General features: G+C 44.9%; 6 protein-coding genes across 21 annotated transcripts; 3 read left to right on the plus strand and 3 right to left on the minus strand.

Annotated features, from left to right (window-relative positions):
* Positions 1-1466: 1466 nt before the first annotated feature.
* On the plus strand, positions 1467-13061 carry LOC111839726 (mitochondrial import receptor subunit TOM40 homolog). Of its 5 annotated transcripts, none has more exons than XM_023803936.2 (11): positions 1467-1564; positions 2447-2643; positions 3126-3193; positions 4471-4563; positions 4805-4906; positions 5840-5945; positions 6028-6150; positions 6347-6423; positions 7430-7532; positions 8355-8534; positions 12048-13061. In XM_023803936.2, the coding sequence occupies exons 2-10, from the start codon at positions 2448-2450 to the stop codon at positions 8492-8494; spliced, it is 1008 nt and encodes a 335-aa protein (XP_023659704.1). In that variant the 5' UTR covers positions 1467-1564; position 2447; the 3' UTR covers positions 8495-8534; positions 12048-13061. The 5 variants fall into 5 exon arrangements, with proteins under 5 accessions (XP_023659704.1, XP_023659705.1, XP_023659703.1 ...); XM_023803937.2 differs by having other exon boundaries at positions 8355-8530; XM_023803935.2 differs by lacking the exon at positions 12048-13061 and having other exon boundaries at positions 8355-8854.
* Positions 11329-23922, minus strand: epn1b (epsin 1b). 2 transcript variants are annotated; one of them, XM_072705490.1, is made up of 9 exons: positions 23840-23922; positions 23589-23701; positions 22016-22110; positions 21713-21871; positions 20661-20789; positions 16661-16781; positions 16114-16232; positions 14502-15450; positions 11329-14123 (listed from the first exon to the last, which is right to left on the minus strand). In XM_072705490.1, exons 3-9 carry the CDS (start codon positions 22082-22084, stop codon positions 13870-13872), a joined length of 1800 nt encoding a protein of 599 aa, XP_072561591.1. In that variant the 5' UTR covers positions 22085-22110; positions 23589-23701; positions 23840-23922; the 3' UTR covers positions 11329-13869. The 2 variants fall into 2 exon arrangements, with proteins under 2 accessions (XP_072561591.1, XP_072561592.1); XM_072705491.1 differs by having other exon boundaries at positions 13987-14361.
* Positions 23923-26907: 2985 nt separating this feature from the next.
* LOC111839644 (solute carrier family 2, facilitated glucose transporter member 3-like) lies at positions 26908-38694 on the plus strand. 4 transcript variants are annotated; one of them, XM_072705635.1, is made up of 11 exons: positions 26908-27369; positions 27930-28055; positions 31159-31260; positions 31456-31616; positions 31717-31957; positions 32218-32380; positions 34225-34412; positions 34690-34794; positions 34966-35064; positions 35227-35430; positions 35617-38694. In XM_072705635.1, the coding sequence occupies exons 2-11, from the start codon at positions 28041-28043 to the stop codon at positions 35893-35895; spliced, it is 1557 nt and encodes a 518-aa protein (XP_072561736.1). In that variant the 5' UTR covers positions 26908-27369; positions 27930-28040; the 3' UTR covers positions 35896-38694. The 4 variants fall into 4 exon arrangements, with proteins under 4 accessions (XP_072561736.1, XP_023659495.1, XP_023659494.1 ...); XM_023803727.2 differs by having other exon boundaries at positions 27948-28055; XM_023803726.2 differs by having other exon boundaries at positions 27963-28055.
* Positions 38695-40386: 1692 nt separating this feature from the next.
* LOC111839666 (chloride channel protein 1-like) lies at positions 40387-64371 on the plus strand. Its single transcript, XM_023803767.2, has 23 exons — positions 40387-40543; positions 44502-44682; positions 44950-45081; positions 45463-45591; positions 46179-46312; positions 46500-46577; positions 47332-47410; positions 47547-47672; positions 48941-49025; positions 49368-49469; positions 49572-49656; positions 50715-50870; positions 52674-52743; positions 52921-53031; positions 53136-53349; positions 53530-53663; positions 54069-54247; positions 56506-56584; positions 56705-56790; positions 57580-57624; positions 57730-57834; positions 58054-58140; positions 60067-64371. The coding sequence occupies exons 1-23, from the start codon at positions 40487-40489 to the stop codon at positions 60367-60369; spliced, it is 2757 nt and encodes a 918-aa protein (XP_023659535.2). The 5' UTR covers positions 40387-40486; the 3' UTR covers positions 60370-64371.
* A 138-nt stretch (positions 64372-64509) lies between these two features.
* Positions 64510-77902, minus strand: LOC111839765 (uncharacterized). 7 transcript variants are annotated; one of them, XM_072705522.1, is made up of 9 exons: positions 77608-77902; positions 71269-71306; positions 70481-70546; positions 70151-70253; positions 68893-69111; positions 68414-68554; positions 66111-66394; positions 65573-65821; positions 64510-65301 (listed from the first exon to the last, which is right to left on the minus strand). In XM_072705522.1, the coding sequence occupies exons 1-9, from the start codon at positions 77633-77635 to the stop codon at positions 65107-65109; spliced, it is 1323 nt and encodes a 440-aa protein (XP_072561623.1). In that variant the 5' UTR covers positions 77636-77902; the 3' UTR covers positions 64510-65106. The 7 variants fall into 7 exon arrangements, with proteins under 7 accessions (XP_072561623.1, XP_072561626.1, XP_072561625.1 ...); XM_072705525.1 differs by lacking the exon at positions 70481-70546 and having other exon boundaries at positions 64510-65303; positions 65572-65821; positions 77686-77902; XM_072705524.1 differs by lacking the exon at positions 70481-70546 and having other exon boundaries at positions 64510-65303; positions 65572-65821.
* Positions 77903-85452: 7550 nt separating this feature from the next.
* Positions 85453-99573, minus strand: LOC140581874 (hemicentin-2-like). Of its 2 annotated transcripts, XM_072705521.1 has the most exons (14): positions 98788-99572; positions 98523-98640; positions 98197-98345; positions 95987-96096; positions 94735-94975; positions 93949-94242; positions 93682-93799; positions 93356-93504; positions 91146-91255; positions 89894-90134; positions 89108-89401; positions 88841-88958; positions 88515-88663; positions 85453-85816 (listed from the first exon to the last, which is right to left on the minus strand). In XM_072705521.1, the coding sequence occupies exons 1-14, from the start codon at positions 99329-99331 to the stop codon at positions 85692-85694; spliced, it is 2760 nt and encodes a 919-aa protein (XP_072561622.1). In that variant the 5' UTR covers positions 99332-99572; the 3' UTR covers positions 85453-85691. The 2 variants fall into 2 exon arrangements, with proteins under 2 accessions (XP_072561622.1, XP_072561621.1); XM_072705520.1 differs by lacking the exon at positions 85453-85816 and having other exon boundaries at positions 88309-88663; positions 98788-99573.
* Between the last annotated feature and the right edge of the window lie 5213 nt (positions 99574-104786).

A 104786-nucleotide genomic window follows, 5' to 3' on the forward strand; every position in this document is an offset into this window, starting at 1 on the left:
TTCTCTCAAACTGGCAGCCGTAAGTGAAAAATCTTGAATGTCAGCCTCGGATTTTTCCACTTTTTATTGTTTGCACTGTTGAGAGTTTAAAATGTTGAGACACTGACAGAATAAAGTTTAATTTTCTAGTTTTAGTATATCTCTGTTGCCGTTCGTCTTTTCGCTAAAAATATAAAATCCCCTACTCACCAATATTTTAGAAGTTTGAGTCATGTAAAACAATTTATTAATTTTAAGTGGCCTAATGTAACATGGCACACACAATGCAACATTTACATTCAGTTTTTTTCGGAAAAAAAAACTACTCCGCACTGCCCCCTACAGCAAACAATAAATGCACATGCTATGGCACATATTTGTGCGCGTGTGTGTGTGTTCATCCTATATCTGTGGGCGGCATGGTGGCGTAAGAGGTCACAATGTAGCCACAAGCCCACAGAACTGCGGTGGGTTCATACAATCCATGCTGTTATTTCTAGTCCAGTATGTACAGGGACATTGTCAGAATGGAGGCTGGCGGGAATTCCGGAAACCCTTGTTAGAACCTGACAGGCACCATATCATATAACGATGTAATGTAATATAACATCTGAAAACGGCCGCATTAACCCATTTAATTGGCTGATCAGTTTCTACATATAAGCCGACCTTAAAGTGGAATCATTGCTTATTTGCACCTACAAATAAGCTTCCACTTGCTAACGTTGGTGTTTATTACATTATTAGCTAGTAATTGCCTTAATAGCCAGTTTACCATATTCTGGTAAAGTCTTTTACATGGTAGTCTTCAAATTGTTTCATAGCTGATTATGAGCAGTTCACAATATAGAATTCGATGTTTTCAACAGTGCAGTCAGAATTCAATAAAATATCATTTTTATAGTTGTACTATTCCGTAGGTGTTGTATGTATAAACGTAACAATGAACTACATCTGGCGATGGCTTTTGTGCTTTGAACGAAAAAAAAAACACACAGCCTTCAAATTCTTAAATAGTTTAATTTCATGACTTGTGGAGCTTTTTCTGTGTTTATTCTTACAGGAATCTTTTAAATGACGACGTTTGTACGTTCGCAGATGCATTTTCTAGCGCTTAGCTTGTACGTACGGCCCGTCTGGAATACGACTGCCAAACAGCTAACACAATCAGTGACCTTCATCCAACATTTACCGTCACAACCAAACCTCTCCGATGCCACACGTCCTGTCCAATGGGAAGCCACCGGTTGAAGTTCCATCCATCCATCCATCCATCCATCCATGTAAACAATTCGCATAAAGTAGGGCAACACCAGCTGCCCAATGTCATTGAAGAACGCCATTTTTTGTTCTGAGCGGAGTTATTTTGCACTGAAGCGTGGGCTAAACCGCTAAACCTACCTCCAAACGTCTCTTGTTCTCGCAGGAATTGAGGTGGATATTGAAGATTGACTGAAGATTGACAGGTATTAAGCCAATCGCCAATGAGTTTTTGGGCAGAGTGGGCGGGCCTTACTATCAGCACGCAGTACGCAGTTTCCTTTCCGTGCGCCCGGCGTTGCGGCTCCGTCCTCTAAGCAGAAGCGTGAGTATTTACGGCCCGACGGTTTGAATGAAAGCTAAACTCTAAATAGGCAACACTGTCCCTAAAACGTACAGTTAATCTGTTAGGATTATAAATGTTGCCGGTGTACGACGGGAGTCTCAATAGCGAATGTATTCTTTGAAAATCAATGACGTATTCAAGCTACTGTTCTCCGCAGTTACACTGTTGCCGCAACCTTAATGTGACTGGGGGTGCGGCTACTGTTCAGAGCCAAGTTATTATAAGAGGTCAAGCCATGTCAGGTGAATGTATGGTGTAACTAGAGTATTTTCCATCCATTGTAAAAATCGTTACTGTGGTGAATTGCGTGTCATTCGAATAGATAAGCCCAGGTTAGGAGCATAGTCATACGCATTTTACAGTCGTAAAGGATGGAAATATTGACGTTATCGTATCATAAATCACGACATGTCTTTGCCTGTAACGTTAGGTTAGTTAGCCAAAGCCTACTTTTTCATGAAATGTTAGTTACCAATCGGGGAAAGATATTTAAAAGCTTCGTAAGCCGCTGTATGATACTAGCTGTTATTTTATTTTTCTCCTGAATTGAGTGGTTAATATTTTAATGTCTAACCAAAAAATTGATATGCATAACCTTATGCTCAGGTAGACGTTCCCAGCTCAGATTATGTGGCGTTAATGTTATGTTTTTATTTTCTCTGTTTTGTCATTTCTGCATTTGAGATTTTTTTCTAGACCTATCAGCTTTGTTAGTACAGATAGGTATTTTTTTATGTTGTTATACTCAAGAATAAATCCTTGGCTGTAAGTTTATGATATTGTTAAATCAGCATTGCCGCAGGATCTGTGCCCACCTGCCCCCACCCCCCCTCAGAGGGACTTCTGTCTGCTCTCACCCAGCATGGGCAGCGTGCTCGCTGCCAGCTCGTCACCCCCAGCTCCAAGGGGGCCGGGGCAGGTCTCCGTGCCTCCAGGCTTCACCATGCCCCCTGTCTCATCCCTGCCGACCCCCCCAAATGTGGGTGGGCAGGTGGGCGAAGTGGAGAGTCCCCTGCCCAACCCTGGCGCTTTTGAGGAGTGTCACCGCAAATGCAAAGGTGGGACAGCGCCGTTTTCCGAGTCACGTTTCGCCCGACGCATTGATCTGGTGTCAAATGAGGGGACGGAGAGGAAGGGTTGAAACTTTTACTACTGTTTATAATCCGCAATAGTCAGGCACAGAGGAGAAACTGCTGTAAATATACATTTGCTGTGCTAACTATCAAACGTTTGAAGTTGTGCTCCAGTAAATTAAAGGCTGCCTACCCAGATTTTGCAGTTTGGTCCAAACGTAATTTTAGAAAGACATGTAGCAGCAACTTCAAATTATTAATGTCACACCGTTACTAGTCTTTCATTGCTCATAGTCACAGATTTTGGTTATTTACACTGAAAGACTGCAGAAATAATACACACTAATTTTGCTCTCCGTTGTTTACTTTGGCAGTTGTAATATATAGCCACATCACTAGGGGCATTTTAGCCAGTGCTAACACTTAATGATTTACTCATAACCTTTCATCCTAATACCTTGTTTTAGAGATCTTCCCTATGGAAATAGAAGGAGTAAGATTGGTGGTCAACAAGGGCCTGAGCAATCATTTCCAGGTCAGTAGCCATGTTATGCTTATGCTTATTAATGTAGCCAGAGACTTTTATCCAAAGAACCCTCCTTTTTGAGGAAGCAGGGGCAGACAATCCCCAGAGTTATTGGGGGTTCGGGGCCTCGCCCAGGGGCCCGACAGAGAGATCACTCTGCTGACCGTGGGATTTGAAGCAGCAACCTCCTGATCACACTCACAGAATAACTAACACACTGAGCTACACACTGTCCCATGTGAGAAATCAATGAAAATCAATTGGATGTTTAATATAAATTCTCCATGAAAGAGAAAGCAGTATCAGTATCTCCGCTAGTTCCACTACTGGAGCAATCTGGAAACAGGCCGGCTTTTTATAGCGAGGCAGGCCTTCTGTATAGCGAGGCAGGCCTTCTGTAAAGCTTGTATGCATGCTGTGCTGGAATCAGCTGTGAATTTTTTTTATCTATTATTTCACATTCAATACGGTGACTTAGACATTGGATACAACAGCTGGCTAAATGCAGCAGCATTGTCAGTAAAAGTCTTGGGAGATACCATTCTGTCTCTTGGGAGATACCATTCTGCAGGCCACATTAAAAGTAAATTAACATTGTCTTGGTGTGTGGGCTGGAGCGGTGGATGGATAGAACCACCCCTTTGCAGGAGAATAAAACTTATTTTCATGTACTTGCATCACTTTTCTAATGTGTTACATTCCTTTTGCCAGCTGCTTTATGCTCAGCCATCTTCAGTTCAATTCAGGTTTATTTGTAAAGCGCATTTCACAATACATTATCCCTGCCCAAAGCCCACAGAGAGCAAGCCAGAGTGTTTCAGTGGCAAGGAAAAACCCTCTAGAAGGAAGAAGCCTTGGGAGGAACCAGACTCAGAGGGGGAGCCCAACCTCCAGGGGGCAGCACAGGAAGTCAAATTAACTAAATGACAAAATCCTAATTTCTACAGGCCAAATTGTAAGATTTGAGTCTCAAAGCGGAGGGCAGGCAGGTGCTGGTGCTGTTTCTGAGGGCAGGATGAGCAGTGGTACAGCAGCAGGGAAGGGAGGAGAGACGTCACCGGCAGGAGGCAGGAGTGCAGCCGTATCCGCTCTGCTGTTTGTTCTTAAGTCTGCATGTCATTCTGCCTTCTTAATTATCCCAAGGATTGTCATATTAACACTGGGCATCATTTTTCTTTGTGTAAAAAGGCCATAATTCAGTTGAGGTTTTCTGTGTACAAGTGGTCCCAGCTGCTGTATTTCCAGTGCATTTCATGTTAGCTGCCCTTCCCCTCCCTGCCCGGCAGGTCAATCACACGCTGTCTCTCAGCACCCTGGGGGACTCCAGCTACAGGTTCGGGGCCACCTACGTCGGCTGCAAGCAGACAGGACCAGCAGAGGTGCCCGGTGCCGTTTGCTGATGATTTGCACGTCAGACAGCTTCCCACAAGACCACTAAATTGGCTGTTCGCAGATTTCGTTAGTCTGACATTAGCCCCCTTGTACTATTACACTTTGCAGTTATAAGACGTTTGTCCTGTCAGTGCATGTCGAATACACAATATCCACGGGTTGAAAGTTGCTTTCAAGACATGTTGGTTTCTGTGAGCAGTATTTATGATGTAATGCACGCCTCTGCAGTCCTTTCCAGTGATGGTGGGGGATATGGACAACAGCGGCAATCTCAATGCCCAGGTCATCCACCAGCTCACGGAGAGGGTGCGCTCCAAAATGGCTTTCCAGGTACGAGGGTGGGGCACAAGCTTTGCAGCCAGCTAATTACTAGCTGTACTAACTGCACATCACTAAAGCAGTGATTCACATTTAAAATTAAGAACTATATACAGTGCCGTTCAAAAGTTTGGACACGCCAAGCCACCTACAAAGGAGAGTGATAGTGTGACATCACTTGACCTGGTCACCTGACCTAAACGCGGTAGTTTTGGGGGAGTTTGACCGGAGAGTAAAGGAAGAGCAGCCAGTGAGGGCTCAGCTTACACGTGGGACCTCCTTCAGGACAGCTGGAAAAGCATCTCAGGAGGCCACCTCATGGAACTGGCGTAGAGGAGACAGTACCTGGAGCAACTGGGGTTTGGGGCCTTTGCTCAAGGGCCCAATGATAGGGTCACTCTGCCAACCCGGGGATTTGAACCGGCAACCTTCTGAGTCCCAACCCACAGAGCCTTACAACAAATTCTTTTTTTTTTTTTTTTTTTTTTTTTTAGGTCAGTGCATAATTCCATATATGTTATTTCATAGAGCTGATGTCTTTATCCTAAAATGTAGAGAATAGTACAAATAATTTTTTCTATGGGTGGATGTGTCCAAACATTTAACTGGTGCTTTATATGAATATGAGGCGAAAGTGGAATTTTGTTTAAAGTGTCACCAAATCTGTCTACTTCGATATTAGCTGCACAGATGAGCGAAATTCCGCAGATAAGGAATTTGGGAATGTTTCTGTTCTCTATTGAATCGTATTGATTTATTAAAAGTGCCGATTGGGAACTTTTACCTAATCTGTTATATATGTGAAATATTCATGTGAATTAGTTTTTCCTCTTTGATTTATGGATATTCTGAGTGACGTTCAAAGAGTGTCGTCTCACTGTTTGCTTGTGGGTGGATGGATGGATTGTCTCTGGCAGCAGTTCTCAGGCTTTGTCGCCTTGTTAGACGCAGCAGCAGAAGTTCGTGAACTGGCAGTGCGACGCTGAGTACCGCGGCTCCGACTTCACCACCGCCGTCACCCTCGGCAACCCAGACCTGCTTCTCGGCTCTGGTAGGCCCCCGATTCCGGCTTCGGGGAGCCTGCGGGTGGCGTGTATCTGCCCGTGCTGAATGCCCTGCTCTCTCTCTCTTAGGTATTATGGTGGCGCACTACCTGCAGTCTGTTACCGCCTCGCTAGCCCTGGGGGGGGAGCTTGTGTACCACTGCAGACCCGGAGAGCAGGGTGCCGTGTTGTCCCTGACTGGCAGGTACACAGGTGAGCCTTTGCGGTTGTCTGGGGGAGAGAATGATTGGTTTTAACGCCACATAAGCAGTTTGCTCTTATGTTATTGCACAATAAGCTATCAGTAACCGCACTTTTTAAACATCATCTTTTGGTGTTTGTGCAGACTAGTGCTTTGTGTTTTTGTATCTTTTAAGCTGCAACATTGAGGCTGTGCTCTCTGTTTCAGGCACTAATTACATCGCCACTGTAACCGTTGGGGGTGCGGGGGCCCATGCGTCATATTACCACAGAGCCAATGAGCAGGTAGTGTGCTGCAAAACGCGCGACATGCAGCTTGACACCTCAGCGCTAGGCAGCACTAGCCGATCAGCGAGTGCCATCGCTCTGAAGTGGCTCCGCACGGAACGCGAGCTCATAAGTCCCTTGTGGGGAAACTTGACAGCAAGACGGCACATCTGTGTGGCTTTATGTTTGTCGCTCTGCTTAAAATGCCAATCTGTCAGTGTCACATGCTGATGTCATAGACACAATTAACACAATTACAGTTGCCAATGAAAGGGACTGGACAAGCGTTTCATTTTTGGCCAAGCTTTTTAGCATTTTATGTATAATGTCCTGTGCATTTCTCACTGTAATAGATGGATAAGATTAGAAAAGTATTCTCCAAATTGGGAAAATGAAATGTGCTTAATTTACGGTCCTGAAACTGCAAAATAACTCCTTTTTTAAAACGTATATAAACACGGCATTTATTTCTAAATGAAGTAACCAGCTTATTAAGATTTACAAGCACATTTAACAACATATGTGCTAAAATAAATGGGATAGAATCGTCATTTTTATAATCACAATGTAATTTTGAGTTCCCCTTGGCAGCAATGGCGCTGCGGTACTTTTAAAGTCGCCCTTCTTTTCAGAACACGCCAGGCACAAGCCCCGCCTTGCTCGCTCTCAATGAGAACATAGTGTGTCATTCATCCCGCTGTCTCCTATCGGTTCATTTAAAATTAGTGGCTTTATATGGTCATTTTAAGCAGTATTCAAAATCTGTTTACTACTATTATTATTCTTACTATAGTTTTCTATAAGCAGTCTGATATTTAGGTTGTACACAGTCTCAGTGTATGTATGTGCATGACTATGCTTGTGTGTATGTATATACATGTGTATGAATATATATAATACCCCCCCCCTAGCTGACAGTACCTGCTAACTCTTCAGTAGTTCACTCTCTCATTCACACTCAAGATGCAGATTCCTTAAATTGGCTTGTACTTCAGCTGAACTTGCCCCTGTCTTGGTGTCGCAGTTGCAGCTGGGGGTGGAGTTCGAGGCCAGCTCCCGAATGCAGGACACCAGCGTTTCCTTTGGCTACCAGCTGGACGTGCCCAAAACCAACCTGCTCTTCAAAGGTACGGCAGACCAGAAATGTTTAGGGTGCCATAATGAGTGCGTGTGTTTGTCTGTCTGTGTCGATCTGTGCCTGTGTGCGTCTGTCTGTGTCGATCTGTGCCTGTGTGCGTCTGTCTGTGTCGATCTGTGCCTGTGTGCGTCTGTCTGTGTCGATCTGTGCCTGTGTGCGTCTGTCTGTGTCGATCTGTGCCTGTGTGCGTCTGTCTGTGTCGATCTGTGCCTGTGTGCGTCTGTCTGTGTCGATCTGTGCCTGTGTGCGTCTGTCTGTGTCGATCTGTGCCTGTGTGCGTCTGTCTGTGTCGATCTGTGCCTGTGTGCGTCTGTCTGTGTCGATCTGTGCCTGTGTGCGTCTGTCTGTGTCGGTCTGTGCCTGTGTGCGTCTGTCTGTGTCGGTCTGTGCCTGTGTGCGTCTGTCTGTGTCGGTCTGTGCCTGTGTGCGTCTGTCTGTGTCTGTCTGTGCCTGTGTGCGTCTGTCTGTGTCGGTCTGTGCCTGTGTGCGTCTGTCTGTGTCTGTCTGTGCCTGTGTGCGTCTGTCTGTGTCTGTCTGTGCCTGTGTGCGTCTGTCTGTGTCGGTCTGTGCCTGTGTGCGTCTGTCTGTGTCTGTCTGTGCCTGTGTGCGTCTGTCTGTGTCTGTCTGTGCCTGTGTGCGTCTGTCTGTGTCTGTCTGTGCCTGTGTGCGTCTGTCTGTGTCTGTCTGTAACTGTGTGCCTCGGTCTGTGTCTGTCTGTATTTCGCTGCTCTGACTTTGGCCTCCCCTCGGCTCGCAGTCTGCAGATACGCTTAACGGGCTGGGTGACCATCTGAGGTTCTTTTGTCCTCAGGCTCGATCGACAGTAACTGGGTGGTGGGAGCTACGCTGGAGAAGAAGCTGCTTCCCCTGCCGCTCTCGCTGGCGCTGGGGGCGTTCCTCAACCACCGCAAGAACAAGTTCCATTGCGGCTTTGGCATCACCATCGGGTGAAGGGCGGGCAGCGGCGCCCGCGGCTTCGTCATGCAGGCAGGCAGGCGAACGGCGGGCTTCGAACACCGGGGGGCACAGCGCCCCCCGTAACAGCACAGCCGTAACAGCTGCTTCTCTACTGTACTGTACGAGAAAGAAAGGAGAAGCCGGTATTGGCTGAAGCTGGTAATTGGGTAGAACGAGAGTTATTTTGACTTTGAAATTCCTTTAGCCGTTCGTATGTATAAAGTGTGAATCGGTATGTCACGTGTATGAATGTTAAGGAAATTTTCTAATAAAAAGGGCTGCGTGATCAATAAAGTGATCTTAAGGATGAACAGATGATAATGAAAGGCAATAAAAATAAGAATGTAAACACAATACCAAGAATCTACAGGTCAATTGTGTATATGAATATAACAGGGAAGACAGTGTACTTATCTGTTACGAGCAGTGCAAAGTGAAAGCAGTGTTTTGGATCGTTACCGGCAGTGAAAGTGTGCCTTTTGCGGCTGTGACTTGGCTGGCCACTGGCCCTGATTCCTCACTGGCTTTTCCTGGACCAAAAAGCCCATCCAGTTTGGGTTACTTTTCAACCATTTTATGTCAAAGGCCTCGTGCTTATCCACTCCTTGCCGAAAAGCATCCGACTGATCTGGATTCTCCTCCAGAAGATGCCATAGGACTTATTTGATGGTCTACCACTGAGAGAGGCCTGCACAGGTTGTCCCTTAACTAGACTATGACCGCATTTGCTTGTCACTCTGTGTATCAATCAGGTGAGACCTTGAAAGGATTTAAAAAGGCCCTCGAGCAGCTCCAGCTGCTTAGCCATCCCACAACAGATGGGCTCTTATTTTCAGGATTCTGCAAGCAAGCAGGCAGTTCTGGGATAGGACCTGCCAATTACTGCATTCTCACGCCATTTACGAATTACTGCATTCTCTTGCCAATTACAATTACTGCATTCTCCTAAGCTTTGTAGGAGCAGAAGTGTTTTGCTTAGTTGTTGTGTCTTGCATTGTTTTTCCATGAGGATAGCACCCCCTCTGTCACTCCCAATCCAAAGGCAGTCACTGCAGGTCAGAACCTTCTTTCTGCTGCCTCCATTCTCCTTGTCCAGTCTCTAATGTATGTGGCCCAGGATAAGCTGAGAAACTCCAGAGCTCACTGTGGCAAGATGTGCTGGTTTCAGTGAAGCATGCATCTCATCAAGGTAATATTCCTTTGGAAACTGGTGTCCAAATTTTAGCTAAATGCTGGTTCTGTGGGGACTACTGCCCTCCCCTGTGTACTCTGGTTACCTCTGGCTTCCCACACAAGCTGTTCCTCTGGCTCGTGCCTCGTGCCCTATAATAGACTGGCATCCCATGCGGGCTGTTCCTTTGGCTCATGCCCCATGATAGACTGGCGTCCCATGCGGGCTGTTCCTCTGGCCTGTGCCCCGTGATGAACTTGCATCCCATGCGGGCTGTTCCTCTGGCCTGTGCCCCGTGCCCCATGATGGACTGGCGTCCCATGCGGGCTGTTCCTCTGGCCTGTGCCCCGTGCCCCGTGATGGACTGGCTTCCCATGCGGGCTGTTCCTCTGGCCTATGCCCTGTGCCCCGTGATGGACTGGCGTCCCATGCGGGCTGTTCCTCTGGCCTGTGCCCCGTGCCCCGTGATGGACTGGCGTCCCATGCGGGCTGTTCCTCTGGCCTGTGCCCCGTGCCCCGTGATGGACTGGCGTCCCCTGCGGGCTGTTCCTCTGGCCTGTGCCCCGTGCCCCGTGATGGACTGGCGTCCCCTGCGGGCTGTTCCTCTGGCCTGTGCCCCGTGCCCCGTGATGGACTGGCGTCCCATGCGGGCTGTTCCTCTGGCCTGTGCCCCGTGCCCCGTGATGGACTGGCGTCCCCTGCGGGCTGTTCCTCTGGCCTGTGCCCCGTGCCCCGTGATGGACTGGCGTCCCATGCGGGCTGTTCCTCTGGCCTGTGCCCCGTGATGGACTGGCGTCCCATGCGGGTTGTTCCTCTGGCCTGTGCCCCATGCCCCGTGATGGACTGGCGTCCCATGCGGGTTGTTCCTCTGGCCTGTGCCCCGTGCCCCGTGATGGACTGGCGTCCCATGCGGGCTGTTCCTCTGGCATATGCCCCGTGATGGACTGGCGTCCCATGCGGGTTGTTCCTCTGGCCTGTGCCCAGTGCCCCGTGATGGACTGGCGTCCCATGCGGGTTGTTCCTCTGGCCTGTGCCCCGTGCCCCGTGCCCCGTGATGGACTGGCGTCCCATGCGGGCTGTTCCTCTGGCCTGTGCCCCGTTCCCCGTGCCCCGTGATGGACTGGCGTCCCATGCGGGTTGTTCCTCTGGCCTGTGCCCCGTGCCCTGTGATGGACTGGCGTCCCATGCGGGCTGTTCCTCTGGCCTGTGCCCCGTGATGGACTGGCATCCCATGCGGGCTGTTCCTCTGGCCTGTGCCCCGTTCCCCGTGATGGACTGGCGTCCCATGCGGGTTGTTCCTCTGGCCTGTGCCCCGTGCCCTGTGATGGACTGGCGTCCCATGCAGGCTGTTCCTCTGGCCTGTGCCCTGTGATGGACTGGCGTCCCATGCGGGTTGTTCCTCTGGCCTGTGCCCCGTGCCCTATGATAGACTGTCGTCCCATGCGGGCTGTTCCTCTGGCCTGTGCCCCGTGCCCCGTGATGGACTGGCGTCCCATGCGGGCTGTTCCTCTGGCCTGTGCCCCGTTCCCCGTGCCCCGTGATGGACTGGCGTACCATGCAGGCCGTTCCTTTGCCTTGTGCCCTGTCTTCCAGGGAGAGGTTATCTGGTTACCCCGTGTGAGCAGCATGGAAGATGAATAATGGACAGACTGCTGGATGATAGGATGGATGTATTTATTGTATATTCAGTACAATAAGGAAACCAGACCATTGCTTTGCTCGTAAGGTATAATAACAGAGTGACTGTCTCAGAGTGTTGTTTTGCACTGTACTATCATATGCATTTTATTCTTAAGGAAAAAAAAATGCCCATTTAGTTAAACAAGATTTTTCAGTGAAGCATTTCGCTGCTTATAGGATACTGACCACTGCTAGCAACACCCACCCCAAACCATTATCTGCCAGCAAGCATTCTCCAGTTACAGTCGTATTTTACAATTACTAACTCCAAACGTGCTTCATAAATTCCAGTCTGGATTTAGTACTAATTTTGACACCGAAAGACAATGTTCATGTATGTATAATGTTCCTTCAGATTCAGCTGCTGCAATTGACTGTAACACATTAATCCTGAGCTGCTGGAATGAAAAAGGTCAGAAGGGCAATTTTTAGATGCGTTTTTATAGAAATCTTACTCAAATATGGTTATCGACCCCTAACAGCATTAAGTGCAAAATCACTCTGAAACTTGGATTTGTGACTTTCATAACTAATCACAATAACGAATCTCAGAAGCACATAACAATACACCAGGAGAACTTGGAACATATTGCTTACCATCACTCATACCAATAAAGTTAAAAGTAACACAACATCTCTGTTATTTCCAACTGAGTGTACGTAACAGATTTCTTTCTGTTGTTCTTTACATTGCAGGTCAAAAAGAGAAAATCACGTCAGCATAAGTCTCAGAGACGAGCATTTTAAGAGAGACTAACCCGTCCCGCAGTACCGGCTGGAGTTCTGGCTGCTTCATTTGCATTCCAGTGTATGAACAGAATGGAAAAAAATATGACAACTCTGGACATACAGTTTTCATTATCAGGAAATAACACTTGGGCCCAATATTCATTTACATACAAATGAAGTTTTCATTCATAGCTTAAAATAATTTAAATATATACACCCAACTCTTTAATATTAAAAAATAATTCAACATTTAATTACATCAATAAATATTTAAATATATAGTTCAAGTAAACCTACATTTATTTACCTGCGTAAGATTAATTAAAAGGAATGTCTGCAGTTTTATTTGACTGGGTGACGGTGGAGGTAGAGAAGCATCCAGGCAAATTTAAAGCAGGGTCTGTGTTTGCAGGACTATTGCAGTGACTATAACTTCAAAAGGGCAATTTTTATAGCACAAGTGATTATTTCAATCATTTGGTTATAATTTATTCAAAATGTTACATACTGATTCTCAAATAGTGTCTCTAAATGCTGTTTAAATCAACAAATGCATTTAGACCGAGCCTTTAGTGACCCTGTCCAGCAAAATGACAGAATATGGTTTACGTGTTTGTGTCTACACTCTTTGAACTTTCCGCTCTCTTTGCCCAAAGGTCAGCTCAAACGGAAATGCAGTTCATTTCCCGACAACAACTTGTCCTGTCTAAGCATGTATCAGCCAAAGCAACTAACTCAACTAACCTTACACATCATGCAGAAATAAACTCCCCAAACCACCTGCCTAGATCCTGACCCACCAGGGATTCACATCAGTAGCTGGGTGGCTTTTTCCCGAATGACAGAACATAACTGAGATGACAGAAAGTGGCAGCTGTTAACCAAAAGTATCATTTGTTACTTAGTGATGGAAATGGTGTATTTCTGTATAGTAATAAAGCCAGCAGATCTAGTGAGATCCTGCCTCACTGTTCTTTCTCAGGCCATAGCGTGTTGTGCATTTTGTGACTCCTTAATATTTTACTAAATAGTACAATGTCACTCTTTTTTTATTATACTGAGTGTACCTTAACTAGTTACTTTCTGTTTCCTTTTTCCATTACAGAACTACTCAAAAGAAAAACCAAAAATATGGCTACCTGTTCAAATACTTTCACATAAATGACATAAACTGCTTGCAGGCTGGGCCATAAAAAGGCTGTTTCTCCTGTGGCTGTTGGCTCACTCGCCAGTCCTGTCCCCCTTCCGCCCGCCAGTCCTGTCCCCCCTTCCGCCCGCCAGTCCTGTCCCCCTTCCCTTCGAAATAGCTTCCTTGGGATTTGCAGTCTAAAGAATGGCAAGCACCATTTGGCCATTAGCAAAACACCATTACTGTGCTGTTAGGGTTGATAGTGTTTGCATTACTGGTCCGGATGAGGCCTTTATCAGGGAAATTCCCCCATTGTAACGGTTTCCCAGGTGACACATGGCTGATGGGTGACTGAGTGAGGCCAAGCAAGGCCTCTGGCAAGACGGCAGCCAGGTGAAGCAAAAAAGGAGGCTGCTTTGGTCAAACTCTGTCTGCTTATGATCAGAGTTAAGCCTGAGAGCAAAGAAAAAATGTAAGAATATGGTTGTGAATGATGGGGAAGGATGAGAGAGAAGGAAAGAGAAAAACAAATGAAGCTAAATCGAGACTACTGAAGATTAGATATAAATGGCCACTAGGTGAATTATGGCTCACATCAAAACACAGTCACAATCATTGTCTTAGTAACAAGTATGATTGATTTTACTTGATCTTTCTGTTTTATCCTTCCTTACTCTTTGATTCTACGGTAGGGTTTTGTACAGAGGACAAGGACACAGGAGTAGAGATGGGCTGTGCCGGCTTGCTAGACACCTGGGAGTCCAGATCCATTGCATCTGGACCGAGGAATGATTCAGGTGTTTTACTGACTGGGAGAGGCGGTGATACGGCAATGGGCGCAGCTGTATGACCACTTTCTGTGCTGGTTCCACCACACCCTCCATCTGTAGTGATTTTGCTGTGATCTGGGTCTCCTACAAGACAACAGGAAAGATTGGTGAAAACCTTACATAAAGTACGAACAAATACTGATTAGAAAAGCAAGGTGCCATACTCACTGACCTCCACAAGAACAGAGGTACTCATGTCCTCACTGAGAGCCAACAAATGGCCATAATTTGCCATCTTACCTTCATGGGTCTGAGTACCTTAACCCAGCAACCTTAGATGGACCCCATAAGGGATCTGAGCTGGAAGAGCTGGGGACAGGTCCTTCAAAACATGAAACCCCACCCGGTGGCTACTGAAATGAGGTTTCTATATCATAGGGGACCGTTACAATTTATCTGCATAGGTGTTAACTCTGCAGATGATAAGGATGCATTGAACATGGTTCTTTGTGCTTAACTCACCACTGGAGCCCCAAGGATCAGAAGAGGCTTCTCCTGTGGTACTGTCACCTCTCCATGGATCTGAGTCGGCAGGATGGGCAGTGGATGTACCATTTCCTCCCCAAGGATCATTGCTTGCAGGAGGAGCACTGGAGGTCTCTTCACCTCCCCAAGGATCATTGCTTGCAGGAGGAGCACTGGAGGTCTCTTTATCTCCCCAAGGATCATTGCTTGCAGGAGGAGCACTGGAGGTCTCTTTATCTCCCCAAGGATCATTGCTTGCAGGAGGAGCACTGGAGGCCTCGTTATCTCCCCAAGGATCATTGCTTGCAGGAGGTGCATTGGCGGTCTCTTTATCTCCCCAAGGATCATTGCTTGCAGGAGCAGCAGTGGAGGTCTCTTTATCTCCCCAAGGATCACTGCTTGCAGGAGGAGCACTGGAGGTCTCTTTATCTCCCCAAGGATCACTGCTTGCAGGAGGAGCACTGGAGGTCTCTTCACCTCCCCAAGGATCATTGCTTGCAGGAGGAGCACTGGAGGTCTCTTTATCTCCCCAAGGATCACTGCTTGCAGGAGGAGCACTGGAGGCCTCTTTATCTCCCCAAGGATCATTGCTTGCAGGAGGAGCATTGGAGGTCTCTTTATCTCCCCAAGGATCATTGCTTGCAGGAGGAGCACTGGGGGTCTCTTTATCTCCCCAAGGATCATTGCTTGCAGGAGGAGCACTGGAGGTCTCTTTACCTCCCCAAGGATCATTGCTTGCAGGAGGAGCATTGGAGGTCTCTTCACCTCCCCAAGGATCATTGCTTACAGGAGCGGTAGAGGTCTCTTTACCTCCCCAAGGATCGTTGCTTGCAGGAGCAGCAGTGGAGGTCTCTTCACCTCCCCAAGGATCATTGCTTGCAGGAGGGGATTTGGAGGGCCCATCACCTTCTTGGGTATCCACAGTCCCCTTCTCTATTGCAGAAGACTAAGGGAATATGAGAGAGCATTCCCAACAGTTAAACTTCGAAGACGTTCTGTGCAACTAGAAGCAGCTGTATGATCTTGATAATCCCAACTGGCATAAGACTGCTGTAGGGTGCCAGGGTAGTTACTCAATACAAAGTCTCAGTCCCTATTTTATAGTTCTCATCTGTCATTATTATATCATGCATACAACTTCCTCTTGTTTTTGAACAAACAGAACAGAAGCCATGTATGGTAAAAGAATGAGAGCGTTTAAGCTTTAGTTCCACAAAGGCTGAGAGACAGCTGCTCGTTCATCATTATGAGGCTAAATGGAAGACAGTGTCATCCTCACCACCAGAGTCCCTGTCCCTCACCAGGGGGCTCTAACGGTCAGGCCCAGGGGATGCACATTTGGCTCAGGTTGGCCTGGATGACTTGGTATTTCGCTATGATGACACCTAAAGTGGCACTTTTCCCCATTCCAAATGGATATGCATTGATTATGACTTTTAGAATAAAATGAAGCAATCCAAAGTGGGGAAAGTCAGAGAATGGCCACACAGTGGACACTATACGACAGCAGCAGTTTCACAAGCTCATTCCTGATCTCCAGAATACATGCCTTTTCTAAATGGTCAATAATGGATTAAAATGACATGAAATGCATCTCCTGATGGTTTACCTGCGCTGCCATTTCCTTCTTTCTGGCCATTTCAAGCTGCAGAGCAGCCACACCACCCAGAACCCGGTCCATGTCGATAGGGCCAGCTACAGGGGCCGGCGCTGGGGTGGCAGAAGATGCTGGGGCAGGATGATATGAAGAGAACCAACTGTCCATGAGCACCGAGCATGCCCAGGAGGACTCAGACCCCATGCTCTCCCCCAGGTGGTACAGGGCTATCATCCTGCAGTCTGACAACATGCCATTAGATGAACTGGCATCTACTGTATATTGGCCACTGTCTCAGAATGGCATCTTGTCTTCTATCCATCCCTCTATCCCTCCCCATATCCACCCCTCTGTCCATCTATTTTCCATAATCACTTATCTGCCCAAGCCTGGATATCCTGGATGCCAGTCTATCACAGGGCACGCCTTCCCTTGCACGGAATTACATAACTACAAGCAGTCTAGAGGCGTCAATCCAGCTACTAGAAGATAACTCGTGTGAACACAAGTAGAACACATTCCCCACACAAACAGAGAGCTGGCGTCATGGAGTTCTTACTGTTGACAGACTTGGCCATCTTCTCTTTGGTCTTCAGTGCATGGCTCCTCTCCTCCTGCAGTTTGCCCGCGTCTGTCAGTAGCAGCATTAGCTGCTTTGCTTTCTCCCTCACATTCACGCCCTGCAGAAGACGGCCTCACACATGAATTCCACTGGACTCATTTCACTGATGCTTATCCAGTCAGGATGGAGTGGATGCACAGCCTGTATGACATCACAGACCCTGGGTGCAATGCGAGTCCGTCACAGTCACACATGCTCATACCTGCAGCCAGTAATTGATCTTAAGTTGAAGTCACCTGTTTTATCAGAAACAGCATGTCTTTGGTTGAGAACAGAATTCAAACTGCTCGCACACTGGCTGCAGTTGGATTCAAACACAAGTAATCCAGATATTTTTAATGCATTGCATATTATTTACTGAGCACACCCTTATTGCAACGTATACCTAAAAGATATTGTACACAGAAGCACATTCATACACACTAAACTGTACTGCTGCAGATTCTTAAATCTTGACTGATCTGATCAAAGATGTACACACTCCCTGCTGCGGTCACACTGCATATGAGCTGCCATTTATCACTTGTGAGTTAGTCAGGGAGATGATTCACAGTTAACTTTCACATCCTTGCTAAACCAGCCACAACACATGCGCAATAAATGTACCTTTTTGGGCTGCAACATTTACAGTTAAATTAATGAGCTGCTTTTTAGGCATATTTTTGGCTGTACATTTTTAATCCGTTTGTTCATCATTCTGACTTCAATTCCAGGAGGAAAAGCAAAGTTCCCGATATACATTTTAAATCTGAAGGGCAAATGCAGAGTCACCAAAATTCATTTTGGAATGTAGCTTAAACAGTGGTTGGCAGGGTTCTGCTAATCTGCTAAACCCTAAAATTAGCAAAACTAACTTTTTTGTTAGCGGATTAGCATTTTTTGCTAACTTTGAAAACCATTAGTGGACCAATTAGCTTCCACTTAATTTAGTTCCGCTAACCGTAAATCCACTAACATTTTTTTGCTGGTAAAGTGAATAAAGTTTAACAGTTAACAACTGTTAAGTAAAAAGTTATCCGGAAAACCAAGAAATCGAACTTCCTGATACAGGCCCCCTATTGTATTTTCTGGATTCTGATTGAGCTATAGACCAATAATGAGCTGAGACCCTCCTTCCTAGTTCCGCCCAAACACCACCATGTTTGTAGTCCCCAAGCAGCTTCACTGAGGGTAAAATGTCAGTATGAGCCAGTTATGAAGTAGTGTAGGGCTGGGCGATATCATATCAATATTGCATTGCGCATGTACAATAATCACCAGAGCTTCAGATGACAGGCGCAACATTTGGCCGGGCGCCTGTTTTTCAGCGCTGTACGGACATTTATTTACGCCCACAATTTGTTAAGCAGTTTAGGAATATGGCTAAAATATTGATGAGGCTTTGTATGACGCCCAAAAGTCATTATTAGTATAAATACTACATATTATGTTTAATAAATGTGTCTGACTTTGAGCTGCAAAAAGTACAATCACACCGCCAATGTCTTATTATCTTGTTTATCCACAAGATCTCCTCTTTTAAAAGATGTCGTGGCTGCTCTTCTTCACCGGAACTTTAGTGCATATTGCACTGAGGTATACCAAACCGTAGTATATCAAACCGTAGTATACCAAACCGTAGTATACCAAAACAGTATTATGTGGTGTGCTCCGCTAATCGAATTTAAGAAACATAAAGTTTATACAGATTACTAACTTTTGGGTACCATAAAACACATCTCATTAATATTTAAGCCATACTACTAATCTTCTTACCGAATTGTGGGCGTAAATAAATGTCCGTATAGCACCGAAAAGCTGGCATCCAGCCAAATGCTTCGTCTGTGAGCTGAAGCCCTGGTGATTATTGCACATGCACGATATAATATCGATATGATATCGCCCAGCCCTAAAATAGGGCTTCTCTGACAAAAACACTTGTAGATCACAAATGGAATAATAAAGAAAAGAAATTTTAATGCATATTTATTCCTGAGACTCTACAAAATCCAACCAAACCCAACAGAGTAAGTCCTAAATATCCCCTGCTAATCACTCTAGTCCAACTGAAGGGACTTAGGTGTTAAACAGGTTAAAATGTTAGCTCTCTGTGTGTTTTTAAGGGTTTCAGAGGCAAAAACCAAACTGAAGATAAATTCATATAATAAAAGTTAGTGTTTGGCAGTTATCTTTAGCTTCTGCTAAGTTTTTTACTGGTTTATTGATTTCGTGTTCTCGAATTAAACTTTGGCGTTAGCGGATTAGCGGTTAATGAGGCTAACTTTTCGGGTAGTTGTGCCCACCACTGAGCCTAAATACGTAAGGCACACAGCACACGAAAAGGTAAAAAAGCTCATTGCAAAGGCCCTGGAATAACCATGTGTCATGGTCTGCTCTATCCTACCCTGCCCTTCAGCCCCAGTGTGCCCAAGTCCCCAGTGTGTTTTCCCTGTTACGTGGACAGTAGGCTGAGCATGTGGGCCTGGGACTAGCATCCCGCTGGCCAAAGGCCAACCTCATTTGTAAGGTAAATATTATCAGTTTTTCCAGTGTTTGGTATTGTATCTTTTGTTTTGCTTTTTGTCCCCACTTTTGATGTACCTTGTGCCTGAAAGTATTCTGTTCTGCATAGCCATATGTTCCTAGTCTCCCCTGGTGGTGTTAAACCATAGTGTTTGTGAGGTTCCCTGCTTCCCGGTCGTGTTAATTGTAAGTTATTTCACCTGTGTCTTTTTGTTCCGTGGCCTTGTTGATTAGTTGTTCACACCTGCCCTTTGTTAGTCCGCGTTATCAGTGTATTTAAGTGCCTGCCTTTGTTCATTTCCCTAGCTAGTTGTTGTGGGAGGCTGCTGCATTATGTTTGCTGTATTGTCTTGTCGCTGCCTGTGTTGTGTTACCTTGCAAGTAATTTCTTAGCTTGTCATCTAGCCTGGTTCCCATTATCTCTGAGTTCCTTTTTGTGATGAGTTAATGGTCTTGTGTTTAGTCACTTTCCCAGTTATTTTGACTCCTTGTGTTCCTCTTGGTTTGGTGCTTTTTTCCCCCCATTTGTTCCTTTTATTCAAAAACTCCCCTGTTGTCTTGTAGCCGCTAAGTAGACAGTCACCCTCTTTTCCCGCCTGCCCCATGACACCATCTGATCTTCATATATTTACCTGCCAAACGTTTTTAACCTGAAGCACTAATAATTATCGATCCCTATGGGGAAATTCTCTTTACACCTCCTCAAACTTGCAGTGTAGGTAAGAGCGAGCTGGGGGTTAGGGGCCTCGCTACGGGAGCCGCAGACGTGCCGAGCCCAGGCTCGAACCATGACCCCCTGACCTCAGGCTCGAACCATGACCCCCTGACCACAGGCTCGAACCATGACCCCCTGATCTCAGGCTCGAACCATGACCCCCTGATCTCAGGCTCGAACCATGACCCCCTGACCTCAGGCTCAAACCATGACCCCCTGACCACAGGCTCGAACCATGACCTCCTGACCTCAGGCTCGAGCCATGACCTCCTGACCTCAGGCTCGAGCCATGACCTCCTGACCTCAGGCTCGAGCCATGACCTCCTGACCTCAGGCTTGGCCTGCTGAGCCTCCAGCACACGTGGTCATTTAAGGGCCCTTCCACTGATGGAAAAGGGTAACGTGTTTTTTGCAAAAGTTAAAATGGTTTAAATTTTCCCTGTTTTGGACTTTGAAGTCTCATTCAGTCCAACAGCAGATGCTGTCTGGTCATGTATAGACTGAGATACTTTTGTCTCCATTGAAGTGAAGCATTTGCTGCTTTGTTGTTGCTGAGGGGACCCAGTATTCTTGGAAGTTCTCAGGACCTCAGCAGACAGGTGAAATACAGGATTGCTGTGTTTGAAGTTTCATGTGGTTTGTTACTAAAGTTCAGTTGTGTCCAGTGTCCAGTGCTGCCCATGATCCAGTTTGGTGGGACAGTGGTGTGCGGCGAGCTACCTGATCCTTGCTGTCCTTGTCAATGTACTGGAACTCTGTGAGGTACTGGATGACAGAAATGTTCTCCTGGCATTGCTGGGCCACTCGGTCCGAGCCGGTCTTGACCATACACTCCAAAAGAGTCAGGGCCTGAAGCAGAGGCAGGACCGCACCAATGAGGGGCGTGTCACCAATGAGAAGCGTGTCAACATAAATCGTGCCTTTTTTAACTCATTTTCATATGATCACATCTGCACTACTTTTGCTGCACTAAGTAAATATTTCAGGTACTTTTCTGTGATCTTGTGAGTTTTTAATGCTTACTGTTACATTATACATTTTCGTCTTTGTTAGCTGAATAACAAACACTGATACACATGCGATATGTATCATGTGCTTTATGTAGAATAAGTATTTTGCTTTTCAAGAAATTTCTAAGAATCTATGTATGAACCCAAACAGAATTTGTACAGAGATTCAATATTCAATTCTTTGTCACTGTACCCCACGGGGACAACTGGTCCTCGAGGGCAGCAAAACACAAGACAGGACAAGACATGTGACATTTAACAATATGTACGGAATACAAAGTTGTCTCTCCCAAAGCAATAACATGAAGCTCGCACATTCAGTAGGTGATCAGGAGCAGCAGGACAGTCTCACTGCCAGCGGCCGTCACTCACCTTATAAACATGCCTCCAGTTTCAGGAGCAGCAGGACAGTCTCACTGCCAGTGGCCGGCACTCACCTTATAAACATGCCTCCAGTTTCAGGAGCAGCAGGACAGTCTCACTGCCAGTGGCCGGCACTCACCTTATAAACATGCCTCCAGTTTCAGGAGCAGCAGGACAGTCTCACTGCCAGTGGCCGGCACTCACCTTATAAACATGCCTCCAGTTTCAGGAGCAGCAGGACAGTCTCACTGCCAGTGGCCGGCACTCACCTTATAAACATGCCTCCAGTTTCAGGAGCAGCAGGACAGTCTCACTGCCAGTGGCCGGCACTCACCTTATAAACATGCCTCCAGTTTCAGGAGCAGCAGGACAGTCTCACTGCCAGCGGCCGGCACTCACCTTATAAACATGCCTCCAGTTCTTTCCGTGGTCGCTGAGTCTCTTCCAGAGCATGTTCATGATCTCAGACAGGGCCACCACGTTGTAGGTGAGGTCGGAGATTTCGCACATCAGAGAGCTGGACGGACCCCATGGGTCATTGGATGTTGCTTCTCTAACCTAAACCCGGCAGGGAGCGTGGGGGGGGGGGGGTTCACAGCAGAACAGTGACCTGTGTTTATCTGCTGCTTCCTTTAACACAGCTGCATATTGGATAAGTGAGAATGGAGGGCGATCACTCTGAAAGGAAGAGTCTCCTCTCACCTTGATTTCTGCCTCAGAGAAGTTCTGAACGATGTTCTTCAGCTGACGCCGTAGCATTGAAGTCGACATGGTGACAGTTAGGCTTTCTCTGTATCCTGAAAAATGTTCCAGAGCAACATCAAAGGACATGTTTCATTTGTGTTTTGTACAATAATGGAAAAAATACATGCAATCTCTAATGACCTTTTCACAATAGCACAGTAAAATAACACATCTGAACGGTTGACGGTTGAATCATAAAGAAGGCTGTATTACTCAAGAGGTACCAAGTATAATCAAAAACTGTTTGACCTGAAAGAAATGGATTTTGGGAGTAGTGTTCTGTCTATCTCTTACAGAGTACTCAAACCAATCCTATCTGTCTCTTACAGAGTATTTGAAACCAGTCCTGTCTGTCTTTCACAGAGACCCCAAACTAGTCCTATTTGTCTCTCAGAGTATCCAAACCAGTCATGTCTGTCTCTCAGAGTACGCAAACCAGTCATGTCTGTCTATCAGAGTACGCAAACCAGTCATGTCTGTCTCTCAGAGTGCCCAAACCAGTCCTTTCTGTCGCATGCCAGAATGTCCTTAGGATTCATGACCAGATATTTAAATGGAGGAAATTGCGATGACAAAAATAGTAACAAGTTACAGTATATCAAAACGGTAAGAAATTCGGTACGGTAACAAAATGCAAAGCAGCACGGGAATCACTACGTCAAAGGGTGTCTCGGGGTCAGTTGCCAAGGCACGATGAAAAGGCATAAATCCCAATGCATCTGTAATTACGGCAGAGAGATGAACCGAGTCTAACCCTAACCCCAATTCAAAGATAAAATATTTGTGGTCAAACTAATTTTACTTTTCTTTCTATTTGGAAACAAACTGAAATAAATAAACATTTTAATGCAATTCCACAGACAAACTCGGACATTTGCCCGTGCCGCTACACAGTTCAAAATAGAATAAAGCACAGTCCGCTGTCTTCTGTCTGCAGTATAATGGACACGCGTGTGTCAGATATTCATCTGCTGTTCCTTCGCTGTATTTGTCTGACGGGGATGGCAAAAGTGTGGTCAAGCAAATTATGTTCATAAATGTGACAGTGCCAGGACATTTTACTTACATAAAACTGATAGCGTATACAGTTTCTAAAATTATTTTTAAAACCGCATGCATAATATGCAGAATCATCGGCTCTATTCACATGGAGCACCTAGAGAATAAAATCATCATCGATGCTGGACCACATTCAACGTATCACAGAGTTATGCGTATACACTGCGTAACATAATTACACAACATGACATAATACGACAATACGGAGATAAGCATGCAATCTGCATTGAATCCGTATTTACAATCACAGTCACCGCTCTCTGTCACTGTATGCAGCGCCTAAATGGGTTCAAATTACGACATTTAAAAACTGCGTGGCCGCGTATAAAAGCGACGTGAAACAGCATTCATGGGCATATCCTATCGATCGTCCAAATCCACGACCCCTACCCCTTATTATGACCATTGCAGCTGAAACGGTAAAACCCAGCAAAAATGGTAATATATAAACACGGAGACTCTGCTACCCCACCTCAAGCTTATCAGGTAGTCAGATCCACGACCAAAACGGCCCCAGCAGTGAGATGCCGGCGGGGGCTTTATCCGTCTCACTAGGTGTTTCAGCACCGGCGTGCTGTCCTCTTTCTGCAAGGCAAAGCACAGGGAGACACCCAGCGTTAGCAAATAGCGCAAAATGGCAAAAAAATACCCCACTATCTCACTTTTCGTTTGGCGATCATATAAGATATAATAATACACATTTAGCTACACTCTCTTGCCTACCCATGTACGGGTGAGTGAGATGCTGTCGGTACTAAGCCTTCCCCTTCCGCTCACGCCGGAAAGACTACAAGCAAACCACCGCTTTGTATCTTACAGAATAAGCGCGACGTGCGAGGGCAGGCATGGTGAGATCAGGAGAATAAGGTGAAGAACAAGAGGGTTCACACCATCTCAGAGGAGCGCTCGGGCACAGCTGGCTATCATACAGATGATCTCTGGCAAGCACACAAATCAGTGCACTTATGTCATTTCGTGATCCTTCCTAATTAGTGAATAAAAATCGAGTTTTGGGTGTTTGCTCCAGAGCCACTGGCTGCTTCCTGACTTGCCTGTACCAGTGTGTCACCGATGATTTGTCAGCCGATGTAGTAGCATGGCTGGTTGCCTTCTGTTTTGCGTCTGGTGATTTTTCGGTTTCAGTGTGGTATATCAGTGACATTTGGACTGTGTGTGAACTACAAACTACAGTCTTACAATCCTGCATCTGTCATTTTCTTTCTGTCACTGTTCAGTATATTGCCTGTGCTCAGGAATTCAATTTTGGGTTTCTGTCTGAAAACAAACCTGGTGCTTTTGTTTTTTCGTCCTTCCTTGTCTAATAATTATAACAGCACAGCATTTATAAAACAGTACTAAAAACTGCTGTTGTGTTATTTTGGTGATGTGAATATGATGAATTGTTATAGAGGTGTTATCACTCATAATGAAGTTCTCTCAGCACTTCTGCTCCTGACATTCCGTAAGAGCACCTTTCACACATTCACTCCCCCTGCATTTTGCCCACTGAGACCGGCCCACAGAGGGCGCCATATCCAATGCACTTCATGCCAACCTAGTTTTCTTGGATGGTTAAGTTTGCTAGATATCATACCTGCATCAATCCTTCTGGCCTGATCATCGGTTTCTGAAATCGTTCAATTCTTGGGAGTCACCATCAACAACAAACTCAAATGGTCATATGAACAGTCTTTAGGAAGGCCCGTTTGGGAAAGTTCCGAATGCTATCATGAAACATTATAAAAATCCATCCTCAAAAGCTGCATCACGTCTTGAGCTGCTTGAGCAAGTACAAAACAGAGGGAGTACTGTAGGGGGCGCCAAAGAAACCTCGGGTCATTATGAGACCGCCACCCCCTCGCCGATCCACCACTAACGGCCTTAGAAAGGCGGGCAGCGTCATAAAAGACGTCAGCCTCAAGCTCCTCCGAGGAAAGCAATCAGATCACAAGATTCATGCACCGGCTTGTTATGCTCCAAAGGCCGGTACGATCGGACATTTGAGACTGTATTCCCAGATTCTATATATACCTCTGTCATTTGTACAAGTAAACATGAAATGTTTCTTCTAGCTATGATGCAACATATTGTAATTTCTTTATTACTTAGGCGCATAACAAATTTACCGTACCATACATACATGACAATAAACCTTTACAACATTTTTATAATCACATTCAATCCTGATTTTTATAATCATTGCAAGATCAATCTAACGCTATGGCTGGGATGCCAGTCCATCAGAGGAACACAAACATGCAGAATTGGACATATAAAGGGCACTTTGGAGATCCCAGATCACCATTTGCCTAAAATGCATGTGTGGAGCCAAGCAGGGCACAGCAGCGCCCCATAGATCGTCAGATGAGATATAAGCATCAGCGAAGAAGATAAAGGTCTCCGATCCCAATTAGGTGTCCCTCGTGCTCTGCCGAGGCTGTGAGGGTAGAGCTCGCAGATCAGATCGACTTGTTAGACGACACTCTCCCGGTGGGTAAGAACAAATGCCTGGTATTTTACTTCAACTCCTGTTGGTGATGGATGATTGTTTTAAACAAACAAATAATTAAATACGTGTTCAATAAAACAGTTCTAAAACAGATCTGCCTCAGTGTAGCGTCGTGGTGTCATTAAAGTCTTTGAGTCTTATCTGGGAGTATCATTTACCGCCAAGCTGCTTGGCATAGAACGGTCACTGTATATAGTTTTCGGTCTAGTAAAGTCTGAAGCTCAGCAGATGCAATCGTGCAATAAAAGGAAACAAATCACAAAAATATACACATTTATTTATTTACTTTTTTTGTGAAAAGACAACTCTGTCCCGCAGTTCAGCGTTATAACCTTGTAGTGGTGTCTAACATTTTATGTGATATTTAGCTGCAGATGACACTGCAGATGAAACGGAAGCAGGATAATTTTCCCTAAGAAACGGAATTTTATTTACAGTAAAAACAGACCGACTTTATATAGTGTAAAGGTAAAAAGCACACTAAACAAGGTAGCAAAATGAAGAAAAGGGCATGATTGACGTGTCTATTAAACTTCCTTGCGCCCAGAGATACAGGCTTAGCTGAATAAGACGCGATGCAGCTCTGCACTCCTGCGGGGAGCTGTCCACGAGCCGCGGTCCTGATCCGCTCTCATTCCTGTTCACCATCCATCCATTTTCTGTAGCCGCTTATACTGTTCAGGGTAGTGGGGGGTCCGGAACCTATCCCAGAGGCTACGGGCACAAGGCAGGGAACAACCCAGGATGGTTCGCCAACCCATCGCACTGCACACTCACTCACACACACACACACACACACACACACCAGTCACTCACACACACACACACACACACACACACACGGATAATTATAACTATAGCATAATTCATACTTTTATGTATAAGATGATATAAAGATATCCCGAAATGTATATTTATACAGATATTTCGTTCTAGGGTACCCACCTGGGTGCGTGCGTGCGTCTGTCTGTCTGTCTGTCTGTGTTTGCGGCTTGTACTGAATCAGGGACGTGTAAATGTGCACTAATTAGTATAAATAAAGTGCCATTTCCATTAGACGCCCCTAGTAAAGGCTCGGTCACCCTTTTCATAAAACTCGAGTGACATTGCTGATTAATATCATTATGAAATGGTTTATAAGACCCAGCCCGCTAAAATATTAAATATTCTTATGCATTATGTTAAAAGTAGACTAATATTTGAATGTAAGTCGTAATCGTTGGGGAAATTGCAAAGCAGCGGGTCTGAGTCAGGCTATATTTGGTCACATGTTGCAAATCAGCTGAAATGGCAGGACTACGTATGAATAGTATCAGTCAGTGAGAAGCCTGGCTTACTATTCGCTAGGTGTCTGTGACGGAAATCAGCCGAAAATCAGAAATCCATCACTGCTGTCCTCAAGGTCGCGCGCGTAGGGCATCGAGGGGGACGCACTAGGGTTAGATTCCCAGATGAAGATTTGATGAGGGGGGTGACTGCGCAGTAATACGTAACACTATATATGTCACGGGATGCTCTGCAAAACTGGGCAAGGGCATTCAGAGAAAAAATAGGATGCGTACGTGTCGCTTTGGGGGCTCCTTTGCTCAACTGGGAAACGATCGAGGTTCTTCATGGGGTACGTGCAGCTGGACGGTCGGCGACTGGATTAATTGAGAGGCGATCGCTGCTTGGTAACAGTACTGAGCCAGACTGGATTATAAAAGACAAGAATTCAGCATTCGGAGACATTTCACGAAATACAGTGAGTGCAGAATATTAAACAGAATATTACCATGGCTAGAATTTTTACCAAAACAATACATATACGTTATATTAAAAAGAATAATAAAACCGAGTAGCCTATTTTACCGAGGTATGCCATCATAAAAACAAGATTGAATTGCGGCGCATGTGAAAAATGTAGACTATGTATTTCGGTTGTCATAGCTACGCTTGAAATGTAAAATATGACATAAATATTCTACGGATAGAAATAATTGAGAAATGTCAGTAATATGTGATATTAGACATCGTGTCATATCTGAGATCATAACAAATCATCACGAATGTATATTGCTCATATTAATTCATGAATTATAATTTAATAATCATTTTTGTTTATATTGGACCACAGATATCAGCCTCATTCTAACACCAACATTTATCAATCATATTTAACTGGTGTTCAGTGATATCGGTATCTTTACAGAATATTTTTATTTTATTATTGATCTTACTGAGCTATGAATATAAAGAGTAGATGCAAATTTGGAATGAATTGGACAGGATCTCTAACCCTGCACTGGAATATTTCTTGGTAAGTTCTGTATTTATGCACAGCTGGATTTTGTACAGGCCAGAGAGATTCTGACAACACACTGAGGGAACATTCCGGATTCTGCTATTAGGGCTGCCGAAGACTTAACCGTAAAAATGGACGGCCAGAAGGTAGGCCTTTCATTATTCTGTTCTTCTTCACCATTTTCTCAGGACCTAGATTATTGCATTAAATAATTTGCTCCATTCTTTGATAAGCCACTGCAATGCAATGGTCTTGTTATGTGTATTTTGTTAGGATGAATGTAGTTCAGAAAAAGATACAGGGTGAGTTGGGCAAGTTAGACTAACTTGTACAGTTTGCTGGGTGTGTCCCCCTCATTTGCCGCCGCTCCATGTGATATTGTCGTACACGCTGCTCACATCTGTTTTCAGATCAGCCCTCCAGATACTACACAGCAAACTGATAGGATTTGGGAAGCATATTTAACAAATGACTGCATGTGCAGGATCCAGATAATCTTAATGACCAGACCCTGACCATTTTTTCTCATTTTAATGATTAGTATTAAGTATTTTTTGATAACAAATAAGTCACTCTCTTAGAGATTTGCATTAGTGGAGGTGAATAAGTCAACTGTAGTAGAATTATTTAATAAATACATAAAACATATTTAAAAATATGACTGCGGTGTTTTTCGGTGTTATACAGTCTACTATCAAGAACTGTGACAGCAGGTTAAGTTCAGAGAAACTGAAAAGATATTTCTGCTGTACAAAGTGAGAATCGTATGCAATGTATGTGGGTATGTAATGATGCTATTGATCTGGCTCTTGGATTGGCTCAGCATGACACTTATACTGTGTGCATTACGTGATGAATCGTGTGTCTGGGTGCTCGTGATGTTCTGTAAACTTGGCAACAGTTGGTCCTGAACTGGAATTAGAAGAACAAAAACTATGTCTGACATGGTTCCGGCACTTTATCGAGGACTGAACTGATTGCTGGAATGGATACTAAAGTGATGCATGTTCATTTATAACTGCAGCTGAGTGGATAGATGCCTAATTCTACTTGCTAAGTAGGGAGTCGATCTTAATAGACTTTGGAAACATCCATTAAGTAGCAATACATTTATAATGTGATGTTCGGACAAGGTAACTGGGTAAATAGCATAACTAGGTAACTAGAATAACCTGCTGCTTGTTATTAGACATTGGTGATCTTATTTCTGATAGTGAGAATTTTGTCTGAAATAATGACAGTTCTGATTTGTACCTGCATAACTGGCATAGCATAATTAAATTGAAGTAGATTAATTAGACCCATTAGCACAGGTTCCAGGTTGCTAAATTGCCACCAGTTTGTAAGCAGTCACCAGTGTGGAGTCTTTCGTGTTCATCGTCTGCCACTGCTGAAGACCAGGTCCAATACTAAGAACATGAGTACAGAGGACGATAAAAATCCCTGGATGTTGCTCTTGCTCCACCCCAAATATCAAAGATACGTCAGTTGCATCCTCACTGAATGAGACCAATCCCATGATTCACTGAGCCCCAAGTTCATTCTTGGAAGGCAAGTTAGCAAGACCGGTCTTGCCAAGACCACGAGAACAATCTTTGCATTCTTGGTTTTAAGAAACACCCATTGATTCTGATCGTAATTCAAAAATCACTTCATTTGTTATTTAACATATTTGCTATGAATTTTCAAAGAAAACGGAACATTCTGGAGTGGGCTTTATAAATGTAAACAAAAGAATCTTTGATATTAATGAAAATAAATCTCTGAATTTTAAATCTTCATTGGAACTGATTGGTCACAACTAAAACAAAGACCCTTAGTATTAAATACTTAGTTAAGCATCTTATAACATGAGCACGGGAAATCCTACTGCTACGTATCCTTACACGTTTAAAATGACATACATACCAGTTTGTGAGATAAAGTTTTTCAGAAGTTTTTGCATAAATAATTTGGCTGGTTAATATTTTTAACAGATGCATGTTTGCAAAATCCTTTCCAAGGCTGGCCGGCTGTATTGATATAATTTTCAGTGAGTCATGCTGAGCTGGCAGACAGAGCAAGGACAGGAGGGCGGGGCCTAAGCGGGGAAGGTGAATGAATAAGCTAATGAGAGAGCGCTGATGTGTTCGGTGTGTTGGCAACTCTCTACTCCGCCATTAACATATTATATATGCTATGCTTTCCAAATGTTGCTTATTCATTGTAATATGGTGTTATAATAATTTTTGTGAAATCAATATGTGTGTTATATAGTACCAGTCAAATGTCTGCACACACTTGTTTTGAATTTGTCTCTATCTCTGCCATGTTACTCACCTTATAGTAGAAGGCCTCGCGGCAATGAAGTAAAACATCTACACTGAGCAGCAGGCTGCTTCCAGGATCAAAGTTACTCAGACTGCAGCACACAAGAAAACGGTGAAGCAGGAGATACTCGTAGTTAGAGCGACTTTCTAATGCCAGAGATGACAGTCACCTCAGCCGGCAGCGGCTCATAAATCAGAGGATGACCTCAAGTGACCTTCAGAAAGAATGGGAAATATTAAGTGGCGTGAAGTGCACTGCTAGGACAGTTCATAACAGGCTTCTAGAAGCAGGACTGAAGACCCATGAAGCAAGAAGCCCTTCATCAACGAGAAACAGAGAAGAATCAGACTAGAGTTTGCAAAAAGGTTTTACACAGGTGCATACCCATGAACTGAGAAATAAATTAAACTGAACATTTTACTGTGATCTCTTAATTTTTTCCAGAGCTGTATGTACACACAGTGCCAGTCACATGACACGCCAAACTGCCTCCAAAGGAGAGTGATAGTGTTGCATCACATGACCTGGTCACCTGACCTAAACATCGTAGGAATGGTTTTGGAGGAGTTTGGCCAGAGAGTGAAGGAAAAGCAGCCAGCGAGTGCTCAGGACGTATGTGGGACCTCCTTCAGGACAGCTGGAAGAGCATCCCAGGAGGCCGCCTCATGGAACTGGCGTAGAGGAGAATGTAGGGGCAGCCAGTCCCTGGAGCATTTGGGGTTAAGGGCCTTTGCTCAAGGGCTCAATGGTGGAATCACTCTGCCAACCCAGGGATTTGAACCAGCAACCTTTGGAGTCAACACACAGAGCTAACCCCCAACAATTTTTTATTTTTTTTTCTGCGTAATACTTTTTTGGTCAGCTGTAGTGAGCTGTAATATAACACTTCTGTATTCTGTCTGAATGCCTCCCTGCCCCCTGGTCCCCATGAATTCCCAGAAACAGCAGGTGACGTGCTACCTCGTCTTCTCTGTCTCCATCGTGGTCATCGGCTCTCTGCAGTTTGGCTACAACACTGGGGTCATTAATGCCCCTGAGCAGGTGAGGTTCACCTTCTGTCCAATAATAATAATAATAATAATAATAATAATTGTTTTCCTGTTTTTGCTATGCATTATGTCTTAGCTTTATTCTGGGAGACTTTCAGAGATGGTGTTTATGCTCTGTCCATTAAGCTGGTTTATTCTGCTGAATGGTCCGGTCGGCGCTGAGTGTCAGTCTGTATGTGCACCTCAGAAACTGCGAGCCTTCTTCAACAGCACCTGGGTGGGGCGCTATGGGCAGCCCATCAGCCCCGGGGTGTGCACGCTGATCTGGAGCCTGTCAGTGGCCATCTTCAGCGTGGGCGGCATGGCTGGATCCTTCAGTGTGGGCGTCATGGCAAACACCTTCGGCCGGTAAGTGGCGCCCTCATGTGGCAGCGTAAACCTGCAGATAATATCCGACACAGACCACGTCTGAGATCCTGCCTCTGCGTCCGTCCCCTTGTATCCCCAGGCGGAATTCCATGCTGATTATCAATGTCCTGGCCCTGATTGGTGCAGTCCTGATGGGGCTGTCCACTCTCTGCGCCTCCTTCGAGATGGTGATAGCAGGGAGGTTGGTGATTGGCCTGTTCTGTGGCCTGTGCACGGGCCTGACTCCCATGTATGTGGGTGAGGTGGCCCCCACCGCCCTCCGCGGAGCCTTCGGGACTCTGCACCAGCTGGGAGTCGTGGTGGGGATCCTGATTGCGCAGGTGCGGCGTTCATGCGGTGCAGCTTCACAGAGTGACTGGTGATTCTTTGTTTAGATGTCTGATGTTTTCTCCTGGTCTGCAATGACTGGTGTAAATTCAGCTTTTCATTCCACCTGATAAGGGCACATGTTGAAGTCTGTTGTGTATAGCGGAGACTGACCCAGAGGTGCGGTCTGTTGGCATGGAGACCCCCAAACCTCAGGGTGCTCCCGGTGCCCTCCGTCTTTGGCCCCCATCAGACGTCCCCGTTCTGCCCGCAGATCTTCGGCTTGGAGGCCCTGCTCGGTTCGGAGATGCTCTGGCCGGTGCTTCTATCCCTGACTGCTATTCCAGCCCTGATCCAGACTCTACTGCTTCCCTTCTGTCCCGAGAGTCCAAGATTCCTGCTCATCAACAGGAACCAGGAGGAACTCGCTCGCAAAGGTGTGCCTGCACTTCCTGCCCGGTGCTGCCTTTGAGATTCTCAATCGATTTTTTGACTGGCCAACTGTGTTTATTCAGAATTCTTATCGACATCTCAGAACTCACTGTCATCCAGAGTACAAACGTGCTTTTAAGTAATTTCTGTGTATATATGTGATCCTTCTGTCGTCACCACAGATATTTGGAGAAGCTCGTAGGACAGTAAGTCAATGATGATGGCTGGTAGCTGCTTTTCACTTGGTGCTATAATATTTTGAAAATGTCAGTTTTTGTTGCTCTAAGGAAACACATTTGAAAACACATATTCTGAGCCTCTGCCAAATGCAGAGATTCAAACATGCTTAAAACTCATTGATAAATATCCCTCATGAAGCAGCAGTCTGTTTTTGTGCCCATGATGCTCTGACATCAGACAAGCCTTGTTGGTATTTAATTGGAAATTTTCCATATTCTAACTGTGTGATAATAGTGTGGAGGGTAGTTGCCTTGTTTCATGTGAAATATACCTTTACTCTAGCTATGGTTTTCTCAATATTCACATGACCAAAAACAAATCAAATCCAAACTTTATTTTTGCTTTTGACTGCCATGATCAATGGCCTCCAGCCCCATATATCTGTCCGGATATGGTTCTGCTGACCCGGGCCCCCATCTCAGGCACAGGGGATAAGGCAGCCGTTCCGGTCCCCAGCAGTGCACCAGTACTTTTTGCCAGTGGAAAAGGCAAAGAACTTTTGCTGATTCTCTCGATTCCAAGAGCCTGGGGCAGTTTTCCTTAGCTTAACTACACTCTGGACAATAAAGATCTATATAACCGCTGTAATCCCCCTGAGTCTATAGGAACTCTATGACACTGCAGTAGTTTAAGAAAACGACCTTTCACCTGATGTTGTCATGGGGACCATGTATGCTGTTTTATGTTTAACTGCTGAGCTTTGTGTATAATCACTTCCTGTTTCTGTTGTGTGCCCTTCCCCCAACTCCTGTTATTTCCTGTTAAGGGCGGAGTTACATCTAGGAAGTACACGGTTCATGACAAAGAAAGATCAAAGAAGCATTGTATTGTTACTATTATGGTAACGGTTGGCAATATTCCTGAAGTGAATCTGCTGGCTGAGGTTGTCTGAATGCACAGCCTGAATGAATGCCCTTGGTACTCTATGTCACCCAACCTGAATGCCATGTCTGAATGCACGGTCACATGTCTTCTCTCTGAATACCCTACCTGTCAATGAACATGCCTTGTCTTGTTGAAATTTCCAACCTGAAACTGGTGCCTAGAGCCCAGTTGAACCACCTTGCCTGTGTGAATGCCCTGCCTGGAATGCCGAATCCAAATTATTCCGTTGGGATGCCATGCCTGAATGCTGGTTTACTTCCTCTTTTGGAATGAAGTTAAGTGAAAAGTATTGCTCTCCTTAGATCAGTGTCGGGTTTGTTTATCCCCTAAGGAAAGTTTCAGCGGTATCTGTGTCCTTTTGGTTTCTTGTAGACAAATGTGACATCACAAGGAACACAAAAAGCAGACTTGTAAAGGTAGCGCAGACATCTTAAAACGGGACTCTGATATAATTTTTTTTTTAATAAACTTTTTGCTCATATTCTACTTTAAAACCTTTTTATGTTGTTAAATTTTCTTTTTGGGGGGTGTAAAACTCATTCATGACTGTAATAGCAGAATCTGGGCACTCATTCCCAGTTATCAGAGTCAGGGCTGTCTGCTCTTATTGATAACAGCTGATTTTCTGTGTAATCCTGCTTCATTTTGAAATAGTTGGCTCCTGGGTCTGAGTCCCTGCTCTGAGTGTGTGGTAACTGCCTCCTGTCTTCTCGCTGTGGCTCAGCCCTCGTGAGGTTGCGCGGTTGTGAGGATGTCAGCGAGGACATGCAGGAGATGAAGGAGGAAAGCATGAAGATGGCCATGGAGAAGAAGGTGACCATACCCGAGCTCTTCCGCTCCCCGCTATACCGGCAGCCCATCGTCATCGCCATCATGCTGCAGCTCTCCCAGCAGCTGTCCGGGATCAATGCCGTAAGTGCGTCCGTCACCCAAGACTAATGCCACTTTCTTTAAGGATGTACCTGTTTTCTGGAGGGAGATAGACCAGTTAAACCAAAGGACAGAGTACATTTCAGACGTCTAACCCTACAGCTATACACCTGAGATGAATTTAGTTTGAAAGCAAATGCAAAGGCTTTTGACTGGGAAAGAAGTCGACAGCAGGTTGGATAAAACAGGTCGCATGTTTCCTTTTCCTCATTCCTCTGCTTCTTTCTTTCCTCCCCTCCATTCATCCTCCGCCTCTCAGGTCTTTTATTACTCAACCGGTATTTTTGAGTCTGCTGGAGTGACCAAACCCATCTACGCCACCATCGGAGCCGGGGTGGTCAACACCGTCTTCACCGTGGTATCGGTACGGATGCAGACTGCCGTCCTGTCGTCTTTGACCACCCTGTTCTATGCACTGCCGAATCCCTCAGAGTCATTCCCAATGCGGCAAAACGTGCAGTGTGATGGCAAGACTAAAGGTAAAGAATAAATCTTGTCTCTGGATGTTTTTCTTTGCTCCTTCTTCGCTTGCCAGCTGTTTCTTGTGGAGAGGGCGGGTCGCAGAACACTCCATCTTCTCGGCCTGGCTGGCATGGCAGTCAGCGCCCTGCTTCTTACTATTGCATTACTATTGGTGGGTTAATTGTCATCTTTTTCTATACTGCAATGTATTTTTACTTAGTTTCTGTTATTTTCAATGCATCACATTGTTCTCCCTGCATTAACTTTAAAAGCGAGTCTGCTGTAGCCCCACGTCTGCGGAAGTAACAGCATCGCTGTGCCTTTCTTTGAGCAGAAGGACATAGCGTCTCTGAGTTACCTCAGCATCGTGGCAGTCTTCGCCTTCGTGGCCATGTTCGAGATGGGGCCAGGGCCCATTCCCTGGTTCATCGTGGCTGAGTTGTTCTCCCAGGGGCCTCGACCGGCCGCCATGGCTGTAGCTGGCTGCTCCAACTGGACGTCCAACTTCCTTGTAGGAATCAGCTTTCCCAAGCTGGTGGTGAGCTTTCGTTCGCACGTTCTCAGTCATTTTCACTCACTGATACATTCTGCTTATTGACTAGTGTTTTCATTCATGTGTCTGGTGTCCTGGTTCTTCTGAAAGCTAGTTTGCTTAAGCAGACGTTTTGTGTCTGTAACCCTTTTCGTTTTTGTCTGTTCCTTTCTCTTCGTGGCTTATTTGCAGGAATGGTGCGGCCCTTACGTCTTCATCATCTTCATGATCTTTCTCATCATCTTCTTTGTCTTCACCTTCTTCCGAGTTCCTGAGACTAAAGGACGGACCTTCGAAGACATCGCCCGTGGATTCAGTGGGTCCGCCAACCCCGCCAGCCTGGGCCAGCCCCTCCCACAGCAGGATGAATCCACCCTGTCCGCTTCTCCTACCAAGGAGAAGGTTCCCTTAGAGAATGTACCAGCCGAGGACATGACAGAAACACCTCAGAAGCCCAGTAGCAACACATAGGAAAGCCAGTCTACTGTCAGGCCCGTAAGGTGACAGTCAGTGTAACGAGGATTGGAGATATGTGCGTTTTTTGTTGCTTGTTTTTTTGCGTTTTTTTTTTTTTTGCGTAAATGTGCGTGGAATTTGAATGTTAAACATGCATAAGTGGAAGAGAAAAGAGTTCAGCTTTCAATATGTGCAGATTGGATAGTCTAGTGTTTTAATGAGAAATATTTGTGACTATATTTTGTGTTTAATGTGTACATATAGTTTGAGTTTTGTTAATTTACAAGTGTAAATTAATTTATAATTAAGTTACATTTATCACAACATTTTATGCATCAGCAACACCAACATATCCATTAGCTCACTGCGATCGATTGTCAGGGTCAGCCCCCCACTGTGGTCCTTCCGTGTCCCTTCCCTGTTTGACCAGCAGGTGCTGCTGGTCATCCTGTTCTTTGTTAGTCTTTGTTCTCTCCTGTTACCTGTCTGGTCTTGTGGCTCAATGTGTAGAGCATGTGGTTGTCCTGTGTACCCTTCTGTCTTGAGTACCCTTCCGTCCTATGTTTGAATCCTGCCTCCTGTTTTTGTATTTTGCTCCCTAGTGTTTCAGTTGAGTTTGTCTAGTTATTGTATTTGGTGATTTTGTATATGGTTCTTGGTTTTGTTCCTTATGCCCTCTGCTTGTGTCTTTACCTGTTTAGATTCCCCAGTGTTAGTATCTGTTTCCTTGGTTAGTTATTAGTTTCCCTGTTTTCAGTTCCTTTTGAGTTCATTAGTTTCACCTGTGCCCTGTTTCCTTGGTTTTGTTAATTAGCCTCACCTGTCCTGTGTTAGTCTCGTTACCCATTAGTATTTTAGTTCCTGCCTGTGTTCAGTTCCCCAGTGGTTCATTGTCTTTGTCTAGGTTGTTCGTGATGGCGTGTTAGTTAATTTGTATTGTTTGTGTTTCATGGTTTGTTTCTGCGATTCCCCGTATTAGTTGTGTAGTTAGGTTTTGTTATTTAGTTTTGTTACTTAATCCCTTTTTAGTTTTCGACCCCTCGTGGTCCTTTTGTTTTGTTAGCCCTTCCTTGTGTTTTCCGTTTTCCTTAATAAACCCCTTTTTGTTCTGGAGCCGCCAGTGGGTTGTCCACCCTTCTTCTGTGCCTGCGATGCCTCGTTCCCGTTCCCGTGTCGTCCAGAACCGTGACAATCGATGCTGTTTGTTATTTTCTTTTCTTTTCTTTACTTAAAATTACAGACGCTCCTTTACTTACGAACTTTCAGACATACAAATGAAGAGGACTGTAAGTCCAAATTGTGTTCATTAGGCTCCCGTTTCCTGTCCGCAACATCAATTTTTTTTCTGCGCACCAATTCCGTCTAGTACGACTTCTGGCCGCTACTCCCACCGCGCAGCAGCGTAGCGTGCGGACTCCCAGCATCCTAGTTCTTTGTACTTGCGTCTACCCTTAAAATTATGTTGAATAATGACTTACGAACATTTTAAGTTACGAAAGGCTTTTAAGTAATAGTAGTCTGAATTACTGCCTCGTATGTATTTCCCAAGCACCTTTGCAAACACGCACGCTGTCCTGGGAGATTCATTCTTACAGTGTATGTGTCAGTGACTTTCATATGTGTTGTGTTTTTCCACATTTAATCAGATATTTTAACCACCCAAAGCCAGTAATGCACGAGTGCGGGTTTGTCACCACATCAGCAGTAAATTTGTCCATTCAGATTTAGCTGCGTTTTTCCACAGTGGTGTTCATTCACTTACCATATAGATTTAATTTTCAGAGGGTTACTCTAAAGAACTTAGAAATGCTCCTTTATGGCCAAATGGCACAAAATGTTATTACCAGTGAGTGTAGATTTTAGAATAAAATACATATACAGAAACCTTTCCCTTGTACTTTAGTACCAGAATGTATGTAAAATCTCCACACAGCTTAAGTATAACATAGCAGTGGGGCTGCCTACAGATACAGGGCTCCAGCATTCAGAGTAAGCAGCAGCTTCTATCATTCAGCTGAACCTATTCAAACCAAAATAGATGTTTTTATTAAATGACCAGCAGTGCTTTAATGCATAGAACCTTTAGAAGCCAAAAGTTATTTTATGAAAAAATATATATTTGATGTTTTTTTTGTTTGACAGAATAATATGTTGGCCTCGAAGAACTAATATTTTTGTTAAAAGTTAGTCTCTATAATAAATTTTATTTATTTAATCTGATAAAATGTAGATAACACATAGTAAACATGACATTAAAATACAATATAGGTAAATAAAGGAGGTGCCGATAGGAGGAGAGAGAGAGATAAGAGATAAATATTTATTGTTATTGTCACTTGAACAACGAAATTGTAATGCAATCGACTCAATGTGAGTGGGGTGGCTTTGCGATGCTGTTGAGTTGTTCTACATGCCCTCTGTCACAATGTCTGCCGTGAGCACCTGTAAACTTTTGTATTTGTGGAAATATGTAACTGCTGTGATTTCCGTATTTTCGTGTAGATTTTAGTAGATGGTCATATGCTGTTGAGTACTTCTTGACTTGAAAAGTGATTAAGAGTACTTTGTCTGCAAATGTTTGGGTGTTACACTGGAGTATTGGTGTGGCAAAGTCAAAGTATGGCGTCTCCTTCTTTTAAGGACCTGCCTCGTTTGAGAGCGTCCCTTAACAGAATATAAACGGATACAGTGCCACTATATGACTGTGTTCTGTACCAGTGGACACTGTCTCATATTGTGCTATATCTTGATGACTTCAGCACATGTGTATGTGCTGCTTATTTACACGAAGAGAATAAACCTTTTAAAACCTCACCATGTACTCTGCACCTTCTTGTATTTGTGCCAGTACTCACTTAAAAATATACAAAATCCAGTCTCTAACAAAAAGACTGTGACACATTCTTCTCCTCTTTATTAAGTTAATGCATGTCCATCCATCCATCCATCCATCCATCCTGCAGTGGGTCATGAAGCTATGGGGCAGGGGAGCCCATCTGTGGCAGAGGAGAGGTTAGCTGAACTGAATCTGTTTAGCCTCGAGCAAAGGAGACTAAGGGGGGATATGATTCAGGTCTATAAGATTCTAACAGGTCTGGATGCTGTTCAGCCAAATGACTATTTCAATATTAGTTTAAATACTAGAACTCGTGGCCATAGGTAGAAATTAGCGGGAGAACATTTTAAACTGAATGGCTTCTCATTAGTAACTCTCTTACTGTATGTTCTTATGTTCTCATTTACTTATGTTCTTATCACTGTCATTATTGCAAGTCATAAATCAGTTAATAGAAGAATAAATGCGAAATCCAGGTCAGTTGAATTAGCTCTCTGGTTGATTGAAGCAAACTTGTCGGATGTTTCATTTATCTAACTAAAGGACCCCTCACAATATGAGGTCAAGCCCATGAAATTCTGTCCGATTTGGAGGGAATGGAATTTCCATTTAGCCCTGGGTAGTAAATAAGCGAACGTGTTTCATCTGGTCGTCGTCCGTCTTCCCGCCCTGGGCAGCGTGGCAGGAAGCCTGAGCCCGGTGCCAGGCTTCACAGGGCAAAGTCAGGTAGCCGAGCTGGGGGTCTTTGGCCGGAAGGAGGCAAACCAGGGCCTCCAGAGGAACTCACACGCCATGGGGGGAGCATGCGGGGTCCACAGCCCCAGCTGAGGAGGTCTCAGGCCACAGTGCTGCTGTAATACTCGCATTCGTACTAGTAATACATGCGGTTCCGTAATAGATGAGCAGCCCCACTGGCTGGAAGCCACACGAGTGTGACCAGCTGCTCCTTATATACCAAGAGTTTCAAAATAAGAATGTCTAAAAGCAATATTGCATAGTGGACAATCTTGCTGTAACCGGAGCCGCACATCATGTTTATCCAGCATGATTCTGTGCCACAGTGCAGTTGAGAAAGACTGGTACTGCTGTGGTCACATCCATGCCGCTCAAATGCCTACAGATACAGCCGGTGCAGTAGCAACACAGCCAACACGCAAAGCGTGTCATTAAGCTACAGTAAATGTTCAGCCCGCGCTGCACAGACACCATAAACATACAGTCACACCGAAAGTCACACAAACGCCGGCGTGCAGGTTATACGGCTCTCGGTTGCTCACGTCTCTCAGCAATTGCGATATTGTATGACTGTTATCTGTGGTAAAGGTGAGAACTACGGAGGACGGCAGGGCGTGGTGGACGAGGCTGGCGGGATTCCCGAACCGGCAGTCGGCTGGAGCTCAGAGGGGCGACATGCCGTGTGCTGATCCCAGAACAGACTCGTCACGAGGCTTTGGCAGCTCCCAGAGTGAATCCCGCCTAGGACCCCCCATGCCCAAACAACACCATCAAAAAATAAATGACAGCTGATCACCCTCTAATCTGTTGCCACGGGTTACATCGTGAGTGTTGGTGTCCTGCATGACACCTGATGCTGTCCCGTCAACCTGATGCTTCCTAATTAAAGAAGCTGTTGAGTTTGCACATCGTCATTGTTTCCCGAAGATCATATCAGTTTGGAGGACGGTGCTGAGGCAGGTCGGGTAGCTGTTCCCGCTCTCCAACTGAAAATGTTGAGGGAGACCGCATGTTTATTTTTGGGTCAGTGACAGTATGTCAATGGCCGGCAATGCTTCGCAGCGGAAGGCTCTGAGATACCAGCAAACCCTGGTCAGTATCGCTCCCTCTCTGCTTCACTCTGCTTCACTCTGCTTCACTGCCATATTGCTTCTCTCCTGCTGTCCACCTCCTGCCACATGCGGTATCCTCCTAGAAGCCTCTCTTAGGGAACACCCTGCAAAGCAGACTGTTGTGTGGAGCCGTGGTTTATTTCCCATTGACTGTTGGTCCCTCTAGGATGATGTCTGGCATGATGAGTCTCAGCTCTACATGCATTGGCTAGCTGACCACCTGGTCCTTCCAACTTCTTCAGTAAAACACTGCATCCCTGCTCTGAGTGATTCTGTGTTTTTAATGTTATTTTTAATGGAAGCCTTTCTTTCACAGTAAATGATATTTTTTTTTACTTCTGCGTGAAATATGCTTATATGATATATGTGCATTGTAAATTCATAGTACATTCAATATTCTGTAGTTAAGGATTTTTGAATATTTATTGTGTGTTTGCTGGAATGTGGCATCCAGTTTTGTGCCATTGCATGCAGATTTGATTTGCGCAGTATGGTGATCTTTTACATCTGTTCGTTAATTTTCTTTTTAAAATTTTTGTTGCTATTGAAAATGTAATTGAATAAATAAGAGTAACATTGGATTAGTTCCGAGTGAAAGAATGAGCTGTGGCTTATTCTTGCTGATATTTCAGTGTTTCAGTGTTTTTAAAATTTGATGATACAATTATTATCAGTATTGCCTCACACCTCTGGGACCAGGGTTCGAGTCTCCACCATGGGTCCGTGTGTGGAGTTTGCATGTTCTCCCTGTGTTGTCGTGGGGTTTCCTCTGGGTACTCCGGTTTCCCCCCACAGTCCAAAAACATGCTGAGATTAACTGGAGTTACCAAATTGCCCATAGGTGTGTGAGTGTGCCCTGCGATGGGTTGGCGTCCCATCCTGGGTTGTTCCCTGCCTTGTGCCCGTAGCCTTCAGGATAGGCTCTGGATCCCCCGACCCTGCATAGGTCAAGTGGGTAGAGAGAATGTATGGATGGATTTGTTGTGTGACCTCAGACCATGATGAGAGTTTAGAAGATGAGTGAATGGATTTATTGTTTGACTCATTTAGACTTTTTTTTATTTCAACCCATATGACAAACTGTTTTGTAAACAACATCGTCACTGACTAGCTCACTCAGAATTTCAGCTGACCAGTCAAAGATTTTGGTTTTAAATGCTAAAATGTTTTACACGCTCGTGAAATTATATATAACTGCTTTCTGAAATTATATATCGAAATTAGTTGATGACAACTTTCTTATTGGTGTCTGTCTAGGTATATTGTACTGAATCACAGAAATCATTAACAAATTTGCCAACCAGTAATTAAGATAAAAGTTGGTGAGTCACAGAATGTATAAAGAGGAGACAAACATACTGGATATTTAATATATTCAGGTACAGGTATATTAGCCACACACAATGACGGCATGGCCACGCAGCAAGCTCACTGGCTCTGGGACACTGATCTCCATGGATGTTTTGTTATAAATAGACATAAATCCACAGCAATAAGAAAAGATAAAAATATCTTAAAAGCAAATAAAATGTAACACATTGAAGTTCACAAACACAGGAACCCAAGAAAAGAAAGATTTTTAATGCTTGCATTACAGTAAATGAATTATCGTGCAGCTTTTGTGATGTACGCTACGCTGACTAGCTACCTTTGCGCTAACATCAAAACATGTCTGTTATTATAGAAAGCCAGAATCCCTCGCGAAAGGCCAGGAGCGATACCATCCACCTATCCGCCCCAAACTGGTATATATAAACGTTAAAACTAATTTAGAATAATTAATAAAAATGGCAAAATTACATTTCATAAATGCATACAATAAACACTAAATGGATACTATATCAATCAGAAAACAATTAAGTCTAATCTGATTAACTGGAGCTCAGCATGGGGCACAAGCAGGATCCTGGAATTTTAGGGTCCAGTGTGAGGGAACTGGATGCTTGATATCAATCAGGAATTAGGCTGAGGAGAGACATACAAGTGACCACGTGGGTCCAGTGAAAGCTAAATATAACAGGAAGAGTAGGGTTACACCAAGGAGGGGGGGGGGGGCTGGAGGTGAGAGAGAAAACACTGAAACATGTGGCAAAGTGTGAAGATTTAGCTACTGCAACCCTGTAACGGTAAAATGTGAGAAAGGTGACAGTGACAGAGGAGCCGTGGACATTGTGAGGCACGTCGGGGCCCCGGCTCAGTGACGCCCTCCGGTGGCTCAGCAGGGAGTCGCTCTCGGGCAGCGCTGGCTGAGGGCAGGACCGCGGGTTTTTGAAGAGCACAGCACATTCTCATGCCAAGCACAGGCAATATCAGGCCAAAATAGCTATAATTATAGAGTGACAGCAGAAGCAAAACCTATTTAAATTCTGTACATATTTACTTCAAAGTCATAAATCTTTCTCACAGACAATTAACTCTTTTTGCACTTGTAGACCTTACAGTTATATTCAATCAGCATCATCAAAGAAATGTAATTATCTAACATTAACAAACTTTGCTGTACTGTAATTCGGATACTGTTACACATAAACATGATATTTTTGATAGAGCATTTACCTCCTCAGCATTTCTCTGTGCGTGTCTGCACCACCAGAACATAAAATATTACTCTGATTATTTGTTGCTGACTAATGAGGAAAAATCTTCAAAATAGATGCCACAGCTGACTTTTAGTAAAAGGACAAAAAGGAATCACAAAAATAGCTATTTTTAAAGTTTCCCTTTAGTAATGAAGTAATCTGATTAAAATATAATACCTGAGAATGAACGAGATATTATATATATTATATATTTGATATTTTATATATAAAACAAAGCAGGGTTCAAGGAAAATGAAAGTACAATAAAAATAAATAAAAAAAGGTCTTGATACTACTTCATACAAAGGTCAATACTAACCCCTAGTTAATTTTAATAATGAAAAATCTATGTATCAAAGATATATAGAGAATGCCTGGTTATGTAATACATTTAAACATTAAACTTCTTATGCTTCATTTAAGATGTCAAAGGCTGTGCTAGGGTGATGAAGACTTGCAGGATTAATGCTACTGTCAGCCATGGAAGTGATTGGTATGGAAAATCAGTAACACTGGAAGGGGCTCTGAGGCTGAAATGAACTCAGTAACTACTAGAGTACAAATCATGAACAAATAATCTTGAGATAAAAGATGCACCATGATTCATTAATGACAAACAGACATGAGCTCAGCATTTCCCTTGTGCTATTCATCACTTGTTCCTTCAGTAGCTCACAAAGGTTTACAGAATTAACAGATATAGTAACAATTATAATAACTGCTTGGGATAAAAGATCAGTCACCATTAATAAATGATGAAAGAACTTGAGATCTTAGATCAAGAGACTTAGTTTGTGGTTTATTACTGCATAAGTAATAACATAATGCTACGGTTTTTTGTGCTCCGTAAAGTAAAGCATCTATATTTCCATTTGATTTTCCCATTTATGTGGAAATGGTGCTTTCCTGATTTTTCTAGAATACTGCGTGACCCTATCAAGTACTTAGTCCAAATATGGATGTATTCAGGTGAACCAAAAGTGAGTAAATGACTTACAATGTTCATCCATCCATCCACCCATCCATCCATTCATTTTCTGTAACCACTTATCCCATTCTGGATCCAGAGCCTATCCCAAAGGCTGCGGGCGCAAGGCAGGAAATAACCCAGGATGGGGCACCAACCCATTGCAGGGGACACTCAGACACCAGTCACTCACACACCAGTCACTCACACACGCACACTTATGGGTAATTTAGTAACTCCAATTAACCTCAATATGTTTTTGGGTTGTAGGGACAAACCGGAGTCTGTAATGTTCACTCTGATGCATTTACCTAATGTGATGGAGGGCATTATGGGTAATGTAGTGCTTCTCTCTTTGGGCATAATGGGTAATGTAGTATTGCTCTCTTTAGTTGTATGGACAGTACAGGGAGCAGCTGGGAATCACAGCTCAGAAGAAATCTAGGCAGCTGTTTTACACAAATCAGGCTCATCCTGCTGCTCAGGGGGCTGGAAAACCTCCCTCAGAAACTGCTGAACAAAATGGCCAATTCTTCAAGAGGAAGAAGCTGCATCGTTACTCTGAGTGCAGAGGTAAGACGCTGGAGAGCAACGTCGTAGTGAAGGCCAGCAGCGCAGAACTCTGCTCCTGTATGTGTCCATAACAGCAAAGAGCTTAAGGAGCTGCATTGTGACAACCATCTTATCATAGTAAGAAATTTGCTTACGTATCCCCTTGCCTCCTAAGTTTCTTCAAAGGTACAGTGTTATACTTTAGCATAGGAAAGATTGCAGGTCACAGCGCCCTGTCACTGTGTGCTGATTCTCCTGTGAGCTGGAGCACACTCTCTCGTTGCACAGACTGTGTGGCGCGAATGCACATGTACGTTGTGGAGAAGCTGGGTGAGGACTGGATCTTCCTGGTGCTCCTGGGCATTACCATGGCCCTGTTGAGCTGGACCATGGATTACGCTAGCAGCAAGAGCCTGCAAGGTACAGCCCTCCTGCCTGTTTGTAAGCGGCGCCACAGCTGAGTATAGTATGGCCTGAGTATGGCCTGAGGATTGCCTAAGTAAGGCCTGAGTATTTGGCAGAGTATTGCCAGAGTATGGCCTGAGTATAGCCAGAGTATGACTTGAGTGTGTGCTGTGCATCAGATTATGCTGGCTTGTTTCACTCTCATTGCAGGGCACACAATACATAAAAGAGCTTTTGAATGTGCATTCAAGGATTGCACATTCAATATTCTTTTGAGCATGATCCCAGTGCAGCAGGCTGAGTGTGTGTAGATATTCTGTATATTCTGTATATGATGAGATAGTTATACCGCACATCTGTCCAACAGCCGCCCCTGTCTCTCGTCTACTCCCCCAGTGTACAAGTGGATGTACAGTGAGCTGAGGGGGAACGTGGCCCTGCAGTACCTGGTCTGGATTGCATATCCCATGATGCTCATCATCTTCGCCTCCCTCTTCTGCCAGATGGTGGCACCGCAGTCAGTCGGTGTGTACTGTGTGTGTGGTCGCCGTGTGCTTGTACACCGCAGTCAGTCGGTGTGTACTGTGTGTGTGGTCGCCGTGTCACGTCCGCAGAGCTGCTGTGTCTCTGTGGAGTCCATGTGTCAAGTCCACAGAGCTGCTGTGAATTTGTGGAGTCGCCGTGTTCTTCCTCTCACCCTACAGCCCAAAGGCGTGCAGTTAGGCTAGTGTGGTCTCTGTCACTGCTCCTCTGTCCTGGGTGCTCCCCTGCCTCGACCCCCATGGTGCTGGGATGGGTGGAACACACCAGGCCAGGGACACTGTGCACTGGGTCAGGAGATGGGAAATTAAAGGAATGATTTTGCTACAAAATTTCAATATTACAAAAAATATTAACTGCAAATCATTGTGGAGTGTATTAGTGGTCATTTGAGTACAGTTACAAAACCAAAAAACCAGATACGTGTAACTTCAGGACTTATGAGGAAACATAAAATAACAATTTCTAATGTTGTCCTGAATGTTTTTGCGCTGGTTTCTGAAAGGGTGCCGTCAAAGGAAGGCACCTTACAGGGATCATTGCAACCTTTTGCCCTGTCTTCTCTGCCCCAGGTTCGGGCATTCCGGAGATGAAAACCATCCTCAGAGGGGTCATGCTGAAGGAGTATCTCACTGTCAAAGCCTTCGTGGCCAAAGTCATCGGGCTGACAGCTGCCCTGGGCAGCGGGATGCCTCTGGGCAAAGAGGTTCCACTTCCACCCTACCGCCCTACCCAATGCCAAATTAAACATGCTGTACAAACGCTTCCTGGGAATTGTAACTCATTGTAACTCCAGCTCCTTATATCTGCAGCTGGGGATGCATGAGTTGTTCAAACCAAAATGCCTTTTGACAATATGGGAAGGTGATTGCTTTCATGGTCTATGTCTGCAGGGCCCATTCGTGCACATAGCCAGCATCTGCGCAGTAATGGTAAGCAAGCTGATGTCCACCATCTCCGGTGTGTACCAGGTACGCAGCCCTGCAGCCCAGAGGCTCCATCATGCTACGCAGCTGCTTCTACAAGTCAGCCTTAAGCATGCTGTTGTGAAACATGTGGGGGTTAAACCGCATTGGATAACAGGCAGAAAAATGCCAAGGGGCAAGTTTGCAATTACACAAAACATATTCACTAAAGGACCCATTGACATGAAATATGAATTTATTCAGAACAACTGTCTGTTGTTACATTTTTTATAGAGCGTTTCTTTCAGCAATTAGCACTTTACTACTTATGAGCTGCCTTTAACAGTAACTGCTGGACCCTCACTGGATTTTGGTGATGTGCTTCCATGCTGGCAGGTATTTTCCCACCAGCACCCCTTATGGCATTAATAGCAGCCTCAGCAGTTTCCATTTGTTTACCGTTTCTTTGTGTTTCTGCTTTTTCTGCACATAAGCATGTATACACTGTGCATTCAGTGCTTTTGCTCTTCTTCTGGGCACCGACACTCCTTGCTCCTCCCCTTCCTCTCTCATGCTCTCCATTCCCTCCATCTCTTCTTCATCACTCCCTCCCCATCCTCTCTCATGCTGTCCATTCCCTCCATCTCTCTTTCATCACTCCTTCCCCTTCCTCTCTCATGCTCTCCATTCCCTCCATCTCTCCTTTAATCCTTTGCATCCTGTCCCCCAACTCTCTGTACCTCACCTTCTTCCCCTCCTCCTTACCTTATCACTTTCCTCCTTTTTGCTCACTCTTCCATTCATTCTATGCCCCCCCCAGAACCCCTATTGTTACACAGATATCCTGACAGTGGGCTGTGCCGTGGGAGTCGGCTGTTGCTTCGGCAGTCCTTTGGGAGGTAAAGCACCCAGATAATCACCCTTTTCTCCTCCTCAGTGTTCTGTCTGTTATTTATTGTTCCTCTCTCCTCCTTCTTCCAAAGATCCTTCAGCTACACTTTTCCCTCAAGTGCTCTCTCCTTATCTGTTCACCAGGGGTGCTGTTCAGTATTGAGGTTACATCTGCCTACTTTGCTGTGAGGAACTACTGGAGAGGCTACTTTGCTGCTACTTTCAGTGCATTCATATTCAGATGTCTGTCTGTATTTAACAAAGATGCAGGTGAGTGAGATTAGAAGGCCACCCCATCTACTGACCTTTCTCAAATAGTGAAATGTGGTTGTTGGTCATTGTGTTGGTGATCAGTAACCCTTCCTCTGTGTCAGGATCAGTTCTTGCCCTGTCCTGTTTGTCGTTTACCTACTTGGCCAGCAGGTGCCATTGGTCATCCCATTTCTAGTGCTTGAATCCTTCGTGATTAAGGACCCACACCTGTTCCTTATTATTCCCAGCCCTATTGTTTGCTTTATTGTCAATGGCCCGCACCTGTTTCTTTGTTTAGTCCTGGTTACCTGTGTATATATGTCCCTTCCTTTGCTCTGTTCTTTAGTTGGTCATTGTATGCGTTACCCACCTGTAATTCTGTGGCTGTTGTAAGTATTTTGCATGTGTTCCCTCTGCTTTTCCTCATGTTTAGCTCCAGTCTTGTTCATCTTCGCCTAACCTAGCTGCTTTTGTTTTGACCTCCCGTGGTCCCTGTTGTTTTCTTGTGCTTTTGATTTCAGTATAATACCTGTTTGTTACGAGCTGCATTCTGGGTTGTCATTCTTTCCCTGCGTCCTGTCATGATACTCTGTGCCCTTACTACACTGTACACCACAAACACTAACTCTGCAGTGTCATCTGCCACTGCTTTGTCAGTTGCATAAATCCTGAAATGAATTAAACATTCAGATGTTTAACTGTATATAAGAAATTTATACATTTATCTTTGTCTACCTCAACGGCCCATCAAGCTCGTTTGGGGAGAACTTAACTAATAGCTCAGAGTTGTTAAAATCTTATCTAGCTCTGACTTAAAGGAACCCATGGTTTTAGCTTCCGCTACACTAGCAGGAAGACTATTCCATACTCTAACTACACGCTGTGTAAAGAAGTGCTTCCTCAAATTTGTTTTAAAATGTTCTCCCGCTAATTTCCACTTATGGCCACGAGTTCTAGTATTTAGACTAATATTGAAATAGTCATTTGGCTGAACAGCATCCAGACCTGTTAGAATCTTATAGACCTGAATCATATCCCCCCTTAGTCTCCTTTGCTCAAGGCTAAACAGATTCAGTTCCGCTAACCTCTCCTCATAAGACATTCCTCTAAGACCAGGAATCATTCTCGTAGCTCTTCGTTGCACCTTTTCTAAGGCAGCAATGTCCAAATCTTTAGAATCGATTAAATAATTTACTATTGTATGTTCTAGCTAATGAATGCTGCTGCTGTTACTCATTCTCTCCTTATTCTGATGAACACCTCGTCTCCTAATCTCTCCCTGCAAGTCACCATAACGGCTCTCTTCCGCACAAACTTCCGCATGGACTTCCCCTTCGACCTCCAGGAGCTCCCCGCTTTTGCTATCATAGGGTAAGAAAATGGTCTTTTAGATACATTTAGAGCCATGCAAACCTTAACACGGAGAAAATTCTTGGAATTAACCAGTAAATAGAAATCTGTGGTTGTTATCCGCTAGTGTCATGCTAAAGGCTAAACCTTGGAAAGATTTTGCCTCCTGGGACACTAGAAAGCCAGTTGGAGTAGATGGTGCCTCTTCAGGGCTGTAGCTTTCTGTCAGTGCTTATGGATTTGGGGACTTGAGCAGATCGAATGGACGAGGAGTTTATGTGCAGAGTAGTCGCAAAATTCGCATTTGTGAAATAAAACAAATAACAAACTATAATTGCCAAACGAGTCATTTTGTGCCTGCAGCATTTCTTGTGGATTTTTGGGTGCCTTCTTTGTCTACCTCAACCGCCAAGTGGTGCTGCTGATGCGAAGACAGAACACGCTGACCAGCTTCCTCACTAGGCAGTGAGCAGGCAATGCACTCTTATTCATTCATTCTTTTTATTATGGCATATTTGCACAACTACATTTAACTTTTCTTTTAATGTCACTATTTTTATTTTCCAGCCGATTTGTTTATCCAGGTGTGGTGACCTTTTTGGTTGCAAGTTTAACCTTTCCTCCTGGATTTGGACAGTTTTTTGCTGGAGAGGTTAGCACTGTTTTGTTCATTCTCTCGAACTCTGTCCCGTTCACTTTATAGTGCATCTTATAGGGCATATTTATTCAGAACTAAATGGTGCACTGTAACTGCCAATGAGCAGTTTAAAGTTTGTCCACATGGGGGCAGTCAAGCTAGTATTTTGCTTCTAAAAAAGCTTTAATTATCATACAATCCAGGGTGCTCCTCCACCTTGTGCTCCTTGGATCCCTCCATATTTTGCATGATCCCCACATTTAACCAAACCTTTAGCTCGTGCGGGCCGGGTTGAGCCCCTGGAGGAAGCCGGCTCGACAAGATAAGGGGCTGGAAGATGCAGGAATGAATGGCTGGAGGTGCCAGCTCTGTGAAGTCAATCGTGTCAATTAAGAGTCATTTTAAACGTATATACATACGTATATATATATAAAGTCAGCAAAATTATAATAAAATTACAATGATAATTAGGTTACTGTATTTGCTGTAAAATGAGCCATTGTGTATTTTATGATTTAGGCTTCAGTCGTCCTGTGCATTTGTACAATGAATGTGTGTCAGATGTCGTTGTGTATCATAGGAACTTTGTGACATCAGAGCGTACAGTACGTGACATTCCTTTAGTGTGGGAAACATTACAAAATTACATGTTATTTAACATGTCACCAAACATCTAGTCACTTTTATGTAAACGAAATATTTACCCCTCTGCTGGCAATGTAAGAAAGATGTGCATGTAGTACATGAGCCTAACCAGTGTGAGCACAGGAAATTTATACAGTGGGGGGGGGGGGGTCAGACTCATCATTCCAGGGGAAAGGAATACTGTATCAGCATTTCTTGGTCCCTCCAGCCAATCCTGATATGTCACTTGCAGGGTTAAAAAAAACACTACAGAAAATGTTTGTATAGACCTTTCTGTTGATTTGATTAAAGGTTGTGATCAAGCACCATTCAATCCCTACATTCCCTCGTAATAGTCTCAGTGTTTGCTTGGCTTCAGTGCATAGGACAGTTCCAGGGCAGTTATCTGTTCCGGCCTTAATGTCCCTCCCCCCCCCCCCCCCCACCAGCTGATGCCCAGGGAAAGTGTCAATTCCCTTTTTGACAATTTCACCTGGTCCAAAATCTGGAACTCCCCGGTGCCCCCTGGCCTGGGCAAGTCGGCTGCATGGCTGCACCCTGATGTCAATGTCTTTGTCATCCTGCTCCTTTTCTTCATCATGAAGGTAAACACACCTCCTACACATGTGCACCCCTTGCAGTGTGAATGAGTGGGCTGCCTGCGCATTTGAGGATGCTGTGTGATCAGATGGTCGCCAGTTTGAATCCCAGGGCCTGCTTTCTGATAGATATGCGCTTCTTTGGTTGAAAGTCTGTGCTCCATAAGTGAATGGATGTGCTTAATTTTGAATGGTCGTCTGCATGCGCTGCGCATTTGGGGTGTGTCAGTATTCCTTAAACACCTTATCTGCGTGTGCTGCGCATTTGGGGTGTGTCAGTATTCCTTAAACACCTTATCTGCGTGTGCTGCGCAGTTGGAGTGTGTCAGTATTCCTTAAACACCTTATCTGCGTGTGCTGCGCAGTTGGAGTGTGTCAGTATTCCTTAAACACCTTATCTGCGTGTGCTGCGCAGTTGGAGTGTGTCAGTATTCCTTAAACACCTTATCTGCGTGTGCTGCGCAGTTGGAGTGTGTCAGTATTCCTTAAACACCTTATCTGCGTGTGCTGCGCAGTTGGAGTGTGTCAGTATTCCTTAAACACCTTATCTGCGTGTGCTGCGCAGTTGGAGTGTGTCAGTATTCCTTAAACACCTTATCTGCGTGTGCTGCGCAGTTGGAGTGTGTCAGTATTCCTTAAACACCTTATCTGCGTGTGCTGCGCAGTTGGAGTGTGTCAGTATTCCTTAAACACCTTATCTGCGTGTGCTGCGCAGTTGGAGTGTGTCAGTATTCCTTAATTAGCTTCTCTGCATATAAGCTCCCCCTATAACTTCAATAAAGACTAAATACTGCACAGCTGATCTGGCTTAGCAGCCCAGACCACGAGGAAGGTGCTGTGAAGTGTCAAACAAACATGAATGCTATGGATGTATTCAATAATATATGCAGGAATATATTCACTCATTACTCACTGTCACGATCCGACACGGGAAGCAGGAGACGGAAACCGTGCATACGAACAAAAGGGGCTTTATTGCTGAAGTAACAGACTTCAAAACACACGTAACGTCAATGACTGGACTTGGGAAACGAACGGAAACGCGGACTAAATACACTGGACTAATGACAACAATCAGAAACAGCTGTTAAACACTGGGAATCCACATGAGGTTAGCAAGGGGGGCGTGGCACAGGAGGATCGGCATGATCGGGGTGACACTCACAACCAACTCCTCAGACACCATCGCATGGTATCTCGACCCCAGTGCCTGTGATTTCATGCATGCACACATGATTGTAATGCATATGTAACTTTTATGCTTTTATCGATTTCTTTATGTAAATTTTACAAAATCTTGCTAAATCAATGGCTTTCAAATTTAATACAATGTATTTTGAATTAAAATTTAAAAAATGCATTTGTGGTTGTTCTGCACAGAGAAAGACAAAATTAAAATCAGGATTTTTGGGAGCAGGAATGACTATTGACGAGAACTGAAAATTTATTCAGGTGCATTCAGTTCTTCTGGCAATGCGATTAAATTAGTAAACAACCAAAACATCACTATACTTAATGTATTAAAGAAAAACTTCATAAATAAGTAGTAATAAAACTATGCTTTTCAATTTCCCTACAAGTTAAAAACTATTTACATGCAATGTTATCCGTATAAAATTTTGGCTTTTCTGCAGATGCAACAGTCATTGAGAAAAAGATACATAAAACTGGAAAGATACAGTCCAGAATCCTAATGTAAAATGTTTGGTACAGCCTTCCACTGCATCATTTTCCCCTAAAGGAGCCAGTTTTTTAATATTAATGTGTTAATATGCATGTAAGCACTAATATATCGACGTAATCTTTCAGTTTTGGATGTCAGCTGTTTCCACTACGATGCCCATTCCCTCCGGTGCCTTCATACCCGTCTTCATACTCGGTAAAGCTAAATCGTGCAGCTGACTGATTACTTCTTAACCTAGAGTGGAGATGCTAATGCTATTGGCGGATCCTGGGGCCCTGTGGCTCTCTTTGTATGGCTGGGATTGCAATGGAAACTGCAGCAAGTGTAGCATTAAGCCGCTTGCATGACTGTGCCCCACGTCTGTCCTTTCAGGTGCCACCTTTGGCCGACTGGTCGGAGAAATAATGGCCACTCTGTTCCCCAGTGGGATCCTGTTTGATGGGATTGTGTACCAGATCCTTCCGGGAGGCTACGCGGTCATTGGTCAGCCTCCGATCTCCCTTCACTGCCTGGGCCACCCCCATTCTTCCATCTCTTTTTTCTTCTCTACCTTCTTCTCACCGACTTTGTCTTCGTCCACCGCCCAGGAGCAGCAGCTCTGACGGGGGCCGTGACCCACACCGTTTCCACCGCCGTCATCTGCTTTGAGCTGACGGGCCAGATCTCGCACATCCTACCCATGATGGTGGCTGTGATCCTGGCTAATATGGTGGCTCAGGGGCTGCAGCCGTCGCTCTACGACTCTATCATCCAAGTCAAGAAGCTGCCCTACCTGCCGGAGTTGGGTTTTGGACACTTCAGGTTTGTGCTGGCTGGAATTCTGCCTCTACAGAGGGGCTCATGTTAGAATGCAGGTTTAAACATGAAGGTGAGCAGTACAAACACATTGCAGAATAAGCCATTTCTGCTCGTTCCGTCTTTCTTTCTGCTGGCAGGTTGTGTTAAAGGCTGTTTTAACTCTGCTTTCCCCTTGTCTCACAGTCACTACAACATATTTGTGGAGGATATAATGGTCAGGCGAGTGAAATTTCTCTCATCACAGTCAACATATAGGGAGCTGAATAATCTTCTGGAGTCTACGTCATTCACAACCATCCCCCTCGTTGAATCAAAGGGTAAAAGCACAACGTTGCCTACTGAGGAAACCCAGCTAATCCTTCATAAGAACAGGCTGCACCTCTGAGATTGCGTTTTTGTCCATGACCAGGCAGATTTTTGGCAAGTGCTGTTTCTTTGTAGAAGTGAGATGAGATGCAGCCACGATCACAATGAGCCCAAGTTCTCAGCAAGAATCACAATGAGATCATATTCTGTAACACTGAAACCTTACTGTGGTGTATTGAAGTTTTCTATGAATAACACAAACAGAACCATTTTCCCTTAAGGTGAGACTACAATAGAAAGTGACTAAAAGAAAAGACTAGCTTGGAACCATATATGCTGAGAGTGGACTTCATATTTATAGTTGTGGACAAAAGTTTAATATAATGCAATGCTGTGTCTCAATGTGACGCCCGCAGAGTCCATGACCCTGCTGGGCTCCGTAGAGCGATCTGAACTGCAGGATCTCCATGATTGGTGGCTCTCTGCCGAGAGACGTCTTCTCAGCCAAAGCCAGGGCCTTCAAGGTCAAAGTGTGGGTCTCCGGGCCACATTGGCTTCTGTAGACGAAGACGCTGGAGATGAAAGTGGAATCAAGGTTTGTGAGTCCAGGGCGGGCAATATTCTCCTGAGTCGTACCTCTTTACTATGCTGAGTAACATCTCCTTTCTGCAGTAACGGTAGACAGAATCCTTACCTCGGACATATAATTACAGTGTATCTACCCAGCCATCTTCCACCTGCTGTTAAATAAAATATACAGTGATCCCCCGACTATCGCGGAAGATGCGTTCCAGACCCATCAGCGATAGGTGATAGAAAGACCATATAAATAAACATTTTTTAATAGTTTAAGCTTTAAAATACCCCTCCCACACGCTTTAAACACATGTAAACTTCAACAACATATATCATATATATGTGGATGTCAGGCTAAGGATATGAGTATATATATATATATATATATATATATATATATATATATATATATATATATATATATATATATATATATATATATATATATATATATACACATACATACATACATACATACATACATACATACATACATACATACATACATACATACATACATACATACATACATACATACATACTCACCTAAAGGATTATTAGGAACACCATACTAATACAGTGTTTGACCCCCTTTCGCCTTCAGAACTGCCTTAATTCTACGTGACATTGATTCAACAAGGTGCTGAAAGCATTCTTTAGAAATGTTGGCCCATATTGATAGGATAGCATCTTGCAGTTGATGGAGATTTGTGGGATGCACATCCAGGGCACGAAGCTCCCGTTCCACCACATCCCAAAGATGCTCTATTGGGTTGAGATCTGGTGACTGTGGGGGGCATTTTAGTACAGTGAACTCATTGTCATGTTCAAGAAACCAATTTTAAATGATTCGAGCTTTGTGACATGGTGCATTATCCTGCTGGAAGTAGCCATCAGAGGATGGGTACATGGTGGTCATAAAAGGATGGACATGGTCAGAAACAATGCTCAGGTAGGCCGTGGCATTTAAACGATGCCCAATTGGCACTAAGGGGCCTAAAGTGTGCCAAGAAAACATCCCCCACACCATTACACCACCACCACCAGCCTGCACAGTGGTAACAAGGCATGATGGATCCATGTTCTCATTCTGTTTACGCCAAATTCTGACTCTACCATTTGAATGTCTCAACAGAAATCGAGACTCATCAGACCAGGCAACATTTTTCTAGTCTTCAACTGTCCAATTTTGGTGAGCTCGTGCAAATTGTAGCCTCTTTTTCCTATTTGTAGTGGAGATAAGTGGTACCTGGTGGGGTCTTCTGCTGTTGTAGCCCATCCGCCTCAAGGTTGTGCGTGCTGTGGCTTCACAAATGCTTTGCTGCATACCTCGGTTGTAACGAGTGGTTATTTCAGTCAAAGTTGCTCTTCTATCAGCTTGAATCAGTCGGCCCATTCTCCTCTGACCTCTAGCATCAACAAGGCATTTTTGCCCACAGGACTGCCGCATACTGGATGTTTTTCCCTTTGCACACCATTCTTTGTAAACCCTAGAAATGGTTGTGCATGAAAATCCCAGTAACTGAGCAGATAGTGAAATACTCACCGGCCCGTCTGGCACCAACAACCATGCCACGCTCAAAATTGCTTAAATCACCTTTCTTTCCCATTCTGACATTCAGTTTGGAGTTCAGGAGATTGTCTTGACCAGGACCACACCCCTAAATGCATTGAAGCAACTGCCATGTGATTGGTTGATTAGATAATTGCATTAATGAGAAATTGAACAGGTGTTCCTAATAATCCTTTAGGTGAGTGTGTGTGTGTGTGTGTGTGTGTGTATATGTATATATGTATGTATATATATATATATATATATATATATATATATATAATTTCATTATTTTTTTTCTTTCTTTCTTTCTTTCTTTCTTTCTTTTCATTTCTCTTGATGTATCGTACCATCGATTCTTTCAAGCCATAAAAGCGAGCGACGTCCGTGTAACGCTTTCCTTCCCGAAGCATATACAGGAGTTTTACCTTCTCCTGAATGGCGCTGGCGCTTAGGCTCACTACTACCAGAAGGCTTATAAGATGAAGGACGCTTGGGAGCCATCGTAGGGCTTAAAACAAAACGAAGAAAATCGGATCACAAGCAACGTAAGCGATACGCAGAAAACTGTGACGCGTCGGGAAAAATCTGCGATACCGGGGGCGCGATAGCTGAACCGCGATATAGCGGGGGATCACTATATACTGTGGTAATTGCAGTATTTGTTCAATTTAAAATGTAACGCTTTTATTACTTTTTGCTTAATTGCACTTCTGATTCCCTAGAAAACCCCCCTACCAGAAGGGAGAAGTCCCCTCCCAGCCATGTATGCCAGGGCCGCTTCTGTGAATCACATAGTTGCAGGTGTGATATAACTAAGGGCAAATGTTACTTATGAGGGATCATGATGCAATGTGAATAGATAGCAATGATAATAATCTAAATTCTCTTTACCACCTGTCTGTCTATAATTTTCTTTGTCAGACAAACGCCCCCTACAGGCAATGAGGAGAACACTGCAGAGTTTATTTTCTTCCTCCACAGACAGGCAGACATATGAACACACAGAGGTATGTCAACAGAACATATCGTTAGCACAACCACCAGATGGCGCCAAAATGCATTTGTAGCTGTTTACAGTTTCATTGTCCTTTGTATTGTTTTACAAAACAAATATTTATGCTAAATAAGCACTTTATATAATACATCATATACTACTTTCAAACTATTTTTTTGATAAATTATCATGCAGTTTTTAAAATCTTTACCATTGCACAAACAGTTATGTATACATACACCGAATACTAAGGAATCAATCAGTCAACCAATCAAAATTTTGACACCCAGATCAGTTTTAAATGCTTAATTATAATTTATATTTTGTGTTTATTTGAGCAGTAATTTCATAATACTAAGTTTTATTATGGTTTTATATATTTGTTATAATAGTTTATATTAAATTTAACTCCGAAACAGGTAATGCCTTTATTTTACCATCACAGAACATATATAATGCAGTTGATTTCATCACTTTACGTATATATGAGTAATTTTATGCACAGTTGAAAACTATAAACATAAAATTAGTCGGTGATTAGTTCGGTGATTATTCGGTGTTCGGTGATTATTTTATTCAATGAAATCATGACACACAATCTCCTGCTGGCACATGGGACACTGCAATGACACACAATCTCCTGCTGCTACACGGGCCACTGCACTGCAATGACACACAATCTCCTGGTGGTACATGGGCCATTGCATAATCTCCTTGCAACTTCAGAAAAATGGCTCTGCATAGCACTTTGTCTGTAATTTTGTGGGATACTCACCCCAGCTCTCTGTTTTTCTCTATATAGGTGCCTGCTTCTCCTGAACTTGTGGATACAATGTCTCCAGAGGAGGTGATATTATGTCTGAATACCTAGTTGAATGTGATGTTTAAAAATCATTGGGATTTTCTGTATCATTGACTCCATAACCCTATTTACTCTAAATGGCTGAGGAAGATCAAGGCATGGGAGGAGACAGAACTGGATAAGCCTATAAACATAGAGCAGGTGCACGTTGATCCCTCACCCTTCCAGCTGGTGGAGAGGACCTCACTGCACAAGGTTCGTTCAGACACTAATTTATGGCTAGGTGCATTGTGCTTGAGGGACTTTTGATTGCAGTGTGTGTAAAATTTCACGTGCATATACTTGTAAATGGTCTTGAATGGTCTGTTTTATACGAAGTCACTGCATGTTTAAAATACTTGGCCAGTAAAAATCTTTCTGCTTTTCTAATTCTGATCATTGATGGGAGTAACGGTGTGTCTGTGTCTGTGTCAGACTCACACGCTCTTCTCCTTGCTGGGCCTCAGCCACGCTTACGTTACTGGTGCCGGGAAGCTTGTCGGAGTCGTGGCGCTGAAGGAGGTGAGAGCGCCATGACTTCCTTCTCGTTTGCTTCCTCTCTATCCTCCTCTCCCACCCTGTCTGCCTGTATTTTGACACTTCTCTTAGCATTTTATTTAATAGTTTGTGTTGTCCCATAAGGTAAAAGGCAAATCTCAGAAAACAGAGATGGCTTCCCACATAGTAACTGATTCTGGGCCAATCCACCTGCCTGTTCTTAAATCTGGGTGCCAGGGATAGAGTCAGCACCAGAATCTGTCCAGAGTTCTGAATGATTACAGTTGGTCTGTATACACTCTGCAGATCTGGCCCGCATTCGCCTGACCATAAACATGTGATCAGTCACTTACCACATGCACAGCTGATGCCCTAAGAATCTGAGGGACGATCACCTCACGTAGCAAGATGAGTCTGAACTGTATCCAGGCCAAATGTTGTCAGAAATCGCCACAGATCCGTAAACCAGATCAGGACTGGTGTCTTTTTGCACAATGGACCGATACTGGTCCGAATCCGCTTTCTGGATTTATAACAGATGAAGGCCATATATGGGCCAGATTCACACTGAATGTTACCAAAGCTGGCCTGTATCTGTACCAGAGTCAACAGTTAAATTCAAAGCTGTTTCAAATGGGGCCAGTAAGTGGCTCAGCGGGCTACGTCTCAGTGGCTGTGATTGGAAGGTTGCTGGTTGAAGCCCTGCCTCTCTGATGGGGGCTTTGCACATCAGTTGGCCCTGCACTCTTGCCCCCCCCCTCCCCCCAAGCCGTGGCAAGTAAGACCCTGAAGAGAAGTGTTCCAAAGACCTTGTGTAAGAAAAGTGTTTTTATTTGTTAAATGTGGCTCAGACTTATTTTTTCCAGACTGACTGCTGGCCAGCTCTGTTCCAGGATTCTGTCCCAGCATATGTGGCTGGTGAGTGGCTCTGTGGGCTTACAGTAGGCTCTGTGCTTGTGAGCTGGAGGTCACTGGTTCAAACCCCAGCCCTGGTGGAATGGTTACATGTCAGTGGGCCCTTGAGCAAGGCCTTTAACCCCCAGCACTGGGGGTGATGCATGTTGACTGGCTTCTAAGATGTGGTAGGTGAAGAGATGTGTAGCTGTGCTTGTGTAAATTAAAGTATTTGTTCCAGATTTGCAGAGAAACACTCAAACACTTCTTTTCCCCCACAGTTTGTAAGCTAGACAACTTACATCATCTCCAGAGCTGGGGGTTAAAGACCTTGCTCAAGGGCCCACAGACTTGTAAGCTCTCTGCCAGGGCTGGGGCTCAAACCAGCGACCTCCAACTCACAAGCACAAAGACTCAGCCCACTGAGCCACTCACCAGCCACATATGCTGGGGTAGGATCCTGGAACACAACTGACTAGCAGTCAGTCTTGAAAAAATTAGTCTGAGCCACATTTAACAAATAAAAAGACATTCATTGTGCAAAAAGACACTGGGCCATTTGGCCTGGATCTGCTTCAGACTCCCCTTGCTATGCGGGTTCCCAAAAGTGGAATTTAGATTTTAATGTAGCACGCAGAATTCCATAGTGACATGCTCCCTTTCATACACAGACAGGCGTTGTGGTTGGACACTACACTTGTACAAAAATCCCATATCTCTTGTGCCAATTAGTTAATGCTTTTCCTGTTCAATGTCTCAACCTTCTGGTTTATTCAAATGTGCTTTGCCAACCAAACTGCACTCCTGTGAATAAGCAAAACCACACACTCAGCTTTCCAGCTGTGGGCCGCCTTCCCGAGACACAAGCTCATCATTTCAGACGCTCCTCCATGGTGAAGTGCTTCCTGTCCCTGTGCCCCAAACTCCACGCAGTGTGAAGGCTGTATTTTACAGACATGACACACAAGAATGATCTTTATCATAAAAACACGGCTTTCTCCATCTCCGTGCTCTCCATCAGTCCTCACAGCTCTGGTCACTCTCTCTTCCTTCCAGCTACAGAAAGCCATCGAGGGCTCAACTCGCAGCGGGGTACGCCTGCGCCCTCCTCTGGCCAGTTTCAGAGATTCCAGTCGCAAATCTTCCAAATCCCACCAGTCACCATCCTCCCCGGTCCTGTCCGCACGGCAAGAGAGGGAGCCGAAGGTGTGGATAGAACAGGGGGAAGAAAGAGTTGAAAAGGAGGGAGATGAGAAGAAAGATGAGGGCAGCAGTATCAGACAGGCCTCCATAGATTTGTCGTTCCTCCACCCTGAGCTACCACTAGAGGGCACTTTTGACGATGAAGACTTCGTGTAGACTAGGATCAGCCGGTTTTTTGGGAATAGTGCGTTATGATTTATACGGATCGGGATTCTTTCTTTGTTCTTCTTGATTTCAGGCTAGTCCTTCAAAAATGTTTGGGTAGAGCTTTAGATTCAAACCACCTGTTCAATAATCATAAAAAAAAAAATCCAATTTTGATAGCTATGATTGAGGCTTTGATTACGTAGCTCACAACGATATCTCACAATCTCAGAGTTTCTGCATATAATGTTATTGATTTTACAGCATGTAATTATGTGATTAACTTTTTAAAGAAAATGTGTTACTACTCAATACCTAACTAAATCATCAATCGAAAAACAAATCATTTAATAAAGTCACCCATTCTCTACTTTATTCTTACTTGTGCTGTTCCCCCCACGTGAAGCTTACTTTCCGCATGTGTGTAATAATGTATCAAGCTACTCTGATCATACACTATAGGGACAAAAGCATTGGCACACCTGACCATTATACCTCCTGGAAGTTTTTTGACATCCGATTCGAAATGCATAGGTATAAAGTTGGTCTCCCCTTTGCAGCTACATCAGCTGCCACTCATCTAAATTGATTTTGGAAAGTGTTTGTGGGAACTTTTGCCCGTTTATCCAGAAGAACATTTGTGAGGTCAGGCACTGATGTTGGACGTGAAGGTCTGGCTCGCAATCTCCATTCTAGTTCATCCCAAAGGTGTTAGATGGGGTTGAGGTCAGGGCTCTGTGTGGGCCAGTTAAGTTCTTCCACACTAAACTCACCCAACCATGTCTTTATGGACCTTGCTTTTTGCACTGGGGCACAGTCATGCTGGAACAGAAAAGGGCCTCTTCCCCAAACTGATCCAACAAAGCTGGAATTGTCCAAAATGTCTAGGTATGCTGAAGCATTAAGAGTTCCCTTCCCTGGAACTAAGGGCCCTTGCCCAGCTCCTGAAAAACAACCCCATACCATTATCCCTCCTCCACCAAGCTTAATAATTGGCACAATGCAGTCAAGCATGTAATATTCTCCTGGCATCAACCAAACCCAGACTCATCCATCAGACTGCCAGACATAGAAGTGTGATTCGTCACTCCACAGCACACGTTTCCACTGCTCCAGTGGCAAGGTGCTTTACACCATTGCATCCGACGCTTGGCATTGGGCTTGGTGATGTGAGGCTTGCATACAGCTGCTCAGCAATGGAAGCCCATTCCATGAAACTACCGACACACCGATTTTCTGCTGGGGTTAATGCCAGAGGAAGTTTGGAACTCAGTTGTTGAGTCAGCGGAGTGTAGTGGAGCTGTAGGTCTCGAGACCAATTTTTTGTGGTCTTGTCTTGGTCTCGACTCTATTTGGTCTCGGTCTTGTCTTGGTCTCGACCCTATTTGGTCTCGGTCTTGTCTTGGTCTCGGACATAGCGGTCTCGATGGGATGGGGAAAAAAACAGAAAACAGCACATCCTCACAGAACAGTATCATTATTTATTACGCGCCTCAATTCAAATGCAACCAGTCAGATGCATCTACTTTAAAAACGTTACATTGTATACATTTTCTCTGCAAGTGCTTCACAGTCCACACACTTCATACACATTGCATGATAGCGAAGTTGGCAAAGAAATGTTCCAAAACGTCACCACGCGTCACCATGTCACATGGTACAAAATCCTCACAAGAGCAAGACGACTTGAGACAGACCGTGCAGCACAAACTGGAACCGCTTCCGTGACAACACAACTTTGCCCTTATTGGCTGAAGATTTTAGTCACACGCATGACGTTTGTATCCCAGGAAGTTCCAATGCGTTTTCTGCTATTTCTCCCGAAAAACACATAAAGCAGTGAGAACTGGTTTCAGTTCATTTACCTGGTAAAATAAAGTTTAAATAAATTACATAAATGCTCTAACAGTACACGTAAGTTAGTGGTTTATTTATTGTTAGTTACTGTAATGTTGTACTGCTTTATTTATTTAATCGTCCAATCTGTGAAGAAGGCATGCAATTGATATTTCTATAGATTTATCTACATCAGGGTTATTCAACTCACGGTCCTCGAGGTCCGAGCACTGCTGGTTTTCCAGCCTTCCTTTACATGTCAGTCAGGTGTGAAGCCTCTGACCAATCAGAATCAGTAATTATTAAACAACTACCTGGGAGAACTGAAAACACGGCCTGGATTTGGAATCGAGGTCCAGAGTTGAAGAACCCTGATCTATACCCTTCTGGCAGTGCTGCCATTTCAGTCAGGTCTCACAGACTACGAGGAGTAGAAGTTGTCCAACTTGGCTGCAGTCAGTTTATACTCTACCCCTGCAGCCGCCGGGAGATCGCGCTCCACGTTGCGTCAGCTGCAGACAGACCTAAGCCCAAGTCGAACGCACCCATTGCTTCTTTAAGGGAGGATGGGCAAAATTACAACGTCGTCGGTGATTGGCTGTTGTGCTGGCGTTCAGTAAACCTCTGCTCGATAGGCCATCGAGTTGTCTGTCTCAGCGCATTCTCTAAAACGGAGCAAATTTGGTTGATCGAGTTTTATAGTCTGTGTGTATCGTGATCGTCCTTATTTTTTATCGATAAAAAATCAAGATCGTTTTATCGCCCAGCACTAATAGCATAGTTATAATTCAATTAAATTAGGTATTTTACATTCATTAGAAAGCACGGTCTTGGAGGTGCAAGTCAATCTGGAGGCTTATTCTCTTCAATTCAAAGCAAAGGATCATTACATAGCTGTATTCATAGCTTACCCGAGGCCTCTCTCCCTGGTATAAGAGACTTAATATGAACATCTTTCTGGTACATCCCATTTCTTTCCCTTGACGAGGTCTGATAAAATGGTTATAGGAGAGGATTGCTGCAAATAATATTTTCCATCAGGCCTCATAACTATGACAAATCTGGGAGATTTTAAATGAGAGACATATGGACATATGGACAATATAATTGAAAAGATAACATGAATTTGATTTAACGAGTAATGACACTTTACAGCAATGCCTTTTTTCTCTACAGTTGATCTGAGTAATGTGATGTCGATTCTAGCCCAAGTCGGTTTTTGGTCTTGGTCTTGGTCTCACCTTAGTGTGTCTTGGTCTTGGTCTTGGTCTTGGTACCCTCAAGTCTCGGCAGTGTCTTGGTCTTGATACCCTCCGGTCTCGGCAATGTCTTGGTCTCGGTTTAGGCGGTCTTGACTACAACACTAGCGGAGTGTCAGTGACTTATACACACTAAGTGCTCAGCACTCGGCGACCCGCTCTGTTGTTTTACGTGACTTTTACACACTATGTGCTCAGCACTCGGCGACCCGCTCAGTTACTGTTCCTGAATGCGTCCACTTTGCAATAAGACCATGTGGAATATCTATCATGCAATATCTTGTGGGGAAGAAATTTCACAAATTGTCATCGCAAAGGTGCCATTCTATGATATTGCCACACTCGAATTCACTGAGCTCTTCAGAACAACCCATTCTTTCACAAATGTTTGTAGGTGTTTCATTTTTTAATGAGTCTGAACGAAACACCTGAATTCAATGATTGAGAGGTGTGTCCCAATACTTTTGCCCATATAAAAAGTGTATGTGTGTAATCCAAAGATAAATCATTAGCACAAATAAATCAATATATGAAATGACAACTTGCCAGTGGAAGATTTTAGTCTCTTAATACTGTTTTTACATTTAGAGTATGCCTGTTTTTCAAAAACATGCCTTGCATTAGTTATTTTCTCAATGGCATGCTAAGATATTCTTCTTTTGTGTTACACAGCGTTTCTGAAGTGAAACAGGAATTTCAGAGTCAGTTGCACATATTAGAAATATCATAACTCAACTGTATTGGGAAAATGTAGCTTTGTGTTTCTATTGACTGGGAAAACTGCACCAGACAGCTGGTTAATGTTGCCAGGCTTTGAGTGTGGATGTTAAGCCCAGACGGCAGGTGTAAATACATGATAACAGCCAGCATTAGAAAGCTGCTCTGATTATTTAATATTAAAAATCTATTAAAAATCCCATTTTACACTGTTTTATTTTGTGTCTCACTTTTCAGCAAGTTTTAACTGAAAAGCTGCATTTTATGATCATTCTGGTAGCATATAATACAACCTTTTGAGATGGGGGGGCCAACAGAAAGGACGACGGCTACTCAGATATTATTGCTCAATGGAAATATTTTATTTTTCCAAATAATTGCTAAATATGTATGATTGCATGTACAAATATTTGAATTCTGGCACAAATATATCTTGCATGCAGACCTTTATGCACAGTCTATGAGTGAAATGATTTTATGGTTTTTTTTTTGTGATAACCCTGAAACAAATAATTGCTTAAAGGGTTAAGCTCCAAAAATAAACAATAAAACACAAAACATTAAGACATATTTCAGGATGTACTTTTACTGATTATACGAAAAATAGTGCATTGTTTTGATTTATATGTATATTGTCGGCAGAGCTGAAAATGGAGCACTGAGGATCTTCACAAGCATGCAACTTCTGTCCCTTTTTACGTTTTGTTTTTGTTCCTTTGTTTTTTTCCAGCTGAAATACATCTGCTGTATTCTGTGTTTGTGTCCTTTTCACAATGTCAAGGTCATTTCTGATATCATCTTCGGTCATTTATTAAGCGCGTAAACTGTTCTTTGTTTGAATGCATAAAACGCTCAGCTTTTCAGCCTCAGGAAAGTGGTTGGTATCACATTGGTGGAGATTCTGATGAATGATCTGTCCATCTCTGTCAGCAGACAGTCAGCAGTTGGTAGTCACAGCGACAGACCCATTTTCTGCAACTTTCTCGTCCACGGACTGTATGATACAGGAAGTGATGTCGAAACCCTTGCGTTCACTCGATGACTCCCCAGGCGCCTCTTCCGGGCTGCGCTTTGCACTTGTGTTTTCATGTCTCGTCTCTGACTCCAGCTCTGTGCACAGTGTTTCCTCCTCCTGTAGGTGCAGGAATTCAGAGACAACCAGTGCTGGTGATGAACAGCAGTATGAGGGAACTGATGCATAATAATATTCATCTCAAAGAGAAAAGACAGTATTGATTTGACATGCAAATAAGGCATATAATACATGCATTTGTTGATATGCAAGCATGCGTTTCCCTCATGACATAGTGTGTATCTGTTTCTCTGATTCTGCCCTATAACTTCTCTCACAAACAACTCCATTTTGTTTTTTCCAGCATGTTGTGATTAAAAACATGCCCGACCTTGGTGTCGTCTTCTTCCTGTTGTTCCAGTAGGTATTCGCTTTCTGAGCCCGGTTCCTCTCCGCCTATAGCAGCAACAGCGCCATCCACTGTAGACATGCTCACATTTTCGCACTGATTGGCCCTCGTATCTGCCACTCCCCACAAATTAACCAGTGGGGGCAGAGTAGGCGGAGGCAAGCTGTGGATTGTGCTGTTGGGCGTGGCTTGCAGGGAATGGCAGGGACTGTGAATTCTGTGCTCCATGGACTAAACAAAACAAATGCAAATACAACATTCATTATATAATTTCAAATTAAATGAGAGTTGAAGCTGAACTTGTTTTAAGCAAAGCAAATGATGCATTATATACAGTGGTGCATCGATATTTTATCTGTAATCAGAAATACATAAAGGCACAGAAGGAACTACTTTGGCGTAGTGTTTAACCAGAGTTTCCTCTTTAAACGGGCACTTGTATAAGCTGGCAAAGCCATACGGTTATGCAGGCCAAACAAGTAAATAAAGCGGAAGGAAATAAAGCGGATTTGTTCTCCACCTGCTGATGGTACTGCAGGAGCTGCTGGTACTGCTGGATCTGCTGCAGCTGCTGTAACTGATTTTGTTGTGCCTTGAGCTGCTGTTGTAAGGGGGTCGAGCTTCCGTCGTAACCCTCGTACGAGGCCCCGTCAGCCACGACGTGAGAGCCGGCAGCCGGCGAGCCCACGCCAGAAGGGTTGCTGCTCACCGGCTCCCAGCCGTCCAAGGAGGAGAGGCAGTAGAGGCCTTGGGAGACATAGGTATGGGGCCACACCTCGGCTGAGGAGCCATGTAGCATCTGGTCTGGGGGAAGCGGGGAAGAGCACACATTACCACACGCTAACACAGGCTAGCACACACTAGCACACGCTAACACATGCTAGCACACATTACCACACGCTAACACATGCTAGCACACATTAGTACACGCTAACACATGCTAGCACACATTAGCACACTCTAGCACATGCTAGCAACAACTTTATTTTACATTAAATTCAAGAGTAAAGAGTGGGGCCGCTCCGAACTCACCCGTCCTAGTACCGTGAAGGAAAAAAAAAAAAGGGGGGGGGTGGGGGATACAGAAACAACAATCGTAACAATAACAGACATTAATCACCATGGTGAGAGGGGGAGACAAAAAAAGAAGAAAAGAAAACAAAGGTATACAGAAATAATAACACTAATAATGTAGTTGGGATGGAGAAAATAGGGGAATACAGAATACAAACAACCATAAGAAACATAACACTCATTACAAGGACATCAAACAACAAAAATTATAACAACAATATCAATAATGATAATTAATAATGTTACAAATAGGTATTATATATGTATTATATATATGAAGATAGAAAAAGACTTAACAAGCTTTTTAAGAAAGCTGGCTCTGTCCTGGGCTGCACACTGGACACCATTGAGGAGGTGGCGGACAGAAGGATGATAGTAAAACTGTCTCATCAACTGTCTATATTGTTCTTATATTGTTATTTTTGCTGATCCTATGGATCCTGTTATACTGTCTTTTTAATTATTGCTGCTGTTTCTAAGGAATTTCCCCATTGTGGGATTAATAAAGTCAATCTAATGTAGCATACACACACATGATCCTACCCATATACATGTATATTCCCCAACCGGGACCACCGCCCCCCCCCCCCTCCAGCGGATGGCCCCCCACACACCGGAGGGGCCCCAGCCCATCCCCCGGCAGGACGGACCACCGCCCACCGCAGTGACCCGGCACGCCCCCCCCCCCCCCCCGACACTGCAGGATGATCTAAGGGGGGCCCATATACACAAAGAGCCCCCCCCCCCCCCCACACCCGGGAGCGGACCCGCGGCAACCGGGGAGCGGCAGACCCCCCACCCAGCCCAAACTGAACCCCCCCAATCCGCCTAGCAGGGCCCAGAGCGTCCCAAGATTCCCCGGACTGTCCGCCAGGGCCCCACCACGGCGCAGCAGAGCCAAGGACCACCCGGCCCGCGGCCCAAGAGAGGAGGCCGCCCACACCGGCCAGGGCCACCCGAACCCCCCCATGATGGGTCTTCCACCCGGCGGGCCGTGTTGGTGTGAAGTGTGCATGTATGTGTGTGACAGAGTTGTGTGTTTATGTCTACGATGCATTCAAATTAGTGGGTGCAGTTCAGGTACGAGGGCCCCACCACTGGCAGATGGCAGAGTCCCCCATCCCCCTCCCCCTCCCCGCACCCCCAGGCCCTAATGTAGTATGGACTGTGTATATGACTAAGTGCAACCACAAGCCCAGATTGTTGTTATTGTAAAGACATAATTGCTCATTTACCGTGTGTTATTGCAGTCATTGTAAAATCAATAACAATTTTATAAAATAGGGTACAGGCTGGCACTGCTGCCTCAGCCTTGTAGGTCTGGAGATCCAGGTTCTCTGTGCTGGTTCATCATACCCCTGGTATACTGGCTTCCTCTAGGTCTCACAGACCAAAGATGTGCAGCTCTGTTAACTGGCCCTGCAGAATGCGGACCCCCCCCCCGTGACCCTGCTCAGGGCAGGCACATGGAATATAATTTGATAAACTGCATTGCTGGGTACAACCATGTCGCTGCCTTTTTCCTCTCTTCTGTGGTTCAGCTATTGCATGCTGATGGATCGGTGACCTAAATGTGTGCAGCAGTGTAAACAGTATGTGACTTATTTTACGCTGTGTGTGTCTTAGTAATTTTGTTTTACGGCATTTTATTAGACGAGATAATAAGCCTGTAAACACCCAATTATGTGATATTTGTAATATATATTACAAGAGTGAGTGAAACGCGCTGATCTCTTTGTGTCCCGGTACCTCTGCTAGTGACGCTGTGCTGGTTGACCTCACTGAGCTGGGCGGCGCTGCCACGGTTACACCCTGCACCAAAGCTTTCTTCATCCATGGAGTTCCAGGCCAGGAGGGTCGCCTCAGAGATGGCGAACTGCTGCATGACCCCTGTGGGCGCAGAAGAGGATCAGCCATCCCAGTGCAATTTATGCAAACAGCGGCTCAGGTGACAATGTACAAACATGGAATATGGTGTCCTCTTCCGCTGTCAGGCTTGCAGTTTTGAACAAAGTACATTAGAAAACACAGAAAATGTTTCATAAATGTTGGCTTTAAATGCAGAAGAAACAGCAGGTTACTCATTTTAAGTAATAATTAAGTGTAGGTATAGGCATACAATATCCCAATAACATAAGACAGTTCCACACTAATTTAACTGGATAGTAATTATCGGATGGAGCGACAGTCAGCACAGCGTTCACCATGTTCGCATTTCTGTGTCTCACCAGCTGCAAAGCGGGCCTCCTTTTCTCCATCACTCAAGTCACTGTAGGCATCGTTTTCCAGCCGTCTCTCCCTCTCACGGTGCAAGTTGGCACGGCCCGCACCCCCCTCTGGCCCAGCAGATGGTGTGCCCCAACTCTGCCACTCAATCATGTGAGCCACACGGCCTTGGGCCATTGCAGTGGGCTTTGTTACTTTGTCCTTCATGGATCGCGTCATACCTAATGTTTTGACAGATTTAAAGGCAAAGAGAGATTCACTGGAGATTGGACTGAGAAGATACAGTGGATAATTAAAAGGAAGAGTGTTTCGTTTTGATTTCACTGGACGCACTACTCTGTCGTGGGTGATTCTTAGTTTTCAGAATTTGATGCCATGCAGTACTGATAATGCAGCAGACTCATTATGGGATGTAGATGGTGATCAGACAGGATTTCTTACAGCACGTTAAACTTTCAGCTCCTTCTCTCTGCTGCGTTTACGTATAAGTGCCTCGGAAGCTGGAATATCATCACAGCAGCCATTTAACATGAAATACCAATGAATAAGACACGGTTCTGCTTCAGGCACTGTGCACCCTTCACGTGTGTGGGCCTCGAAATACAGCAACAGTGGCAAACATTATTAAGAGTTACAAAGCACACATGTATTACCATATAATAATCTGTCTCACCTATTGACTGTCCACCCTTTAAATGCAGATAATTGTGGGTGTTCTTTGCTGGTAATGCAACCAAAAAAACTGGTACCATGCTTCTCCCAACAAGTGCCACTTTACATTTATGTTCACATCGGTTGCATTTTTTTAATTTAAAATGATTCAATGTAAATAATTTCTCCAGCTTAAAACTATACTGTAGCACAAAGAGGTACTTCTGCACCTGACATCCCACACAAAGAGCAGGCTACACTGGTGCGAAGGCCACACAATGAAACAGACGATGGTACAGTGCACACCACCTCCTGCTAAACCAGTGTTTCCCAATCCAGTCCTTGGGGACCCACGGTCGCTCCGTGTTTTGGCTCCCTCCCAGTAGGAGCAAAAATGTGGACTACTGTAGGCTCCTGAGGATCGGATTGGGAAACACTGCGCTAAACTGTAGATGAATCACGGTTCAAATATCTGGATTTCACATGATCAGTGACACGTGCTGTCACAGTCTGGTGGAAGCGATCAGGGATATTGACTGGGGACCATGTTGGCTCTGAGGGCTGGAACCAGCATGCGGTTGTTTTACCGGCCACAGGACAGACACACACCTGATACGCCTGTCAGAGACGATTTGGCCAGAGCTCCAATCCCATAGGAACTGGAGTTTCGTTTCAGGCAAGGGATGATGCAAGTCGTGTCCTCCACAGATAGCTATATAGAGGCCAGAGGAACAGATTTATGACAGTAATACAAGGACTTAATGTGGGCAGGTGATGATCAGAGGAGGAACTAGAGGGATAAGCTTGTGCAGCAGGACTAAAAGTGCGTAAAGGAATATAAGCATATGGAAGACAGCAGGAATGAAAAGATGTGTGTGAATTATGGCTGTTCACATCTGGCCGTGGCCAGAGAGCCGTCTGCCATGTACAGAAACTCACCGTGACCCGACTCAGGAAAAGGGCAAAGACGATGAAGGGATGGATGGATGGATGGATGTAAGGAGACTTGTGAGAGAAAAAGAGGAGCATGACATACATTACTCTAAGATAAAAAAACAAGCAGAAAAGGTATGAGCAGTTTTCGTTTTAATAATTGACATGACAATGCATTAACATCGTACAGAGAAGCACCTGGCCGCATAAATATATATATTTTGCTGGATGATTGTCTGGTGACAATGCATGTGCAGCATCCTGTCCGGTGCTTTTCTCACGGAGGTGACTGCAAACACACGGTGAGACTTTTCTCTCTTTCAGCCATGCAGTTTATGTTGAGATACAGATGTGGCCTTGCTGACTCACCGCAGCCTCGCTCATTTTAAAGGCGTAAAGTACAAGCTGACTGGCCATAATGAAGAAGCATTACGTATCAGACTGTTTATAGGCCTTCAAATGACTCACGGTGTGCTTAAAAGGTCCATCTATAAATAGAGGTACATCTTACTGGGACTGTGTTTGTATGAGCCCAGCCTCCGAAAACTCTCATGTGACCAGAAACACTGGCTGTTATATTCCTACTATGAAATTATATTATCGAATTGCATAATAAAGAGGAACCATGTAACTGTATGAATGGCTCTGGCTTTTGTAGCTCATGGAAATGATGCATTACACTGCCTGTAGCCCATCCACTTTTTTGGGGCCTCCAATCAGGGGTCAAGCATGCCATCTCCCTCAAACCTGGTCCGTGGAAGAAACAGGAGAGAGGAGATGGTTTAGGGGCCTACCTGCTGCGCCTCCTGCTGCCCTGGAGCGGAGCCGGGCACTGCACAGGCAAGACGGAGACACAGAAGGGAGATCAAGGCGGTGGATTATGCCAGTGGCAGAGATACACATGCTGCATTGAGGTGTCACGCTGCATTCCAGGCCACTGAGCATCACACACAGTCATGTCAAGGTCTGCTAACATTCTACTCTTAGGTCCAGATCAAGGGATGTTATACAAGAAGAGACCTTACCGTACAAGAGAATTCAGTGCTTATTATTTGCCACATAACATAATAAATGCATATATTTTTTTTAAATGATGATTTTTATACTCATAAGATTTTTTATGGCAAGGCAAACTTTGCTGACATATATGCTGACGTATATTTTGAGATATTTGGATCTGAATCCAAAGAAACCTTTAACACAACTGAACCATTAATATGTGCCCCAACATGCTGTAATGCATATTTTGATAATTTTTTGTTAATGTCACTGTGCTCAGCAGTTCAGTTTAGCAAAGATTTCCCTATTAGTCCACAAACACTAATTGTTGTATGTCAATAGGACGTCAACTACTGCTGCCCAACAGCGAGATGCTGACTGTCCCTGACAGTGCAATGTGACTCTGTTAACGTGATGGATGCATTTCCGTTCTGCTCAGAACACTGTGGCCTGACATCTCCAGGGCTGGGAGACTCATTCTTGCACCCCCCTCCCTGCACTCTCAGCGGCTTCATCCAGGTACTTTGGGTTCCTCCCTCAGCCCAAAACACCTCATTAGATTCTGGTGTCTCTAAACCAGGGGTGTCAAACTGCAGTCCTGGGGGGCCGGAGCCCTGTGTAGCTTAGTTCTTTCCCTGTTCCACCACAAATGATTCAGCTCGACTGCTATGTGGTAATTAGCACAAGAAGTTGAATCAGGTGTGTTAAACGAGGGGAAACCCAAAAATGTGCAGGGCTCCGGCCCCCCAGGACTGGAGTCTGACACCTGTGCTCTAAACTGTCTGCATTCCCTGGATTCACTGCTTCGTTCCGTGGATTCCCTGCTACATTCCCTGCTTTATTCCCTAGATTCCCAGTTTCATTCCCTGGATTCCCTGATTCATTACATGGATTCTCTGCTTCATTTCCTGGATTCCCAGCTTCATCGCGTGGAATCCCTGCTACATTCCCTGCTTCATTCCCTGGATTCCCAGCTTCATCCCCTGGATTCCTAGCTTCATTCCCTTGATTCCCTGCTTCATTCCCTGGATTCTCTACTTCATTCCCTGGATTCCCAGCTTCATTCCCTGGATTATGTTCTTATTTCCAGGGATAGGTTCCAGGTTCACCATGAGTCTATACTGTACAAGTGATATAAAGAGTGAAATTATTTCAGTTTTAAAACAACAAAAATGTGTGATTAACTCAGTGTCACCATAGCATACAGCAGGAAGTGCAAGGCACTGTGTAACATTTATTAACTACATTTATGCTTGGAGTATAATAATTCCTTGCATTCTAAAATTATATACTGCAATATTGCATTGCTTTTATATGAATCATAGTCAATTATCATATAAATGATAGCAATATAAATAATACAGCAAGCTATCCGAATTAAGGCAATAAACCTGACGTAGGGCTCTCTCAAGTATACCGCACACATTATTCAGACAACAGCCCCATGTGAAACGCAATATTTACATAACGTATGTCCCCCCCCATCTGCCTTCCACTGGCTTATCTCAGGCAAGGATGCAGGGACTTTGGAAGGAACACGTGGTGCGAAATCTGTGACTTTATGACTCATCAGAGGGACCGCAGCAGAGTGCTTCTCTATGGGATGTTTAGCACCCAAGGAGATGCTGGATACTGACTGGATACTGGACTAGACACAGACAAAGGCACATAACTGGCCAATTTGTTACATTTCGATTTGCATATTATTGTATCCATATGTATTTTAAATTATATCATCAATTAATAGTTAAGTTAATAAGCTTTACTTTGCACTTGGCATTGTTTCTCTACTAGTATTTTCTGACATTCTGTATGGTTTGTGGTGCAAAAGCATTTGACAAAAAAGTCGCTAACATTGACCATGTTGGCAAAGTTGCTACAAAAGGCAGGACAAGTGTGCCTTAACACACGGGGAAGCGAGGAATTAAGCAACTTGTTCAAGTTCTTCTGTTTCTAATGACTTAACTCTTGTGGCTCTTAATTTAATCAGCCCAACAAGACCTTGTTTGCTGCCATTAATTAGGGATGCAAGAGATAGAATCACTACGAGGTGTAATCAGCACGAATACAGTTTATTCTCCATCCTTATTTGGCACTTTATAAGCAGGCCTTGTTACTCTGAGTATTATTAGTATTGTTTTGTTAAAGCAGGCCTTGTTACTCTGAGTGTTATTAGTATTGTTTTGTTAAAGCAGGCCTTGTTACTCTGAGTGTTATTAGTATTGTTTTGTTAAAGCAGGCCTTGTTACTCTGAGTGTTATTAGTATTGTTTTGATAACGCACAGGAGACGATCACTAAACCATCTTCCTCATGCGGTTCTCTATGTCTTTATAGGCTGGTGTCCATTACAGTTACAATCCCTCTGACTCATAATCATCTGCAGCTCCTCTCTCTGACATTCCTCTGCCAGTCCCTAATAATCTGTAATAACTACACTGGGAAGGGGATTCTCTAAGCTTCTGACATTGTGTCAGTGAATGTGTGTGTCAGTCTGTCTGTCAGCAGCTTTAACACAAACCCCTTCAGTCAGAAACAGTAGAAGAGGCATATCCCAACGATGAGAAGTGAAGAATGTCACTGACTTCTAGTAAATGCAGAAAATAAGAAAATATTATAATTATGGCTGTTTCGAGTATATTCACGCAATTCTGGGAACTACTAAAATTATAGCTGCATCACATATGGTCTGGTACGAGCCCAGCCCTCCCATTGGCTGATACCAGGCCGGTCATCCCATTGGCTAGTACCAGCCCAGCACTGTCATTGGCTGATACCAGGCTGGTCATCCCATTGGCTGGTACCAGCCCAGCCATCCCAATGGCTCCATCACTGATGTTAACAACAAAATGTTAATAGCACACACAGAAGCTCCAGGTCCCAGATAGTGATAGAGGAGGATATTGTCAGCATGCTCCTGTTCCATGAAGAGCTGCACCCCTGTTGCCCTTTTTCAGCAGTGGTGTGCCTGTTCCAGACTAACCACAATGACCACAATTACACTTTCATATTTGCCAAAGATGAATCATGGCCAAAGAGCTATGTGGCTCGAACACACCTACAAGTGAAGATTCCACATGCTAGATTTCATGCTGCTGTTGAGTTCTTATCAGCTTTCATACATCGCATACATCTTGTGTTTAGCTTCAGTTTAAAAATCAGTTTTCACATTTTTGTTGTAATTGAACTAGCAGTTCGTGTACGTATATGAACTAGTAGTTCATATACGTACACGAGCGATATTTTATATGTAATGAGCATTAATGCCCTTTCTGTCTATTCTGTTCCACTTTGTTATTGCGGCGGTTCCTTTTGTAACCAAACAGAAAATACGTTTGTCCACGGCCGAAGAATCCTATTCTGAAGCTTTGAGGCATATAGCATTAGTCATGACTTTTCAGGGCACACTGGTGCCAGGTGCAGAAAATTACTGAAGCAAAAGGCAAAAATCTAGTGAGAACAACCTCTAAACATACTCCCCCTTGGGGATATAATTCATAAGCACCTAACTGTCGTTAGTATGTTCATCACATACAAGTCTTGGTAGCGGCAAAACCCAATGGGATATTAAAACAAAGCTTGAATCCTGTTTTGAAGCTATAGCTGACATAGAATTTCCCCCATTAACAGAGAAATTGGGTTTGTGGCCCCTAATTTACTCAGGTATATTGGTGCGTTCGATTATTTCTCTCCAAGTCGGAACTCGGATGAAAACGTCACGATACGTCACGAAAAACATCACTTCCCGTCGGAAACACGCCCCTTTTATGACGTTGAAGTCGGATAAGATTTTGTTGCCCGAGTTGCCCTTGTGACGTAATTTCAACATGGTGACTTGGTTTGTTTGTAGTTTATTTACTGATCGAAAAAAGAATATCGCTGTGAATGTACTAAAATATTTTATAAAGCTTTTAATGTGGTTTGACTAGTTCGTGTTTCTTGTTTGTCTCTCGGAAAAATCTAAATTTCTCCATTTTCTTCATTTGGAAAACTCCAAATCTGCTAAAATATAAAGCAACAACACACAGCAACGTGTTCATGGAGGCAGCCATGTTTGTTCCGAGATGTGGGTAGCTCGAACGGGAGATTGTCGGACGTGATGTCACTCAACTCGGAATTTCCGAGTTCCGAGAGAAAAACGAACGCACCATATATCCTTAGGAAATGATGTCATCAGGAAATGATGTCATCGTGATGTCTTTGCAGAGCATCCTCCTGTTGGCTGTTCCTGCGTTGTTTCACTGTTGATTGTCTTGCTTCTACTTCACAGCTGCATACAGCTTGCACTTCACTCATTTTCATTATATACTGTATTATATTTTTTATACCGTATACAATTTTATTTATTTTTATTTCCAAGAATTCTAAATGATTGCCTTCTTAAAGAGTAATAAAATCATTTTCAGTTTTCCCAATTTTTTTTGCTCTGCAATATACTTATTTAATTAAAATAATGTCTGACTGCTGAACATTTTACTGTAATTTGGCTGTTACTGTCTCTGCAATGATAACAAAAATACACCTGAAAATATGGGGAAAAGAACATTTTGGCAGGAGCTGGAATACACAAACAGAACGTGCAGAATGACATCACAATGACCTTCACACCTAAAGGACGCCATCAGAAGAATTGCTTAGTCGACTCTTATTTACAGAGCCAAGCTTTTACTACAAATAAAAAAAAAACAAAACCCAAGTGATATCCAGTATTTCTGTCAGATTTTTTTTTTTAAATCATGGCCTAAAGTAAACATGTATAATGTCTGACACTGTAACTAAAATATGATCATTTTATTATAATTTTTAAATTCCTACAGCTATAACTGGAAACTGACACACCATTATTTTAATCCCTCAGCCTGACTTGTTGATGGGCCGCTGTGTTAATATCTGGCTGCAGGTTTGAATGGGGTCCCTGGCTGAGCTTTTGGGCTCAATCTTCGCCCATCCTGCTGAGAGTACCACACCTGACAGACAGGGGGCCTCGCACCAGCTGGTCAGCTGCCTTTTTCCTGATAGATGTCAGGTTTTCAAAACAAACACCCAATTCTGTTTCAGCTGACAAGGAAACCCCATACATTTTCTGTCTCTTAAATGTCTAAGATGTTCACTTGCAGCCACGTTCCTCCCAGTAATTTTTCTGGAGTCCGCAGGCCACTGTGCATGCATACCCTACCATACCTCTACAGCCACTTAACGCAAACTTTCAGAGTCACCACAAGCAGTTTTCTCTTTGTTCATGTGCTCAGGGATATTCTCCCTCTTTTCGTAGCTCAGTTCCTGCGCTGTCCCGTAATCCACGAGCTTGTGAATTCACTGCCTAATTAAGGACCTCTACTGTGTGTTTATCCTCCTGTTGCACCGTAGCAGCCGTACCAGTTGTGTTCCCAGTTGTGTTACCCGCACGATGGGAATACGCATATTGAATGTTTGCCTTAGCAATGCCATGAAAACTGAAAGTATGCAAAGTGACACTGGTGTCATTACTGTCTGCCACATTAGAGCCATCACAATACCTCATACTGCATTTGATGCATGCTTCCGTGCATGCTGTGCTTGACCTCGGCATAAAACAAGCAATCTTCACCTGGGGTTTGCCTGAATAAACATTGCAGCGCGATTCCACAGACAGGATCAGCAAGCCCGGCTCATGTGAGCCCCCCCCCCCCCCCCCACTCTCCCTGCAGTGCATTTTTCTGTTTTAGCGTTTCAGTATGCTGCTACCTACTCTGCTTGCTGTGCTGCTCCCTCTGGATTTTTACTTGTAGCAGTTAACAGTACAGACACCCCCAATAAGAGTCAGGGGCCAGGCGCCATCCTCCGCCCTCCCCGACTCTGCAGAAATACCAGGCAGCCTGCAGGTTTCCATGCACGCAGACACACGCATGCACGCACACACACGCATGCACACACACACACATTCATATCCCTGCCATACAAACAATCCCACACCAACACATCATACTGTCCCCCCCACCAGAGCCGTGGTGGGACTGTCAGCACAAATGCCAGCCTATTTCTGAACAGCAGAGAGGAACATTCCTAGCACAGTGTTACCATAGAAACCCCCACCCCGGAAAGCAGGGCCCACACCCAGACAGCTTGCTGAATGAACAGTGAATGAAGCGAATCTTACTGAGACTCCTGGAGCTGATGCATCCCATGGTTTTCTAGCACGGCCCTGAGCACCAGCGAGTGTGTGCTGCCCGCTCACCATGCATTCTGTGCGCGTGTGTGTGCGTGCCTGCCTGCCTGCCTGCCTGCGTGCGTGCCTGCGTGTGTCTCCTTCGCTCGCTGCCTGCTCCTCTTTCGCCGTCTTCTCCCCGCTCCGCGCTCTGGCTCCCTCTCTCTGCTCCCGGTGCTCCTCTCTCACCTCAGCAGCCTCGTTGGCTCACGTTCGCCGCACGTCTCGCTCGCGGTCTCTCCCCTCTCCTTATGGGTCCTCTCCCTCGCCAGCCATGTCATCTGGCAGAATCCCATCAATCACTGACTTTCAAGGACACAGCAAGGAGACTCATCCGAATGGCAGTAATAACCGCAGAAAGCTTTTTAATGTACAATGTTCATATAATGATTATTTATAAGCGGTTAAAGATAACAAATGACCAATATTGTCAGAGAAATATATCTTACTAATTCCGATAAAAAAGAATGTATTTTCTGATTTATGGATTATTCATCATACTTAGGTAATTTAGCATCAAAATGATGTCATACTGTGCTTAGTATTTTCACTGTCTCCACACAAACACACACACACACACACACACACACACACACAAAGCATGCAGATACTGAGGTTGAATCACACAGAAAAAAAAATAAAAACATATATATATATACACACACACACACACACACACACACACACAGACACACAGACAGACAGACTGGCCCTTCCCCTCCTGCACTTGTGTCGCAGTCATCACTGGGTGGTGTGTTTTTCTTGGCCAAAACACCACGAGCAGGGAGGGACCGGAGGGGAGAGCAGTTATTCATTATTCGTCATGGAGGACAGGTGGGGGGGGGGGGGGCATGGATCAGCAATGTGAAGCCGTGAGTCATGGTATTCAGGAGTGTGTGATACAGGAGATGTGGGCGGCTTATACAAGGTCTGTTTACACACCGAACTGTGATGTTTGCACTTTATCTCCCACACACAACCTCCTGGGAGACTGGAGACGTCTGTGTAGGGAATCCTGGAAGCCCATGGGCTTAGCAACAAGTTACAGCCAAGCAGTGCGTCCTGAAAGGCAGACATACGGTTAGGCTGCCCATCTACGGTATTCTGTACAGGTGTGACGGCACCAAGGAACACCCAGTGAAAGGAAGGGAAGTCTTGATTTATATATCATCTATATTATTTTTAAATAATTAGCAATAATTACTAGTTATGGCTTAGTTTCCTGCCTCTTTGCCTCCTAACACCCCAAAATCCATATACCACTGCACTCCAGTTTTATATACCATTTGAGCACAACCATCTAACCATCTTACTTAGAAATCAAAGCTAGAATTAATATAGATGAATTCAATAAACAATTTGTGTAACTCAGTCATGATCTTCAAATACGTCTCAGGAAAGTAATCAAGACTAGAGAGCTTATCATAACGTTATGGGTATTAAATCTGCACAAGTTGTTTGTATTTCAGGCAAGACCTGTTGCAGCCACAGCGAGAGATTTCACAGTGGGAATTCCAAACCATTACTAGATTACTACCCACATGCTGGTTAATTTGTTATGTAGACACGCTTGCACAAAACACTACAAAAATTCTTTTTATTTTATTGGAAATAAACAAAGAACAGTGTGGTGGCAGAGCGCATTTGTGCAAAACAATGCAGCAGGGAGAGCCAGCTTTCGGGGTTAAAGGGATTCAGGGGCTGGACTGGAAATCTGGGCCTCAGTCAAAGTAATGCTCCATCTGTATGGTCATTATGCTGCAGTGCACTGCTTCATTCACACACATCTCGGACATCCATGTTAGTGCCAATGTAGGAATTCAGGTACAAAATAAATTTAAGTACTGTGCATTGCTGAATAGCAATAAACTAAGCTGAAAAAGGATAACTGAAAACGTGTGCTTGATACTGTTGATTAACTACGGTGGCCGAGAATGCCAAATACAATTAAAAATAAAGAAACTCAGGTCTAATATAGAAAAACGCGCCGCAAAGCAACAAAGGATATTGTTCAAGTTCATGACGAACCTTCAAATACACTGCAACTTCGGAAGCGCGCTGCAAATAACTGAAACGCAACGGAAGTGTTTCCGGAGGACACTTTTCAGGTGGTCACATGATGAGCTAAAACGTTAAAAACAATGTTTTTAACGTTAACGTTGCTATTAAACTGGCAAACTGCTTGGTTTTAAATTAAAGTAAACAATCAGTGGCAGCTGTTTTTATGATTAACCTGTGTAGCTCTCGAGATCTGAGCAATTAGGCCTATATATAGGCTGTATTACAGCAGTTAGGCTATTGATCACATTAAAATCTACCATTTACCACACATGTAGCTTCTTGATTATTTGCTAATATAATAAAGTTGTTCTAGCAATCCAGAAGATTGGAAGAGTGGAAACCGCATATATACTGATCACGTCTGTCTGGATGAAATTGATCGCTATAAGCGGATGATCATAACCGATTTTTTTCTTCATTATGTCTCAGGTAGATTCCCATCCACCTGACGTGTAAATTTCTTACATGAATATAAGGTAATAAAACAGACAGTGTTACTATTTACTTAATTTTGATTTCAAAATACAGAACAACCGTTTCAAACGCTTTTCAAATGACAAAACTGCATAAATTAAAATACTGAACTATGTACAATTCAAATGCGCTATATAATACAGTACTGTACATCTAGCTTATTGTAGTTTCGCGTTCTCGGTGACAAATTTCTGGAGGTTTATCATAAGCTTTGATAAGTCTATATTTGTCATTGAGGGAAAATGGCTTTCTTTTTCCCGTTGTTTTCTTGGTACGCCGCATTAACCTCCGGTAGCTATATTATGTATATAGCCAGAAGCAGGCGGGTTATTACCGCAAGGCAAAGTAGGCTTATCAAAGTAAAGTAAATAATAACAATTTTTAAAAAGAATTAGCGTAGTTTTAGTTTTTTCCCCCGCATGTTGTCATGTACTAAAATACCCCAAATGAACAATGTAAGTGGACTAGCCTACTTGATTACTATAAGCGAGTTATTTAAACAGTATTTGTACAGCAATGATTATGTCCCAAGCTTTTTGATACCTGTGATCATTATAAGCGGTTTCTACTGTAACTTCACTTTATACCTGAAAATTATCCCCATTGAAAAGTATCCCGGTATGTGTCCTCCGGAAACACTTCCGTTGTGTTGTGGCTATTTGCGGTTGTTTTCTGTATTTGCTGCGCGTGTGAATGTGATTCGCATGGGTTGTCATTTCTATGAAAGTGTGCGTTATGAACTTGAATAATATGCTTTGTTTCTCTGCAGTGCGCTTTTTATTTTGAATTTCATTTGACTTTCTCGTTTTTATTTTGAATTGCATTGGGCTTTCTCGGCCACCGTAATTAACTGAATATATAGTATATTCACTACAGCTGAGTACCGATGATTTGAAATGCACAGCCAGTTTTTATCTATTCTAACTGATTTTATTATTTCATTAGTCACAGAGGTGGATACTTCAGGTCCAGAAAGTAAAAATTCAGACCAAGATTTTGTTTCAACCAACCAGTTGAGTACTCTGTGACGGTGACTCTTATTATTTAACTTATTGGCTGAAACAAAATCTTGGTCTGGATTTTTATTTTCTAGACCTGAATTATCCACCTCTGATTTGTTTTAATGTCTATAGCAGGGGTGGCCAATCTTATCCAGAAAGGGCCATTGGGTATGCAGGTTTTTGCTACAACTCCCTAATTAGATTACTTATTAGAGAACTGATTGGCTGAAGAGTCCTTGCATCTGGGTTTGAAAAGCTGACCTAATGGTTATCCCAAAAACCTGCATACACACCAGCCCTTTGTGGATAAGACTAGCTCCCCTGGTATATAGCTCTTCATTGAAATACTGCATTTTCTAAGCGTTCCAGATAAAACAATTTTTTGTTTTGTTTTTTTGCTTAGGTCGCAGTGTTGATTAGCTCTCATTGGGAAACCTCCCTTACACTTCCAGGGTTTTTAATGCCAGCACAAATGAAAACACTTTCTCTGCAAAATCTAAAATTAGAGCTGAACAGCTTTCCGGTTCTCTCCTGAAGGACTACACACAGACGGGCAGTATGGTCGAGGCTACAGTTAATGAGCTTTCAGAAATTTAATTGTGCTTATTCATCTAGTACTCATTTCAGCTTATGTGTAAATTGCACTGGAATGGCTTCAGAATGCACGTTACTGCTCTACTGGTGGTACCCAGTACAGGACCCAAGGTCATGAGAGAGGTCTACCTACCACTGAGATGCCCCGCAGACCACACAGCATGCCCTGTGCTTTCCGCCTTGTCGGCCGTGTTCTGTCATACGTTGTCTTTATTTAAAACTTGTCAGGCTGCCTCTTCCATGTCCTCTTATTGGGTCTTGCCGTTTACATCAGGAAAAGTTCAGAGGTGCTCAGGGACAATTCTGTAGCACTTCAATTTTTTGGATTTAATGTAGCAAATCTTGAATTAAGAGCATCATTTCATCTGCACTAATTATTCTGGAACGATGAGCTAAAACGAGGTCTTAGACTTGCATTGGATATTCCCTTCCATACTCCAGTAGCAAGATGCCCTCTTGAACTTCCTCTCACATAGAAATGCTACTTGATGGGAACATGCAGACTTCAGATAATTACTTTATTAAAAAAAACAAATGTCTTTGCTTGTCTCTACTGAACCGCTGAGAGTCGACCCTGCACATTTTGTATGGCTTGGATCATGGGATTCTGCACACTACTGGTGCACATCCAGTTCAGTTCATCAGGTCTTCTGCTCATTTAAAATGGTTGTAATACCAAAATATGGTCAGCTTCAATGCGTTAGCTGTTACTGGATATTCTAAACCTACCCACAGAAATGATTCTCGAAAATACCTTTCAGCGGCTTGCATATTAGGACCTTTATGATCATCAAATTTTGTGCCCTGACTTTTAAGTCAAATAGTAATAAATTTCACAGTGAAAATGCTGCCAAACTCGCCTGGCATTGGCTAGAAATAAGTGCATGTCTGAGGATGCCTCTGAAGTCAGATTTCCTATCATGAAATGTTGGGAAGACTGTAAGTTACCCCTTAAATACCAAGGTGGGGAGATGCCACACAAACAGAGTTGAGGGCCGCTGGAGCGGTCTGTCCCCCAGAGGACCAGCTGGACCTTCACTCTCCAGGCTGCACTACATATCAGCTACACTTAAGGACACCTTTGGCCATGTCACCATGTTGACTGCTCTGCCGAAGCTAGACCTTCCCATCACAGACAAAGGGTTAGCCCGCTGAGCCTCATGCTGCTGCCTGACTGTGTGTATCAAGGTCGGGGGTCTTTGAAGTTCTTATAGAAACATATTAAAAAAGGTCTTTGGTGTAACGCCAGTCTCACCTTATGCCAACGACTTGGGTATACATTCCCATTTAATTACAATTCCACGTGTTCACTACAATTCAACAGGTGTTCACATATGACTCCTCTCATGCTGGTCGCCATGCTGAAGTTAAGGCCGAATGGGGGATGTGACTCATTTCTGGCCAGAGTGTCTGGGTTCTCCATGAGTAAGTCTGTCTCAGCTGCTGCCCGATACATGCTCTCTGGCTGCCTGCTACGCGCTCTCTGGCTGCCTGCTACGCGCTCTCTGGCTGTCTGCTACGCGCTCTCTGGCTGTCTGCTACGCGCTCTCTGGCTGCCTGCTACGCGCTCTCTGGCTGCCTGCTACGCGCTCTCTGGCTGCCTGCTACGCGCTCTCTGGCTGTCTGCTACGCGCTCTCTGGCTGCCTGCTACGCGCTCTCTGGCTGTCTGCTACGCGCTCTCTGGCTGCCTGCTACGCGCTCTCTGGCTGTCTGCTACGCGCTCTCTGGCTGTCTGCTACGCGCTCTCTGGCTGCCTGCTACGCGCTCTCTGGCTGCCTGCTACGCGCTCTCTGGCTGCCTGCTACGCGCTCTCTGGCTGCCTGCTACGCGCTCTCTGGCTGCCTCTGTCTCGCTCTTCCAGCATTAAGTGGGCTGATGCTCGTGCTGAGCACAGTGCTCACTCTCATCAATGCAGAGCAGGCCTCAGAATGCAGCCTTACTACCTCACTGCACTGTCATCATATTGAGATCTTTCCAAAGTTAGGCCTTGACGCTGGCCTGTGGCCACAGCTTTGAGATATACAAGAACTAGGCCCACATGTAGGACTGGAACACGGGCCCAAATCAGACAGATCAGTGGTAAAATTAAGCCTAAATTATGTGGTCATCTAGTTGCACAAATCAAGCATATGAACAAGCATAAGAAAGTGACTGAAATAAGTGTGTAGTTAAAGGCACTAAGCCTCTGGGCCTGTGATCAGATGGTCATTGGTTCAAGGCCTGGCCTTGGCAGAATAGGGGAGCTGCACACTGGCTGAGGCTGCACTGCGACCTTCAAACCTGCTCTCACCTATATACAGGGTCGGATTAAGGTGCACAGAGGCCCCTAGGCTACAGTAGTCTGTGGGCCCCCCAACCCCGCCCCCCTCCGCGCCAATGGGGGCCCCCTTGCAGGCTGGCACACGTGGGGCCCCTAGGCTTAAGCCATATCTAGCCTGTGCGTTAATCCGCCCCTGCCTGTATGTGTGATTCCCCCCTCAGGGACTAATAAAGTATCACTGTTCCATTTTAGATCTTTCAGGACTGGACACTTTTTTCTGATCTGGCCCCTTCCTGAGGTACTTTTTCCTCTTCTGATTACTCTCAGGTTCATCTCAAATGTGGTGAAAAAGAGATTACAGATATTTGTTAGCAGAATGTTTTTTATCCAAAGTGACAGGAATTGAATGCTGGGAATGCCCCCAGGCTTGGGGGTCTCGCTCAGCGGCCCAGCAGTGACATCACTCTGCCAGCCCTGGGATTTGTACCAGCGACACTCTTATTACAGCCTTTCCATGGTTCCAAACCTGTCTGGGCCATTTCCTCACATCCTGTAAAATTATGCAGTGTTCTGAGCCTATGAGTTGTCACCAACGTGTGGAAATTGGTCGCATCGTGAGAACGGGAGTGACAACGTATTTGGCTCCAGCAACCAGGTCGCTGACCCGACGGCTCACACAGCGCCCAAGCGGTAAACCCTGACTCCTCGCCATAGCAGCACCTTGCAGCAAGACAACGCTGCACATTACCTGATGCCACATCGCCATTCTCTGCCAACCCTCATGACAGCACATTAAAAACACCAGAACGAAACAGACCATCAATGGTGAGGAAACTTGAGTAGATGACCTACATTCTTGAATGTGCTCCAGTAGAAAAGTTCACTGAGCAAAGGTCATTAACGACGTGGAACTGGGCGTGGATTTTGCTGCCATCTGTTGTACAGTCAGTTTCCAAAAAATGAAAGAATCTCTGTATCTTTAAGAGGGACTGTGCTCACAAATATTCTGTTTCAGTAAAATGCACCGGAAGGACGTGGAGTTGAGCCGCTCTGCTTCTAAACCTTCAGACGCACTAGATGCAGAGATACAGCACCTGTGCGAGACAGGAATTACTCGCTCTAGCTATGATAATGTCATTTAGTCATTTATAATTATTTACCCCAGAAGGGAACTCTCTGGTGTGCATTACTGTTACAAAGATAAGCCACAGCATGATAGTCCCCCACAAATAAGAAAGTAAATGCTAAATGAATAAGGAGAGATTGGAGGCATGGAGGCTTGGGGCCTCTGGGCCCCCCCCAGTGCTGCGGGTTCGAGTCCGCTTCCACCCTAAGCAGTTTCCTTGCCCTCCCATTGCTGATCAGGTTTCCACTGGCTACTGTAATCCAAAGACATGCAGTTAGGTTAATAGAAATATTTGCCTAGGGCTCCATCTACTGAGGGGGTCCGGGGGGGGGGGGCAAAGCTTGCATATGACACCTCATGAGCTCCCACGGGCACTGATGAGGAATAAAGATGTGCATTAGAGCTACACTACTTGGTGTAATGGCAATTCATATATTATCAGCAAGTAATGAGCCTCCCAGTACCTTACAGAAACAGAGAAATACACACAGTCATTGGCCACTTAGGAATGCTTTCATGTTAAAGCGACAGCCTGTTCCTCCTGCAGTACAGCAGCAGCCCGGTGGCATTGACAGCTGCCAAAACAAGGATGTTGATGGCACCGATGATGCTGCTGGTGGCACTGCTGCCCGTTGGAGGTTCAGCTAAGAAAACGGAAAAACAGGCATAAGTCACTGAACTGTGAAGAGGATTATAACCTACAAACATCAACATTGAAGGAGTCAGAGAATCTCAGGGTTACACTCAGTCACTGGCAGCCACCAGGTGGCGCTCTGGTGCAGCATTAGCAGACCAGACTGGCTGAATGCGCGGACATGTCTGACACAGGTTAAGCGGCTGCAGTCAGAGTTTGCATGTGCCAGACATTAGACTGCAGTGTGCAGAGGTATTATTAACCTGTACACCAGCACTCGGTACGGCCAACATTGCCGGTGATCTTAAAATGCAAAAACCTGTGCAGCACATTTTCTCCCTCAGTGCACTCATTCCTAACCCTAACCTCTACTCTGCCTAAGCGCAGCCCGTTCCGGCTTGGGCCAAACTCCAGTCATTTCACACAATCCTTGGTTTTATTCTGCATGACATATTCATTATTCAGATTTCTGCTAACACTCTATTTGAGGCGCCTCTTAGTAACTCAGCTACTACTCCAGTACAAATCATGAGCAGATACTACTGCATTATTAGTGCCCCCTCAAGTAAAGTTAGATGTTTTGAACATCATGTCAAAAGATGAATAGATAAATTGTGTGTGTGGCTTCCAAGCTTCCTGAGTAAATATCTGTAAATACCATCACTTGTTTCTAAGGGTTGTCAACAAGCACAGCACAAATTTATAATAAAAAAAAAAAAACACTTTGATTGCGGAAGTGCCGGCGTAGGCTTTTCAGTGAGGTGGGACTGTGAGGCCCAGGAAACAAGTGATCAGTGCTTCATCAGCGCAATACTGCGAGCGCTAAGCCCTCGCTCATCACTCTACGCGTCCAGCTCACACGTCCAGCTCTACACGCGCTCAACAGAAGCTACTGCACTCTGCAAACACAGGCCAGAGAGACAGGGGACAACATCAAGGGCAGATTTTAAAAACGTAATGAAAATAACACAAAACAGCTCGATTATCTTTCCAATTTTGAGAGCAGGGTTCGACTCCACAGGCGTGGAGTTTGCATGTTCTCCCCGTGTCATCGTGGGTTTCTAGAGTATCGTTCTGGCAGAGGACAGGCACAGAGAGGTCCTTTTTTTTCAGTGTGAGTGATGTGGATGACAGATATCCATCCAGGAGACAAACTGCTGCAGAAGTCAAGAGGTGCTGATGTGGCATTTCCGTCTCAGGCTGCTGCCATGGCAACAGGACAACTTAGGAGTTACCAAAACCGGCTGCAAACATCAATGTACAGTTTCAGCTGTTCTAACAGAACCAGCGTTTCACTTTCTCTTGTGCTCAGTCTTTAAATTAAACCCCAGCCACACCCAAGCCCCCCCCAAATTATTACTCAGTGATTGAAAATCTCCAGGAGCCGACACCTTATCGTGGTGGAGGGGTTTGTCTGTTCCAATTATCCCAGTAGCTAAGTTGCCTGGGGCTTTATGCCTCTCGTAGGGTCACCCAAGGCAAACAGGTGAGGAACCAGATGAAGTGCGGCTCATTAGACCCCTTATGATGAATTATAACATATAACAATCTACTCGAGGGGGGTTGGACCCTCTTCCACTCCGGAGTTGCTCGCGGGGAGAGGCATCTGGAGAGGCATACTTTTTGCCCCCTGGCTGGACGTCTGCACATTGGGGTTTACTGCGGTGGACAAGAGGGTCGCCTCCCTTCGCCTTCAGCTGGGAGGACGGGTCCTGACTGTTGTTTGCGCTTATGCAGTTCAGAATACCCACTCTTTTTTAGTGACTGAAAGGACGAGATCGCGAAAACAAGCGGCTGAAGTGAGTTTCCATCAGCAGTCAATATTATATTTCATTAAAGTACATGATACATCTATCAAGACAATGCAAATGATTAATAATTATGCAAATAACTTCATATGAAGTATAAAAGTGTTTTTGGTGCCTTTGGAGAAGCTGCGTCATTACAGCTGCAGCTACTTAAAAATACATCAGTATCTACGTGACACTTTTAATAATGCTGCATGGAAAAAGCACATCAGGTAGGTGGGCAGCAATGCATTATGTTAGTCAAAGCGTCATGTAACAGGCAAGCGTGCGCTAAAGCATGGCGTGCAGCATCACAACAGGCAAGCGTGCGCTACAGCACAGCATGCAGCGTCATGTAACTCAAGCATGAGAAAGAATAGGGCAGGGAGTGTGTTCTTCTTGTAAGAACATCTGACTGCTGATAGATTTATCATCATCTCACAAGCCACATAAGGTAATGCGAGAAAGCCGAAATGGTCAGAGCAGGTACTGCATTTCAATGTAGGGAAACAAATCACAATGTCTAGCATCTCCGCGAAGTGCATTTCTGTACCTGCTAAACAGGATTCTCGGCTAACTTTCCGCACTAAGAGTATCGTACCATTTATTTTGTGCCCACAACGCATGAGAGATTTCAAACACTGTGACGAGAGAGACCATGAGGAGATATTTTACATGTCTGTTGCAGTTTGAGCGGTTAGTTAATGGGAGATTGTGCAGATGATACCTCTAAACAGGCAAAGGTCAAATGACATTATAAAAGTTCAAAATGAAACTACCCACATGGCACATTATGGTGAACACAGCTCTTACTGACGGGGCTGACATTGCTCACACTGAGCAGTCGGCATGTGTAGGTGTGCCTGTAGAGAGGAGACGGCTTTGTCATGTTGAAAGACCGACACACTTTAGATGGCTCACCTGTCACCAATGTGGTGACCCTGTCCTGTCCGGATCCCAGCTGGTTCTTCGCCTCACACGCAAAGGTGGTGTTTATGCTCTCATCCACCTTCGGCACTGACAGCTTATTCCCATTAATTTGGGCTGTTTTTGGCATCTGGCCGGATGCACTGATTGGTAGAGGGAAGGTTAACAGAGGCGGTCAGTCTTAAGCAATGTGGGAAGCAGCACTGATCTGAGTTCAGCATTCTGGCCAGCAGCACCTTTTAAAGAAGGCTGGCCAGCTATCGAAGAGCTGAAACATCAGTGAACAAGCTGCCCAGTGCCTTTGATGCAAAATCACTTACACTGTCCACTCAAAGCTAGTCGGTGGTGGGTTTGCATTGGCCACGCAGGTCAGCTGAACATTGCTGCGGCCCACATACCACTGACCATCATACCCAGAAATGGACACCGTGGGAGGGTCTGGGTGACAGAGAGAGAGAGAGAGAGGAGAAAAAAGAAAAGAAGAAGACAAGAGAAGAGGGAGCATCATCAGATGATCATCAGAACATCAGACTGTACCTATAATCCAAGTCACCTAAGAGTCCCCCAGTCAGCTAATCACAGCTTACACTGAACAGCCAGCTTCATTTTATAGATGTCGTCTGTCTTTTGGGCGCGGTGCTTGATAATGCAGGTGATGTCTTTGCCATTATCCGCAGCCTTGGGGATGAGCCGGAACTCGCTGACCACGGACACAGTCTTGTCGTTCTCCAGTTTGGTCGTGTTGCTCTGGTCGCCCGCAGCTGTTGTGTCCCAGAAGACCTGTCCTGCTGGCTGGCCCTTGGCGGACTCGCAGCGAGCCACTACCACTGCGTCTTTGCCCGCGAGCACGGGCAGCGTGGTGGCGTTGTTCTGGGGCTTGGCTGAGAGGGAGTGCAGAGAGACAGAAATGAAACCTGGACTTTGCAGCGAGCTTGTAGTGGACAGGAAAGAGGAAGAGATGCACAGCTGTGAGCGGGCATGAGCAGGGAAGGTGTAATGAGGAGAACAGCATCCATCTCCCATCTCCCAGCCCCATATCTAGCTCACGGACGGGGTGGGGCCCGGAGTCGGCCCCATGCACCAGAGGACGAGGCTCAGGTGCACACTGGACAGAGTGCCTGTCAATCAGCAGGAACATCCACTCACACACTCCATGGGCGATTTAGACACACCAATTAGCCTAACTGTGTGTCTCTGGACTGCAGGAAAAAACCCACACATGAGAGGGAGAACATGCAAAGAACACACACACAGCGGGGTCACGATTCGAACCCCAGGAGGTGCTGGGCAACAGCGCCACCCAGTGACCCATCACGCCATCGACACTGTAAGAACACTTAGAAATCCAGGCAAAACAAAAAGCAGCCACTAACCCAAGATAAAGACTGCGGATGAGGCTTGCTCGGTTCCGCTGGGGTAGATGGCATATTCGCAGGTATACGTGCCCGAGTCGCTCGTCTTGGCATCAGACAAACTGATGGAGGGATCTTCCAAGGAAGGAGAAATAAAGCTGACTCTTCCTTTGAGGGATGAGTCGGGGTAATTCGACCCAAGTGAAGGATGAAAGACGGCGATGTTCTCTCTCCCTGCCGAAGACTCCCTAACCCAGGAAACCTGGGAAACAAGGCGGCTGGTGTTGATAAGGAAGGTGTCATATGAACACTAGGCTGTGCACAAGCACACACTTACCTCATGTGAACACCAGGCCGTGCACTAACACACACTTACCTCATGTGAACACCAGGCCGTGCACTAACACACACTTACCTCATGTGAACACCAGGCCGTGCACTAACACACACTTACCTCATGTGAACACCAGGCCGTGCACTAACACACACTTACCTCATGTGAACACCAGGCCGTGCACTAACACACACTTACCTCATGTGAACACCAGGCCGTGCACTAACACACACTTACCTCATGTGAACACCAGGCCGTGCACTAACACACACTTACCTCATGTGAACACCAGGCCGTGCACTAACACACACTTACCTCATGTGAACACCAGGCCGTGCACTAACACACACTTACCTCATGTGAACACCAGGCCGTGCACTAACACACACTTACCTCATGTGAACACCAGGCCGTGCAGTAACACACACTTACCTCATGTGAACACCAGGCCGTGCAGTAACACACACTTACCTCATGTGAACACCAGGCCGTGCAGTAACACACACTTACCTCATGTGAACACAAGGCCGTGCACTAACACACACTTACCTCATGTGAACACAAGGCCGTGCACTAACACACATTTACCTCATGTGAACACAAGGCCGTGCACTAACACACACTTACCTCATGTGAACACAAGGCCGTGCACTAACACACACTTACCTCATGTGAACACAAGGCTGTGCACTAACACACACTTACCTCATGTGAACACAAGGCTGTGCACTAACACACACTTACCTCATGTGAACACCAGGCCGTGCACTAACACACACTTACCTCATGTGAACACAAGGCCGTGCACTAACACACATTTACCTCATGTGAACACAAGGCCGTGCACTAACACACACTTACCTCATGTGAACACAAGGCCGTGCACTAACACACACTTACCTCATGTGAACACAAGGCTGTGCACTAACACACACTTACCTGAGTTAGGCTTATGCCTTGCACCACCTCAAACTTGCAGCGCAACTGGAAGGTCTCACCAGGATTGGCCTGCACCTCCCTGTCCACCTTTACCCTCTGGAATGCCGCACCTGTGACACAGAGATACAGCCATGGGGGGGCATCAAAGGGGACCCCAGCTTCCTGTCAGCTGACCCTGCCGAGCCTATAGAGACGGATCTAACGCACCATGGAGGCAAAGACACACCTGTGAGAGACACTCCTCGTGTTCGCGTGTGTTTCCGCCGGGGGCTCCGGTTTCCTCCCACGGTCCAAAACCGTGCAGGATAGTTTGATTGGCAAGTCTAAATTGGCTGTGTGGCTGTGCGTGCACCCTATGCTGTGTTGGCGACTGCCCAGGGTTGGTTCCTGCCTGTGCCCATTGTTCCCAGGATAATACCCCAGTTGGGATTAAGCGGTTATGGTGATGGATGGATGGATGTTTCACAGTTACTATTAGAATGATGCATATTTCTGAAGGCAACCATACACTGGGTGTATCTGGATTTGCTTGTTATTAACTTCAATGCACACTTTAGAATGAAGATGAAACATACACAAGGAACTTAATAATGATAATAATAATAATAATAGTCTTTCCTGATTAGACAGATGACCATTAGAGCATAACGACATAAAACATGAATATACCCATCTGCCCCTGATTTCTTTGGTCACAAGCCACTACTGCGTTGTAGTATAGTCCATTGTGTGAAATGCTGCCCACCCAAAATTTCTTATTGGCCCCCCTAACCTGAGCAGTCTAGATCCAGGCCTGCTCCCCTGAATCGCACCAGCAAACAGTTGCTTGAAATTCCTTAGAACAATGTTTTTAGTGACTGAAAGGACGAGATCGCGAACACAAGTGGCTGAAGTGAGTTTCCTCCGCAGGGTGGCTGGGCTCTCCCTTAGAGACAGGGTGAGGAGCTCGGTCATTCGGGAGGGACTCAGACTAGAGACGCTGCTCCTCCGCATCGAGAGGAGCCAGATGAGGTGGCTCGGGCATCTGGTCAGGATGCCTCCTGGACGCCTCCCTGGTGAGGTATTCTGAGTATGTCCCACTGGGAGGACGCCCCGGGGAAGACCCAGGACCAGGACGAGTAGTGAATTTTAAAATCAGTCCTAACCGTTTTAGGGACAATCAACGCCCAATAGGGATGTGAAATACACCCCCACTGTTTTTCACATACATTTACACACTCACACACAGCTGGAGGCAGGAATCGAACCCCCCACCCTGGAGATCTGAGGCTATAGTGCCACCAGGAATCATAAAAATGACATTATACAAGTACAGCTGTAGACTGGCTGGTTTTCAGTCTGTCCACTCAGAAAATCCATTAGCTTCAGTATTCTGGACGTTCTTTCCATTTACTTTTGGTTTGTATCTGATTAAATATAATGTGAAACACTAAAGTCAAATATTATATTTCATTAAAGTACATGATACATCTATCAAGACAATGCAAATGATTAATAATTATGCAAATAACTTCATATGAAGTATAGGTAGGTGGGCAGCAATGCATTATGTTAGTCAAAGCGTCATGTAACAGGCAAGCGTGCGCTAAAGCATGGCGTGCAGCATCACAACAGGCAAGCGTGCGCTACAGCACGGCATGCAGCGTAACTCAAGCATGAGAAAGAATAGGGCAGGGAGTGTGTTCTTCTTGTAAGAACATCTGACTGCTGATAGATTTATCATCATCTCACAAGCCACATAAGGTAATGCGAGAAAGCCGAAATGGTCAGAGCAGGTACTGCATTTCAATGTAGGGAAACAAATCACAATGTCTAGCATCTCCGCGAAGTGCGTTTATGTACCTGCTAAACAGGATTCTCGGCTAACTTTCCGCACTAAGAGTATCGTACCATTTATTTTGTGCCCACAACGCATGAGAGATTTCAAACACTGTGACGAGAGAGACCATGAGGAGATATTTTACATGTCTGTTGCAGTTTGAGCGGTTAGTTAATGGGAGATTGTGCAGATGATACCTCTAAACAGGCAAAGGTCAAATGACATTATAAAAGTTCAAAATGAAACTACCCACATGGCACATTATGGTGAACACAGCTCTTACTGACGGGGCTGACATTGCTCACACTGAGCAGTCGGCATGTGTAGGTGTGCCTGTAGAGAGGAGACGGCTTTGTCATGTTGAAAGACCGACACACTTTAGATGGCTCACCTGTCACCAATGTGGTGACCCTGTCCTGTCCGGATCCCAGCTGGTTCTTCGCCTCACACGCAAAGGTGGTGTTTATGCTCTCATCCACCTTCGGCACTGACAGCTTATTCCCATTAATTTGGGCTGTTTTTGGCATCTGGCCGGATGCACTGATTGGTAGAGGGAAGGTTAACAGAGGCGGTCAGTCTTAAGCAATGTGGGAAGCAGCACTGATCTGAGTTCAGCATTCTGGCCAGCAGCACCTTTTAAAGAAGGCTGGCCAGCTATCGAAGAGCTGAAACATCAGTGAACAAGCTGCCCAGTGCCTTTGATGCAAAATCACTTACACTGTCCACTCAAAGCTAGTCGGTGGTGGGTTTGCATTGGCCACGCAGGTCAGCTGAACATTGCTGCGGCCCACATACCACTGACCATCATACCCAGAAATGGACACCGTGGGAGGGTCTGGGTGACAGAGAGAGAGAGAGAGAGGAGAAAAAAGAAAAGAAGAAGACAAGAGAAGAGGGAGCATCATCAGATGATCATCAGAACATCAGACTGTACCTATAATCCAAGTCACCTAAGAGTCCCCCAGTCAGCTAATCACAGCTTACACTGAACAGCCAGCTTCATTTTATAGATGTCGTCTGTCTTTTGGGCGCGGTGCTTGATAATGCAGGTGATGTCTTTGCCATTATCCGCAGCCTTGGGGATGAGCCGGAACTCGCTGACCACGGACACAGTCTTGTCGTTCTCCAGTTTGGTCGTGTTGCTCTGGTCGCCCGCAGCTGTTGTGTCCCAGAAGACCTGTCCTGCTGGCTGGCCCTTGGCGGACTCGCAGCGAGCCACTACCACTGCGTCTTTGCCCGCGAGCACGGGCAGCGTGGTGGCGTTGTTCTGGGGCTTGGCTGAGAGGGAGTGCAGAGAGACAGAAATGAAACCTGGACTTTGCAGCGAGCTTGTAGTGGACAGGAAAGAGGAAGAGATGCACAGCTGTGAGCGGGCATGAGCAGGGAAGGTGTAATGAGGAGAACAGCATCCATCTCCCATCTCCCAGCCCCATATCTAGCTCACGGACGGGGTGGGGCCCGGAGTCGGCCCCATGCACCAGAGGACGAGGCTCAGGTGCACACTGGACAGAGTGCCTGTCAATCAGCAGGAACATCCACTCACACACTCCATGGGCGATTTAGACACACCAATTAGCCTAACTGTGTGTCTCTGGACTGCAGGAAAAAACCCACACATGAGAGGGAGAACATGCAAAGAACACACACACAGCGGGGTCACGATTCGAACCCCAGGAGGTGCTGGGCAACAGCGCCACCCAGTGACCCATCACGCCATCGACACTGTAAGAACACTTAGAAATCCAGGCAAAACAAAAAGCAGCCACTAACCCAAGATAAAGACTGCGGATGAGGCTTGCTCGGTTCCGCTGGGGTAGATGGCATATTCGCAGGTATACGTGCCCGAGTCGCTCGTCTTGGCATCAGACAAACTGATGGAGGGATCTTCCAAGGAAGGAGAAATAAAGCTGACTCTTCCTTTGAGGGATGAGTCGGGGTAATTCGACCCAAGTGAAGGATGAAAGACGGCGATGTTCTCTCTCCCTGCCGAAGACTCCCTAACCCAGGAAACCTGGGAAACAAGGCGGCTGGTGTTGATAAGGAAGGTGTCATATGAACACTAGGCTGTGCACAAGCACACACTTACCTCATGTGAACACCAGGCCGTGCACTAACACACACTTACCTCATGTGAACACCAGGCCGTGCACTAACACACACTTACCTCATGTGAACACCAGGCCGTGCACTAACACACACTTACCTCATGTGAACACCAGGCCGTGCACTAACACACACTTACCTCATGTGAACACCAGGCCGTGCACTAACACACACTTACCTCATGTGAACACCAGGCCGTGCACTAACACACACTTACCTCATGTGAACACCAGGCCGTGCACTAACACACACTTACCTCATGTGAACACCAGGCCGTGCACTAACACACACTTACCTCATGTGAACACCAGGCCGTGCACTAACACACACTTACCTCATGTGAACACCAGGCCGTGCACTAACACACACTTACCTCATGTGAACACCAGGCCGTGCAGTAACACACACTTACCTCATGTGAACACCAGGCCGTGCAGTAACACACACTTACCTCATGTGAACACCAGGCCGTGCAGTAACACACACTTACCTCATGTGAACACAAGGCCGTGCACTAACACACACTTACCTCATGTGAACACAAGGCCGTGCACTAACACACATTTACCTCATGTGAACACAAGGCCGTGCACTAACACACACTTACCTCATGTGAACACAAGGCCGTGCACTAACACACACTTACCTCATGTGAACACAAGGCTGTGCACTAACACACACTTACCTCATGTGAACACAAGGCTGTGCACTAACACACACTTACCTCATGTGAACACCAGGCCGTGCACTAACACACACTTACCTCATGTGAACACAAGGCCGTGCACTAACACACATTTACCTCATGTGAACACAAGGCCGTGCACTAACACACACTTACCTCATGTGAACACAAGGCCGTGCACTAACACACACTTACCTCATGTGAACACAAGGCTGTGCACTAACACACACTTACCTGAGTTAGGCTTATGCCTTGCACCACCTCAAACTTGCAGCGCAACTGGAAGGTCTCACCAGGATTGGCCTGCACCTCCCTGTCCACCTTTACCCTCTGGAATGCCGCACCTGTGACACAGAGATACAGCCATGGGGGGGCATCAAAGGGGACCCCAGCTTCCTGTCAGCTGACCCTGCCGAGCCTATAGAGACGGATCTAACGCACCATGGAGGCAAAGACACACCTGTGAGAGACACTCCTCGTGTTCGCGTGTGTTTCCGCCGGGGGCTCCGGTTTCCTCCCACGGTCCAAAACCGTGCAGGATAGTTTGATTGGCAAGTCTAAATTGGCTGTGTGGCTGTGCGTGCACCCTATGCTGTGTTGGCGACTGCCCAGGGTTGGTTCCTGCCTGTGCCCATTGTTCCCAGGATAATACCCCAGTTGGGATTAAGCGGTTATGGTGATGGATGGATGGATGTTTCACAGTTACTATTAGAATGATGCATATTTCTGAAGGCAACCATACACTGGGTGTATCTGGATTTGCTTGTTATTAACTTCAATGCACACTTTAGAATGAAGATGAAACATACACAAGGAACTTAATAATGATAATAATAATAATAATAGTCTTTCCTGATTAGACAGATGACCATTAGAGCATAACGACATAAAACATGAATATACCCATCTGCCCCTGATTTCTTTGGTCACAAGCCACTACTGCGTTGTAGTATAGTCCATTGTGTGAAATGCTGCCCACCCAAAATTTCTTATTGGCCCCCCTAACCTGAGCAGTCTAGATCCAGGCCTGCTCCCCTGAATCGCACCAGCAAACAGTTGCTTGAAATTCCTTAGAACAATGTTTTTAGTGACTGAAAGGACGAGATCGCGAACACAAGTGGCTGAAGTGAGTTTCCTCCGCAGGGTGGCTGGGCTCTCCCTTAGAGACAGGGTGAGGAGCTCGGTCATTCGGGAGGGACTCAGACTAGAGACGCTGCTCCTCCGCATCGAGAGGAGCCAGATGAGGTGGCTCGGGCATCTGGTCAGGATGCCTCCTGGACGCCTCCCTGGTGAGGTATTCTGAGTATGTCCCACTGGGAGGACGCCCCGGGGAAGACCCAGGACCAGGACGAGTAGTGAATTTTAAAATCAGTCCTAACCGTTTTAGGGACAATCAACGCCCAATAGGGATGTGAAATACACCCCCACTGTTTTTCACATACATTTACACACTCACACACAGCTGGAGGCAGGAATCGAACCCCCCACCCTGGAGATCTGAGGCTATAGTGCCACCAGGAATCATAAAAATGACATTATACAAGTACAGCTGTAGACTGGCTGGTTTTCAGTCTGTCCACTCAGAAAATCCATTAGCTTCAGTATTCTGGACGTTCTTTCCATTTACTTTTGGTTTGTATCTGATTAAATATAATGTGAAACACTAAAGTCAAATATTATATTTCATTAAAGTACATGATACATCTATCAAGACAATGCAAATGATTAATAATTATGCAAATAACTTCATATGAAGTATAGGTAGGTGGGCAGCAATGCATTATGTTAGTCAAAGCGTCATGTAACAGGCAAGCGTGCGCTAAAGCATGGCGTGCAGCATCACAACAGGCAAGCGTGCGCTACAGCACGGCATGCAGCGTAACTCAAGCATGAGAAAGAATAGGGCAGGGAGTGTGTTCTTCTTGTAAGAACATCTGACTGCTGATAGATTTATCATCATCTCACAAGCCACATAAGGTAATGCGAGAAAGCCGAAATGGTCAGAGCAGGTACTGCATTTCAATGTAGGGAAACAAATCACAATGTCTAGCATCTCCGCGAAGTGCGTTTATGTACCTGCTAAACAGGATTCTCGGCTAACTTTCCGCACTAAGAGTATCGTACCATTTATTTTGTGCCCACAACGCATGAGAGATTTCAAACACTGTGACGAGAGAGACCATGAGGAGATATTTTACATGTCTGTTGCAGTTTGAGCGGTTAGTTAATGGGAGATTGTGCAGATGATACCTCTAAACAGGCAAAGGTCAAATGACATTATAAAAGTTCAAAATGAAACTACCCACATGGCACATTATGGTGAACACAGCTCTTACTGACGGGGCTGACATTGCTCACACTGAGCAGTCGGCATGTGTAGGTGTGCCTGTAGAGAGGAGACGGCTTTGTCATGTTGAAAGACCGACACACTTTAGATGGCTCACCTGTCACCAATGTGGTGACCCTGTCCTGTCCGGATCCCAGCTGGTTCTTCGCCTCACACGCAAAGGTGGTGTTTATGCTCTCATCCACCTTCGGCACTGACAGCTTATTCCCATTAATTTGGGCTGTTTTTGGCATCTGGCCGGATGCACTGATTGGTAGAGGGAAGGTTAACAGAGGCGGTCAGTCTTAAGCAATGTGGGAAGCAGCACTGATCTGAGTTCAGCATTCTGGCCAGCAGCACCTTTTAAAGAAGGCTGGCCAGCTATCGAAGAGCTGAAACATCAGTGAACAAGCTGCCCAGTGCCTTTGATGCAAAATCACTTACACTGTCCACTCAAAGCTAGTCGGTGGTGGGTTTGCATTGGCCACGCAGGTCAGCTGAACATTGCTGCGACCCACATACCACTGACCATCATACCCAGAAATGGACACCGTGGGAGGGTCTGGGTGACAGAGAGAGAGAGAGAGGAGAAAAAAGAAAAGAAGAAGACAAGAGAAGAGGGAGCATCATCAGATGATCATCAGAACATCAGACTGTACCTATAATCCAAGTCACCTAAGAGTCCCCCAGTCAGCTAATCACAGCTTACACTGAACAGCCAGCTTCATTTTATAGATGTCGTCTGTCTTTTGGGCGCGGTGCTTGATAATGCAGGTGATGTCTTTGCCATTATCCGCAGCCTTGGGGATGAGCCTGAACTCGCTGACCACGGACACAGTGTTGTCGTTCTCCAGTTTGGTCGTGCTGCTCTGGTCACCCGCAGCTGTTGTGTCCCAGAAGACCTGTCCTGCTGGCTGGCCCTTGGCGGACTCGCAGCGAGCCACCAACACTGCGTCTTTGCCCGCGAGCACGGGCAGCGTGGTGGCGTTGTTCTGGGGCTTGGCTGAGAGGGAGTGCAGGGAGACAGAAATGAAACCTGGACTTTGCAGCGAGCTTGTAGTGGACAGGAAAGAGGAAGAGATGCACAGCTGTGAGCGGGCATGAGCAGGGAAGGTGTAATGAGGAGAACAGCATCCATCTCCCAGCCCCATATCCAGCTCATGGACGGGGTGGGGCCCGGAGTCGGCCCCAGGCACCAGAGGACGAGGCTCAGGTGCACACTGGACAGGGTGCCTGTCAATCAGCAGGAACATCCACTCACACACTCCATGGGCGATTTAGACACACCAATTAGCCTAACTGTGTGTCTCTGGACTGCAGGAGGAAACCCACAGGAGAGGGAGAACATGCAAAGAACACACACACACAGCGGGGTCACGATTCGAACCCCAGGAGGTGCTGGGCAACAGCGCCACCCAGTGACCCATCACGCCATCGACACTGTAAGAATACTTAGAAATCCAGGCAAAACAAAAAGCAGCCACTAACCCAAGATAAAGACTGCAGATGAGGCTTGCTCGGTCCCGCTGGGGTAGATGGCATATTCGCAGGTATACGTGCCCGAGTCGCTCGTCTTGGCATCAGACACACTGATGGAGGGATTTTCCAAGGAAGGACAAATAAAACTGACTCTTCCTTTGAGGGATGAGTCGGGGTAATTCGACCCAAGTGAAGCATGAAAGACGGCGATGTTCTCTCTCCCTGCCGAAGACTCCCTAACCCAGGAAACCTGGGAAACAAGGCAGCTGGTGTTGATAAGGAAGGTGTCATGTGAACACCAGGCCGTGCAGTAACACACATTTACCTCATGTGAACACCAGACTGTGCACTAACACACACTTACCTCATGTGAACACCAGACCGTGCACTAACATACACTTACCTCATGTGAACACCAGGCCGTGCAGTAACACACACTTTTTTTTAATTGTCCCGCCACCACCCCCCCTTGTTGGAGGACAACTATGGGCTGATATTTGTGCCACTAGAAACTGAATATGAATTTTCTATATTTGAATCTGCAGTTATCCGCATTACAAAACTGAATCTGAATTTAATAGTTTGAATCTGAATTCCAGTAACTCGAAATAGCATTTATCCTACCTCGAAAAATTCATTTTGCGAGTTCAATTTCAATCTAGTGTGACACACCTAACTCGAGATAGCATTTATCCTACCTCGAAAAATTCAGTTCGCAAATTCAATTTCAATCTAGTGTGACAAACATCCGGGTCCTTGAGAAAAAGTAATCGACCGCAGATTCACAACGCAACTCATTTCCACGTTTACGACAGTTCTGCAGGTCGGGGTAAAGAGGAGGCGTATGCCGGGTTGTCGCAAGTGCAAATGTGGGATCTTTATCGTACCACCACTTCTCACAAGTTGCCAATACTCTGCTACTCAGAGACAAGCGTCACGCGAGAGTGGCGGTGCACCGCGCGTCGTACCGTCAGTGTTGTTGAGGCGCTCCTGTTGTTCCCAACACCCCCGCCGCCGTTCTCACGGTCAATACAGTAGCGACACTTCTATTTCTCCACTTAGAGCACTGCTTATACAGATCACCATATTAAACGCCAGTCCAATTGATGTTTCCGGTTATTAGCACAGTACACCGAGAGCGCTGTAGACATGCAGCAGACAAGACGCATAGCACCTCAAACCCGCTTTATAACTTTACATTTAGATCGATACAGGGGGGGTATGTGTATCGATGCATTCGTGTTGTGTTTTTTTCTCCCCCGCCAATCAGGAGTCAGGAGCCGCTTGTGTAGATCTTCAGATTCAGCCTTTATTGCCACAGTGAGGTTACAGCCAAGGCTAGACACCCTGCAGGAGTGTGTCCAATACTGTTTTACACTAATTTTTTATACATTTTCTTATCGTGTAACAATATCTCGTCAGTTAAGCATCATCATTTCTTCAACCATTCACCATCGTTGTTTTCTCCCTTGATCAACACCCCTAGATGATGTTTGTCAATCATCTCTTTTACTATTTGGTCCCTCGGCTGAAAATAATGGCGGCATGACCATGTCTAGTTGTTTTTTTTAAACACCCAGCCGTGAAATTTTGCGAATCCCTTCCTTCAGTAGCAAACCTTGCATCGGTCTTTGTCAGTCACGTTTCTGCACTAACACGCCCCCATTCGCCATTTTGAGTGTATCGCAGATGTAAACACATTTGCTTAATATTTCATATTCAGTGTTTTTTTCTCCACAAAAATGTAATGTTTTATGTAATCAGTTATAGCCCATTTTCATTACCAAAACACGCTAGTAATGCAGGTGTTTAAGAAAGGAAAAGAGTCACGAACACCACAAAAATGTCATTGCATGGACATAACTTTATTGGTCATATTTACATTCTCTATGCATTATGAAGTTCTAAATAATATTACATACTCACATAAAATTAATACTGATTTCCGCCTCATATCGGCGAGATGAATATTTAAAAAAATATTTAGCATAAACACTGCTAGAAAGCCACATGAAATGAACAGGCAAGCCATAACTTAAACTAAACTAGAAGTAAAATTAATATCCCTACTATCCCTAGCTAGTTTTGCGTTAGTCTACCATATGATATTAACATAAACTAGAAGTGCCAGAAATCGTTAATTAAACTACATATACTACCATATACTAACCAGACGTATGGTTAATGTTTATGTTATCGCTCGTATATATAAAGCTTATTCTCATATGTATCATAAGGTAATGACAAACCTGCGAATCCAGCATTTGTTTTTCTGACATCCCGGCACACGCCTCCTCTTTACCCCGACCTGCAGAACTGTCGTAAACGTGGAAATGAGTTGCGTTGTGAATCTGCGGTCGATTACTTTTTCTCAAGGACCCGGATGTTTGTCACACTAGATTGAAATTGAATTTGCGAACTGAATTTTTCGAGGTAGGATAAATGCTATTTCGAGTTACTGGAATTCAAATTCAAACTATTAAATTCAGATTCAGTTTTGTAATGCGGATAACTGCAGATTCAAATATAGAAAATTCATATTCAGTTTCTAGTGGCACAAATATCAGCCCATAGACAACTTTATATTTATTTCCAATTGTGTATAAACAAAAATTTCCAGACAAGCCCACATCACCCCATCCCTAATATTGTGAAGTAAAGTGAGAACGGTAACAAGCACAATAACTGATGGCAAGTTGAACAGAATTAAACTGATTGTATAGATGGATGCAGACGGGCAGACAGATGGACAGGCAAATACAGACGACAGACAGAGACATTAACAGCCATACACACAGGCAAATCAACGGACGGCTGAACAGACAATTTAGACAGGAAAACAATAAACAGGCAAAGACACACATATACTGTAGACAGGCAAGTATATAGTTATATCGCGTAATATTCGAGTACAAAGGTCTATAGAGAAGACTGGTTACTGTTGGGGAGGAGGGAGAAAGAGAGAGAAAGAGAAGAAGGTAGAGAGAGAGAGGGAAAGAAAGATAAGTTATATGAGCTAGGATAATGACCAGGCATAAGTTGAGAATAGTAGTTATGAGGAATATAAGTGGTTCAGTTATTATTAAGTTGAAGAAAAGTTGTGAATGGATTCCAGATGTCCTTAAAGTCTTGGAAGGCTGATGTATTATTCATCTTTTGAGCTGAAAGTTCTTCTATAAGGATGTGTTCTGACATTAGGTTGATCCAATGCTTTATATGACATGAATTTCTAGATTTCCAGTTTTGAACGACTATTTTCATAGCTATAGTTAGAGAGACAAGTACTGGGTGTTTCATTTTCTGTGGAATGCAGGTAGAAGTGGTGTCTCATAGAAGGCAAAGAGAGGGGGAGAGAGGGGTGCTACAGTCCAAGATGGTAGAGAGTGTCTTTATGACTGAAGTCCATAAATGATTGATTGGCTGACAAGTCCAAGTAGCATGCAAATATGAGTCAGTGCTCACCGAGGTACAGTGTGGACAGAGGTCTGTGTTGACTAATCCCATTTTAAACAGTTTACTTTGAGTGATGTGAGTCCTATGTACAGTTTTATATTGTATAAGTTGCAGGTTAGTATTAGAGGTCATGGAAAATATATTTTTGCAGATATTTGTCCAGAAATCTGGGATTGTAGGGAGCGCCAGGTCATTTTCCCATTTTGCTATCGGGAGTGTTATGGATGAGGTTGAGGAGGCAATCATTTTGTAGAGTTTATAAATTTGTTTTTTTGGATGAGCTGCAATTCTTAATAACTGTTCAATAGTATTTGTGGGCTGGAGTATATTGTTTGTATTAATTTTGCTATTAATTATTGATTTCAGTTGTTGGTAATGAAGGAACTGGTCTTTTCCAATCCCATATTTCTGGACAATTGTATGAAAAGGTAGGAATTGGTTATTTTCAAATAAGTGATGGAGGTGAGTGATACCTTTAGATTCCCATTTGGAAAAGTGAATTGGGGTCTTATATAGTAGGAAGTCAGGCTTGTGTCATATGGGGGTAAGTTTACAAGGTGTCAGGGTGGATTTAGTTATTTTATTGGTTTTCCACCAGGCTGTCAGAGTGGTTCGAATAGTAATATATTTAAAAGAGTCCAGTTTTACTGCCGTTTGTGATAGAAATAGAAAATCTGCAATCGAGAGGGGGGTTGTTAAATTTCGTTCTAATGCTAACCAAGGGTGGAAATTCTGATTCTGTGTCCATTTAAGACGATACTGTAATTGATTTACAAGAAAGTAATAATGGAAATTTGGAGCTTCTAGTCCGCCCTGATGTTTGGAACACACACTTACCCAAGTCGGGCTTTTGCCTTGCGCCACCTCAAAATTGCAGCGCAACTGGAAGGTCTCACCAGGATTGGCCTGCACCTCCCTGTCCACCTTTACCCTCTGGGATGCCGCACCTGTGACACAGAGATACGGCCATGTGGGGCATCAAGGGGGACCCCAGCTTCCTGTCAGCTGACCCTGCCGAGCCTATAGAGACGGATCTAACGCACCGTGGAGGCAAAGATACACCTGTGAGAGGCACTCCTCGTGTTCGCGTGCGTTTCTGCCAGGGGCTCCGGTTTCCTCCCACGGTCCAAAACCGTGCAGAATAGGTTGATTGGCAAGTCTAAATTGGCTGTGTGGCTGTGCGTGCACCCTATGCTGTGTTGGCGACTGCCCAGGGTTGGTTCCTGCCTCTGCCCATTGTTCCCAGGATAATAACCCAGTTGGGATTAAGCGGTTATAGTGATGGATGGATGGATGTTTCACAGTTAATATTAGAATGATGCATATTCCTGAAGGCAACCATACACTGGGTGTATCTGGATTTGCTTGTTATTAATTTCAATGCACACTTTAGAATGAAGATGAAACATACACACGGAACTTAATAATGATAATAATAATAATAATAATAATAATAATTTGTCTTTCCTGATTAGACAGATGACCATGAGAGCATAACGACATAAAACATGAATATGCCCATCTGCCCCTGATTTCTTTGGTCACAAGCCGCTACTGCGTTGTAGTATAGTCCATTGTGTGAAATGCTGCCCACCCAAAATTTCTTATTGCCCCCCCCTAACCTGAGCAGTCTAGATCCAGGCCTGCTCCCCTGAATCGCACCAGCAAACAGTTGCTTGAAATTCCTTAGAACAATGTTTCCCAATCCAGTCCTCGGAGACCCACAGACAGTCCACGTTTTTGCTCCGGGAGCTGGGAGGGGGCAAAAACGTGAAT

Source organism: Paramormyrops kingsleyae, chromosome 23 (genome assembly GCF_048594095.1).
Source record: "Paramormyrops kingsleyae isolate MSU_618 chromosome 23, PKINGS_0.4, whole genome shotgun sequence".
Classification (NCBI taxonomy): Eukaryota; Metazoa; Chordata; class Actinopteri; order Osteoglossiformes; family Mormyridae; genus Paramormyrops; species Paramormyrops kingsleyae.

Coding starts and splice junctions, on each gene's coding strand:
- LOC111839726 (XM_023803936.2), top strand. CDS start 2,448: ATGGGCAGCGTGCTCGCTGCCAGCTCGTCACCCCCAGCTCCAAGGGGG. Junction 5,946..6,027: donor AGACCTGCTTCTCGGCTCTG/GTAGGCCCCCGA, acceptor TCTCTCTCTTAG/GTATTATGGTGGCGCACTAC. Junction 7,533..8,354: donor AACCAACCTGCTCTTCAAAG/GTACGGCAGACC, acceptor TTTTGTCCTCAG/GCTCGATCGACAGTAACTGG.
- epn1b (XM_072705490.1), bottom strand. CDS start 22,084: ATGTCGACTTCAATGCTACGGCGTCAGCTGAAGAACATCGTTCAGAAC. Junction 20,790..21,712: donor ACTGGAGGCATGTTTATAAG/GTGAGTGCCGGC, acceptor CCTCTGCTTCAG/GCCCTGACTCTTTTGGAGTG. Junction 15,451..16,113: donor AGAAGGAAATGGCAGCGCAG/GTAAACCATCAG, acceptor ATATTCCCTTAG/TCTTCTGCAATAGAGAAGGG.
- LOC111839644 (XM_023803725.2), top strand. CDS start 31,123: ATGCCTCCCTGCCCCCTGGTCCCCATGAATTCCCAGAAACAGCAGGTG. Junction 34,413..34,689: donor AGCTGTCCGGGATCAATGCC/GTAAGTGCGTCC, acceptor TCCGCCTCTCAG/GTCTTTTATTACTCAACCGG. Junction 35,065..35,226: donor TTACTATTGCATTACTATTG/GTGGGTTAATTG, acceptor TTCTTTGAGCAG/AAGGACATAGCGTCTCTGAG.
- LOC111839666 (XM_023803767.2), top strand. CDS start 40,487: ATGTCAATGGCCGGCAATGCTTCGCAGCGGAAGGCTCTGAGATACCAG. Junction 45,082..45,462: donor TAGCAGCAAGAGCCTGCAAG/GTACAGCCCTCC, acceptor CTACTCCCCCAG/TGTACAAGTGGATGTACAGT. Junction 57,625..57,729: donor ATACAATGTCTCCAGAGGAG/GTGATATTATGT, acceptor TGGCTGAGGAAG/ATCAAGGCATGGGAGGAGAC.
- LOC111839765 (XM_072705522.1), bottom strand. CDS start 77,635: ATGGGATGCATCAGCTCCAGGAGTCTCA. Junction 70,254..70,480: donor TTTTCCTGAGTCGGGTCACG/GTGAGTTTCTGT, acceptor GCCTCTATATAG/CTATCTGTGGAGGACACGAC. Junction 69,112..70,150: donor GTCTCTGACAGGCGTATCAG/GTGTGTGTCTGT, acceptor TCAAAACATTAG/GTATGACGCGATCCATGAAG.
- LOC140581874 (XM_072705520.1), bottom strand. CDS start 99,331: ATGTTCCTGCTGATTGACAGGCACCCTGTCCAGTGTGCACCTGAGCCT. Junction 98,346..98,522: donor ACTAGCTTTGAGTGGACAGT/GTAAGTGATTTT, acceptor TCTACCAATCAG/TGCATCCGGCCAGATGCCAA. Junction 93,800..93,948: donor AATGAAGCTGGCTGTTCAGT/GTAAGCTGTGAT, acceptor TCTGTCACCCAG/ACCCTCCCACGGTGTCCATT.